Below are 144,179 nucleotides of genomic sequence, written 5' to 3'. Positions count from 1 at the left end.
ATTGGGTTGAGGTCAGGACTCTGACTGCGCCACTCCAGAAGGCATATTTTCTTCTGTTTAAGCCATTCTGTTGTTGATTTACTTCTATGCTTTGGGTCATTCTCCTGTTGCAACACCCATCTTCGGTTGAGCTTCAGCTGGTGGACAGATGGCCTTAAGGTCTCCTGCGAAATGTCTTGATAAACTTGGGAATTCATTTTTCCTTCGATGATAGCAATCTGTCCAGGCCCTGACGCAGCAAAGCAGCCCCAAACCATGATGCCCCCACCATCATGCTTCATAGTTGGGATGAGGTTTTGATGTTGGTGTGCTGTGCCTCTTTTTCTCCACACATAGTATTGTGTGTTTCTTCCAAACAGCTCAACTTTGGTTTCATCTGTCCACAGAATATTTTGCCAGTACTGCTGTGGAACATCTAGGTGCTCTTGTGCAAACCGTAAACGTGTAGCAATATTTTTTTTGGACAACAGTGGCTTCCTCTGTGGTATCCTCCCATGAAATCCATTCTTTTTTAGTGTTTTACGTATTGTAGATTCGCTAACAGGGATGTTAGCATATGCCAGAGACTTTTGTAAGTCTTTAGCCAACACTCTAGGATTCTTCTTTACCTCATTGAGCAGTCTGGGCTGTGCTCTTGCAGTCATCTTTACAGGACAGCCACTCCTAGGGAGAGTATCAGCAGTGCTGAACTTTCTCCATTTATAGACAATTTATCTTACCGTGGACTGATGAACAGCAAGGCTTTAGGAGATACTTTTAAAACCCTTTCCAGCTTTATGCCAGTCAACAATTCTTTATCGTTGGTCTTCTGAGAGCTCTTTTGTCGAGGCATCATTCACATCAGGCAATGCTTCTTGTGAAAAGCAAACCCAGAACTGGTGTGTGTTTTTTTATAGGGCAGAGCAGCTGTAACTAACACCTCCAATCTCATCTCATTGATTGGACTCCAGTTAGGTGACACCTTACTCCAATTAGCTCTTGGAGATGTCATTAGTCTAGGGGTTCACATACTTTTTCCACCTGCACTGTGAATATTTACATGATGTGTTCAATAAAAACATGGTAACATTTAATTATTTGTGTGTTATTAGTTTAAGCAGACTGCGATTGTCTATTGTTGTGACTTAGATGAAGATCAGATCACATTTTATGACCAATTTGTGCAGATATTCATATAATTCCAAAGGGTTCACATATTTTTTCTTGCAACTGTATGTTGCATGTGAAGACACTCTGAGGTGGCCCTACAGTGGAAACCCCAAAAAATTCACCCAATTCTGGAAACTACACCCCTCAAGGAATATTTCAAGGTGTGTAGGGAGCACTTTGACCCATCGGGCGTTTCACAGAATTAGGAAACGCTTGGCTGTGAAAATGAAAAAAAAAATTTTTTCCAGAAAAAGTTGCTTTACACCCACATTTTTCACTTTCACAAGGGGTAACAGGACAAAATGCACCCCACATTTTGTTCCCCATTTCCCCCTGATTATGCCAACACCCAATATGTGCTCATAAAATGATGTATGGGTGCATGGCAGGGTCCAAAAGGGAAGTAGCGCCATAGGGCTTTTGGAGGACAGATTAAGGCTACTTTCACACTTGCGTTCGGAGCGGATCCGTCTGATGTTTCATCAGACGGATCCGCTCCGATAATGCAGACGTTCGCATCCGTTCAGAACGGATGCGTCTGCATTAAAACTTAGAAAATTTTCTAAGTGTGAAAGTTGTCTGAGCGGATCCGTTCAGACTTTACATTGAAAGTCAATGGGGAACGGATCCGCTTGAAGATTGAGCCATATAGTGTCATCTTCAAGCGGATCCGTCCCCATTGACTTACATTGTAAGTGTGGACGGATCCGCTCGCCTCCGCACGGCCAGGCGGACACCCGAACGCTGCAAGCAGCGTTCAGGTGTCCGCTCACTGAGCGGAGCGGAGGCTGAACGCTGGCAGGCGGATGCATTCTCAGTGGATCCGCCTCCACTGAGAATGCATTGGGGCCAGACGGATGCGTTCGGGGCCGCTCGTGAGCCCCTTCAAACGGTGCGCACGAGCGGACACCCGAACGCTAGTGTGAAAGTAGCCTTAGCATGATTGAATTTTGGGAGCTACAGTCAGGTCCATAAATATTGGGACATCGACACAATTCTAATATTTTTGGCTCTATACACCACCACAATGGATTTTAAATGAAACAAATAAGATGTGCTTTAATTGCAGACTGTCAGCTTTAATTTGAGGGTACATCCAAATCACGTGAACGGTGTAGGAATTACAACAGTTTGCATATGTGCCTCCCACTTGCTAAGGAACCAGAAGTAATGGGACAATTGGCTTCTCAGCTGTTCCATGGCTAGGTGTTTGTTATTCCCTCATTATCCCAATTACAATGAGCAGATAAAAGGTCCGGAGTTTATTTCAAGTCTGCTATTTGCATTTGGAATCTGTTGCTGTCAACTCTCAAGAGGAGATCCAAAGAGCTGTCACTAGCAGTGAAGCAAGCCTTCATTAGGCTGAAAAAACAAAAGAACCCCATCAGAGAGATAGCAAAAACATTAGGCGTGGCCAAAACAACTGTTTGGAACATTCTTAAAAAGAACGAACGCATCGGTGAGCTCAGCAACACCAAAAGAGCCGGAAGTCCACGGAAAACAACTGTGGTGGATGACCGAAGAATTCTTTCCCTGGTGAAGAAAACACCCTTCACAACAGTTAGCCAGATCAAGAACACTCTCCAGGAGGTAGGTGTATGTGTGTCAAAGTCAACAATCAAGAGAAGACTTCACCAGAGTGAATACAGAGGGTTCACCACAAGATGTAAACCATTGGTGAGCCTCAAAAACAGCAAGGCCAGATGAGAGTTTGCCAAACGACATCTAAAAAAGCCTCCACAGTTCTGGAACAACATCCTATGGACAGATGAGACCAAGATCAACTTGTACCAGAGTGATGGGAAGAGAAGAGTATGGAGAAGGAAAGGAACTGCTCATGATCCTAAGCATACCACCTCATCAGTGAAGCATGGTGGTGGTAGTGTCATGGCGTGGGCATGTAAGGCTGCCAATGGAACTGGTTCTCTTGTATTTATTGATGATGTGACTGCTGACAAAAGCAGCAGGATGAATTCTGAAGTGTTTCGGACAATATTATCTGCTCATATTTAGCCAAATTCTTCAGAACTCATTGGACGGCGCTTCACAGTGCAGATGGACAATGACCCAAAGCATACTGCAAAAGCAAACAAAGAGTTTTTTAAGGGAAAGAAGTGGAATGATATGCAATGGCCAAGTCAATCACCTGACCTGAGTCCGATTGAGCATGCATTTCACTTGCTGAAGACAAAACTGAAGGGAAAATGCCCCAAGAACAAACAGGAACTGAAGACAGTTGCAGTAGAGGCCTGGCAGAGCATCACCAGGGATGAAACCCAGCGTCTGGTGATGTCTATGCGTTCTAGACTTCAAGCTGTAATTGGCTACAAAGGATTTGCAACCAAGTATTAAAAAGTGAAAGTTTGATTTATGATTATTATTCTGTCCCATTACTTTTGGTTCCTTAACAAGTAGGAGGCACATATGCAAACTGTTGTAATTCCTACACCGTTCACCTGATTTGGATGTATATACCCTCAAATTAAAGCTGACAGTCTGCAGTTAAGGCACATCTTGTTTGTTTCATTTCAAATCCATTGTGGTGGTGTATAGAGCCAAAAATGTTAGAATTGTGTCGATGTCCCAATATTTATGGACCTGACTGTATGTCGCATATAAAGACACCCTAGGGTACCCCTAGAGTGGAAATCCTCAAAAAGTTACCCCATTCTGGAAACTACACCCTTCAAGGAATATTTCAAGATGTGTAGTGAGAACTTTGTCCTCAAAGGAAAAACATCGAATTGGCTGTGAAAATTAAAAATTTCAATTTTTTTTCAAGAGAAATGGACTTTAGGCTCATATTTTTCCCTTTCAAAAGGGGGAATTGGAGTAAATGTACCCCCTAATTTATTGCCCATTTTTTCCTGATTACAGCAATACCCCATATGTGCTTGTACCGGAACAATTCACAGGCGCCATCTTGCAATTGAACACACCCTGAGGTAACCCTAGAGTGGAAACCCCCAAAAAGTGACCCCATTCTGGAAACTACACCCCTCAAGGAATATTTCAAGGTGTGTAGTGAGCACTTAGACCCATCGAGCGTTTCACAGAATTAGGAAATGCTTGGCTGTGAAAATAAAAAAATTTTTTTAGAAAAAGTTGCTTTACACCCACATTTTTCACTTTCACAAGGGGTAACAGGACAAAATGCAACCCACATTTTGTTCCCCATTTCCCCCCAAATACGTCAACAACCAATATGTGCTCATAAAATGATGTATGGGGGCATGGCAGGGCTCTACATACAAAAAGCTAAATATGGATTTTGCTGATCTGAATTGGCAGACATGGATTTTAGCTGCCATGTCACATTTTAAATATTTCCTGAGGTCCCCAAAAAATAAAAAATCCCAAGTAGTGACCACATTTTGGAAAGAGCACCCCCGTACGAACATTTTAAGTGGTGGAAGGGGTACTTTTTACCAAACAGGTGTCTCACAGAAGGCAGAAATACTAGAGAGAGGATTTCAAAGCACACATTTGTAAAAATGAAAAATTACTAGCAGACCCCAATGTTTCACTTTCACAAGGGGTTAAAGGAGAAAATGCACCCCAGTATATGTTCCCAATTTTCTCCCTATTTTGCGAACACCCCATATGTGCTTGTAGCCTGCTGTATTGGCGCACAGCAGGCCTCTACAGACAAAGTGCAAAATATGTTTTTTGCAGGCCTGAATTGGCAGACATGGATTTTAGCTGCCATGTCGCATTTAAAACATTTCCAGAGGTCCCCAGAAATAAAAAACCCCAAGAAGTGACCCCATTTCGGAAAGAGCACCCCCGTACGAACATTTTAAGTGGTGGAAAGGGTACTTTTTTACCAAACAGGTGTCTCTCAGAAAAGCCTATGTAGTGGTTGTTGGAAAGTGGGTATGCAAGTGAGGTGGACTAAATCAGAGATATGGAAATATTACAGGGCTCTATTGAGTCTATTTCGATACCATAAAGTATTGCGATACGCAATACCATGTAAAAAAAAAAAAAATACCAAAAAAGCCGCGTGCATTCCACATTTTATGGAACGTCTGGACCATAATAGAACATTGTCGGGACAAGGTGACAAAAAAATGGCAAATTGCACGTTTATTATTTTTTTTTTCTGTTACGTCGTTCACCGCATAGGAGATATTTTTTAATAGTTCTCACTTTTTCGGGCGTGGCGATATGTAATTTTTTTTATTGTTTATATATTTTATATGTAAAATTGGGCAAGGGGGTGACTTAAACTTAATATTTTGGTGTTTGTTTGTTTTTTTAACTTTTTATTTAATACCTATTTACCCCCTTAGGGGCTAGAACCTGGGATCTTTCATCCCTTGTTCTATTCACCCTGATAGATCTCTATCAGGGTGAATAGGACTTCACACTCTCTCTGCTGCTCTATGCACACAGCAGCAGGGAGCTGACTATGGCAGCCAGGACTTCAGTAGCGTCCTGGCTGCCATGGTAACCGATCTGAGCCCCAGGCTTACACTGCTGGGGCTCCGATCGGAACTGCCACTGCACCATCAATGATAATATTTGGGGAAATGGGGGGTTGGGGGCGCACTGCACCACCAATGATTATAATACTTTGGGGGGGGGGGAGGTTGGGGGTGCCACCAATGATTCTGATTTATAATACTGGGGTTGGGGGGGTTCTGTGCACTGCACCACCAATGAATATTGTTTGTGCTTAATACAAACACAGGCTGCGGGTGCCGGACATATCCCGTACCCGGCACCCAGCCTCTATGACTGTGCGCTGCCATCCGCCGCTATTAACCCCTCAGGTGCCGACCATTTTGGTCGCCATCTGGAGCCCTGTGCTGTCTGCTAGATTTGATTGAACTGGGGAATGGCTTAGACCCCCTGCAGGGAGGTTTTCCTGCAGGATCCATGCTGTCTGAATGGGGTGTGAAATTGTAAAAAAAAGGTGGCCTGCAAGAAGTTCCCTGCCATATGGCTGGGGCTTTGAAGCAGGACCCCCCTGTGGAGTTCACTACCTTTGCTATCTTTCAGCAAATGGTGGGTGTGGGGACATACCTGACAGTAAATATTCCATATTCCTCACACCTACCCCTTTTAGAGGGTGCTAGGGAAAGCACACTCCTGTGGTTCCCCGTGTGCCCATCCGCACCCTCTATGGTGGCAAATGTCAAAGTGGTACGGCTGGAGTGCCAGGCTCCCGCATACCCACCTCCCATTCGTTCCTGACTAATGGAGTCACCTGGACTGAGCCCGACACTGAGGCCACAATTACTGGCATCAGTCGGTACTATAAATGGCCGCGTGAAGTCGGCTGCCTGTAGTACCGGGAAGCTGGAAGCGGCGTCCTTCAGCGCCTTGAAGGCCGTCTCGCAGTCGTTTGTCCAATTGACTGCGGAGGTCAGCTTCTCCCTGGTGCGGTCCGTCAGGCTACCATAGTGGGGCGCCAAACCCTCTATAGTACCTGGCGGTGCCCAAGAAGTACGTCACCTGGTGCTTGTCCCGGGGGGTGAGCCAGGATGCGCTGGCATCTACTCTCTCGGGCTCCGGTTCTAATGCTTCCCCGCCTGCCTGGGGCCCCTCGCTCATGCCCAGCTGGCACTTTCCTGGCGTAAGGGTCAAGCCTGCCTGGCAGATCTGCCCGAGCATCTGCGCCAGATGCTCTCGGGGATCCTCCATTGTAGGACCGAAGACGGTAATGACCTCCAGGTACGCGGCCGCGTACCCTTTAAAGGGCTTCTGTCACCCCACTAAACAGTTTGTTTGTTTTTTGGTTACTTATAATCCCTATACTGCGATTTATGAATACATACTGTAATTCATCATTTTGGTTCAGCAGATTCTGTTAAAAACGTAAAATATGCTAATTACCTTGCTACCAGCAAGTAGGGCGGCTACTTGCTGATAGCAGCCGCATCCTCCTATCCTAAAGACGCCCCCTCCGCATGTTGATTGACAGGGCCAGCGGACGGGATCGTCCTCTGGCTGGTCCTGTCTGCTATCAAGATCTCGCGCCTGCGCCGTAACAGTATTCAGTCGGCGCAGGCGCACTGAGAGGCGGACGCTCGCTCGGCCGCTCCATCCTCAATGCGCCTGCGCCGATGACGTCACATCTACACCCGGCGCAGGCGCATTGAGGAAGGAGCGGCCGAGCAAGCGTCCTCCTCTCAGTGCGCCTGCGCCGACTGAAGACAGGTACGGCGCAGGCGCCAGATTTTGAATGCAAACAGGGCCAGCAGAGAGAGATCCCGTTCGCTGGCCCTGTCAATCACCATGCGGAGGGGGCGTCTTTAGGATAGGAGGATGCGGCTGCTACCAGCAAGTAGCCGCCCTACTTGCTGGTAGCAAGGTAATTTGCATATTTTAAAAGTACGTTTTTAACATAATCTGCTGAGCCAAAATGATTAATTACAGTATGTATGCATAAATCGCAGTATAGGGATTATAAGTAACCAAAAAAAAAAAAAAGTTTAGTGGGGTGACAGAAGCCCTTTAAGTCCCTTAAGCAGCTTGACCATCTGCTTAGAAGTGGCGGGGGCATACTCCATGCCCAACGGCATCGCGGTGGACGCCGTCCTTCCGGGCGTTTTGGTGAACAGTTCCCGGAAGGGGCAGCATTCTGGGAGGGCACCTGCCTCCCTCTCATATTGCGCCTGCATTAGTTTTACGGGGAAGGCCTTCTGCCTTCCCCGGGTGTGGTCCAGGATGACCAGGTACATCCTGGCATTGAGCCGCTGGTGCGTGAGGTACGGGCCCTCCCAGGCCGCCAGAAGCTTGTCCTGAGGTACGGGAACCAGCATCCACGCTTGCTGACCCACCTGGTGGGTCCACTTACAAGCCATCTGGTCGTACCCCCGCTTCTGGGCGACCTGGGCCTGCCCCATACTGTTGTGCACCAACCGCGTCAAGGCCTGCGCCTTTTCCTGGAAGCGCACAACACACTTGATGACCGATACCCCAGCTTTGGCTACGTCTCCCGTCCATGCCTCTGACTTAGCGGCCCCCGAGTATCTGGCCATCGGAATATCGTGCGCAATCCACAAAAACTCCGCCCTGAACGGATAAGGTACCACGAATTGTCGGTCCCTAGGCCACGGCTCCGGTGAGCCCTGCTGGACCGTTTCCCGGCACAACCGTCCTTGGTCCCAGACCGCGCTCTGGAGGTCTGAGTCCAAGGGAGGCCATGCCACCTGCCCAGTGAGAGTTTTCAAGCTGGCGCTAGCCCCTAACACCACCTGAAACCCCTGGTGGGACGTGGTCAGAATAGATGAGACTGCCACGTCCCCTGTCAGTTCTACTAACTGCCGGTCCATAGGCCACTCCTCCGGTGAGCCCTGCTGGAACGTGACCCGGCACAGCCGTCCTTGGTCCCAGACCACCCGCTCGAGGTCTGAGTCCGAGGGGGGCGGTGCCGCTTGCTCCTTGAGAGCGTTCAGGCTGGCATCAACCACTAATGTCACCTGAAACCCCTGACCGGACGTGGCCAGAGTAGACAAGACTGCCATGTCCCCTGTCAGGTCCCCGGGACATGTCTCCTGGCCTCTATCTGACTCTGCAGCCACTTGGTCGGAAGAGGGAAAGCCATCAGACCTCTAAGGGGGCCCTAGGGCCCCAGCACTCCCACTGCACGTGACAGCAGCTATGGCCGCTGCCACTGCTGGTAGTGCCTGCTTCCCCTCGGCTTCCAAACAAGTCGCCAGTCCAGACGGACTAACCTGGCCCTCGGACATCCCGATTGTGGAGGAATCCTGCACTGAGGCTTTACCTGGTAGCCCTAGTTCTTCTGGGACAGCGCTGACCTCATTTGCATCCTCCTCCCCCGCAGCTGTCTGCCCCCTGCTTGTCCCCTCAGTAGCCACACCTGAGGACAACAGGTCCCAGCATGCTTGCTGGCCACACCCTGGGGCCTCAGCACAGCTGGCGTGAATGACCCCCTCCCTCTTGATGGTAGAGGCACACATTACATCCCCCACCCCCAAATCCCCATCAACAGGCATGTTATGAACAATAACAGTATCAACAGGGGTGGACATGACATCACATTCTGGGGGATCGGACCTCGGGGCTTCAGCGGCCACATACTTAGACAGAGGTCGCCCCAGGTCCGTCCCAAGCAAAACACTGGCAGGGATATTTGAGGATACCCCCAACTCCCTTACTCCTCGACCGGCCCCCAAGTCCAAATAGACCTTGGTGACGGGCAGCGTCGGTTCCACTCCTCCAATCCCGGACACAGTAAGGAATCTCCCGGGCTATAAATCATGGGGTGCCTCCAGTTCAGGCCGCACCAGAGTCATCTCAGCGCCGGTGTCTCTAAGTCCCATGGCCTCGGTCTGGCCCACGGTGACCAATTGAAAATTGTTAAGGGACTACCCCCACTTACACAAAACACAGTGGATGGTTTCCGTGTGGATGACTGGGACGGATCCCTCGGGCGCTGGGGACACATGGCTTTGAAGTGTCCTGGCTGCTTACATAGGTGGCAAAGTCGGGGTTCCTCCACTTACGTGGTAAGCGTAGCAGGGGCCGGTGCCCACTTGGGCTTAGGGGTAGGGGTAGCAGGAGCAGCGTGCATTTTACCCCTCTTCAGCAGACAGGTTCCAGGCCTCTGAAGTCCTGTTGTTGGTGTATTCATCGGCCAGGGCTGCTGTTGCGGAGGCCCCCTTTGGCTTCCGGTCGCAGAGTTACTGCTGTAGATTCTCCGTGCAATTCCACGAGAACTGCTCTGTGGCGATGAGCTCCTTCAGCTGCTGGACAGTGGTGAGCTCCAATCCTGTGGTCCATTGGTCGACCGCTCTAAGCAAAGCCCGCATGTGATTGGCCCATGCGTAGATCTGGGTAGAACCCCGCTGCAAACTCCTGAGCTTTTTCCAATATGTCTCAGGGGTCAAGTTGTACTGCCGGACCAGAGCCTGTTTGATGTCCTCATAGCTCAGGATGGTCTTGCTGGGCAGGTACCCAAAGATTTCAAGGGCTTTTCCCCTGAGACATGGTGTGAGGAATCTGACCCACTGGTCCTCTGGCAGCTGGTACCAATGGCAGGCAGTCTCAAACGCCAAGAAAGTGTCCAAGTCCCCATCTTTGTCCAGCAGGGGAAGTCCTCCGCCCGCAGTTTGGGAATCCGGATCTCTGGAGACATTGGGCTAGAGAGGGCTGCTGGAGTTGAAACTGGAGCACTTGTAGCTGGTACTCACGCTCGGCCTGTGCTTGCTTGCGATGTTCTGCAGCTGCTGCTTGCTCGCGTCATTCTGCAGCTTGCTCACGACGTTCTGCAGCCTCTGCTTGCTCGCGACGCTCTGCAGCCGCCATGAGGAGCTCAGAGGCTGCCTGGTCTCTGGCCTGGAGATGATCCAGGGCAGCTTGTAGGAGAGCAGCCGAGCCTGCCAGGCTGGGGGAATGGGCATGTGTAGTGAGGCCCACCGCGGACCTCACCTCCGGCAACTGGCTCCTTGGGGAGCTTTGGCTGTGCTCCCCCTCGCCTTGAATAAAGTTGCCTTCCACCTCCTCCCTGCCCCCTATCTGGACTGCATCCTCCCCGCCACCATTCGTAGCATCAGCCATCTCCTTAGCTTTGCTCCTTGTGATACTGGCAGTCATTGTAACTGATGATCACTGACACAGACTGCAACCTGATGCACACACACACACACCTTATTGCATTTGCACTCAGACTGTCTAGTGTTGAGCTGATCTTAAGACTCCAGCGGCAAAAGCTACTGCTGGTAGTCTTTAATGTCTGGGAGTATGGGTCTCGCACTCACTCACACTAGTATATTGATCCCACTTTGCTGCCACCAATATTTGAGGGATACCACCCCCCCCCCCCCCCCCAATGCCGGCTTGACGTCAACTACGTCGAGCTCACGAGACGTAATATGGTCCCTGGTTACCAAGACGCGACGTTACGCCCTCCCAGAGGAGCATGTAAGGTCAGCTTGGTACAGTTTACACAGACACCTCCTGTCCACGTGGGCACAGAGAGGCAACAAGCTGAGAGAGCCTTTTCACTGCCACAGTGAAACAGCGCTTTCTCAGCCCAGGTAATCTGCCACCAGCTTCTCGTTTGATATAAGCCCGGTCCGCTAACAGGATTATATAAGGTGAGAAACTAACCCGCGGTAGCTTATAACTAGGCCAAAACACGGACGTGGGGATTCGTGGTTGAGATACAAGAGTTTAATAAATACTTTATTTTCTTTTAATACGTTCCTCAGGCAGTGATCTTCATATATTTAGTGGACGTACTAATTACTATCTTGTTTGTGTGAGTTACTTGAGATACAAGACAGCACAAGATTAAATTATATATTTAATAGCCTTAAGGGCACACTAGATATAACTCTATACACAGATTATTTACAGTGGTCTAAGGTTACGAATACAGGTAGTATGGTACAAACAGGATTACACAGAGTACAAGTCAGTTACCGGGTAGATGAATGTTCCTTTGGGTTATGATGGTGTAATAGTCCTTGGCTGCGGTCACGTGGGGGCAGTGATGTCAGCAGTTTCCAGGTTTCTCCAAACACATGGCACGATGTGACTCCCTTTCAGAAAAAAAACCTGCCCGCTTGCTAGGGTTCATAGCTTCAGACCAGAACGTCACAGGCGGATGGTTCTGGGACCAACAGATCCGCCTGGGTTCCAGCTACAAGTAGAGTCTAAACGTGTGGAGATATGTATATTTCCCTTCCTTGGCATCCCACCACCAAACTAAGACCATGGGCGCGTTCATCGTGGCCACCGGGACAAAAATATGTATCCGATTTGCGCCTGTGATGGCCGGGCGATTCATAATTCCTTATAAATCGCCATTCCCATGCTGTCTGCTAGATTTGATTGAACTGGGGAATGGCTTAGACCCCCTGCAGGGAGGTTTTCCTGCAGGATCCATGCTGTCTGAATGGGGTGTGAAATTGTAAACAAAGGCTGGGGCTTTGAAGCAGGGCCTTCCTGTGGAGTTCACTACCTCTGCTATCTTTCAGCAAATGGTGGGTGTGGGGACATGGCTTACACTAAATATTAATCCATATTCCTCACAAGTGCTAATCCCTCTAAACGCACATTAGCAACGAGGTTACCCTTTACCATGTTAGATCTGCTTGTGACGTGACCAGACGTCCTCAGAGGCAGTCCATATGAGCTAGAGTAAGGTGCTAACTATCTGGCTAACAAGATTAAGTAAATAGCAGCAATACATAAAGGTACTATGACAGTATTAGTTCACCCTGGTCATTCAAAGCCGCATTGTCACATCTACATAGGTTATGCTGTGCCAGTAATAATTGTTATACACATATCACTAAAATCTTTAAAAGTGCACCTATGTACCCATCTAGCTACAAAAAATATTGCACAAGTCCCATAAGTAGCCATACCAGTAGCTACTGTAACCTTGTAGAGAGAAATCCCAACAGGAATTAACCTGATAAGTTGGAATACTATCCCGCATACCCTGGTAAGGACAAAACCATCATCAATTGAGAAATAAGTGCAAAAAGTAGCATAAGAGAGCAATACAGACCAGAGGCCAGGAGTGAACAAACCAACCCCGAAGCGCGTTTTGCCTTGCTTCCTCTAGGGGGTGTATCATACCCTCCAACCCACTCATCATTTATACCCTATCTAATTGGTTTACTCCTCCTATCCATGATTACAAAACAAGAATACCTATGCAAAAGAGGGAAGGAGATCACATTTTTAGTAGTTAACCACCTCCCGTCTGCCCATTGACTATAAACGTCCAGGAGGTGGGTCTCTATTTCTGATAGCATGTTTTAAAACGTCCTGCAGCTTTCCCTCCTGTGCTCTGCCCCTGTACATAGAAACTCCATGACTAAGCTCCCTCCTGACAGCCAAGAACATGGAGCTTTACCCTGAGACCTTTTTTGCTGGTCTCCAGGCTTTTGATCGCTCTGACAAGCAGTCAGAGCGATCACAAATGCATCTACCATCTCCCTCTCATTGCTGCCAGTCAGAGAGGGAGATCGGTATTTAAAGTAGGCATCGCGATCGTAATTCTTAACTGTAAGCCCTGGAGACCGATCAGCATGGTCTCCAGGGCATGTGAGCGCTGTAATTTCCAGTTACAGCGCTCTGAAATGCTTGTACCATCTCCCTCTCTGTAGCGCTGGCAGGAGAGGGAGATCGGTACATTCACACTCCAGCAGCGATCCCCCAGCAGCTGTTTACACTGGAGACAAATCAGCAGCATTGTCTCCAGAGCATGTGTTGTAAGCTCTGTAATCTGCAGTTACAGCGCTCAGAAAGGCTTGTACTGTCTCCCTCTCATTAGTGCTAGCAGGAGAGAGAGATCGGAACATTTACACTCACCCAGCAGCTGTTTTCACTGGAGTCTAATCAGCACGATCTCCAGGACATGTGACTGTCTGAGCCGGGAGAGTGCAGGAGCTGTCAGGTCTTTCAGAGACCTCGATCAGCCCTGCACTGAGGCTGTACAGCTCTGTATTCTGCTGTACAGCCTCTCTGGGGGTGCATTTCTCCTGTAACTGGGGCTACTATGTCAGCCCCAGTTATAGGAGAAATCAACAGTGAAAAGAAAAAAAAAAAAGTGAAGTTAAATGTCCCCCAGAGGTCTTGTATGACCTTATGGGGGACGCAAAGTGTAAAATAAAAAAAAATAAAAAAAAATGTTAAAAAAAATAAAAAAATTTGGTTTTCACATGTAAAAAAATCAGGGGGGTTCAAATGGGACATGGCATCTAAAAGGCATGTGGAGTTCCTTTTCTTCTGCGCCCTGCCATGTGCCCATACAGCAGTTTATGACCACATGTGGGGTGTTTCTGTAAACCGCAGAATCTGGGTAATAAATATTGAGTTTTGTTTGGCTGTTAACCATCGATGTGTTAAAGAAGAAATTGGATTAAAATGGAAAATCTTCCAAAAAAGTGAAATTTAAAAATCTGATCTCCATTTTCCTTTAATTCTTGTGGAACGCCTAAAGGGTTAACAAAGTTTGTAAAATCGGTTTTAAGTAACTTGAGGGGTGTAGTTTCTACAATGGGGTCATTTATGGGGGTATCCACTATGTAGGCCCCACAAAGTGACTTCAGACCTGAACTGGTCCTTAAAAAGTGGGTTTTGGCAATTTTCTTAAAAATGTGAAGAATTGCTTCTAAACTTCTAAGCCTTCTAATGTCCTAAAAAAATAAAATGACATTTCCAAAATGATGCCAACATAAAGTAGACATATGGGGAATGTTAAGTAATAAATATTTTATGAGGTATCACTTTCTGTTTAAAAAGCAGAGGAATTGAAATTTAGAAAATTGCTAATTTTTCAAAATTTTTGGTAAATTTGGGATTTTTTCATAAATAAAGGTGAAATATATTGACTCAAATTTATGACTATCATGAAGTACAATGTGTCATGAGAAAACAATCTCTGAATGACTTGGATAAGTAAAGGCGTTCCAAAGTTATTACCACATAAAGTGAGATAGGTCAGTTTTGCAAAATTAGGCCTGGTCAGGAAGGGGGCAAATGGCCCAGATGGCAAGTGGTTAATGCAGAGTTCCTTCCCCAAAATGGGCACCTAAATCCTCCCCCAAAATGATCCAAACATGAAGTAGACATATGGGGAATGTAAAGTAATAACAATTTTTGTAGGTATTACTATTACTATGTATTATAGAAGAAGAGAAATTGAAACTTGTAAATTTGCAAATTTTTTTAAAATTTTGGTACATTTTTGTTTTTTATTAAAAAAAATGATTTTTTTTTACTCCATTTTACCAGTGTCATGAAGTACAATATGTGACGAGAAAACCAATCTCAGAATGGACTGGATAAGTCAAAGCGTTTTAAAGTTATCACATAAAGTGACACTGGTCAGATTTGCAAAAAATGGCCTGGTCCTTAAGGTGAAAATGAGCCCGGTCCTTAAGGAGTTAAGATACATGCACATTGGTGTTCTTTATTTCCATTGTTCTACTCTGTTATAGGAGGACAATGACAATAACGGTCACGCTAAATCAATCACAGGATGAGCACATACAGTACTCGGTGAACTCTATTGACTATAATGGAGTTTCTGTAATGTGGCACTCGATTAAAGTAGCACAGCACTATTTGGCCCATATTTTTAGTACAATTTGCAACAGAGGTCTCCAATGCAGTCTCTGATGCAGATGTGAACAAGGCCTAAGATAAATGTAACATTTTGTTAAATTTTTAATCTAGACATATCTTTGGGGGTCTGTTAAAGGGCTTCTGTCACCCCACTAAACATTTTTTTTTTTTTGTTACTTTTAATCCCTATACTGCGATTTATGCATACATACTGTAATTAATCATTTTGGTTCAGCAGATTATGTTAAAGACGTACTTTTAAAATATGCAAATTACCTTGCTACCAGCAAGTAGGGCGGCTACTTGCTGGTAGCAGCCGCATCCTCCTATCCTAAAGACGCCCCCTCCGCATGTTGATTGACAGGGCCAGCGGACGGGATCTCTCTCTGCTGGCCCTGTTTGCATTCTAAATCTGGCGCCTGCGCCGTACCTGTCTTCAGTCGGTGAGGGCACTGAGAGGCGGACGCTCGCTTGGCCGCTCCATCCTCAATGCGCCTGCGTCGATGACGTCACATCTACACCCGGCACAGTAAGTAATTTAATTTAAAAAGTCAAACATATATTATATAGAGTGATCTATGTCAAGCATTTATTTCTTTTAATTTTATTAATGACTATGGCTTATAGCTAATAAAAACCCAAAAGTAAGTATCTTAGAAAATTAGAATACTATATTGTGAAAGGTATAACTATTGTAGACTTAGGGTAAATGCACACGTTCGGGATTTATGTGCGGACAATCTGCACTGAAATCCGCAGGTGTTCACAGGGAAATCTGTGCGATCAATCCGCATCAATTGATGTGGATACACATGCAGATTTTCCACATGCGGATTTTACTCTACCTATTATGTGAATGGCGAAAATCCGGTCAGGAAAAATAAAATAAATTGACGTGCTGTGGATTTTAAAATCCGCACCGTAGGTCAAAATCTGCACAGAAAGAAAAATCAGCTGTCACGGCGGATGTGCACAGTATAACAGATAACACACCAACCAGGCTCTGGACGAGAGACAGGGGAAGGGTCGCCTCCTAGTTTATCCCTGACCTCTTTCCCTGCACTGCTCAGCCCACAGACAGACCTTGAAGGTAGGTTTGCTGTGTCCTCCAGCCTGTACTGACAGAACCCTGAACTCCCTGAGATGGTGAAGTGGGGAGAAAGGAGCAGCCTGCTCGCACAGAACCTGGATGGGATAGATGACATAAACAACCAAACAAGAAATGACACTTATCTTCTGAGAGCAGGAACTGACAGCCAACCTTCCCTCCAAACTTCCCAGACCAAAATGAACAGTATAATCCGCTCAGAGCACTTAGCTGGAGACCATTTAAACTAATGACTCCACCCAGTGCACCTGATGCGAGGCCTATCCAGCACGGCATCAAAACAAAAACTAAACTCGTGCTGCAATCCTGGCTGACCTCCGCACATCGTCAGAGTGGGGCATGACATCAGCATTGTGTGCATGAGAATTTTAAATTCTCATAGAATACAATATACATGACCTACAGTGCGGATTTTTCACATGCAAATCCACATGGAAATTGTGCATGCAATCCTGATCATGTGTATTTAGCCTTATGGTGTCACAGTCTAATAAGCTAACCAAGACAAAATACCTGCAAATGTTTCCTAAGCCTTTAAATGGTCCCTCAGTCTGGTTCAGTAGGCTACACAATCATTGGGAAGACTGCTGACTTCACAGTTGTCCAGAAGACAGTCATTGACACCCTCCACAAGGAGTGCAAGTCACAAAAGGTTATTGCTAAAGAAGCTGGCTGTTCAGAGTGCTGTATCCAAGCATATTAATGGCAATTTGAGTGGAAGGCAAAGTGTGGTAGAAAAAGGTGCACAAGCAACAGGGATAATTGCAGCCTTGAAAGGACTGTCAAGAAAAGACCATTCAAGAATTTGGGGGAGATTCACAAGGAGTAGACTGCAGCTGGAGTCAGTGCTTCAAGAGCCACCACACACAGACATACCCAGGACATGGGCTACAACTGTCGCATTCCTTGTGTCAGGCCACTCATGATCCAGAGACAATGTCAAAAGCATCTTACCTGGGCTAAGAAGAAACTGGACTGTTGCTCAGTGGTCCAAAGTCCTGTTTTCAGATGACAGTAAATTGTGCATTTCATTTTGAATTAAAGGTCCCAGAGTCTGGAGGAAGAGTGGAGAGGCACACAATCCAAGTTGCTTGAGGTCCAGTGTGACGTTTCCACAGTGATGGTCTACCAGGAAATTTGTGAGCACTTTATGCTTCCCTCTGCTCACAAGCTGGAGATTCTGATTTCATTTTCCAGCAAGACTTGCATATGCCCACACTGCCAAAAGTACCAATACCTGGTTTAATACCCATGGTATCACTGTGCTTGATTGGCCAGCAAACTCGACTGACCTAAATTCCATAGAGAATCTGTGGAGGATTGTCAAGAGGAAGATTAGAGACACCAGACCCAACAATGCAGACGAGCTGAAGGCCGCTATCAAAGTAACCTGGGCTTCCATAACACCTTAGCAGTGCCACCGGTTGATTGCCTCCATGCCACGCAGCACTAATGCAGTAATTCATGCTAAGTATTGAGTACATATATTGTACATACTTTTCAGTAGCCAATATTTCTGGATTAAAAAGGTTTTTAATTGGTCTTATATAATATAATTTTCTGAGATGCAGACTTTTGGGTTTTCATTAGCTCTAATTATCAATATTAAAAATAAACACTTGAAATAGATCACTCTGTATGTAACGAATCTATATAATATAGGAGTTTCACTTTTTATATTGAATTACTGAAATAAAATAACTTTTTGATGATATTCTAATTTATTAAGATGCACCTGTACGGCTTTCATTCTTCTGATCTACTCCTAGTTTTGGATTAGAAATACTGATGCAAAATACAACACTGCTGGCTGATAAGTTTAGAGAGTTATGTCTCTTTACTGTACTTCTCTCTAGAATAACACAGAGTTAAACGCTCCAGGCTTCTATATTCTGGGCGCCTCTTTTCTGAGTTTCAGAATTCCTGGAAAGCTGTAAGAACATCTGAAAACAAATCAGAGACCATATATACACAAAACCAGCAGCAGCTGTAAGCTGTATACAAAGCCTACTTGAGTTCACACAAGTCTAGACTGAAGTTCAGAAGCAAACAGACAAGTTAAAATGAATGGTAACGTTACTCCAGCTCTAGCTGTTTTTAGGAACAATATGTAAATTAGAGGATTGCTTTCTCAAACTATTACTGCATGTTCTTCATAATGAATACAGGGAACTAAGTATTTGTAACACACTTTTGGACTGGTGAAAATAGAAACAGATGTGTTGGTTATTTTTACCATTCTTCTATGTGACCTTAAAACTGGGCAGCTAAGGGTTAATGTAGCTGGAATGTCATTAAAGAAGGAAAAAACATCAGATTTTATAATGCAAGAAATGGTATATAAAATGTAAGACATCATAAGAAAGGGCCTTAATATTATTCTATTATTCTTATAATGGAATCTGCTTAGGCTAGCTTTAATAGGAATCCTTATTTATATAGCATCCACATATTACGCAGCACTTTACAAATCAGGGGGTGTATTTACAGAAAAAAAACGGACTCTTCAGAGTAACAAACTAATCAACGATTCAAACAGTAAGACTGAGGATACTTCTCGCAATATGGAAATGGCCAGCTATATTCTATGAAACAGGGTACGCAACATGAAGCTGTCACCAGCTAGTATCTGTGTATGTACAGCTATGAAGTGCATGGAGTGTGAAGGAGGAGACCTTTGGATGAAAGGCTCAGGTTCTGAATAATAATGTAGAAGGGGGAGAACAGAGAAAAGTTACTTTAGGGAATGTGATAGTAGTTACAACGAGCAGGCTTTTCCTGCTGCATCATCTTCTGTTTATTAGGCTGGGTTCACATCACGTTTTTGCCATCTATTTAAGGTATACAAGAAACTTATACGTTAACAGATACTTCAGAGAGATGCCATACAAGTGGCATCCGTCACCATAGAGTTCCAATGTAAAAAAAAAAAGACATACGTTAATGTATATGTTTTTTAATGGACTCTGCAAGAGGGAAGAGTGTGGTGTGCTACGCTTTTGTATCTCTTTTTTCACAACGTATATGTTAGGCTCAGTTTCCATCACATTTCGTTTTCAGTTCTTCTGATCTGTCAGAAGAACAGAAAAATAAACAAAACACTATATTTTAAGTATCTTTTATGCTCGGTTATGCACATTTTCCATTCGTTTTAGCCATTTCCATGAGAGATCCGTTATATTAGACAGAAAAAATGTCCTACACAAAGTATTTTTTTACCATAAAAAATAATGTATCTCAGACGGAAATGGCTAAAATGGATGCAACATATGCCTATCTGAGCATAATGGATGTCTAAAATTATAGGATACATTTTTGTTTTTTCCCTCTGTTCTTCTGACGGATCAACGGTGATGTGAACCTCGCCTAAAATGGATGGCAAATAGGAGAATGAATCAGAAGAACAGATTGAAAATTAGATTGTAAAATTACAAGTTTTACAGAATCTTCTTCCATAAAACTATATATCAACCTGCTCAGCTCATCCTCCTCTATAACATGTTGCCTGTAGTTTCCATTGCATTTCCATGGTGACAGTTTCCATTTAATGCATAATCACATACATGTACGTGATTGGCATTACGGGGATGTAAGGAGCAAGCTAACAGGCTGAGCTTGCACTATACATGGCGAGTGTTGGCTATATAATACAATAGACAGTCACTGGCAGGCATTTAAATCCTCAGATGCTGCTATCAATAGCAAACGCCACCCTGTGTGGGTTTAGAAAGAGGAAGGGGACTCCTTCTGTCCTCAGATAGGAGCCCCAGCAGCAAAATTTCGGGACTCCAATTGCCCATGAAAGACTGGGACCTTGAGAAGGTTCCCAGACTTGTCTTAGCTAGCTGCCAAAAAAACAGTGCACAAGGCACAGCCTGACGACAGGCAGCCTTTAAAAATCCCATAGACTGCAATAGTATTCTATTGCAGTCTAAAGGAACTAAAAATGACAGGACAGGGAGTAGCTGGTGTTTGTAGTAGTACAGGAGAGAGGAAAATGTAAAAAAAAGTTTTCAAAAATAAAAATAAAACAAAATATAAAAAATTCTAAATCACCCCCCTTCCCAAATTTCACATATAAATAAACAACTAAAAAATAAACATAATGGGCATGCCACATCCGAAAATGTCCAAACTATTAAAATATAAAAATTTCCTGCGTGGTGAACGCCAAATCGGAAAAAATAAAAGTGCACAATTTCCCATTTTTTGGTCACCTTGTCCCCCAAAACAATTGAATAGAAAGTGATTACAAATTTCAATGTACCCCAAAATGGTACTGTGACGGACCGCTTGGCACCCCAATTGGGTGTCTCCTCCATTTGAAGCTTCCTAGTGCTCACCAAGTACTTCCAAGCACTCCACCAGACACCCTCAACACTGTAGTCCCCACTTCCAGCATTAGAGTTTGGCTGGGGTCTCGCTGTCCACCCACCCTGGGCCCAAGACCAGGATCCAGCTTCCAGTGGGTAGAACCGTGTTGTAATCCCAGGGGAGTATAATACAGATAGCAATCCCCAGAGTAAATATAGCTGTTCCCCCCACACATGAGATGAGACTCTATGTTGAGGGTGAAACAAATCAAGAACTCTCTTTATTGAAGACCAACTCAGTATATATACAGTTCAAGAACTCTAACAACATAACTCAAACATGAACAGCATGCAAACAGACATCCCCTCCCCAGTGTCTTAATGAAAGAATAGGGAGAGAGGAGACATATGTGATGGGATTATCTCCTGAGTGTATCTACTCCTCTACACTGGAGTCGGCTACTCCTAGAGTCCGCTATCTTAATCCCATCACTAACACAATAGAACAAAGGGACAAATAAACTAACACATTCATTGGGAGTCTCAATGCAGAGTTAACCCTTTTTGTGTTGCGGGATTCACACCCTGCACTTTTAATGGGCAATAGGAAAGATGTGGCCTAAAACTCCACACATAAATCAGGGTTAATAGTTCCTTGTAAACCCAAGAGGTCTGAGGGGTCTTCATAGTTCTGGGTCCATAGTCCGTAGGAAGGAGGCTAGCCCTCAGGCTTCTCCAGCAGCCCCAGTGACGGTTCAGTCCGTCACAGGTACCAATAAAAGCAAAAAAGTTCATAAGTGTTCATAAAGCTCGGTAGATAAAAATATATTCTGAGTGTCAGAAAATGGCGATATGAAGAAAATTTTTTCAAAGGTTTTTATTTTTTTAAATGAAGTAAAACTAAATAAAAACTATACAAATTTGTTTTGGTATCTCCATAATCGTACTGACCCACAGAATAAGGACGTAATGTCATTTTTACCGCATAGTGAACTCCGTAATATCAAAACCCAAAAAAACATAGCGTAATTGTCGGGTTTTTATCAATTTCACCCCACAAAAATGTTATTTTTTTCCCTGTTTTCCAATACAAGACATGGTAAATTAAATGGTTCCATTAAAAAATATAACTTGTCCTGCAAAAGAAATAAGCTCTCATATGGCTATCTGAATCAAGAATTTAAAAAGTTGTGGCTTTTGGAAGGTAGAAAGGAAAAAATGAAAAAGCAAAAACTAAAATTTTCCTGGTCCTTAAGGGGTTAAAGCAGCTGTGCAGTCATATAGAACTATAAAGACCTAATTATATTCTCATAAAAACAATTCACTTACTAATAATAGTATTTGCGGTTTGGGCTCCACCTTTCTGACTCCTAGTCACAGGTGTACACTGATGAAGCATGGTGTTCTATCTGCTGATCAAAGGACTATCTCCGCTTGTAGCCACCTTTAGATAGAGAGTGCTCATCCTTTGAAGCTTCTGCTAGTTTAAATGAAGACACAGTGCAGCTGTGACAGATAAAGGGGAACATTTTTTAAGACCAGTAGATCCGCCGGAGTTATGAAGAGAAGCGGCCTCGTCGTAACTTTGGCGTATCCACTGCTGCTTCTAAATGTAAGACAGCTTCCGAGCTGTCTTACATTTAGACCATTTTCTACGCCTAAAACAGGTGTAGGAAATGGTAAATGAGACTGGCTTGCCAGCCCATCCCCTTTTCCCTACTCACGCCAGGTCTAAAAAAAATGGGCATGGTGTGGGAGGGGAAAGTCACAGAGTGCGGCGCAAAGGACCTTTGCGCCACAATCTGTGCCACAAATACTCCTAATTTAGGCATATTTCTGTTTAATAAATGACCCCCAAAGTTTTTTGGCACATCATAGAAGCCCAGTCTCTTTAGAAGGATCATGTCAGGGTTTGGAGGAAGCATCTAGTAGTTTCAGCAGTGTAGTCACACAGGGTACACTGAGCAGTGCAAGGGCGCTACAAACTAGGGGTTGTTTGTAGTTTACTACCATTGAGACACATAGGCCAGTATAGAGGCAATATACTCCAAATGGTGGAAAATCTTTAATAAGAAATATTTGAAAAGTTGTTAAAATTTTCAGTTTGGGTACATTGGAACAAAAAAAAATTTAATGCAAAGGTGGACTTTTACTTTAACCCCTTAGGGACGCATGACGTACCGGTACGTCATGGGTTTAAACCGCCATTGCGGCGAGGCGGGGGTTAATCGGGAGAGGATGCCCGCTGAAATCATTCAGCGGGCATCCTGTCACAACGCCGGGGGGGTCATGTGACCCCCCCGTATTGGCGATCGCTGCAAACCGCAGGTCAATTCAGACCTGCGGTTTGCGGCTTTACCTGCGGTTGCGGCGGCGATCGGGCGGTGCGATCGGGTCCCCATGCGGCTGTAGGGGGGACCCGATGGCATGAAAGGCAGCGCGATGTCTAAGGAAGGCATCGCGCTGCCTTCCGATGACGAGCCTGTGAGATCCAGCCCCCTGGATCTCACAGGCAGGAAGCTGTATGAGTAATACACACTGTATTACTTATACAGCCAATGCATTCCAATACAGAAGCATTGGAATGCATTGTAAAGGAATATACCCCCCAAAGTTCAAGTCCCAAAGTGGGACAAGAAATAAAGTGAAAAAAAAAGTTGAAAAAATAAAGTGAAAACAAAAGTTGAAAAAATAAAGTGAAAAAAAAAGTTGAAAAAATAAAGTGAAAAAAAAAAGTTGAAAAAATAAAGTGAAAAAAAAAAGTTGAAAAAATAAAGTTTCCCCCCCCCCAAAAAATTAAACAATCAAGTAAAAATAAACAAAAACGTCATTATCCCCAAATAAAGTAAAAAATAAAAACTGTGCTAAATAAACCTATTTTTTTGTCACCTTACATCACAAAACGTACAACAGCAAGCGATCAAAAAGGCGTTTGCCCACCAAAATAGTACCAATCTAACCGTCACCTCATCCTGCAAAAAATGAGACCCTACCTAAGATAATCGCCCAAAAACTGAAAAAACTATGGCTCTCAGAATATGGAGACACTAAAACATGATTTTTTTTGTTTCAAAAATGAAATCATTGTGTAAAACTTACATAAATAAAAAAAAAGTATACATATTAGGTATCGCCGCGTCCAAATCGACCGGCTCTATAAAAATATCACATGAACTAACCCCTCAGATGAACACCGTAAATTTTTTTAAATAAAAACTGTGCTAAATAAACCATTTTTTGTCACCTTACATCACAAAAAGTGTGATAGCAAGCGATCAAAAAGTCACACGCACCCCAAAATAGTGCCAATAAAACCGTCATCTCATCCCGCAAAAATCATACCCTACCCAAGGTAATCACCCAAAAACTGAAAAAATTATGGCTCTCAGACTATGGAAACACTAAAACATGATTTTTTTTTGCTTCAAAAATGAAATCATTGTGTAAAACTTACATAAATAAAAAAAAGTATACATATTAGGTATCGCCGCATCCGTGACAACCTGGTCTATAAAAATATCACATGATCTAACCTGTCAGATGAATGTTGTAAATAACAAAAAATAAAAACGGTGCCAAAACAGCTATTTCTTGTTACCTTGCTTCACAAAAAGTGTAATATAGAGCAACCAAAAATCATATGTACCCTAAACTAGTACCAACAATACTGCCACCTTATCCCATAGTTTCTAAAATGGGGCCACTTTTTTGGAGTTTCTACTCTAGGGGTGCATCAGGGGGGCTTCAAATGGGACATGGTGTCAAAAAAAACTGTCCAGCAAAATCTGCCTTCTAAAAACCGTATGGCATTCCTTTTCTTCTGCGCCATGCCGTGTGCCCGTACAGCTGTTTACGACCACATACGGGGTGTTTCTGTAAACTACATAATCAGGGCCATAAATATTGACTTTTGTTTGGCTGTTAACCTTTGCTTTTTTACTGGGAAAAATGGATTAAAATGGAAAATTTGCCCAAAAATTTTAATTCTGAAATTTCATCTCTATTTGCCAATAACTCTTGTGGAACACCTAAAGGGTTAACGACGTTTGTAAAATCTGTTTTGAATACCTTGAGGGGTGTAGTTTCTTAGATGGGGTCACTTTTATGGAGTTTCTACTCTAGGGTTGCATCAGGGGGGCTTCTGCTGTGTGCCCGTACAGCGGTTTACGACCACATATGGGGTGTTTCTGTAAACTACAGAATCAGGGCCATAAATATTGAGTTTGGTATGGCTGTTAACCCTTGCTTTGTAACCGGAAAAAAATTATTAAAATGGAAAATCTCCCAAAAATTTGAAATTTTTAAATTGTATCTCTATATTCCATTAATTCTTGTGGAACACCTAAAGGGTTAACAAAGTTTGTAAAATCTGTTTTGAATAACTTGAGGGGTGTAGTTTATAGAATGGGGTCATTTTTGGGTGGTTTCTATTATGTAAGCCTCGCAAAGTGACTTCAGACCTAAACTGGTCCCTAAAAATTGTGTTTTTGAAAATTTCTGAAAAATTTCAAGATTTGCTTCTAAACTTCTAAGCCTTGTAACATCCCCAAAAAATAAAATATCATTCCCAAAATGATCCAAACATGAAGTAGACATATGGGGAATATAAAGTAATAACTATTTTTGGAGATATTACTATGTATTATAGAAGTAGAGAAATTGAAACTTGGAAATTTGCAATTTTCTAAAAAAGTTTGGTAAATTTTGTATTTTTTTATAAATAAAAATGATTATTTTTTTACTTAATTTTACCATGGTCATGAAGTACAATATGTGACGAAAAAAACTATCTCAGAATGGCCTGGATAAGTCAAAGCGTTTTAAAGTTATCTGCACTTAAAGTGACACTGGTCAGATTTGCAAAAAATGGCCAAGTCCTTAAGGTGAAATAGGGCTGAGTCCTTAAGGGGTTAAAAGGGGTTTTCTGGGAATATACAGTGGTGATAACCTATCCTCAGGATAGCTTATCATTATCAGATCGATTGGGTCTGATTTATAACATCCCTGCCAATCAGCTGTTTGAAAGAGTTAAAGCATTTTGAGTCTCCTTACAGAATACCAAGCATATTGCTGTACATTTTATAGTGACTGTGCTTAGTGTTGCAGCCCAGGCTCATTCACTCAAATGGGACTAAGCTGCACATAGGTTGTGTGACCAGTGAACTTGAGGTCACTGGCCTAGGAAGAGGCTGCAGCACTCTAAAGAGCCCCATGGCCTCTTCAAACTACTGACCCTCACCAATCAGATATTGATGAACTCCTTTAAAGACACTATCCATTTTCTAACTATCTTTTTATGGTCCAACATTCTGTGCTGATGTATTAATATACCTTTATAGCAGCTGGAGATCATCTTTTAAAGGGAACCTGTCACCGGGATTTTGGGTATAGAGCTGAGGAAATGGGTTGCTAAATGGCCACTAGCACATCCGCAATACCCAGTCCCCATAGCTCTCTGTGCTTTTATTGTGTAAAAAAATGATTTCATACATACAGAGCAGACCAAAAGTTTGGACACACCTTCTCATTCAAAGAGTTTTCTTTATTTTCATGACTATGAAAATTGTAGATTCACACTGAAGGCATCAAAATTATGAATTAACACATGTGGAATTATATTCATAACAAACAAGTGTGAAACAACTGAAAATATGTAATATTCTAGGTTCTTCAAAGTAGCCACCTTTTGCTTTGATTACTGCTTTGCACACTCTTGGCATTCTCTTGATGAGCTTCAAGAGGTAGTCCCCTGAAATGGTTTTCACTTCACAGGTGTGCCCTGTCAGGTTTAATAAGTGGGATTTCTTGCCTTATAAATGGGGTTGGGACCATCAGTTGCGTTGAGGAGAAGTCAGGTGGATACACAGCTGATAGTCCTACTGAATAGACTGTTAGAATTTGTTTTATGGCAAGACAAAAACAGCTAAGTAAAGAAAAACGAGTGGCCATCATTACTTTAAGAAATGAAGGTCAGTCAGTCAGCCGAAAAATTGGGAAAACTTTGAAAGTAAGGGCTATTTGACCATGAAGGAGAGTGATGGGGTGCTGCGCCAGATGACCTGGCCTCCACAGTCACCGGACCTGAACCCAATCGAGATGGTTTGGGGTGAGCTGGACCGCAGAGTGAAGGCAAAAGGGCCAACAAGTGCTAAGCATCTCTGGGAACTCCTTCAAGACAGTTGGAAGACCATTTCAGGGGACTACCTCTTGAAGCTCATCAAGAGAATGCCAAGAGTGTGCAAAGCAGTAATCAAAGCAAAAGGTGGCTACTTTGAAGAACCTAGTATATGACATATTTTCAGTTGTTTCACACTTGTTTGTTATGTATATAATTCCACATGTGTTAATTCATAGTTTTGATGCCTTCATAGTCATGAAAATAAAGAAAACTCTTTGAATGAGAAGGTGTGTCCAAACTTTTGGTCTGTACTGTATGCAAATTAACATAAAAGAGTCATATCTTACTTGTGTGACCAGAGAAGAATCATATTTTCAAGCTCTGACTCATCTCAGGTTAATTTGCATATGTATCAAATCGTTTTTTATACACAATAAAAGCACACAGAGCTATGGGGACTGGGTATTGCGGATGTGCTAGCGGCCATCTAGCATACCCAAAATCCTGGTGACAGGTTCCCTTTAAGGGCTTCAAATGCACATCATAGGCTTAGATGGCTACTTGCAGCCACGACTGGAGGGAGCTTAGAAGCTAATGTCATAAGGTTTCTTAATAATGCATAAACAGTATGCTCCAAGACTCAACCTGGTGGTGACTGAAAAGAGTCAAAGGTTTGTCATTTAACTCTATGGCCATGCAGCTTTGGAGCTCTGTATCATAAAAACATAAGATTGGCCATTTAAAAAGAAATATTAAGAAACAAATCAGTCCAGAATTTTTGTATTTGGTATATTCTAAAAAACTAATGGTGGATAAAGTATAACTGTTGTTTCAGTTTATTTTTAAAATGTTTATTTGTACTAGAAACAGGGTCTAAAGAGTCTTCATAGAAAAGTTCTAAGCGAGCATTGTTAAGGAGAGTCTGTCTTCAGTCTTCAGTTCTACTGAGCGCTGAAGACACCTGTGTGTAATATACAGGTGCTTCCAGATTGCCTCTTGTCACTACTCCTAAATATCACTGACCATCACCCTGCCTATCTGTCTTGTTACACACAGGCTTCTTCGGCGTTCAGTGGATCAATGAAGACTGATGGCAGTCTCATTAGTAATGCTCAGTGAGAGCTGTGGGAAGGAGACTCTCTAGATCCTGTTTTCTAGTACAAAGAGACATCTTTCCCTAACAAAGTACATTACAGAAATGTTTAAAACCCCTGTCACTACACTATATTAAAAATAAACTGAAAAGGCAATTACACTTTAAGGGCATTCACTTTAAAATGTACCGTATGTTTGGAACAATTTGTAGAAAAGTCTCTGTCAAATGTCATTCCCAACTGTTTGTAACGGAATAATTTTATGATAAATTTGCCTAATGTAGAGTTTCTATCTGTGATTCCAGCACTGTAATACTTGAACAATTTAGAACAATTTGAAACTCACAAGGCATAATGCAATTTTAAGCACAATTGTTCATTAAACCTTACATTTAGACGTTTTTAATAAGATCTAATTGTATAAAGCCCCAGGGGCATAAAACTACATAAAGAAGTTTTAGTCAATTATTTGACTTGAAATACTGTGCTATGCCATCAACTCTTTATCATATAAATAGGTTTACCTCTATTGCACTCAAATCATAATTTCTATACATACTCTTTGTATATGCTCTTGTATATGGCAACATACAATGTCAGTAGAAGCAATTGTTCCTGCTTTATTAATGCAGTTATTGTCAAGAGCCTTAGGCTCAAGGACAGTGAGTACATCAAGCTTATGTGACATTACATTAAATATCTAGCATTTACAAGTTTGTAAAAAAGATTAAGAGATAAAAAATAATAAGGGCAGCATTTTATTCTTATAAGATTGGGGCACACTATGGTTGTGTGATAATTTTATGACTTTTTGAGGGTTCTGATCCTTACTCACTTTTTCAAAAAATGAGCAGAGTGGGCAGGATATGGGCAGTGCAGGGTCGGCTATAGCCGGCCCAGCACATATATTATAATCTACGCCATAAAACTGGCATAGATTATAGAGTAAATCTACATCAGCTCCCTTGATGGTGCAGATTTCCATTTTGTCACATGGACCTGCACAGATGCACCACTATTATTAAGAGGTATACAAGAGGTGGGCCCATATGTCACCAGCAGGGCATAAAGATCGACATGTAATATGCCAGTCTTAATGTCTGCCGTATAGGGTCACTGAGCTTTCAATAAATGTTTGATATGTCATGCAGGCACATCAAAAGTTTTGATCGGTGGGGGTCTGAACGCTGACACCTCCACCAATTGCTAGAACGAGGAGAGAGAAGTGCTTGCAAGCTCTATGCTTGCTGCAGGTGACAGAATCGATATGGGCCCAAAGACTTCCATTGAGCTCATCTCCTGCAGCAAGGAAATAGCCAAATATGGTAGCACTTCTGTCACGAGGGTATCAAGAGCCATGTCTGACTCCGTTATACCCGGGGTCAGGAGGTCGCAGCGGGTGGCTGCGCGCTCTATATCTAAAGATCACGTTGTTTCTTAGTGATTGTTTTCTGTGTTTGCCTTGCTATCCTTTTTGTCTCAATCAGGGATCCGTAGCTTCTCCTCCTCAGCTGTTTCTTGTCTGCCACTCCCAACCTCCTTATATTCTCCCCTCACACTTCTCTAGTTGCCAGTTATAGAGCTTCCTGCCTGGACATCTATACTGACCCACTGGAGTTGTGAATCCTGGTTGTCGTTCCAGAGTGCTTCCCTCCGGATCCCTGTTGGGCTTCTTGTTGTCTCCTGTTGTCGCCCACCTGGGATTATATGTTGAGTTTGTATTGTCTGTCCTTTCCTTGGTGTTTTCCTTTAGAGCTAGTGGTGCGGACTAGTGTTCCCACCGCCCTGTTCACTATCTAGGGCTCAGCTTTGGGAAAGCCAGGGCTTTAGGCACGTGATCGGCGTACGGGTGAGGAACCCGTCTAGGGACGTCAGGGCAGCCAGGTGCCAGCCGCTAGGTGCTTCAGGGGTCACCACCTTCCCTCTCACTTGGGCAGGGCCTTCCTTGTTCCCTCCCTCTGTGTCACGTATGTGATAGTCACGCAGACCGTTAAAATTTTAACTGGCCTTTACTTTTTGAGAGAAAAAAATAAAACATTTTTTTCTTTTTGTTGTTTTTTTTTTCTCTACTTAGAATCCAATATGGATCCTATTGCTGCCTTGGCAAAACAGCTTCAAGGCCTGTCTTTGGAGGTGGCAGGATTGAAGGCGTCTGTCCTCCAACAACAGCAGCAAATGCAGCAGACCGCACCCCCAGCGGTTGCTATGGGTAACCAGGTTGTTACAGAACCCAAGGTTGTTCTTCCTGACAGATTTTCTGGGGGAAGGGACAAATTTGCGACGTTCCGTGAGGCCTGCAAATTATACTTTAAGTTGCGCCCTTACTCCTCAGGTAATGAAGAACAGCGGGTTGGGATTGTCATTTCCCTGCTTCAGGGGGACCCACAATCCTGGGCGTTCTTGTTACCCCCTGGTTCCCAGGCTCTCCGGTCAGTGGAGGGATTTTTTGGGGCTTTGGGTCTCATATATGATGACCCTGACCGAGTCGCCCTGGCTGAGTCGAAGTTACGGAGACTCCTACAGGGAGATCGGTCAGCAGAGGAATATTGCTCAGAGTTCCGTAGGTGGGCTACGGATACTCAGTGGAACGACCCGGCTCTCAGGAGTCAGTTCTGCTCTGGGTTATCTGAAAGGGTTAAGGATGCACTGGCGCTGTATGAGACCCCCCTTTCCCTTGATGCTGTTATGTCCCTCTCTATCAGAATAGATAGGCGTCTTAGGGAGAGATCGAAAATTCCTGAGCAATTGGTTACCTCTCCCAAGCAACAATTAGTCTGTACTGACTTAGATGAGCCTATGCAGCTAGGCGGAACTTCTCGTCAGGTCCGTCCTCCTGAGGTTCGCCGTAGGGGGGGGGCTTGTTTTTTCTGTGGGGGGGAAGGGTCATTTCATTAATGTCTGTCCCTCCTTTCTCAAAAACAAAAGACCGTCGGAAAACTACTAACCCCAGGCTGTGCGGAGGATGTCAGCCGGGGGGTATACGTTTCCTCCATACGAACATCTCAATTTGTGTTACCAGCGGTTATTGTTTTTGGTGTTAAGACGGAGTCTATTTCTTTTTTTCTAGACAGTGGAGCAGGGGTAAATTTGATAGCTGCCCATTTTGCCCGCACTATGGGTTTGTCTCTCTGTACGCTGCAGAGACCTATTCCCGTATTCGCTATAGATTCGGCTCCTCTGTCTCAGAGAAACCTCACCCACATTGTTCATAATTTACACCTTCGGGTAGGGGACCACCATAATGAGTGTCTTTCATGTTACGTTCTGGAGGGTCTTCCCTCTCCTGTGGTATTGGGTCTTCCCTGGTTGGTAGCGCACAATCCAGTGGTGGATTGGCAGGCCAGGGAGATATTGGAGTGGAGTGAGCATTGCAGAGAGAATTGCTTAAATAACAATTGCTTAATCGCCTCCATAGCTTCCCTACCTACATTTATTTCGGACTTTGAGGACGTTTTTTCTGAAAAGGGTTGTCAGAAGCTACCACCTCATCGTCCTTATGATTGCCCGGTTAACCTGATTCCCGGTGCAAAATTACCCAAGTCCAGGTTGTATAATCTTTCGGGTCCCGAGAGACAAGCCATGAAAGATTATATCTCCGAGAGTCTGGCTAAGGGACACATCAGACCCTCTTCTTCACCCGTGGCTGCAGGGTTTTTCTTTGTTAAAAAGAAAGATGGGGGCCTGCGTCCTTGCCTAGATTTCCGTGAGCTAAATCAGATAACCATCCGAGACCCATACCCTCTTCCTCTCATTCCTGACCTTTTTAATCAGATTGCGGGTGCTAGGTGGTTCTCCAAACTTGATCTTAGGGGGGCCTACAATCTGATTCGTATCAGGGAAGGGGATGAGTGGAAGACAGCTTTTAACACCCCTGAGGGGCATTATGAAAATCTAGTTATGCCTTTCGGTCTGACCAATGCCCCCGCTGTCTTCCAACATTTCGTTAATGATATTTTTAGTCATCTCATCGGCAGGTTTGTAGTCATATACCTAGATGATATCTTAATTTATTCGGCTGATCTGAAAACACATGAGGTGCATGTCAGGCAAGTACTGCAGGTCCTACGGACGAATAAATTATATGCGAAAATTGAAAAATGTGTCTTCGCCGTTCAGGAAATACAGTTCCTGGGATATCTATTATCTGCTTCAGGTTTCCGTATGGATCCTGGGAAGGTCCAGGCAATTTTAGATTGGGATCTTCCTGAGAACCTTAAAGCCCTACAACGGTTTTTGGGTTTCGCAAATTTCTATAGAAAGTTCATTAAAAATTATTCAGTGATCGTTAAACCCCTTACCGACATGACTAGGAAGGGGACTGATTTTTCTAAATGGTCTGACGCCGCTAAAAATGCATTTTCCTCTCTAAAAGAGAGGTTTACCTCGGCACCTGTTCTAATTCAACCTGATGTCTCCCAGCCTTTTATTGTCGAGGTAGATGCGTCAGAGGTGGGAGTGGGAGCTGTATTGTGTCAGGGTCCGTCTCCTGGCAAATGGCGTCCTTGCGCTTTCTTTTCCAAAAAATTATCTTCTGCGGAGAAGAATTATGATATTGGAAAGGGAACTGTTGGCGATTAAACTGGCGCTTGAAGAGTGGCGTCACTTCTTAGAGGGAGCAATCCACCCCGTCACGGTGATTACGGATCACAAGAACCTTCTGTACCTAGAATCGGCTAAGCGTCTCACCCCTAGACAAGCTAGGTGGTCGCTATTCTTTACCAGATTTAACTTTGTAATCACCTATCGTCCTGGGGCAAAAAATACCAAGGCAGACGCATTATCTCGTAGTTTCCCTGGAGGGGGGAATGTTTGTGATCCGGTACCTATTTTACAAAGAGGAGTGGTTGTCTCTGCTGTACACTCTGTTCTAGAGGGAAAGGTGTTAGAGGCTCAGGGGGACGCCCCGGCCTCTTGCCCCTCAGAGAAATTGTTTGTACCGTTAAACCTGCGTCTTGAATTATTAAAAGAACATCATAATTCGGCACTTGCTGGACACCCGGGTAGTAAAGCAACCTTGGAGCTTTTATCTCGTCGTTTTTGGTGGCCAAGGTTGCGTCAGGATGTAATGGATTTCGTGTCTACTTGCTCTACTTGTGCACGCGCGAAAGTCTCTCATACACGACCAGCAGGGTCTTTATTGCCTCTTTTTATCCCCAATAGGCCATGGACACATCTGTCAATGGATTTCATCACTGACTTACCGTTGTCTGCGGGTAAAACAGTTATTTTGGTAGTAGTAGACAGGTTTAGCAAAATGGTACACTTTATTGCGCTACCCGCACTTCCTAATGCTAAAACTCTTGCTCAGGTGTTTATCAGTGAAATCGTGAAGCTTCACAGGGTCCCTTCCGATGTGGTTTCGGATCGGGGAACCCAGTTTATTTCTAAGTTTTGGAAAGCTTTTTGTTCCCGTTTGGGGGTACACTTGTCCTTTTCCTCAGCTTTCCATCCTCAGTCGAATGGACAGACTGAGCGTACCAACCAAAACCTAGAAACATATTTAAGGTGTTTTGTGTCTGAAAACCAAGAGTTGTGGTCATCATATTTACCGTTAGCTGAGTTTGCCATAAATAATCATTATCAGGAGTCCACTGGCAAGTCACCATTCCTTGGTGCATACGGTTTTCATCCCCAATTTTGTACTTTCAAAGAGGGGGGGTCTTCTGGGGTTCCCGAAGAGGAAAGGTTTTCTTCATCTCTTTCATCGGTATGGCAGAAGGTGCAAGTTAACTTGAAAAAGATGAGTGGTAAATATAAATGCATGGCCGATAAGAAACGGTCGCCAGGTCCGGACCTAGGAGTGAATGACTATGTGTGGTTGTCTACTAGGAATATTAAGTTGAAGGTTCCCTCTTGGAAACTGGGCCCTAGGTTCATTGGTCCTTATAAAATAGTAGCCATTATTAACCCTGTGGCTTTTCGCCTGGAGCTACCTCAGACTTTTAAGATCCATAACGTCTTCCATAAATCGTTACTCAAGAAGTATGTTCCACCTCTAGAACCATCACCACTGCCACCTCCTCCTGTTATTGTGGATGGTAATCTGGAGTTTCAAATAGCCAGAATTGTTGATTCTCGTCGGGTCCGCCGCTCTCTTCAGTATCTGGTGCATTGGAGGGGTTACGGTCCCGAGGAAAGAATGTGGGTTCCAGCGTCAGAGGTAAACGCCAACAGCTTAATTCAGGCTTTCCATACCTCTCATCCGGAGAGACCTGGTCCTGAGTGTCCGGAGGCCCCTCGTGAAAGGGGGGGTACTGTCACGAGGGTATCAAGAGCCACGTCTGACTCCGTTATACCCGGGGTCAGGAGGTCGCAGCGGGTGGCTGCGCGCTCTATATCTAAAGATCACGTTGTTTCTTAGTGATTGTTTTCTGTGTTTGCCTTGCTATCCTTTTTGTCTCAATCAGGGATCCGTAGCTTCTCCTCCTCAGCTGTTTCTTGTCTGCCACTCCCAACCTCCTTATATTCTCCCCTCACACTTCTCTAGTTGCCAGTTATAGAGCTTCCTGCCTGGACATCTATACTGACCCACTGGAGTTGTGAATCCTGGTTGTCGTTCCAGAGTGCTTCCCTCCGGATCCCTGTTGGGCTTCTTGTTGTCTCCTGTTGTCGCCCACCTGGGATTATATGTTGAGTTTGTATTGTCTGTCCTTCCCTTGGTGTTTTTCTTTAGAGCTAGTGGTGCTGACTAGTGTTCCCACCGCCCTGTTCACTATCTAGGGCTCAGCTTAGGGAAAGCCAGGGCTTTAGGCACGTGATCGGCGTACGGGTGAGGAACCCGTCTAGGGACGTCAGGGCAGCCAGGTGCCAGCCGCTAGGTGAGTCAGGGGTCACCACCTTCCCTCTCACTTGGGCAGGGCCTTCCTTGTTCCCTCCCTCTGTGTCACGTATGTGATAGTCACGCCGACCGTGATAACTTCTCTCTCCCCATTTTAGTGATCGTAGGGCTCTCAGCGCTCAGACCCCCACCTTTCAAAACGTTAAATATGTCTCTATGACATATCAAAAGTTTTTTTTTAACTTAGTAACCCCTTATGTCTATATTACTGATAATGGATTGATTGAATGGTGGAGGGTTCGGTAATATATAGAACACATGTAGAAGTTTGTAAGTATGAACAGATTTGTGGAGATTTACTAACCTAAATGTGCCTGAATTCTGGCACACTGTGCAGCAAAAAAAAGGCATATATGCTTTCCACCAGATTTATGGCGTCATTTCTCAAACTGGTGTAAAGTAGAACTGGCTTAGTTGCCCATAGCAACCAAACAGATTCCACCTTTCATTTTTGACAAGTGAAAGGTGGAATCTGATTGGTTGCTATGGGCAACTAAGCTGGTTCTACTTTGCATCAGTTTGATAAATGACCTCGTAGGTATGTACTATTAGAGCAAAATTTGGTCTAAAGATTCTAAACAAAGGACCCCCTTCAGTAACTGCGTCTCATATTACAGAGTAAAGCAAATGATTTTTCTAAACTAGACAACCCCTGTCATTTTGGTGTCCTATGAATAAAGATATGCAATAAAAGTGATCAGCACAGACTTAAAAAACAAAAAAAGATAATGAGCAGAAAGGGACATAATATTCATAGAAAGAGGCCTTCTGCTGTCTATTTCTCCCTGATTATTGTGTAAACCACATTTTCCTTCAATGTGAGTTAAACAGAACAGTAAAGGCAAGAAAATTGTATATTCCCTTTGGTTGATATCAGTAGACTATACAGAATAATAAGAAAAAAATATTTTCCATTACACCTCAGGTCAGACTAGCAATCAGACCCCCAAAGTTAATCAGACCTCAGCTTACAGCCCCAATCAGAACCCCAATGTCAATCAGACCTCAGATCAGACCCCCAATGTCAATCAAACCTTAGATCATACCCCCAATGCCTCAGATCAACCCCCCAACCTTCAGCCATCAGGCTCCCATATGTCAGCCATCAGCCCCCATATGTCAGCCATCAGCCCCCATATGTCAGCCATCAGCCCCCATATGTCAGCCATCAGCCCCACATATCAGCCCCCATATGTCAGCCATCAGCCCCATATATCAAACCCTATGTCAGCCATCAGCCCCCAGTGAAAATAAAATAAAAAATCTCACTTACCTCTCCTGCTCCTCAACGCCACCACTCCTCACCATCGCGATCCTCTTCATCCAGCTGTCAGCTGTGTATTGCGGTGCACAGTGTGAGGTCACAGAGCACCCTCACGCTATGCATAGCCCTGCACAGCCAATAGCAGAGCCGAGGACCAGGAAGCAGTGAGTACAGAGCCTTCACCGCTTCCTGGTCCTCCAGTACTAATGAAGCGATTCCATAATGGAAGCGCTTTATTAGTATTTGCCCCATAAGACGCAGGGGCATTTTTCCCCCACTTTGGTTGATATCAGTAGACTATACACCACCCATATATAATATACTGTATTTTTCGCCCTATAAGATGCACAGGCCCATAAGACGCACCTAGGTTTTAGAGGAGAACAATAAGAATTAAATATTTTCCATTACACCTCAGGTCAGACCAGCAACAGAACCCCAAAGTTATTCAGACCTCAGCTTACAGCCCCAATCAGACCCCCAATGTCAATCAGACCTCAGATCAGCCCCCCAATGCCTCAGATCAACCCCCCCAACCTTCAGCCATCTATCAGCCCCCATATGTCAGCCAGCAGCCCCCATATGTCAGCCAGCAGCTCCATATAGTCAGAAATCAGCCCATATATCAGCCCCCATATGTCAGCCAGCAGCCCCTATATGTCAGCCAGCAGCCCCTATATGTCAGCCAGCAGCCCCCAGTGCAAATAAAATGAAAAAAACTTACTTCCCTCTCCTGCTCCTGGACACCACCGCTTTTCGCCATCTCGATCCTCTTCATCCTGCTGTCGGCTGTGTATCGCGGTGCACAGTGAGAGGTCACAGAGCGCCCTCACGCTGTGCGCAGCCCTGCACAGCCAATAGCCGAGCCAAAGACCAGGAAGCGGTGACTACAGAGCCTTCACCGCTTCCCGGTCCTCATGAAGCCCTTCCATAATGGAAGCGCTTTATTAGTATTCGCCCCATAAGATGCAGGGGCATTTTTTCCCCCCACTTTGGGAAATTGTGTGGGGGGGGGGGGAAATTGTGTCTTATGGGGTGAAAAATATGGTAGATTCAAAGAAATGTAGAAGTTATATGAGGTCAACAAGTAGCATAGATATTGTTCATTCAATGTCAATACCACCCCCTATGATAAAGTCTTCCCACCTAACCCACCAGAACACTGTATTGATGAGGGGCAAGAACCCAAAACAGCTGTCTGTAGCTGGGTGTCTCCTCCGTACCCATGTTTCAAAGCAAGTTAACGGGTCAGGCATTGACTTATAGGGTAGCTACCTACAGGTGGCTTGAGAGACTTTTCATTCCTTCTGGAGGAGAGCTAACTTGCATTTGCTGTCAATAAAGTATTCATTTACATTGATCTCAACATATTGGAATGCTATACATGAGGTCCTTTTTTGTCAGGACTCTGCACTAATTTATATAAATAATTAGGATAATTGATCTTAAAGGGGGTTGTCCATGTTATATAAAAACTCCAGCAAATCCTGTAAATGGTGTCACGAACCAGCGGGTGTGAACCCACTGTGCCACGTGTCCTACCTCCTCTAAGGGTGTTGTCTAAGTGAACCCCTCCATCTTCACAGTACCCCTGATGGTTACCAGGAGTCGTTACCAGAAGCAACAGTGCAGGACCGATGGATGAGGCAGGGGCGAAGTCAGACAGGCAAAAGGTTAGGGCGGGCAATCCAGATCTGCAACAGGAGAGTCAAGGCAAGCAGGCAGGTATCAAACGGGTAGCAGAATCAAGGAACACAAGTACGAGTCAGGAAGACAGGAACACAAGCGGATCTCAGGAACCTTAGCAGGACACAAAGACCTTGACACTGAGGCATCTGGTAAGGTGGCTGGGCCACTTATATATGTGCAGGAGGGCTAGGATTGGTTGGCAAGGTCACATGATCCAACCCATAAAACACAGGAAGTGACGCACGCTGGCTTTTAAGGTAATCCTGCAGGAAACAAGCAGCAAGCATGCTGTGGCCAGGGCTGAAAGGAAACACTGACAACAGATCATCGCTGAACACGGCGCCCAGGACCACGGTGGTAAGAAGGGGAACAACGGCGCAGAGCAGCCGCTGTTACAAATGGCCTAAAATAACAAATGATTGTATAGTCACCTGTTTTCTCATTCTTCCTGCACTGCACTCTGTAGCTGTAGCGGTTTTTGTTTTTCTGGCTGAGCTAAAGAGATGGTGTATGACATAATGATCTCTCTTTGGAGTTTATTTTTTTTCAGTCATTGTGTCATACATTGCCCCCTCAGGCCCTGCACTTGGTATTATGAAGTGGAGCAGATTATGTAACCTATTTATTGTAGTTTTCTGAAACAAATTGAAAAATATTATATTTTAACTAGGTATAAGAGAACCCTAATTGCAAACTGCACTGAACCCCGGTTCGAGTTGAGTGTTTGGGTGACTTTATTTTTTTTTTTTATAACATGGTTATATCGGAAAATAATAGCATTCTTAAGACACAATGCAAAAGAATATGGCCATTTAGGGGACAAAAAAACCCACACCTCATCCACTTGATTGTTCTGCAGTAGTCTCTTCTATCTTAATTCAGCAGGACCTGCCAAGGACCTGAGATGAGCGCAATGACATCACCGCGCTCACAACCTGAGAGAGCGCAATGACTGCATCACGCACATTGCAGGTTCTTTGGCCGGTCCTGCTGAATTAAGATAGAAGAGACTGCTGCAGCACGATCAAGAGGTTGAGGTCAGTAGTTTTTTTAACCCCTAAATGGCCATATTCTTTTGCATTCTGTCTTAAGAATGCGATTATTTTCCAATATAACCATGTTATAATGGAAAATAATAAAGTGAAGTTCAGGTCCCCATTGACTTCAATGGGGTTCGGGGTCAAGTTTAGGTCCCGAACCTGAACTTTGACCTGAAGTTCGGCCGAACAGGGCGAACTCTAACTTCCATGGGTTCGCTCATCCCTAGCTTTAACCTCTTAAGGAAAAATCACATATATGTACATGATTGGCATTATGGGGATTGTGAATGATATATACATCCTTTTACCTCTTTGTTTCCAACTTACCTGCTCTCTGCAACCTCCTATTCCTCAGTAAGACTCTTTCTCCTGGAACTAGAACAGTGGCCATTTGGCACCAGGAGAGGTGTGGAGTGTGCTCGACATGCATGTTGGTACCTGCATTCCCTGGATTTAATTCACCAAAAATGAAGGTGGACCCAGCATGCATGTGGAACCTACACTCTCTGAATTGTATGGTAGCGGTCATGGCACATAGCAGGTAGAATTTAGTGTTAGGTACCCGTCTTAAAGAGATCGCCATGACGTGTGGCAGACGAGCCCAAATAATTTTGTACAAAATGTATTTGCCAAGCATCTCTAATTTACATAATAAGCATAGCATTAGCATTAGAATACTTTTTTGTACTTTATTTGGTTTGCAGAGTGCTGTTGCATTGTAATTTTTACCTAGAACAGTATCCCGTAATCTCTGGCCTGATTTTGTACACTGGCAAGTCTGAATTGTTTGAGGATGATTATATCGATTCTTTAGACAGGCCACCTGCCCTGATAGTCTTCACACAATGTTCCTATAAGGTTTAATAAGGTCTCGTTAAATCTTTTGCAAACTCAGTTCCCTTGTGGATGACAAGGAGAGATTTGAGTTTTTCAGATTTATTTGGTTGCATATACCTCTTTATCCAATAACACAATTGTCTAAGATAAGAGTCTTCTTGTTGTTTATAGACCCATTCAGAACGAGTATACATTTCTTATAGAGAAGAGTGAACATTTTGAGCTTGTCCTAGGTCTGCCACATTTTCCGCTTGCACCCACAGTATCACCAGTTCCCAAGCTGACCACAATAGAAGCATATCTGGTCCTGCCAGTTCTTTTAGAGGTTTTAGCCATATATTACTCCACTCTTTATTGCCACCGCAGCCACCTCCCTTCACCTCTAATGTCTCCTCTTCAGCACCCCTATCCAACTGCCAGATCCTGTCCAACACATATTCATCATCATAGTCCTCACCTTCCACACCACTTTTATCAGACTGTCATATCTCACAGGGGGCTCCTTGGCACCCCTCCAGATTCCCTGCTGTGTATTTGCCCAGAGTGCCACGGTCACTACCACTGTAGCAACAAGTGTATCAGCACTAATACCAACACAGCTGTGCATGGAGTCCCCCGCCTTCCACAGAACCTTCTCCTTATGGCAGCCCAAACGCAGACTACTCTCACACAACTCATCAACAGGGAGACTCTTTTGACTATCTTCTGTAGTGCGTAAAGGCACCCCACTAGGAGGGGACAGTGAAGACAGAGAGTACACCACTGAAAGGCTTCTCTGGGGCTTCAAGGATGAGGAGCAGGAGGGATACTGTGACCCCTGGTTCCAAGGCATGGTGGCAGACTCAGAAATAACCTCCATGTCATCCTACTGTGACTGAGAGGAGGAGTTATCCATCCAATCCACAATCTCATCTTCTTTCACCTCAATGATAATGTTGAGCCTTTGCAAAACCAGGGAGAACTGTTGCCTTCTACTACTACTTCTAGCTGGACAGCTGGTGCTGCTACTACCAACATTCTGGCTCTGGGAGTAAAAAAACCTTCTTGTTTTGTGCAAGGATAACACAAGTCCTTTTAAACTGGCATCTGTGGATAAATGAAACGGAAGTGTATAATTTGCTAATGCCAGAATAAGGGGAGTGGTAAGTTTACTTTTTAATTCATTGAAGGCCTGTTGTTGAGGATCATTCCATTGGGTATTAATGTGTACTGAACTGGATCTCTTAGATAGGGCAGGATGTCTACATAACAGTTGATTCAGCTATGATGCCATTTTTGCATCACAAATATATGTCCGATAAAATGTGATAAGTTCCATAAAAGCTTTCATTTCTATAACTGTTTTGGATTCAGGCCATTTTATTACTTCTTCCGTTTTTTCTGAATCAGGCGATAGTCCTTTGGCACTAACCACATGCCCAAAGTAACAGATCTCAATTCACGTAATGTGACATTTAGCTGTTTTTAGTTTCAAAGCAACTTAATATAGTATCTAGATGTTCAAGATGTTCCTCGAAAGTATTTGAAAATACTATTATGTCATCCAAGTAAATCATAGTCATTTCTACATTTTTCATCTAGGCAGTGCTCCATTAATCTCTGAACTGTGCTTTAGGCCACATGCCATGCAATTAAATTCAAATAATCCCATCGGTCTAATGAAGGATGTTTTTTTTTTTTTTGTCCTCAGGTCTAATGGGCACTTGGCAATAACCATATGCTAGATCTAAGGTGGTATAGAACTTAGCTTCCTGCATCACAATGAGTGATTCCTCCACTCTGGATAGAGGGTAGGCATTGCAATGAGTTTAAGCATTAAGTCGCCTGTATTTGACACAAAATCTAAGAGTTCTGTCCTTTTTTCACACTAATACAATTGGAGCTGAGACTACTAGTCTCTTTTATAATCTTTCCATCTAACATTTTATTTATCAGTTCATTAATTTCTTGATATAAAGCAGGTGGGATATGGTGATATCTCTTTTTCGGGGGCTGCATTCCCAGTGTGAATTTGATGTTCTATTGCAGTAGCATGTCTATAGTCATCTTCATGACCGACAAACGTTTTTGAAGTAATTTTCTCAAAGCTTGTTCCAGCAGTGGTGTAGGAGTAACTCCATCTAGTTTTAACGATTCCCATAACCAGGATATATCCTCAGAGTCCAGTTCAACATTATTGGTCACTTCTTGAGTAATAGGCAGATCTTCTACTTCATGAGCCTGAACAATGTAAACTTCCACCAAAACTTTTCTTGATGGAACAGTTATCATCACCATACATAATTGATTAATCGTACCGTCACCCTTCGACTATTTACACGGCATAAAGTTCTTCCTGCAGTCCAGGTAACAGCATCAATTTTTAATGGAACTAGTTTAACCATAACCACACTATTCTTTAGCCTATAATACATGCCCACTATAGGCTAATCATTTTCTGTCTGGGTGGTATTTGTAACATTCTGTCATGGTCTTACCTTCTTGCTGTTCTCCTTCGTTTGACATGTGCTGGCGGCCATCTTGGTTTCTGGGTTTCTTGTAGCCTCCCACCCTGCGGCTCCTCCTTCCCACTGGGAGGAGCTGGATGCCTAGCTCATATATATAGGAGGTCTGTGGCTTCAGTTCCTTGCTTGGTCCTCCTGTGTTCACATGCTTCTAGACTGCTGCTGCTTCTGGTTCCTGATCCTGGTTTCGTCCGACTACCCTGCTGGTTCCTGATCCTGGTTTCGTCCGACTACCCTGCTGGTTCCTGATCCTGGCTTCGCCTGACTACCCTGCTGGTTCCTGATCCTGGCTTCGTCTGACTACCCTTCTGGTTCCTGACCTCTGGCTTCGCAAAGACTCTGCTTCGGTTTCGCCATCCGTTTGGACTTTTGCTTTACAGCTTTATTTTCAATAAAGCCTTCTTATTTTCACTTATCCCTTGTTGTACGTCTGGTTCATGGTTCCGTGACATTAGGACCAAGCCATGAATTCTGACGGTACAGGGCCATCCTCGCTACCCACGCTGGTTGCCAGACTTGATCAGCAGGATCACCTGTTGGGTCGGTTCGCTGTGGCGTTGCAAACCCTGCTTGAACGCACGGCTCATTTCGCTCCCGTTGCCGATGGGTCGGTTGTCGCTCCTGGGCCCGCTCCTACTGCCGCTCCGGTTGTTGCGCCAGAGTCTACCCCGACACCTGTTGTTGCACCTGCGGTGTTTCGGGGTATGACCGGTTCTGCCCCTCTTCCACAGCGCTTTGGGGGAGAGCCAACTCAGTGCCGAGGTTTCCTTAACCAGGTGGGCATTTATTTCGAGTTGCTGCCACATGCCTTTCCCACTGAGAGATCAAAGGTGGGCTTCTTGATCTCGCTGCTCTCGGACAAGGCCTTGGCCTGGGCCAGCCCTTTATGGGAGAACAACAATCCGGTGGTTGCCGAGTTTTCTGGTTTTGTTGCTTCTCTTCGGAAGGTATTCGATGTGCCGGCTCGTGCTGCCTCTGCTGCGAAGCTCCTTATGTCCATCAGACAGGGTTCACGATCCGTAGCTGAATACGCCATTGAGTTTCGTACCCTGGCAGCAGAGGTGGGCTGGAATAATGAGGCTCTGGTCGCTGCTTTCTCTCATGGTCTCTCGGATGCCTTGAAGGATGAGGTTGCAGCTAAGGACCTACCAGTGGAGCTCGAGTCTCTTATTTCTTTCCTGATTTTGATTGACACCAGACTCAGGGAGAGACCTTCCTTTAAGGAGAGCCTGCGGAGGTTTTCTAACAGATTGGCGCCTACGTTTGTTGTCCCACCCGTGCCTCCCTCTCCTCCCACGCCTCCTGGGGATGACTTGTCTGGGGGTGAACCCATGCAGCTGGGGTTTGCTCGCCTGTCCGAGGGGGAGAGGGTACTCCGGAGACGCGAGGGCCGATGCATGTACTGTGGTCTCGGTGGGCATTTTCGGTTGGCATGTCCGAACCGTCCGGGAAACGCTCGCACATGAGATCCTGTCGGGGGCAGATCTTGGGTGGAGTCTCCTCGTCCCCGGTTTCCCGTGTTGACAAACCACTGATCACTGTTGTCCTCTCCTGGGTCGGGGGCTCGGTGACGACCCAGGCGTTGGTGGACTCTGGTGCCGGTGGTTTGTTCATTGATAATGTGTTCGCTGCCACCAATTCCATTCCTCTGCAGGCTCGAGGTTCCCCACTGGCTCTTGAGGCGATAGACGGCAGACCCTTTCTGCCGCCACACGTGACTCATGAGACCCTTCCAGTGGGGATAGCCATTGGTGCCGTTCACAGAGAGTCGGTCTGCCTCCAGGTTATTTCGTCTCCACACTACTCGGTGGTCTTGGGGTACCCCTGGCTCCGGAAGCATAATCCGACTTTCGATTGGAGATCGGCCGAGATCCTCTCGTGGTCACCGCAGTGTGGGGCTAGTTGCATCCATGGGTCTGTCAAGTTGCTGTGTACTTCCTCGGACTCTCTGTTGCCTCCTGAATACGAGGAGTACCGGGATGTATTCGATAAGGTGCACGCGGTTGCCCTACCTCCGCACCGCCCATACGATTGTGCCATAGAGTTACAATCTGGTGCCGTTCCTCCTCGTGGCAAAGTCTATCCACTGTCGGTAGCGGAGAATGAGGCCATGGAGGAGTACGTGAGGGAGGCGCTTTCACGCGGACACATTCGCAAATCCTCGTCCCCGGCAGGGGCTGGATTTTTCTTTGTGAAAAAGAAGGGCGGTGAGTTGAGGCCTTGCATCGATTACAGGGGTCTCAATCGCATCACGATCAAGAACGCTTACCCGATACCCTTGATTTCCGAGCTGTTCGATCGCCTTAAAGGGGCCACGGTCTTTACCAAACTCGACCTGAGGGCGGCATATAACCTGGTAAGGATCAAGGCGGGCGATGAGTGGAAGACCGCGTTTAACACCAGGACCGGTCATTATGAATCCTTGGTTATGCCCTTTGGGTTGTGCAATGCGCCCGCAGTCTTTCAGGAATTCATCAACGATGTTTTCCGTCACCTGTTGCAGCAGTGTGTGGTGGTCTATTTGGATGACATCTTGGTATATTCTGAATCCATGGAGGCCCACATTCTGGATGTCAGACGAGTGTTGCAACGGTTACGAGAGAACAAGCTGTTCGGTAAGCTTGAGAAATGCGAATTTCACCGATCCCAGGTAACCTTCTTAGGTTACATCATTTCCGCTGAGGGGTTCTCCATGGATCCTGAGAAGGTTTCGGCTGTTTTACAGTGGCCCCAGCCCAGTGGTCTTTGTTCCCTGCAGCGCTTTTTGGGCTTCGCCAATTATTATCGGAAGTTCATCAGGGACTTTTCCATGCTAGCCAAGCCTCTCACGGATCTGACCAGGAAGGGCAGTAATTCCCAGGTCTGGCCGCTCGAGGCCATCCGAGCTTTTGAGGCTCTAAAGTCCGCCTTTGTGTCGGCTCCGATTCTGTCGCATCCCAACCCTGGGTTGCCCTTTGTCCTCGAGGTGGACGCGTCTGAGACGGGAGTAGGCGCCCTTCTGTCTCAGCGTAGAACACCAGAGGGTCCTCTGCTTCCTTGTGGGTTTTACTCCCGGAAACTGTCTTCCGCGGAGTGCAACTATCAGATTGGTGACAGGGAGTTATTGGCCATCGTGCAGGCCCTTAAAGAATGGAGGCACTTGCTCGAGGGTTCGGTGGTTCCGGTCCTCATCCTGACGGACCACAAGAATCTGACCTACCTTTCTGAGGCCAAGAGATTGACACCACGTCAGGCCAGATGGGCTCTGTTCTTGTCACGTTTTAATTACGTGGTCTCCTACCTACCCGGTTCCAAGAACATCAGGGCGGATGCCTTATCACGGCAGTACTCCGAGCTGTCCAGGGAGGAGTCGATTCCGACTTCGGTCATACCTCCGAATCAGATCTTGGCCGCCATTCGCACCAGCCTGACCTCTCCCCTGGGTGAGCAGATTTTGGCGGCTCAATCTGGTGCTCCCTCTGGGAGACCCAACGGCAGATGTTTTGTGCCTGAGGAGTTGCGCACTCGGTTGTTGCGAACCTACCATAACTCCAAGACCGCGGGGCATCCTGGAAAGAATCAGCTGTCCTGGGCTGTTTCACGTCTGTTCTGGTGGCCTTCCCTACGTTCCGACATCGCCGCATATGTAGCGGCATGCTCCGTTTGTGCCCAGAGTAAGTCCCCTCGGCACCTTCCGTTGGGCCTTCTGCAACCCATAGCCACCGGGGAGCGCCCATGGTCACACCTGGGGATGGATTTCATTGTGGACCTCCCTGCATCCCGAGGCCATACGGTCATTCTCATGATTGTGGATCGGTTTTCCAAAATGTGCCACTGTGTTCCTCTCAAGAAGTTACCCTCTGCACAAGAGTTGGCCACGATTTTTGCCAGGGAGGTCTTCCGGTTGCACGGTTTGCCCAAGGAGATTGTGTCGGATCGGGGGAGTCAGTTTGTGTCCAGGTTCTGGCGCGCCTTTTGCTCCCAGTTGGGGATTCATCTCTCCTTCTCCTCGGCCTACCACCCTCAGTCCAATGGGGCCGCAGAACGATCCAATCAGGCCTTGGAGCAATTCCTTCGTTGCTATGTCTCCGATCACCAAGACAATTGGGTTGACCTCCTGCCTTGGGCTGAGTTTGCCAGGAACACGGCGGTGAACTCTTCCTCTGGGACGTCTCCCTTCATGGCCAATTATGGGTTCCAACCTGCCGTGTTACCGGAGGTATTCTCTCCCCAGGATATTCCGGCTGTGGAGGATCACCTTTCCGTCCTACGTGCTTCTTGGGTACTGATCCAGAAGTCCCTTGAGGTCTCTGCGCAGCGCCAGAGACTCCAGGCTGATCGCAGACGAGCGCCTGCTCCTTCCTACCAGGTCGGAGACCGTGTATGGTTGTCCACCCGCAACCTCAACCTTCGAGTGCCCACTCCCAAGCTGGCGCCTCGCTTTGTTGGTCCCTTCCGAGTGCTTCGCAGGGTAAACCCGGTAGCCTATGCCCTTGCGCTTCCTCCTGGCATGCGGATCTCCAACGTGTTTCATGTCTCCCTGTTGAAGCCACTGGTGTGTAATCGTTTCACTTCCTCGGTTCCTCGGCCTCGTCCGGTCCAAGTGGGTAATCGTGAGGAGTATGAGGTGAGCAATATCCTGGACTCACGCCTGGTCCGCGGTCGGGTGCAGTTTTTGGTCCATTGGCGTGGTTATGGTCCAGAGGAGCGTTCCTGGGTTCCCTCCGCAGATGTCCATGCTCCTGCCTTGCTCCGAGCCTTCCACGCACGCTTCCCTCAGAAACCGTTCTTTACTCTGCGGAGGAGGGGCCCTTGAGGGGGAGGTACTGTCATGGTCTTACCTTCTTGCTGTTCTCCTTCGTTTGACATGTGCTGGCGGCCATCTTGGTTTCTGGGCTTCTTGTAGCCTCCCACCCTGCGGCTCCTCCTTCCCACTGGGAGGAGCTGGATGCCTAGCTCATATATATAGGAGGTCTGTGGCTTCAGTTCCTTGCTTGGTCCTCCTGTGTTCACATGCTTCTAGACTGCTGCTGCTTCTGGTTCCTGATCCTGGTTTCGTCCGACTACCCTGCTGGTTCCTGATCCTGGTTTCGTCCGACTACCCTGCTGGTTCCTGATCCTGGCTTCGTCTGACTACCCTGCTGGTTCCTGATCCTGGCTTCGTCTGACTACCCTTCTGGTTCCTGACCTCTGGCTTCGCAAAGACTCTGCTTCGGTTTCGCCATCCGTTTGGACTTTTGCTTTACAGCTTTATTTTCAATAAAGCCTTCTTATTTTCACTTATCCCTTGTTGTACGTCTGGTTCATGGTTCCGTGACACATTCCTCTAGGCAAAGAAAGTATTATGCCTGCTCCTCTATTTACTTGTGCAGGAGGTTTATTCCCAATAACATGTGAATTCCTGGTCTAGCCATGTCCTTTACCACCATTAAAACCTGTAAAATTTCAAAGTTGCAAAATTGAAAATTTATCCAAATAATAATTTCAAAGTTGTCCAAATAATTCCAACTACATTCATTGGTAAATTATTAGCAGCTGTCAGGATAACCCAAGAAGGCTGAATGGTAGACATAGCTGTAAAATACTTTCAATAAATCTCTTGTATAATAGTGGTAACCTCTAATCCAGTATCTACTAGACAAGTTATAATACAGGGAGTGCAGAATTATTAGGCAAATGAGTATTTTGACCACATCATCCTCTTTATGCATGTTGTCTTACTCCAAGCTGTATAGGCTCGAAAGCCTACTACCAATTAAGCATATTAGGTGATGTGCATCTCTGTAATGAGAAGGGGTGTGGTCTAATGACATCAACACCCTATATTAGGTGTGCATAATTATTAGGCAACTTCCTTTCTTTTGGCAAAATGGGTCAAAAGAAGGACTTGACAGGCTCAGAAAAGTCAAAAATAATGAGATATCTTGCAGAGGGATGCAGCACTCTTAAAATTGCAAAGCTTCTGAAGCGTGATCATCGAACAATCAAGCGTTTCATTCAAAATAGTCAACAGGGTCGCAAGAAGCGTGTGAAAAAACCAAGGCGCAAAATAACTGCCCATGAACTGAGAAAAGTCAAGCGTGCAGCTGCCAAGATGCCACTTGCCACCAGTTTGGCCATATTTCAGAGCTGCAACATCACTGGAGTGCCCAAAAGCACAAGGTGTGCAATACTCACAGACATGGCCAAGGTAAGAAAGGCTGAAAGACGACCACCACTGAACAAGACACACAAGCTGAAACGTCAAGACTGGGCCAAGAAATATCTCAAGACTGATTTTTCTAAGGTTTTATGGACTGATGAAATGAGAGTGAGTCTTGATGGGCCAGATGGATGGGCCCGTGGCTGGATTGGTAAAGGGCAGAGAGCTCCAGTCCGACTCAGACGCCAGCAAGGTAGAGGTGGAGTACTGGTTTGGGCTGGTATCATCAAAGATGAGCTTGTGGGGCCTTTTCGGGTTGAGGATGGAGTCAAGCTCAACTCCCAGTCCTACTGCCAGTTTCTGGAAGACACCTTCTTCAAGCAGTGGTACAGGAAGAAGTCTGCATCCTTCAAGAAAAACATGATTTTCATGCAGGACAATGCTCCATCACACGCGTCCAAGTACTCCACAGCGTGGCTGGCAAGAAAGGGTATAAAAGAAGAAAATCTAATGACATGGCCTCCTTGTTCACCTGATCTGAACCCCATTGAGAACCTGTGGTCCATCATCAAATGTGAGATTTACAAGGAGGGAAAACAGTACACCTCTCTGAACAGTGTCTGGGAGGCTGTGGTTGCTGCTGCACGCAATGTTGATGGTGAACAGATCAAAACACTGACAGAATCCATGGATGGCAGGCTTTTGAGTGTCCTTGCAAAGAAAGGTGGCTATATTGGTCACTGATTTGTTTTTGTTTTGTTTTTGAATGTCAGAAATGTATATTTGTGAATGTTGAGATGTTATATTGGTTTCACTGGTAAAAATAAATAATTGAAATGGGTATATATTTGTTTTCTGTTAAGTTGCCTAATAATTATGCACAGTAATAGTCACCTGCACACACAGATATCCCCCTAAAATAGCTAAAACTAAAAACAAACTAAAAACTACTTCAAAAAATATTCAGCTTTGATATTAATGAGTTTTTTGGGTTCATTGAGAACATGGTTGTTGTTCAATAATAAAATTAATCCTCAAAAATACAACTTGCCTAATAATTCTGCATTCCCTGTACAGTTCTGATCAAAAGTTTAAGACCACTTGAAAAATGGCAAAAAAACATATTTAGCATGGCTGGATCTTAACAAGGTTCCAAGTAGAGCTTCAACATGCAACAAGAAGAAATGGGAGTGAGACAAAACATTTTTTGAGCATTCAATTTAATGAAAAAAATAAATAAACTAAAACCCCCCCAAAACAGAAATCCAACATCCAGACATGAACTCAGTAATGAGTAGCTCCGCCGTTATTGTTTATCACTTCAAAAATTTGTTTCGGCATGCTTGATGCAAGCGTTTCCATGAGGTGAGTGGGAACATTTCTCCAAGTAGTGAAGACAGCCGCACGAAGGCCATCTACTGTCTGGAACTGTTGTCCATTTTTGTAAACTTCCCTTGCCATCCATCCCCAAAGGTTCTCAATTGGATTTAGATCAGGGGAACACGCAGGATGGGCCAAAAGAGTGATGTTATTCTCCTGGAAGAAGTCCCTTGTCCTGCGGGCATTGTGTACTGTAGCGTTGTCCTGTTGAAAAACCCAGTCGTTACCACACAGACGAGGGCCCTCAGTCATGAGGAATGCTCTCTGCAACATCTGGACATAGCCAGCGGCCGTTTGATGTTCCTGCACTTCCTGAAGCTCCATTGTTTCACTGAAGGAAAAAGCACCCCAGACCATTATGGCGCCCCCTCCACTGTGGCACATAGAAAACATCTCAGGTGGGATCTGCTTGTCATGCCAGTATTGTTGGAAACCATCAGGACCATCAAGGTAAAAAAAATTCTCATCAGAGAATAAAACTTTCCTCCATCTTTGAATGTCCCATGTTTGGTGCTCTCTTGCAAAGTCCAAACGAGCAGTTCTGTGGCATTCAAGGAGACGAGGTCTTTGAAGACGTTTTTTGTTTTTGAAGCCCTTCAGTCTCAGATGCTGTCTGATGGTTATGGGACTGCAGTCAGAACCAGTAAGGGCCTTAATTTGGGTCGAGGATTGTCCAGTGTCTTGACGGACAGCTAATTGGATCCTCCGGCTCAGTGCTGATGAATTTTTTTTGGGTCTTCCACTTGACTTTTTTGTTCCATAACCCTCAGGATCATTTAAGAGATTCCAAAAGACTGTCTTACTGCGTCCCACCTAAGCAGCGATGGCGCGCTGTGAGAGACCCTGTTTATGCAGTTCAACAACCCGACCACGTTCAAAAAGGGAGAGTTTTTTTTCCTTTGCCATCACAACGTGTGACTGCCTGACAGAAAATGACAATGAATCCACATCTTTGCACAGATTTGGCCTTTTAAAGGCATGTGGTACTAAAATTTGGATCAGCTGAAAAACAGCCTGTTTCAGTTTAATCGTTATTTTCAATTAGGTGAATGCTCAAAAAATGTTTTGTCTCACTCTCATTTCTTCTTGTTGCATGTTGAAGCTCTACTTGGAACCTTGTTAAGATCCAACAATGTAAAATATGATTTTTTTGCCATTTTTCAAGTGGTCTTAAACTTTTGATCAGGACTGTATGTCCATTTACATGGGCAGTTACCATTGGGCATTGTCCAGCAATCCTGGTGGCATCATTTTCAGAGCCTTCGTTATAGGTTCCCATGACTTGGCAGATACTTCTAGTTTAGCAGAGCTGGACCATCCATGTCTGGCCTTTCTGATCTACACTCCCTGGCAAAATGTCCAGGTTGATCACATCTCCAGCATCTACGTTCATTAAACTCACTGGTGGACATTTATCAATAACGGCATAATTTGCACCAAAAAAAATACTAACACTACAAATCAAAAGCGGTGACTTGTTGCACCTCATATTTCAAAAGGCGTGCGCCACTTTTAAAATTTGACTTTTTTAAATATAAACTTGATTATCTGCCTATTTTTCTCAATTTGCAACACTTTAACACCAATAGCACTAAAATGCGACTTTTTTCAACTGAAATGTGTCATTTCAGCCACCCTGCCAGACCGCACTTGCGACTTTTGAAACCTATTTGCGACATTTTGCAACATTTTTAGTGGTAAATTGCGATTTTTGTCATTATTTTGTTTTTGTTGAATGTCAATTTACTGAAAAACCCTGCTGTTTAGCTTATTTATATTAGATAAAAATAAATGCGTCCTGTTTTATCACTTGTTCCCACAAAGAGTTGTTTTTTCTTTTCATAGATGTGACTTTTTGACAAAACGTCGAATCATTATCCCATAAATGTGACTTATTACACAAACATCACCACATAATCTGGCTTAATTGTCCACAACAATTGGAGCAATTTCTGCTGATAAGAGAATGATAAATGAGGCATAATATGCACCAATTTGACAGCCCTGCCCATTTTGACATTTATAACTCATTTCTGGCGTGATGCATTCTTTATGGTGAAGATTCTGGAAAAAAAACTGTTGATATATTTGGCGCAAATCAAAACACCATTCTTTTTGGCACATTTTACGCTATAATTGTGGCACAACATGCTTAGTAAATGCCCCCCAGTGAGTCAATTAACCCATCCTTTAGTATCTCTAAATGGTCTTTCAGATCTACTGTGCCCCATTTTATTTCTCTAAAGGATTCTCTAAGAGACTCCCGGATAGTCTCTTTGAGGTCTTTTCAGAATTCATCAAACTTGCTGTCAAGATTCTCAGTATTAGGTTTGGTATTATCTTTATCCACAACTTGCAAAGATATCTTGGTAATCTCATTGTCATAGCTTTGCAGTTTATTCTTGAGCGCTCTCTTTACGATCTGACTACCGGGATTGTTAAACATCCTTCTTTTTCTTTCTTAAAGGGGTTGTCCGGCCTTTTAATATTGTTGACCTATCTTCCTGTTCGCTGCTGCTTTGCCATAGATGGAAGCAATGTACAAGAAGAGAGACGTCTCCTCATACAGCCGTCTTTTCATACAACTGATCGGCGGGGTTGCGGGTGTCGTTTTCCCACCGATCTGATATTTATGACCTATCCTGAGGAGCCTGAACAACCCATTTACTCCATAAATATTGTAATTCAATAGCAAATAGTTGTACATTTTCTCCCTCTCTTTTGGCATCGATTTATAAAATTATTTTCTTAATTCAGTAGCAGGTGTAGTATTTCCAAAAAAGGTTTCTAACCTGGAAATAATGTCATGTAGACTTTTCCTTTTTACATTTGGGAGAACAAGTACAGCTTTTCTCACTTCAGTTTCAAATAAGTCTATAGCTAACTCTGCTTGGACTGGAATTTGATATTGCCTAGCAGCTATATCGTTCAATCCAATCTCTTATGGACATGTTCTTTCCATCAAATTTTGGCACGCATAAGTGCTGTCCCCATAGGAATCAATAGTAGTAATTGAGGATTGGTGCTAGTTGTCATTTCTGGGAGTTTGAGCCTCATCCTGTTTGTGACGCCAAATGTTACAGGAAATGAGCAACATTGTTGATTCAATAGTCTTTAATAAATTCCAGGTAAATACTATAGATGTAGAGCTTGAAATATTCTTTATTTATGCTGAATATAGTTAATTTTTCCTATCTTCTTCTACTGTATAAGGCTACTTTCACACTAGCGTTTTGTGCGGATCAGTCATGGACGGATCCGTTCAGATAATGCAACCATCTACATCCGTACTGAACAGATCCGTTTTTTATTATCTTTAACATAGCCAAGACGGATCCGTCTTGAACACCATTGAAAATCAATGGAGGACGGATCCGTTTTCTATTGTGCCAGATTGTGTCAGTGAAAACGGATCCGTCCCCATTGACTTACATTGTGTGCGAGGACAGATCTGTTTGGCTCAGTTTCATAGCAAGCAGAGTGTTGGTGTCCGTCTCCAAAGCGGAATGGAGACTGACATGATGCAAACTGATGCATTCTGAGCGGATCCTTTAACATTCAGAATGCATTAGAATGCAAACTGATCCGTTTTGGAACGCTTGTGAGAGCCCTGAACGGATTTCACAAACAAAAAGCCAAAACGCTTGTAATAATCTGTGCTAATTCTCCTCTCTGGAGTATATCAGCAGTGTATCCAATCTCCTCCTAATTTCAATTTGCATCACAAGCAATGCTCCCTGTTCAGTTATAGCCCTGTCCACCGGCCAACTATAACATTTCTATTCCCACCCACATGATGACTTAAATGGGTTATGCCATTATTGATGTAAAAAATGAAAATCAGACAACATACTTGTATAGTACATGGCATTACCTTTCTTACAAAGCTAGAATCAGCCCTGTACCTCACGTGAATCCAGAGTTCTTTACATTCAGTACTAATTGCTCTGCTAGATTATCTTCAGCCTGGCAGCTCAGAGGGCGTGTCCTTTCTGCTGCAGCGCTCTCACTGTAACTTCCACAGCTTCTAACAGAACATATGGCTGGTGGCAGTTGAAGGTTTAAACTGAGCACGTTTGACCAGCCCAGTGAGACAGACAAAATTCACTGGCTACACAAATTTTTAATTACATGCAATTACAAAAGTATTCAGATGCAGATGCTGGTTTGAAAAATGTAGAATGTTTCATGACACAAGCTCTTTAACTCTACCCACTACAATTGAGCTGGCAATCTGCTAAATATGGCTCTATATAGCATATATTTGCCAGTGGCCATGCATCAATTGCTGTTTTCCCAAAGTAAATATGAACCGCAGGAACAAGCCCCTCTAACTGGTATTTCATAACTATTTCCTACCTGTTTAGCCATATTACTGTATGTATTATATAGGTAACAGATAGAACTAAATGTATTACTTACAGGCAGTCACTAAAAATCCCATAGACTGCAATAGTGTTCTATTAGTCTACATCAGGGTTCAGCAACCTCCAGCACTCTGGCTGTTCTGAAACTACAACTCCCACAATCCTCCTTTCACTTCTCTGGGAGTAACAACAGCCAAGAAAGTGTGCTGGAGTGCCAAAGGTTGCTGATTCCTGGTCTATAGTATAATTAACCAGAGGATCACATCTTCAGATACTCTAAGGCAGTGGTTCTTAACCTGGGTTCGATCGAACCCCAGGGGTTTGGTGAGTCAGTCTCGCGGGGCCGCTTTGATAGGTGGCTGCCACAAGACAGGAAAATATTTATTTCCTGTTACTCAGACTCCTTTTGCGCCCGCTGCGGCTCATGATCAGAAGAGCCGAGCGAGCGCAATGATTTTGCTTCCGCCAGCCGCCGGATGTGAGTGGCATATGACGACATGACGTCATATCCGGCGGCTGCGCGGCGGCGGATCTAGTGACTGCACAGCATGGTGGCGGCGGCGGCATCCTGTCCCTCCTGCACACAGACACCGGCATCACTGAGCTAAGCTGACCTGTTGTACTACAGGTAAGAGTAAAGGGGCTTGGAGGACCTATTGTGTATTGTATTTAAGGGGTCAGCATTGTATTGGAGGGGCCAGCAGTGTATTGGGGGGCTGGGAGGGTGGGGGTCAGCAGTGTATTGGGGTGGCAAGGATGGGGGTCAGCAGTGTATTGGGGTGGCTAGGAGGGGGGGTCAGCAGTGAATTAGGGGGGCTGGGAAGGGGGTCATCATTGTATTAGGGGGGCTGGGATTGTTTTGGGAGGGGGTCAGCAGTATATTGAGGGACTGGGGGGTCAGCAGTGTATTGGGGTGGCTGGGAGGCTGGGGGTCAGTAGTGTATTAGGAGGTTGGGAGGGGGGTCAGCAGTTTATTAGGGGGTGGGAGGGGATAAGCAGTGTATTAGGGGGGTGGGAGGGTGTTCAGCAGTGTATTGGGGGTGGTGGGGAGGGGGCAGCAGTGTATTAGATAGTGGAGAGGGGGGGGGGCAGTAGTATATTAGGCGCAGTGACTTATGGGGCTGACATAGATTTTTATTCCAGGGCTGTTTTTATTTTTGTGTGAAAATCATGTTTTAATGGTTTTGTTCTTTGTTCTTAATGGTTTTGTTCTTTAATGGTTTTATTCACTTTGTGCACCTATGTATAAATATATACCTATATTTTGAATTTGAAAAAATCATATTTAATTTTTCCAATTAAGAAGGGTTCGGTAAATGCGCATATGAAACTGGTGGGGTTCAGTACCTCCAACAAGGTTAAGAACCACTGTTTTAAGGAGACTAAAAATGAAAGCAAAAAATTTTTTTTTTTTTATTTTAAATAATAAAAAAAAAATATTAAACAATCAAATGACCCCCCCCCCCCCCACAAAAAAAAAACCTGACGGAATTGTGGGAGGTTGTTTTTTTATTTTTTTAGTTTCCCCCAACAAACAATTTTATTCCCATTTTCAAAAAAAAGATATGGTAAATTACCTGGTGACATTAAAAAATATAACTTGTCCTGCAAAAATTAAACAGAAAATTTAGAAAGTTACAGCTCTTTGAAAATACGGAACAAAAAATAAAAATCAGCTTGCTGGGTCTTTTAAGGGGTTAATGTGCTACCCGTTGCCTCATATACATGATCCTGGGGTCAATCATTGATTTGGGGGGGGTGAGGAGGATGAGGATGGCTCCTGAATACAGTGTATTTATAACTGTAACTTGAAGAGTGTCAGAACAATCCATTTCCAACTGAAAATAGAGACAAGGAAGAAAGAAGAGGTGGAACTAATTTTTTTTTAAAAAATCAGCTTGCTGGGTCTTTTAAGGGGTTAATGTGCTACCCGTTGCCTCATATACATGATCCTGGGGTCAATCATTGATTTGGGGGGGGTGAGGAGGATGAGGATGGCTCCTGAATACAGTGTATTTATAACTGTAACTTGAAGAGTGTCAGAACAATCCATTTCCAACTGAAAATAGAGACAAGGAAGAAAGAAGAGGTGGAACTAATTTTTTTTTAAACATTTTTTAATAATTTTATTAAGAAATTTATTCAAATGTTATGTGTCTGAGGATTCTTATTTGATACCACACTGTATCACTCATTTTAGATGGGTTAAGCTCCAGGCAAACCATTTAGAGGACAGTGTGTCTGCATTAAATGTAAGACTGCAGCCCTGCACAGTGTTACCACTGTCATCTGTTAAAGAATACAGGGCTGACTCATCAGCTGTTACTGGGAATTCCGCTGCTGCAGTTCAATGTTGCCCTAGCAGCACTTGCCATTTCCTAGAGAATGGATTCCTAGAAAAAAAAAAGGCCTAAGTTCCCTAGAAACATTAAACTAACACACTGGGCCTTTAAAGCAGATATTTCACTGGCTTACCCTTTCCCATTTCCTGATTTCCAGGAAAAATGGCATGGTTCATTGAAACTAATTATTTTACATGTCGGATAAACCGTGGAAATCATGTTATATTTCAATGTGGTTTTTTCCATCTCTGAGAGAGTGGGATTTAATGGCCGGAGACGGCATCTGCAGCATTCACGCCACCTAATAACAGCAATGCTTTACACTGCGTACCGTTCTATTACGTTTGTTAAATGAAGCCGATTTCAGGAGACTGTATGAATAGGACATGAATATTCCTTTATAGACAAGTAGATCAATAAATTCTAATGTATATAATGAAAAGGAGATAGCTTCATTAATGTGGGCACGACATTAATGTTCTAATCTACATTATCTAAATCTACAGGGGCGGACTGGCAACATAAAGTGGCCCTGGAAAAATGACTAAAAGTGGCCCCATGTTGCAGGCGGGTCCAAATTGACAGAAGGATGGGCAACACAAGTAGGCAGGGACAACCGATGTGAGACTGTGCAGCAGAAAATACTGTCCCGGCAGAACCAAATAGTACAGTGCAGCACCAAATATTTCTACCCTCTCCGCAGGGCTTGGATGGCCCCCTGAGCATCGGCCCTCTGGAAACTTTCCCTGTAAGGTCTATGGTCAGTCCACCCCTGGTTATCTAGAACTGATGCGAGGATGTATGTTAGGCCTGTTTCCCACTGGCGTTACTCGATCCGGCAGGGGAACAGCCTGCCGGATCCGTAACTACTGTGTACAGCCGTTCACTGCCTGAAGTCTGCTTGGCCCCGTTCACTCTAATGGACCCCGGCGGAAATCTGGCCACAGCAAGAACCGCTGCAGGATCTCCGCCGGTCTCAATTATAGTGAATGGGGCCAGGTGGACAGTAACGCCAGTGTGAAACAGGCCTTACTCATTGAGGAGGACTGTTGGAGTTTGAGTTGTAATCATATTTTGAATAATTATAATAATGAATAACTTCAGGGGCATTTGTACTCTTGTCTTAGGCCTTGTTCACACATCCGTTATTTGATCAGTTACTTCCATCAGTTATTGTGCGCCAAAACCAGGTGCAGATCAAAAACACAGAACAGTTGCAGATCTTCTCTTCCGTTTTTTGTTTCCGTTGTGTTTCCGTTTCTGTTCTGTTTTTCCGTATGGCATATACAGTATACAGTAATTACATAGATAAAATTGGTCTGGGCATAACATTTTCAATAGATGGTTCCGCAAAAAACGGAGCGGAAATGGAAGACATACAGATGCATTTCCGTATGTGTTCCGTTTTTTTTGCGGACCCATTGACTTGAATGGAGCCACGGAACGTGATTTGCGGGCAATAGGACATGTTCTATCTTTAAACGGAACGGAAAAACGGAAACGGAATGCATACGGAGTACATTCCATTTTTTTGCGGAACCATTGAAATGAATGGTTCCGTATACGGACCGTATACGGAACGCAAAAAACGGCCAGTAAACGGGGGAAAAAACGGTTGTGTGCAGGAGGCCTAACTGATCAAATAACTGAAGTGTGAACTCAGCCTTAGGCCTCATGCACACGGCCGTGCCGTTTTTTGCAGTCCGCAAACCGCAGATCCGCAAAAAACAGTAGCCGCCCGTGTTTCCTTCCGCAATTTACGGAACGGTCACCGGCAATATAAATGCCTATTCTTGTCCGCAAAGCGCGGACAAGAATATGACATGTTATATTTTTTTAGTGGGGCCGCGGAATGGAGCCACGGATGCGAACAGCACACGGAGTGCTGTCTGAATCTTTTGCGGCCCTATTGAAGCGAATGGGTCCGCATCAGAGCCGCCAAAACGGCGGCTCGGATGCGGACCCTAACAACGGTCGTGTGCATGAGGCCTTACTTATACAAATACACATTATTTTACATTTGTGCCTGTATGTTATGTGAACAGGCTTGACATCCCCTGTCCATGTGGCTAATGGGACATTCAGTATGTACATAATGGAGGGAGGCCGCTACTTTTTATCAGAGCAACTGTGACCCAGCCATATACCTTATACCACATGCTCACCAATTTATGGGAATAGGTGCCTTGTAATACATTTGGCCTACAGCAGCTGTAACAAACCCTGTGTGCACAGGAGAGTTACAGCCTCCGAACGGAAATAATGAATTTCCTCTGACTGAGGAAGTGAAACATAATGTACATCGGAAAGTTATATCACTTCTCTTTAATGTAGTTCATTTCAATGGTTTATTGATTGAAGGGGTTTTCTGAGTGTTTAAAGGGAAGTTTGTTAATGTGATATAAACGGCCACAAGTACCATTTTCATCTCGTTATGGTTCTCCAGAACTAACTTGATCCCTTTGTGTTACTTGTAAATTCACAGAAAATCCACCTATATTCATGTTCCATTTGTGTGCAAATTAGCTTGTTGAAGTCAAGGAGGTTGGTGATGTTCTCTAGGCTAGGCAACTTCATCCACTGTACTCAAGAGATCCTGTGCAGGCTCTCGGATGAGAGGGATAGCGGCCTTGATGAGGTGTTGTGCCACGTGTACTCCCTAAGGGGTCATGAACACAGCCGGGCAAACACTTCAATGGGTCCGCAATCCGGAAGGTCAGTGCGGAACGGAGACGCGGAACCCCACGGAAGCACTACGGAGTGCTTCCGTGGGGTTTCTCTCCGTGCGGACCGTTGGATGCAGATCGCGGACCCCATTCAAGTGAATGGGTCCGCGATTCGCATGCGGTGGCCCTAAGGTCGGTGCCTGTGGATTGCATGAGCCCTTAGGATGTTGCTCCTTGGGGATCGGTGCAGTGGAAATGTAGTTTGAAGACTGAAGCCTTCCGTATTTCAAATTTAATGACTATGTGTCTGAGGATTTTTATTTCATACCACACCATATCACTCTTTTTAAATGTGTTAAGATCCAGGCTTAGGACAGTCTGTCTGCATCTCTCTCAGCTATCAGCTCTTACATGCAGAGGAGACAGGGAGACCAATGTGAAGCTCCATTTCATAGAACTACACTGGAGAGTCAGCACACACAGATAGTACAGACAGGCAGTGTGAGTAAGGAGGTTTATATAACTGCAGCTAATCACTGTGTACACTCACCTACTATATATCTGCACTCCTGGTGCTTTACATAGGGGAGACAATATTGCCCTGATTTATGTTGCAACTTTTTGGATTTTTACACCACTTTACCCACACAATATGGGTGGAGAAGTAGGAGTGGTTAGCTATGTTAATGAGCTTTACTTCAAATTTATTACTGAGACATTTTATTTTTTATAAAGTCACAGTCTCACTCCAGTTGGAGTGTGGAGTAGAAAAACTGGAGTAGCTTTTCTAGACAAAAGTGTTGGGTTTAAAGATGCGACAAATTTATCAAACAACATGAGACATTTGATAAATATGGCATAAAGTATGACAACGCAGACTCAAGCAACACTGACTTCAAATATTAGTTTACAGGAAGTCAGCCACAGGGGAGAGTTCCTGTTTACACATTAGAGCAAGGAGTCAGACTTGAGATCACATGACCAGGTTCCCATAATGAAAAGGTATAAAATGTGGGGATGCAACTTAGAGGGAAACAAATAACACTGCTAGAGTACTGATGGTGAGTTAGTACTATATCTAAAATGAAAAAATAAAAAGTGCTTCCTTATTAGTTTGGGCATTTTGGGATGCAGCCCTATACACGTTTACATTTTTGTTTATTTTCATATATATAAACTTGGGATAGAGGGGTGATTTGGATTTTTCATATTTTTATGTTGTTTTTTTTTAACTTTTAACCCCTTCTAGCAAAAGCCAGTTTGGCCCAAATGCCAAAGCCCCATTTTTCAAGAAAATTTGGAAAAACTTTTAAGGACCAATTGATTTCTAAAGTGACTTTAAGGGACTTACATAATAGAAACCAACCAAAAATGCCCCCATTTTACAAACTTTTTTAACCCTTTAGGTGATCCACAGAAATTAAAGCAAATTGGAGGTGAAATGTAAAAATTAAATTATTTTTTTTTTGCAGATTTTTCATTTTAATCAATTTTTCCTATAACATACCAAGAGTTAAAGAATTAAAATCAAGATACTAATATTTTCAATAGACCCCCAGTCTTACTCAAAATATACTGAAAAAAGTGATCTGTAGTTACCGAATAATAAAACTTTTAATAGTTGCCTTCTAATAAAATAATTGGCCCTAAAATAGTTACTGATAATACATATACTCAAACAAAGTACAATACATGAAGCTACTGTCGAAGTAAGTCCCCACTATATAATCAAATCCGGGAAGACAAAATCACTTCGTGAAGTAGGAATAGAATGGATGGAAAACCATGTGTCCTACCGCTCCGTAGATTGGTTCCTGTATGCAGCAGTTTCTTCTCGGAGGCTTGATGTAAATTATCCTCTGGAAAGTGGAATTGCTGCAAAAGGATAGGGGTGCGGACTAGATCTCCCTAATAATGCCCTACAGGGGGGTGCTATACTGGCCCTCATAACCACGGAGCACCCGCCCTGACAACAGCGACCCCGTACGGAACCTAACCCTAGAATTGATTGACCCTGGTTAGCTCTCTCCTACTGGATCCCTACATGCATGTTTCGCTTTCAGATGAGTACAAAGCTCATCAGGGGAAACATACGGGAGCTAGGCAAATCACCAAAAAGAAAATTGGTTAGCCGAGATGCAAACCATAAGATACTAACTGTGCACCTTGGAAATCAGAATGATGTGCCCAGAGTCCTGATATAGCTTGAGTTGGCAAATCTAAGAGGAGGTGGAGGAGGGGACAATAGATGAATGCCCTCTTCCTCCTAACAGGGAATTGCAGTCATCCGCGGGCTCGATGTAGCTTCATATATTGTACTTTGTTTGAGTATATGTATTATCAGTAACTTTTTATTCAATTCTTTTGGGAGGTGAGGTGACAAAAACAGTAATTCCGTTATTGTTTTATTGTCATTACAGACACCGTGATAACAGTTATGTGTCGTTTATTTTATTTTTAAATGTTCAATTATAAATGAGCGGATACGGGAATAGGCAATTTATTGTTTTTTCATTAAAATTTTTACAATTTTTTTTTGCCAAGTCCCACCTGGTACATCAAGAACCAGTGGGCTGATGGCTGTACTGTGCACAGCAATACTCGCCTATTGCAGTGTACACTACTGTCAGTACTGCAGGGTCTGTAAAGCTTAGGTATGTGGCAAGCCTGGATTCCTTTGTGCCTGGCTGCCATGACAACCATCAAGATGCTGCCATTGCAGAATGGCGGCCGCATGGGAGAGAAAGGGAGCACCCTCACTTTGTTAACCCCTTGTATCAGCAATTGCTACCGACCTCAGCGTGTAAAGGGTTAAATGGTCGGGATCGGTGCCAGCAGACACAGACAACTGACATTCGCTAATGATGACGGTGGCTCTGTTCCTGAGTTGCTACCATCTCATGGCAGTAAGGCTGGCGGGGAAGTGGGACAACATGGCACATGCAGGGGTATCAGGGCACAAAGGGAGCATCATGGGCACAAAGAGAATCATGCCTCAGGTGGAGATCAGAGCCTGAGACCAGTATTTTTACACTATCTACACTCTGATTGGCTAGTCTGCACACACTAACCACTCAGAGCGATCCCTGGCAAGGGACCACTCTGATTGGTCCTTTGCCAGCTTGTGTCTCTGCTGTCCATGAGAACGGAGACTCTGGGGCTGTGACATTTTGTAGTGTTACAGCCCCGGGTGTGACTATATACCCGATTACAGTAAATTACATGCAATCTGGATGAACAGTTATGTCTATATGCGGAAAGGGGTTAATCTTTTTACACTGTAACTTCTAGTCCCAACAGGAGACTTGAATATCGCCATTGCCGATCCCAAACACACAAACTGGGCGCTAGCTATATTCTACAGTCGACACTCGCCATGTGTGAGGTGAGCTCAGCGTATGAGCACGCTCCAAACATCCTCTTAACACTGATCAGATACATGTATACAGGGGAATTCTGGTTAGATTAAGTTATTCCCTATCCTACTGCTGTCACCCCTACCAATAACAAGAACAGAAGCCCCGTAAAATGAAGCCAAGTACAGCATTCAGCTATCTCCAGAACTTCTGTAGAAATAAATGGAGTGGCTGAGCACATGCCCAACCATCTGCTCCATTCATTTCAGGGGGCTCCATGGGGTACAGGGCCAAGTTCTCGTGATCAGTAGGGGTCCCAGAAGCAGGACACCCATCGATCTAGTAGTTATCCCCTATCTGGACTAAGGTGTTAAACACTTTAAATCTAGGTGCATATACAGAATTTATTTTTTATTTACATAATAGGAAATAAAAGAATTTTCAAATATTCATGTATTAAAAATGTTGCTCTCATACCTTTCTTATATCAGGTTGTTGGCCCCTATCTGCACAGTAGAATGGTATAGTTCATGAATCAGTCAGTCCTGTGTAACGCATCCATGGCCTAACTGAAACATGGCAGCAGTCATGTGACATTCTTCACATCATATAACCCCTTCCATTCAGTAAGCAACAGTGTTAGGCTACTTTTACACTAGCGTTTTTTGCGGATCAGTCATTCCGTTACAATAATACAACCACATGCATCCGTCATCCAGTTGTATTATGTCTTCTATAGCCATGACGGATCCGTCCTGAACAACATTGAAAGTCACTGGGGGACGGATCTATTTTCTATTGTGCCAGATTGTGTCAGAGAAAAAAGATCCGTCCCCATTGATTTACATTGTGTGTCAGGACGGATCCGTTTCGCTCCGCTTCGTCAGGCGGATAGCAAAACACTGCAGGCAGCATTATGATGTCCAACTGAGCGGAATGGAGACTGAACGGAGACAAACTGATGCATTCTGAGCGGATCCTTTTCCATTCAGAATGCATTAGAGCAAAACGGATCCGTTTTGGGCCACTTTTGAGAGCCCTGAACGGATCTCAGAAACTGAAAGCCAAAACGCTAGTGTGAAAGTAGACTTACATGACATATGTGCTGGGTCAGCATATGGGAAACTTCCGTGGGATAGCTACACAGGACTAATGGTGGAAACATTTGTGGCTATTACAACAACTACATCACTGAAGGTGTATTTACATAGCTGCCTTTTTAGGCGATTTGTAAAAGGGCTGCCTGTCTCTAGGTGATGTGGTCATGTTGTTAAAGGGGTTGTCCGCTTTTTTATATTGAATACCTACGAAAGAATTCCACACGTTAATGACTGGCTATGTTGGGTGAGCTGGCTTTTTCTACTTTATACTACTTATGAATCAGTTCAGTTACATCTGCTCTGTAACATGCCGCCTTGCTGATAGTACCGCATTTCATGGTTCCCTTTAAGAGTTCTTAACATTTTTTCCACGATGGAAGTTAAGCTTATGAAGGCCTAGTGTCCTATTGAAAATGGGAACCAAATTTTCCTTGTGCCAGTCCCATATTATTTACTGCATAAATATACAGTAACTACCTAATACATAAAAACATCAAACATGCATTCAGTAGGGTTATAGGGTCATATTTAGGTTTACATAGGACTATAAAACTAATATTTGATACTGATGAAAGAGACGCCGAGGGAGCATCGAGCCATCGAGACACGTGCGCACCAACGCTACTCAGGACCAGATCATCGCCCGTACCCACCAAGGTACCGCCAGCACATAACACTTATAGCCGCCACCTGAGACCCACAACTAACAGGGTAAGACTGTTCCACAACTTATACGGCTGCTATTATTGTATTCAGGACTCAAAAGAAGGACATTAATACCCATGTTAAGAACAGTATATTTTACCTACGGTTTTTATTTTTTTATATACTGTGCACATTTATGTATTTTTAGCAAGACCTCTATACAGACTGATCACCTGTATAAGTGGGCAATCTGCACCATATAGTGGTATACATATATAGTCCAATTGACTAACTTGCGGCAACGATATTACCTAGTTGAAAGACCTACTTGTGGTTTTACCTACCACTTAGTGGTGTATATTTTATATTCAATTAATAAATAATCCTTTATATACCAAATCTGCATTGATCCATACTTTTTATCTATATACCCAGCCATTTGAGTGCCCTCCACCCTATTAATATTTGATACTTGTGGGTAACAAAGTTGCAGAATCAGTTCTGCTACCTCCGGGTGTAAAAGTAATAGGGACATGGCTTTTATCAACCATTCCATCTAAATAGCCATTACATAGTTCTATACACATTAGGTTCAACATCTATTTCATATTACGAATATGCACTGCCTGAAATAAGACCTCAATATACAGGGCAGATCAGGAGCTTTCCTGGAATTTCATGTTTTGAGTGTTTATGCCTGAATATTTGAAAGGCACGCCTGTTAAATTAAAACAGTGTTAACACAATCATTTGGCTGAACCCACCTGGTCTGTGACAGCTGCATACACATCGTCCTCCCAAGCTGCACCATTCATTTCACAAGGAGCATTTAAGGTCAGATGACTGAATGGAGTCCCGTGGAGCACTATATGCTCTATACCGGCTATGCATTCACTGCTTGGCTTTGTTGCTATTGCCTGAAGCATTGAATGTGTTGTTTATAAAGATCTAATTACCATTCGACACAAGGCATTTATCAGTTGTCATAACTGTCGTTTATATGTAAAATGATTGTATGCCAGTAATACAAATCTAAACTGTGTATGTCAATTCACCTCTGATAACATAAACCCTTTCACTGCTAGATAGTTTTTTTACTCCTGTGTTCTGTGCTACATTTAGAACCTTTGTGCTTTTCCATGTACTTAACCATATGCAGCATTAGATCTGTTTTATTTTTTATTTTTGGTAGTAGTAGTACTTTAAGTGGGGGTTAAAGGGGTTGTTTCACTTCAGCAAGTGGCATTTATCATGTAGAGAAAGTTAATACAAGGCACTTACTAATGTATTGTGATTATCCATATTTCCACCTTTGTTGGCTAGATTTGTCTTTCTATCACATTTATACACTGCTCGTTAATCATGGTTACGACCACCCTGCAATCCAGCAGCAGTGGTGGCCATGCTTGCACACTGTAGGAAAAAGCACCCTCCTATGTGCGCTCCTGGCTACCAGAGAGGCCGGCGCTTCTTCCTATAGTGTGCAAGCACGGACACCACTGATGGATTGGAGGGTGGTCATAACCCCTGGATATGATCACTCTATGATGTGATGGAAAAATTAATCAGGCCAACAAAGGAGGCAATATGGACAATCACAATACATTATTACGTGGCTTGTGTTAACTTTCTCTACATGATAATTGCTATTTGCTGAAGTGAGACAACCCCTTTAAGTACCAAGGAATTACATTGATATTTACTGTATGTACCTGGGTAAATGTTTTGCATCATCATGGTTTTGGTGCCACCTTTGATGACCTGTGCCCAGTGAAAAAAATAACAGTCTATAAGCACAGAACCAGTGCACTGGCACGTAGAGTTCCTCTGGGTTATGAACCAGTAGGTACTCCATGTTTTATGGTGTTTGTATGGTGTGAAGAAGTATCACCTGTGGTTCTTCAGCTTGTTTACAAAGACTGGATTAAACATTTAACCACGTGCATCTGGCAGAATGGTGGACACACAGAACATGTCATGGAAAGTGCTTCAGGAAACACTGACCTTGCTTACCTCCTAAATAGGTAAAGATGGCTCAAAACTTCCAATGTGTTTCTGAGTACATTCTAGCCAAAACTGATATTAGTTGATATTACAGGACCCTCTTCCCACTCGAAAAACCTGAGTGTAATTCAATATGGCAGATTTCAAAATGGCGGACAAATAATTTCATCCACCAAAAAATGCAGCCTCTATCCAAATTAATATTTTCACACATTGGAAGTCACTTTTCTACAAATTATACCAGTTAAAACGATGTGTCCAGTCTTTTGGCTCACCCTCCATACAGTAAAATTGACAATTTCACCTAGTGTATTGTGGGTGAAATCTTTAGAAACATGTGCAGTAGAAGCTGGTTATACATAAGTTGGTACTACAGTTTTTCACAGTACCACTGAGAAAAACATCTGGTAAATATACCATAAGGCCTGATACACACTACAGAGCCTTGGGCACAGAGCCTGTGCAGTGTAATGCCTTAGACAAATAGAAAGAAAAAAAGGGAGGAGCTTAAACAAATCTTCATGGGATAGGTGAGATCCCTTAAAGAGAGTGTGTAACCTTTAGGCCCCTTTCACACGAGCGAGTATTCCGCGCGGATGCGATGCGGGAGGTGAACGCATTGCACCCGCACTGAATACTGACCCATTCATTTCTATGGGGCTGTGCACACGAGCGGTGATTTTCACGCATCACTTTTGCGTTGCGTGAAAATCGCAGCATGCTCCTCTTTGTGCGTTTTTCACGTAACGCAGGCCCCATAGAAATGAATGGGGTTGCGTGAAAATCGCAAGCATCCGCAAGCAAGTGCGGATGCGGTGCGATTTTCACGCACGGTTGCTAGGAGACGATCGGGATGGAGACCCGAACCTTATTATTTTCCCTTATAACATGGTTATAAGGGAAAATAATAGCATTCTGAATACAGAATGCATAGTAAAACAGGGCTGGAGGGGTTAAAAAAAAATAAAAAGTAATTTAACTCACCTTTATCCACTTGCTCGCGTAGCCAGGATCTCCGTCTGACTCTTTTACTGTCTAGGACCTGTGGAGAGCATTAACTATAGTTTAAGGACCTGGGATGACGTCACTCCGGTCATCACATGGTACGTCACATGATCTTTTACCATGGTGATTCACCATGGTAAAAGATCATGTGACGTACCATGTGATGACCAGAGTGACGTCATCCCAGGTCCTTAAACTATAGTTAATGCTCTCCACAGGTCCTAGACAGTAAAAGAGTCAGACGGAGATGCCCGGCATCGCGAGCAAGTGGATTAAGGTGAGTTAAATGATTTTTTATTTTTTTTAACCCCCTCCAGCCCTGTTTTACTTAGCATTCTGTATTCAGAATGCTATTATTTTCCCTTATAACCATGTTATAAGGGAAAATAATACTATTTACAGAACACCGATCCCAAGCCCGAACTTCTGTGAAGAAGTTCGGGTTTGGGTACCAAACACGCACGATTTTTCTCACGCGAGTGCAAAACGCATTACAATGTATTGCACTCGCGTGGAAAAATCGCGGGTGTTCCCGCAACGCACCCGCGCATTTTTCAGCAACGCCCGTGTGAAAGAGGCCTTAGGCGCCAGCAGTGATGGATGAGAAAAAAAGATAGCATTCAAGAGAGAATGTAAGTGTAAGAATAGAGTGGAGGAAGGACGCTGAGAACAGCGTTAGTGATTACTGAACGCTTAATCGTATTGATAGAGTGAGCACTAAAAAAATGTGGCAGTGGTGGGAGGTAGAATATTCTGCAGATTTTTCACCGCTATTTAATGCCGATTTGTGGGAATCAGCAGGTGCAAAGATATAGCGCCACTCCCCATGTAGCCATTAATGGGACTAAATAACTGGTATAGACACACACACTAAACTGAAAAGTGTCAACCTGAAGAGTGTAAACACATCTACTACGGGATGGTCTACAAAGAGGTAAGTATATGGTCAAATAAAAGATTAAAATAAAGTTTAAAAAAGTAAACAGAAATTCTCATCATTGAATATAATGATGTATAGAACAGCCAATAAATAAATGGTAAGTAGAATAAATGAAAATAATTATATCAACTCACTTTGCTGGGGGTTGTCAGCAGGATAAGCTCAAGACACCTAAACATCTAACCCCCTTGCCAGGATCGCATGTAGAATGTTGGAGACTAAAGGCAGCACAATCCTCAAGTGGCTTCAGGTCAATCTCTTTATAATAATATATGTCTCAACGCGTTTCGGGGCTTATTATAGCAATACCCCTTCCTCAGGAGCAGATCAATGTAAAGAACAATAACATAATAACACCTTACATGCTTATAAATACTTAGTAGGTCTGGTCATGTTTGAAATTTGGCGCCCTGGGATGCGGTAGCAGAAGTGAGGCCACCGGGAGTGTGGTTTCCGGCCGCTGTGAAACGTAACCAGTGATAAACCTCTGTGGGGCTAGAACCATCTACAACAGTAATATAAATACAAACGTAAAAATAGAGCACCGGATTCAGAGAGTAAATTACAATATAAGACCACCACCACCAAGATGGCCAATCATACCCCACCACCCAATGTGGGATCAAATTTATCAGCTATATCCAACCATAAAAATAAGACTGAAAACAGTACGGGGTCACCAATTGCCCCCTTTCATCTCCTTCTGCGTCGACATTTGCCAGAGAACTTCAGAACTGGGACGGTTCTTTGGGGCCTTCCATGGCCATGCCCCCCATTACCACACAACTTTCTGAACCCACTACCAAGGAAAGCTCAGGTTCCAACCACATCCTAACCTGTGCCATACCACTTCACCATTGACACTTCACCATCAAAGACCATCAAAGACCTTCAACATATCCATCCACAGGTGGTTCATAACATTATAATCAACAGTATTAATCCCATACACGCCCCCACAGATCCTACAGTCCCTGGTGTCATGTATTCGGAACCCCATATCACCCCCAATGTGAAAATGAGATCCACCTTTTATCCCCTAGAGATTAAGGGCCCTTACATTAAGAGCTTCTATAACATGGTTATGGCTGTCTTTAGGGAGACTTTCTGTTCAACATCTCAGGGCTCCAGATGGCGACCAAAATGGTCGCCAATGCGACTTAGAACTGCTAAATGGCGACAAGACTTTGTAGTCTTGTCGCCATTTGCGCCTAGACCCTCCGCTCGCTGGTCTGCCTCTTAAAAAAAAAAAAAAAAAGGCTTTCATCCTGCAGACAGAGACACGCTGCAGCCGTCTGCTGGGTGAAGACCCGCCCCTCAGATTACCCGGCATAGAGGGTGGGCGTGGCTTGTGCTCCCGCTTCCAGCAGTCTGGCAAGTTTTGGAGTTGAGTCTGTGCTGTGGCGCTGAGCAGCGATGGGAAGTTCGGCTCTTTTAGGTGAATCGGTTCATTTGGTGAGTCAGACTGCTGAGCTGACTCGCAAGTGCCAGCCCCTCCCCTCCCCGCCCACCAACCAATCACCGACCAGAGCTGAGGGGGCGAGGCCAGCACAGCACACTGCAGCTCTGACTCGAGTCCTCGGAGTAGTGCAGGGTCAGGGAGTCTAAAGGAATCGAATGAGTCACAAGAATCTAAAGATCCGACTCAGTCAGTGACTCATGCGATTCATTGAGTTAGAAGAGCCGTGAGTCAGACTGTAGAACAGGTTACACTGAGGCTGTCAGACTGTAGAGCAGGTTACACTGAGGCTGTGAGTCAGACTGTAGAGCAGGTTACACTGAGTCAGACTGTAGAGCAGGTTACACTGAGTCAGACTGTAGAGCAGGTTACACTGAGGCTGTCAGCTCTTGTTGCAGCAGTGATAAGGAGCAGAGAGATAAGAGAAGGGACAGATGACACAGAGTTTAGATTACAGGATGAATTAAATTAACCCTTTAGAATCAAATTGGCTTCTCAGGAGATATATATGTTAAAGGCATCTCATTCAGTAGCTATATAACTAAGGGTGGGTTCACATGAGATGCCTTTAACATATATATCTCCTGAGAAGCCAGTTTGATTCTAATGTAATTCATCCTATAATGTAAACTCTGTGTCATCTGTCCCTTCTCTTATCTCTCTGCTCCTTATCACTGCTGCAACAAGAGCCGACAGCCTCAGTGTAACCTGCTCTACAGTCTGACAGCCTCAGTGTAACCTGTTCTACAGTCTGACAGCCTCAGTGTAACCTGCTCTACAGTCTGACAGCCTCAGTGTAACCTGCTCTACAGTCTGACAGCCTCAGTGTAACCTGTTCTACAGTCTGACAGCCTCAGTGTAACCTGCTCTACAGTCTGACAGCCTCAGTGTAACCTGCTCTACAGTCTAACTCCCGGCTCTTCTAGCTCAATGAATAGAATGAGTCACTAATGATCCGATCCGTTTGAAACGGCTCATCACAGCACACAGACAATACAGCTCACCACCTCACGCTGGAGCAGGAGCCTGAGGGCGGGACTGGGAGGAGTCAGTAATATGATCTTAGAGTGGAAGCTGCTTCTGCCAGCCCCTCCCCTCCCCGCCCACCAACCAATCACGGACCAGAGCTGAGGGGGCGAGGCCAGCACAGCACACTAGCAGCTCTGACTCGAGTCCTCTGAGTAGTGCAGGGTCAGGGAGTCTAAATGAATCGAATGAGTCACAAGAATCTAAAGATCCGACTCAGTTATGACTCCTCCGGTTCACTGAACTGAATCGATTCAAATGAACGATTCGTTCATGAACCGGGCATCACGCTGCTGGAGACACTTCAACTAGGGCCGCACAGTCCACGGCTGATAACACGAGGCGAGTCACCCGTGTGCAGATTTATTAGTGTGTTTTATAGGACTGGGTCCTTATGGGGTCACAAGGAGAAGGCAGAGATCCGTAAGAACAAGTATAAGCACCGGCTGTGCTGCTTTAACACTCGCTGTCCTGGTCTGCATAGCACTGCCGGGGTCGCATGGCATTTTATTGATTTATGATGCTATGTAACCCTTAGAGGTCTGGAATGTACTGGATAACACTGACCTAATGCGGTCAGTGTTGTCCGATACATTCCAGAACTGTAAGGGTTACATAGCATCATAAATCAATATAATGCTCTGCGACCCCGGCAGTGCAGAGCTCCTGCAGACAGACTCCGGTGTGAAACCAATTGACAAGGAGAGATTGCCGCCTATACTGCGCACGTTCATGTCCGTGCACGGCTCCTTACTGACACGGGGGTGATGGGCAGAGAGCCCTTAACTGCTCCTTTCTGTGCCAAAGACATGTGGTAGAGTTAAAAAGAGGGAAAATGGCACTGAAGCAGCCTATAAGGGGTTAAGCACAGGCTAATTCAGCTGCCAGAGGAGGTCCCCTAGCTTTCCTACATCTCTGCTTGCTGGCAGTGAATGGAAACCTTTAAGGTTGACATTGACAGACTGAATGTCCATGTCCAGCCACAGTGAGCAGCACTAGAATATGGGCGATCTTTCCTCAAGAAACAACAGCAAACAAGAGGTTTTCATTCACTGACAGGCAAGCAGAGGGGTTGAGAATAAAGAGTAAAGCTCGTGTAGTATTATATTTTTAGCTGTTATATTTTTTCTTAATGTAAAAAAATAAAAAAAAGCTGCCCTCCCCCCACCCCCACTGTCATGCTGGTCCCGTCAACACGTGATGCCCGCTGATGTGGTCACTGGTTGCAGTGGCGACTCTCAAGTGATTGGCCTTTTAAGGAGGGCAGTGGGGATAGTTTTTTTGAACCCATTCTGTGTCACATATAGAATAATACTGGTTTGAAACCCCTTAAAGAAAAATATAAAAATTACTCCTTAAAGGGTTTGGATACACTAATTTCTGGACCTCAGACTGGCAGGACCTTTGTTGGTGATCATACTTGCCTGATGCCCAGTGCTGGATCCCGGCTCATTTGCTCCCCAGCCTTTGTTGCTTGTCTTGAGTCCCTTCATGAAAACCTCCTATTTGACGGTGTTACAGCCAATGACTGACCACTGCTTCCCATGCATTATGGTAAATGGTCCTGTGATGCCAGGGGAGCAGATCTCCACCGTGGCCAGAGATTGTCTTGATGCCACTGCAGCCAAACGTTTTCATGGAGAAACCCAAGACAAGCAGCGGAGGCCGGGAAGCGAATGAGCCGGGACCCAGCACCTAGGGATTATCAACGCGAATCTGGCTAGTCCGACAGGTCATGGAAATGAGTGTACAACTCCTTTAACTGCGTGGGCTGCAGCTTAGAAAACCCCATGCTCCTAAGCATCCCAGCTATATTATGTATTTTAAATTTGGCGACTAAAAATTTCATTTGGCTCCTAAATTTTTCAGGTTAGGAGCCAATGGCTCCTTGATATTTTTTTTAGTCTGGAGCCCTGCATCTACCACAGAGGACACAAACAATTTAAACCCTAACCTACTAAAAGCTCCGAACTCTCTGACCAAAAATAGGGACATTGTGATGAAGAGTGCTGACAAAGGTGGTGGGATTGTAATCATGGACTCAACATACTACAAATCCGAATCCCTCCGCATTTTGTCAGATAACGGGTACTATAAACCAATGACATATGACCTTACCAATGAGTACAAAAAGTAATCAGCTGACCTTATAAACAAAGGTTTCAGCACCGGAGTCATTGGTAAGAAAGAAAGAACCTTCTTAAAAACACTCCATCCTTCCATAGCAAGATTTTATTTTCAACCAAAGATCCACAAATCATTAACCAACCCAACCGGGAGACCCATTATATCTGGGGTCGGATCCCTTACTTCTAACCTCTCAGACTATATAGGCAAAGATACGTACTCGAACTGCCCTCCTATCTGAGGGACACCTCTCACCTCATCACCACCCTCGAGACATTTGATTGGAAGGAAGGTTACCGTTGGGTCACCTTGGATGTGTGCTCATTATACAGCAATATCACCCATACCTTAGGTTTAAAATCAATAGAAAAAAACACTACGTTCAGACCCCATGATGCCCCAGATCCAGAGAACCTTCAGTCTCAATTCCATCCAATTCGTCAACCATAATTACTTCATATTTCAGGACACAGTATACCAGCAAAAGAAAAAGACAGCAATGGGGACAAAATTCGCCCCAGCGTATGCCAATCCTTTTATGGGGGCCTTTGAGGGGGAACTAGGTCTTCTAACACACCCTAATATTAGATTCTATAAAAGGTATATCGACAACATTATTTTTATCTGGGATGGAGAAGTTAACGATTTAATAACCTTTGTCAACAGTATTAATAACGACTGGAATCTAGAATTTACGTTAGAACACCACCCTACCGAAGCCATTTTTCTTGATCTACACTTGAGAATAATCAATAATAAAATCACCACCAAAACACATTTTAAAAAGGTGGATACAAACAGTTATCTAGATGTTAAAAGTTGACACCATCACAGATTGAAAAACAATATCCCATATAGTCAAATGAAGAGGATTAGAAGAAATTGCTCGGACGATAAAATCATGAAGGAACAATTAGATATTTTCAAGAAAAGATTTAAGGATAAGGGTTACCCTACGAAACTATACAGGAATCAGAAAAAAGAATTTTGACAGAAACCCAGGGAGATAGCTTGAAAAGCAAAAAGAGACATGAGACAAATCCTAAATATTCAAATATCAGTTTAATCACACATTACAATACATGAAACATATGGAGATAAGAAAGATCCTGAATAAACACTGGAAAGTCCTGTTGAAAGATCCCATTTTGGGGAATATTCCGAAAGTTCCCACCCTAACATTCTTGAAAGCCAGGACATAAAAAAAAAATACTAGCACCCTCTTGTCCGAAATTAACGAAAGATCATCATAGCTGAGGGCCCCCAGAGAGTAAAGGCCTAACCAGACCAGGTTCGTCGAAATGCGGGATAAAGAGATGTAAATGTTGTAATATCATCTACTGTGGGAAAACAGTGGCACTACCATCCCTTTTAAGAACCCATTTCATTATGACACTGTATGAACTGTGACACCTCTGTTATTTACTTAATTCATTGTCCCTGCAATCTACTTTATGTTGGCCGCACAACCCAAACTTTACGAGAACGGATGAATAAACATAGATCTAATATTAAATATCTATATATTATAGTCGGCACCCATAGTGTATCTCGACATTTCGCATTATATCATGATGGGGACCCCATATTGCTTAGAGTAACCCCCCTCAAATGGATCCCCCAATCCTACCAGACTATGTAGGAAAGAAATGTTCTGGATTTACCAGTTGAATGCTCTAGTAGTACTAGTACCATTTGGTCTTAATGAGTCGCTTGAGCATGTAAATTACTAAATAATTGATAAATTACTCATTACCCAGCCGAGTATTCATATATGCACCCCACCTTAGATTTATCTTTTTAATGATTCATCTACGGTATTTATGCATGTATTTACAAACCGGATTCCAAAAAAGTTGGGACACTATACAAATCGTGAATAAAAACTGAATGCAATGATGTGGAGGTGCCAACTTCTAATATTTTATTCAGAATAGAACATAAATCACGGAACAAAAGTTTAAACTGAGAAAATGTACCATTTTAAGGGAAAAATATGTTGAATCCGAATTTCATGGTGTCAACAAATCCCCAAAAAGTTGGGACAAGGCCATTTTCACCACTGTGTGGCATCTCCCCTTCTTCTTACAACACTCAACAGACGTCTGGGGACCGAGGAGACCAGTTTCTCAAGTTTAGAAATAGGAATGCTCTCCCATTCTTGTCTAATACAGGCCTCTAACTGTTCAATCGTCTTGGGCCTTCTTTGTTGCACCTTCCGCTTTATGATGCGCCAAATGTTCTCTATAGGTGAAAGATCTGGACTGCAGACTGGCCATTTCAGTACCCGGATCCTTCTCCTACGCAGCCATGATGTTGTGATTGATGCAGAATGTGGTCTGGCATTATCTTGTTGAAAAATGCAGGGTCTTCCCTGAAAGAGATGACGTCTGGATGGGAGCATATGTTGTTCTAGAACATGAATATATTTTTCTGCATTGATGGTGCCTTTCCAGACATGCAAGCTGCCCATGCCACACACACTCATGCAACCCCATACCATCAGAGATGCAGGCTTCTGAACTGAACGTTGATAACAACTTGGGTTGTCCTTGTCCTCTTTGGTCCGGATGACATGGCGTCCCAGATTTCCAAAAAGAACTTCGAATCGTGACTCGTCTGACCACAGAACAGTCTTCCATTTTGCCACACTCCATTTTAAATGATCCCTGGCCCAGTGAAAACGCCTGAGCCTGTGGATCTTGCTTAGAAATGGCTTCTTCTTTGCACTGTAGAGTTTCAGCTGGCAACGGCGGATGGCACGGTGGATTGTGTTCACTGACAATGGTTTCTGGAAGTATTCCTGATCCCATTCTGTGATTTCCTTTACAGTAGCATTCCTGTTTGTGGTGCAGTGTCGTTTAAGGGCCCGGAGATAGATGCAAAGTCTTTGCAACTTTTCGCTGGGTAACACCTTTCTGATATTGCTCCACTATCTTTCTGCGCAACATTGTGGGAATTGGTGATCCTCTACCCATCTTGGCTTCTGAGAGACACTGCCACTCTGAGAAGCTCTTTTTATACCCAATCATGTTGCCAATTGACCGAATTAGTGTTAATTGGTCTTCCAGCTCTTCGTTATGCTCAAATTTACTTTTTCCAGCCTCTTATTGCTACTTGTCCCAACTTTTTGGGGATTTGTTGACACCGTGAAATTTTGAATCAACGTATTTTTCCTTTAAAATTATACATTTACTCGGATTAAACGTTTGATCTGTCATCTACGTTCTATTACAAATAAAATATTGACATTTGCCATCTCCACATCATTGCATTCAGTTTTTATTCACAATTTGTTTAGTGTCCCAACTTTTTTGAAATCCGGTTTGTATTATTTATTACGCGTGCGGTTGATTTCATAGAGAATTTTATACTAAATTCCTTTATTGATTTATCGATTTATGTATTTATTAATTACTTATTACGTGAGTGGTTAATTTTATACAGAATTCTTTACAGAATTCCTAGAACTATTCCTTCAATAATCTATCCTATTCATGTAATGATTAATCAATTATGGAGTACATATGTGGTTAATTCTACTCAGAATTCTTAGGGAACGAATATAATATAATTGTATGGCTAATATTAGGGAACCATACAACTTTTTTACATGACTATTCTTTTTAAATCATTAGAGGTGAAATCATGTAGGGGATCATTAGAGATTTTAACCACTAATTCCAATAATCATGTATTCAATTTATTCATTTATTTTACTTTATTGTTTGTGTACACAGCCAAACCCAGTTTTTTACTTATATATGTGGAACTTGTTTTTCCCATTAGTCCGATTCGTTTTTAGAGTAATGTTCAAAATCCTATATTAATTACACATAGAATATTTATCTATATTTATTTATCTGAATATGTTCAAAATCCTATATTAAATCACATGTGGAATATTTATTTATATTTATTTATCTGAATTCCTATTTTAATTTTTATATGCATGTTTTCCACCTAGTGCGTATTTTTATGTTATTGTGTGGTTGTACATTTGCATCCATCTATCCTCTGATCAATGTGGACTGTGGACCTGTTGGGACCAGCATGGACTGGATCTGGCAGAGGTGCCCTTCCTCGGTGGAGGTTGGCTATGTGTACACTTCCCTTTTGTCCCATGCGAAGCTCTCCAGGGAGGAGTGCTATTGCTTTCTATACCTACCATCAGTGCGTTCCAGGTTGGAACGCTACTACTCTTCCGTCCTGTGAGTGCGAGATGTCACTTCTGGTGACATTACCAGAAGTCTCGGAATGCACAGCGTTCACAGTGGCCGGAAACCACACCCCCGGCGACCTCACTTCCGGTAAAGCATCTTAGCGCACCAAATTTCAAACATGACCAGACCTACTAAGTGTATATAAGCATGTAAGTTGTTACTATGTTATTGTTGTTTACATTGATCTGCTCCTGAGGAAGGGGATATTGCTATAATAAGCCCCCGAAACGCGTTGAGCCATATATTATTCTAATAAAGAGATTGACCTGAAGCCACTTGAGGATTGTGCTGCCTTCAGTCTCCAACATTCTACATGCGATCCTGGCCAGGGGGGTTAAATGTCTCAGGTGTCTGGAGCTTATCCTGCTGACAACCCCCCAGCGAAGCGAGTTGATATCATTATTTTATTTTATTCTATTTGCCATTTATTTAATTGCTGTTCTATGCATCATTTTATTCAATGATGAATATTTCTCAACTTTTTTTAACTAAATTTTTTAAATCTTTTATTTAACCATATACTTACCTCTTTTTCAGACCATCCCGTAGTAGATGTGTTTACACTATTCACGTTGACACTTTTCAGTTTAGTGTGTGTATCTATACCAAACGGTTATTTAGTCCCATTTATGGCTACATGGGGATTGGCGCTATATCTCTGCACCTGCTTATTCCCACAAATCAGCATTAAATAGTGGTGAAAAATCTGTGGAATATTCCACCTTCCACCACCGCCACATTTTTTTTGTGCTGATTCTATCAATACAGTTTAATGCCTGTCAGTGCCATAGAAGCCCATTGAAAACCTGCCACTGCATTGCAGGGGCACCAATGTCATGACAGTTTAACCACTTAGATGATGCAGTGACTAATGATATGGTATCTAAGGGAATAAACAGCCAGGATTGGAGCTGTTACCTCTGACACCTGCTGCTGCTCTGCTGGGATACATTTCTAAGCTAAGATTTGCAACCAATCACTAAATTAAATCTGAACACAGTGTGCGTAATGTTGATAATTGTTGATCATATCCTATATAATAAAAACGCAGTGCGAGTGCGCTGTGTCTGTGTGTCACCAGTTTTGCACTGGGCATGCACAGCGGGGCAACCAATCAGGACACATCGCTCCACATGCAGCCGCACCGCCCACAGCATCCCGCCGACCTATCAGGACACAGCGCTGACACTCTGCTTCAAATAACTGTTTAACCCCTTCCATGCCGTGGTCCTTAGGTACCGCTGTCTGGAAGGGGCTAACCATCGGCCGCTGCTCTGCCCTGGCAGCAGCCCGATGCTTGAAGGGTTAATGGCCCCCCGCACACAACACCCACGCCCCCCTTTCAAGATGCAGAGCACGCAGCACCCCCCCTCCTTCAGGATGGCAGAGCGGTAAAGTGTTAGCTGTAATGTAAAGCTAACACTCTGCTTGAAATGGCCGACATCAGTGCTGGCACCGATGTCGGCCGCTTAAACCCTTCCATGCCATGGTCCTTAGGGACCGCTGTATGGAGGGGCTAATCATTGGACCGCTGGTCTGCTGTGGCAGCGGCCGATGCTTGAAGGGTAAACTGAGGGAGGGAGCTCCCTCCCCCATCGGGCCGCTGCGCTGTGGTAGCGTCCCGATGGTTACCATGACAACCGGATGCCTTCACAGGCATCCGGCTTGCCGTGGTATACCTAAGCCTGATCAGGCTCCTGCTAAAGGCAGGAGCCTGATCAGGCTTACTGTGAGTTCAATACACTGCAGTACACTATATAGTGTACTGCAGTGTATTGTAAGCCATTAGACTCACTGTATCTTCAAGACCCAAGTGGGTCTGGGTCCAATTTGAAAAAAGTAAAATAAAAAAAAAATAAAAACCTTCCTATATCCACACATAATTGGTTAAAAATGTAAAAAATAAAAGACACTAAACATGTTTGGTATCGCCGCGTCCGTAAGGACCTGATCTATAAAAGGATCATGTTACTTTGATGGAATTACAATTTTGCCCAACCGTACTTCCCAAAAAATGGTATAAAAAGTGATCAAAAAAGTCATATGTATCCAAAATTAGCACCAATCAAACCATGACCTCATCCCACAAAAAAATGAGCCCCTACATAAGCCAATCATCCAGAAAAAAAAAATATGGCGAAAATGGAGACACAAAAACATGATTTTTTTTTTCCAAACATGCTTTTATTGAATAAAATAAAGTTAAAAAAATCCAACCCATCTGGTGAACACCATAAAAAAAAAAAACTTACATCGCAAAAAGTGTAATACCAAGCAATCAAAAAGTCATATGTGCCCCATAATGGTACCGTCATCTCATCCCGTTTTCAAAAATGCTTTTATTGTGTAAAATAAAATAATAAAAAAAGCACAGGCATCGCTGTGTCCGTAACAACCTGCTCTATAAAAATAGTATGTGATGTAACCCGTCTGGTGAACGCCGTAAAGAAATAAAATAAAAAATGTGCCAAAAAAGCCATTTATCACTTACAATCACAAAAAGTGTAATACCAAGAGATTACAAATTCATATGTGCCCCAAAATTGTACCAATCAAACCATCATCTCTTCCAGCAAAAAATTAGAGCCTACCTAAGACAATCGCCCAAAAAATATAATAATAATATGGCTTTCAGAAAATGGAAACACAAAAACATGATTTAAAAAAAATATATGTTATTGCGTAAATCCAAAATAAAATAAAAAAAATAGACTTTTTAGGTATCGCCGCATCGTTACGACATGCTCTATAAAAATATCACATTATCTACTCTGTCAGGTAAACATTGTAAAATAACTAATAAAAACTGCCAGAACAGCCATTTTGTTACCTTGCCTCATAAAAAGAGTAATATATATATATATATATATATATATATATATACACAGATACACACAGTCCTGATCAAAAGTTTAAGACCACTTGAAAAATGGCAAAAATCTTATTTAGCATGGCTGGATCTTATAAAAGGTTCCAAGTAGAGCTTCAACATGCAACAAGAAGAAATGGGAGTAAGACAAAACATTTTTTGAGCATTCAATTTAATGAAAACAACAAATAAACTGAAACAGGCTGTTTTTCAGCTGATCAAAAGTTTAGGACCACACCTCCAAAAAAAAACTAAACCCCCCCAAAACAGAAATCCAACTTCCAAACATGAACTCAGTAATGAGTAGCTCCGCCGTTATTGTTTATCACTTAAAAAATTTGTTTCGGCATGCTTGATGCAAGCGTTTACATGAGGTGAGTGGGAACATTTCTCCAAGTGGTGAAGACAGCCGCACGAAGGCCATCTACTGTCTGGAACTGTTGTCCATTTTTGTAAACTTCCCTTGCCATCCATCCCCAAAGGTTTTCAATTGGATTTAGATCAGGGGAACACGCAGGATGGGCCAAAGTAGGCGTGCGCACGCCTACTTCTCTCTGCCTTCAGACCCCGCTGAAGAAGGTCGTACAGACCGAAACGTTCGGGATTTCTCTATCTGATATGGCATAAAATACTTACTATATGTAAATGAATTTGCACTGGATGTATATTAACAGCATTCTGTTTACTAAGAATTAAATGAAATTATTCTTGCAAAAAACTTTTTGGAGTGCCGTGGATATTTAACCTATAGGATCTTTGTTTGTGACTTCTAGTTTTCTGCAACACCATCCGTGACATTATAAACCGCCAAAACCATCTTAAGCATGGATCCGGTTTCAGCCTTGATTGACCGCGTGCAGGCTCTTTCACTGGAGGTAGCAGATCTCCGTAAAACTGTCTCTCAGTTTCAGGTGACCGGTTCTGCTTGCGTTCATGGAGTTTGTTCTGAGCCTAAGATCTCGCTTCCGGATACGTTCTTTGGGGGTAGTGAGAATTTTGTTCGTTTTAGAGAGGCTTGCAAACTCCATTTTCGCCTACTTCCCCATTCCTCTGGTGATGAGGAGCAGAGGGTGGGGATCATCATCTCGCTGCTCAGGGATAACGCTCAGTCTTGGGCACTTTCGCTGCCGGTGGGGGCACGGCCCCTCCGATCGGTGGATGAATTTTTTGTAGCCCTGGGTCAGATATAGGATGATCCGGATCGTATTGCTCTGGCTGAATCTAAACTGCGTCTTTTATGCCAGGGTAAACAGTCCGCAGAGATATACTGTTCAGAATTTCGGAGATGGGCAGCTGATTCTGGTTGGAATGATGCTGCACTCCGAAGTCAATTTTGCGATGGTCTTTCGGAGGGATTGAAAGACGCATTTGCCTTTCATGAGAGACCTGCCTCCTTGGAGTTTGCCATGTCTCGGGCTGTTCGTATTGACAGGCATCTTAGAGAGAGGAGAGATCACTCCTTCCTGTCATATTCAGTCCAAGGACAGTGGGGCGGTCTCATTCAGTGCGCAGGGGTCTCTCTCAATCCCCTCTGAGCCGGAGCCCATGCAGCTGGGTTTGCTTGCCTCTAATAATAAAGGATTCAGCTCTCAGAGGAGGGTTTGTTTTTGTAGTGGAGGTATAAATCATTTGGCAAATGTTTGCCCCTCTAGGAGATTCAGGGAGTTTTTTGAGGGTAATAAAGAAACAAAAAGAAAAAAGTCCTCTAAAGACGTTCCATCTGTTACTATTGGCAAGGTTGATGCGGAAATTGAAGGTTTTCCGTTTGCTTGTAGTTCCCGTTTTGTCCTACCTGCCAGGGTGGCGCTAGAGAGCAAGAACATTGTTTGTGAGATTTTTGTAGATAGTGGAGCAGCTGTCAATCTCATTGATAATCAATTTGCTATAACACATGGTTTCCAGGTATGCACTTTGGGAAAGGATATACCTGTTTTTGCTATAGATTCCGCTCCACTTTCTCAAAAATCGTTAAAGGGCATAGTTCACAATATCCGTTTGACCGTGGGTGATGCTCATGTTGAGGATGTGTCATGTTTCGTCCTAAGCGGATTACCTACTCCTCTAGTGTTGGGGCTACCCTGGCTCACTAAACATAACCCCACCATTGATTGGCAAGCGAGGCAAATAAATGGTTGGAGTGACTTTTGCAGAGAGAATTGCCTCTCGGCGTCTCTTTCAGAGGTTTCTACTAAGACTGTATGTACCATCTTTTCTCTCTGAATTTTCGGATGTGTTTTCAGAGAGTGGTGTCCAGGAGCTGCCCCCTCACCGGGAGTACGATTGCCCTATTAATCTCATTCCAGGCGCCAAGCTGCCTAAATCTCGTTTATACAATCTCTCCCAACCTGAAAGGGTCGCTATGCGTACTTATATCTCTGAGAGCCTGAGAAAGGGACACATCCGACCCTCGAAGTCACCTGTTGCCGCTGTTTTTTTTTTTTGTTAAGAAAAAAGATGGTTCTTTAAGACCATGTCTGGATTTCAGGGAGCTGAACAGTATCACAATTCGTGACCCTTATCCGCTTCCTCTAATCCCGGACCTGTTTAACCAGATTGTTGGGGTTAAAGCTTTTTCTAAGTTGGATTTAAGAGGGGCATACAACCTGGTCAGGGTCAGGGAAGGGGACGAATGCAAGATGGCCTTCAATACCCCTGAGGGCCATTTCGAGAATTTGGTTATGCCTTTTGGTTTTATGAATGCTCCAGCCGTTTTCCAACATTTTGTGAACAGCATTTTTTATCATTTAAATGGGGAAATTTGTACTAGTGTATCTAGATGACATTTTGATTTTTTCTCCTGATTTCAAAACTCATAGGGACCACCTACGTCAGGTCTTGCTCATTCTGCGGGAGAATAAATTATACGCTAAACTGGAAAAATGTGTGTTTGCGGTTCCAGAAATTCAATTTCTGGGTTTTCTTCTATCCGCTTCTGGTTTTCGCATGGACCCTGAGAAGGTCCGCGCTGTGCTTGATTGGGAGCTTCCTGAAAATCAGAAGGCGCTGATGCGTTTTTTGGGTTTTGCCTATTATTACAGGAAATTCATTTTGAATTATTCTTCTGTTGTTAAGCCACTCACTGATATGACTAAAAAGGGGGTAGATTTTTCCTCCTGGTCGGTAGATGCACGTAAGGCCTTTTCTAGTATCAAAGAGAGTTTTGCTTCCGCTCCCATCTTGGTACAACCTGATGTCTCTCTGCCTTTCATTGTTGAGGTGGACGCTTCTGAGGTGGGTGTGGGTGCGGTCTTGTCTCAGGGTCCCTCTCCTGCCAAATGGCGACCGTGTGCCTTTTTCTCAAAGAAGCTCTCCTCCGCAGAGAGAAATTACAATGTGGGAGATAGGGAATTGTTGGCCATCAAATTAGCTTTTGAGGAATGGCACCATTGGCTAGAGGGAGCCAGACACCCTATTACCGTGTTTACCGACCATAAGAATCTGGCCTACTTGGAGTCAGCCAAGCGTCTGAACCCAAGACAGGCCAGATGGTCTTTATTCTTTTCTAGGTTTAATTTTGTTGTCACGTTCCGCCCTGGGGTTAAAAATGTGAAGGCTGATGCCCTGTCACGTTGTTTTCCGGGAAAGGGGAACTTTGAAGACCCGGGTCCCATTTTGGCTGAAGGGGTGGTCGTCTCTGCTCTTTATCCTGATTTGGAGGCAGAGGTTCAGGCAGCCCAGGCAGAGGCTCCTGATCTTTGTCCTCCTGGGAGGTTGTTTGTGCCTCTCGCTTTACGACACAAGGTTTTTAAGGAGCACCACGATACTGTCCTTGCTGGACACCCAGGGGGTAGAGCCACAGTGGATCTCATTGCTTGGAGATTCTGGTGGCCGGCTCTTCATAAGACGGTTGAGGGTTTTGTGGCAGCCTGCGAGACCTGCGCTCGTGCCAAGGTCCCTCATTCACGGCCATCGGGTCCTCTCCTCCCGTTACCCATTCCTTCCCGTCCTTGGACGCATCTGTCCATGGACTTCATTACGTACCTGCCTCGTTCCTCGGGGAAGACTGTGATTCTGGTGGTGGTGGACCGTTTTAGCAAAATGGCGCATTTTATTGCCTTTCCTGGGTTACCCAATGCTAAAACGCTGGCGCAAGCATTTGTTGATCACATTGTCAAATTGCATGACAATCCTTCAGACATAGTCTTTGATAGTGGCACGCAGTTTGTTTCCAGATTCTGGAAGGCTTTCTGTTCTTGCTTGGGGGTTCACTTGTCGTTCTCTTCTGCTTTTCACCCGCAGTCGAATGGCCAGACAGAGCGCATCAATCAGAATGTGGAGACATATCTGCGCTGTTTTGTGACAGAGAATCAGGAGGATTGGTGTTCTTTTTTGTCCCTTGCTGAGTTTGCTTTAAATAACCGTCGCCAGGAGTCCTCTGATAAGTCATAATTTTTTGGTGCATATGGGTTTCATCCGCAGTTTGGGACATTCTCTGGAGAGGGGTCTTTTGGTTTACCTGATGAGGAGAGATTTTCCTCGTCTTTGTCATCTATTTGGCAAAAGATTCAGCGTAATCTAAAGAGCATGAGTGAGAGATATAAGCGTGTGGCGGATAAGAGACGTGTGCCTGGTCCGGACCTGAATGTGGGTGATCTGGTGTGGTTGTCTACTAAGAATATCAAATTGGCGCATCAGGTGTGGAGGGCTGCAAAGATGCAGCAATACAGTGACTTACCAGATGATATACAACTATGGAACAACCCATTATTTCCACATTTGTTACACTGTGAAGGAGAGAGGATATGGAGAGGGTACGGTGTTTGCTATTTGAAAGATCTTTATGAGAATGGCATTCTGTTCTCTTTTACTCAGTTACAGACCAAAGCGGGTGTCTTAAGGCCACACTTCTTTAGGTATTTGCAGTTGAGACACGCCCTTCAGGCCCAGATTAGAGATCTTAAAAGACAAGTATCTCAATATCCGCTCATTGGGGTCTTCAGAACACAAGGACCGAGGGGACTGATATCCGCCTTATATACACATCTGCTCAACCTTAAAATTTCAGCTTCTCCACTGAGTGCAGAATGTAAATGGAGAGGGAATATACCCACATTGACAGATGGTGAGTGGAGTGAGGCCCTTGAAGCTCCGATAACTGTATCCCCGTCCCTTACTAACAGATTGATTCAGTTATTTATTCTGCATAGGTGTTTCCTCACCCCTACTAGGCTATATAAAATGGGTAGAAGATCACACACCGGATGCCATAGATGTGCTCAGTTGGGCGCGGATTTTTGGCACCTGATGTGGGACTGTAGTTACATTCAATCATTCTGGAGGGGGGTAGTGGAGCTCATTTCTTCCCTGATCCCAGATACTTTGGCGGTTTGCCCGAAGATTTGCGTCTTGGGAATTTTAGACGAGGATTCGAGACCACGCTACACACTCACCTTCATTAGGGAGGTCCTGTTTTTAGCCAGGAAAGCTATTGCTCTTAGGTGGATGGCGGACAGGCCACCCACGATCACTCAATGGAAGACCCTTGTTAATAAAATAATTCCCTTTGAGAAGATTATGTATTCCCGTAGAGGATGCTCACAGAAGCACCAAAAGATATGGGGACCCTGGTGCGACTCTCCTCTGACTGCCACGGCAGATCATCTGCACTCTATAACCTAATTGTCTCATCACGTTCTGTTACCTGCTGCGGCTATCCGGATCAATGTTCACTGTAGAGAATTAACCATGTGTCATCGTTTTTGGTATGGATGCTTACTGCTAAGTGCACTACTGATACGTCTTGACCATCAATGACTTAAATAGGACAACCTTTATTGCTGTATTACACCTAGGCATTGTGATGTGTAATTGATTGTACTTGAATGTGACTGTTTTATTGCATTTCTTGCTTGTTACTTTTCAATAAAGCGAGTTTAAAAAAAAAAAGAATATCAAATTGAAGGTTCCCTCCTGGAAGTTGGGTCCTAAGTTTATTGGGCCTTACAAGATCTTGTCCGTCATCAATCCCGTTGCTTTCCGTCTTTATCTTCCTCAGACTTGGAAGATAATGTTTTTCACAAGTCCCTATTAAAACCTTATGTCCAACCCACTGTACCCTCCTCTTTGCCTCCTCCTCCGATTGTGGTTGATGGTAATCTTGAATTTCAGGTCTCTAGGATTGTGGATTCTCGTATTATCCGCAGTTCTCTCCAGTACCTCGTTCATTAGGAGGGTTATGGTCCTGAGGAGAGGATGTGGGTTCCAGTAGCGGATATCAAGGCCACTCGTCTTATCAGGGCTTTCCATAGGTCCCATCCTGAGAAGATGGGCTCTGAGTGTCCGGAGTCCACTCGTAGAGGGAGGGGTACTGTCACCGCCAGATCTCTGAGGAGTTCTGACAGACGTTCTTCAGTACCTCTTGCATGATGTTCTTTTGTTTTGGCTTCGTTTTGTCATCTCTTCTCCCTCTCCCAGCTGTCATCTATTATCAGTGATTGCCTCCCTTTATATCCCCTCCCATACTGCCTCACTTTGCGGTTTATACTACTTACTGGATTGTGCTCACTGCTAGATGCTGCAACTGCTGGTTCCTCAGATAAGTCTATTCCTTTATTTGTGTTTTCCTGTTGGCTTGATTCTAGGTGACCCTGACTCCCTCCGTATTGAGTGCAGGGAGCCGGTGGTCATGTCCCCTCACTATTATAGGATTTTCAGGTGTCACTCAGTCTAGGTACGAGGGCATGCAATTTTCTATCATAAAGATCTTTGCATGGGCCGAGCAGTCAGGGAGAGCTCTAGGGCTTTTATAGGGTTCATCCATATGTTTCTTAGTTTGGGATCAAGTCAGTCGGATCTTTGTTTGTGACTTCTAGTTTTCTGCAACACCATCCGTGACAGTGTCTTGACGGACAGCCAATTGGATCCTCCGGCTCAGTGCTGATGAATTTCTTTTGGGTCTTCCACTAGACTTTTTTGATCCATAACCCTCAGGATCATTTAAGAAATTCCAAATGACTGTCTTACTGCGTCCCACCTTAGCAGCGATGGCACGCTGTGAGAGACCCTGCTTATGCAGTTCAACAACCCAACCACGTTCAAAAAGGGAGTTTTTTTTGCCTTTGCCATCACAACGTGTGACTACCTGACAGAAAATGACAATGAATCCACATCTCTGCACAGATTTGGCCTTTTAAAGGCATGTGGTCCTAAACTTTTGATCAGCTGAAAAACAGCCTGTTTCAGTTTATTCGTTGTTTTCATTAAATTGAATGCTCAAAAAATGTTTTGTCTCACTCCCATTTCTTCTTGTTGCATGTTGAAGCTCTACTTGGAACCTTGTTAAGATCCAGCCATGCTAAATATGATTTTTTGCCATTTTTCAAGTGGTCTTAAACTTTTGATCAGGACTGTATATATATACACACACACACACACACACACACACAATGCACAACTACCTCTAGCAAAAGATTTCTATACTGCAGGAATAACCTTAATAACATGCCCCCCGCACCGCTCACACTAGCGCACCAACCAATCAAGACACGGTGCTCCACATGCCGCCAGCACCGCCGACACCTGTTTGCCGGCAATCAGGTTGGAGCGCCACCCATTTCTGTTCATCAGTCCCAGCCGACATTTCTGTTTGTCAGTTACAGCACTATCAGCCATATAGAGAGGAGCCCCTCCCTGTCAGCAGTCTGACCTACCAGTCGCTACCAGCAGTCTCAGCACTAACAGTCTGTGCCAGTCGTACAGCCACAGTCACAGTGCCAGCAATGTCAGCCACCAGTCAGTGCCAGCCATCTCAACCATGTTAGTGCCACCAGTCTAAGCCACCAGTAAGTGCCAGCAGTCTCAGCTACAGCCAGCACTCAGTGCCAGCAGTCTTAGCCACAGCCAGCACTCAGTGCCAGCAGTCTCAGCCACAGCCACCAGTCTCAGCCACAGCCCGCACTCAGTGCCAGCAATCTTAGCTGCAACCACCAGTCTAGGCCACCAGTCTCAGCCACCAGTCAGTGCCAGCAGTCTCAGCCACAGCCACCAGTCAGTGCCAGCAGTCTCAGCCACCAGCCACAGCCACCGGTCAGTGTGGTCAAGTTCCCTTGCCATTTAATATAGACTGTTCCTACTAATGTTTATGCACTACTGTTCTAGCGCCCGTTATTGTAACAGGCTTAATGTCTAGTTAAGCTATATTTTGCTATTGCAATCTGATTACATTTTCTTTGAAAGGTGTTGGAATTTTTCCTTTTCAAGCCGTGCCCAGCAAGTTGAAATAATAAAGAAAATACAGTGATTAAAAATAAATAAAGGTTTCCTTCTGATAATCCCAATTCACAGAATTCATTTTTTCCCAATGATTACCCCAATTTCTTGGAATTTTTGTGTTTGGCAAAAAGTTAAACATGTTCTTGGAATTTCCACTAACACTCCCATTTTCTTGGAAACAACCTATTGGTGTAACTGTAAGACTGTGATCATACAGTGTGTGTCAGTATTTAGAAATGTTCTCTCTCATCACTGCAAGCTCTTGGTCATTTTATTAACATGCAGTGAGAAAAGTAATGGCTCCCATACACTTTCCATATGTACTATTTCTTAGCTTATCATTTACATTTCATGTTCTGAATTGGTTTTAGACTATACAATTTCAGATTACTTTGCTTATTTGTTATTATTATTTATTGAGATTTATGCTTACATAGTAAAACGCACAGTACAATCAAATAGACCTACACCCTTTCATCCACAGATAAGTGGAAAAAAAGCAGGAAACAAAGGGAAAACAGAACCTTCTCCTTCTTCTCTGTTTATATATTTTATTATTTCAGCATGCTCATTTGGTGTTCATTTGGTTGTTGCGGAGGATCTAGGGTTACTAAACATCTAAGCATCATACAAATAGAAATTATTTACCATTTATATAACTTTAATAAACTTGAGCACATTATAACGGGCACTCTTGGGGGAGCATTATTACTATTGGGGTCACTGTAGGGGGCACTATTACTAGTAAGGGCATTCTAGAGAAATATTACTATTGGTGGGACTTTTGGGAACACTATTACTGTGGGTGGCACCTTGGCACAATCATTTTCGGGGGACACTATGTGGAAATATTACTGTCAGGGGCACTATTTTCTGGGCACATTATTTTTTGAGGGCTCTGTGTGGGCAATAATTATTGAAGAATGTACTATTTGTGTTGTACTAGTATTTTCAGGGGGACTATCTTTCTGCTAGTAGTACTAGAAAGCACAGCGGGCACAGTATTGAGGAGGCAGCAGGATGACACTGTGGGGGCACCTAGATGGGGAGCAGGTGGAGAGGATGGTGGACATGTGACCTAAGATGTCTGTGTGGCAAACTTTGCAGAGATAAGACCTGGCTAGAAGAAGTCATTATGGTGGTCTGGACCAAGTGGAAAAGAGGAAAAAGAATGTCTACATCAGATGAGACTTCTCTGGATATAATATTTTTATTTTATGTATTTTCAAATATGTTTTCTAGTGCAGAATGTAATAATAAAAAAAAATAATAACCATCCATCACAGGCAGGACCGGTGCAAGGATTTTTGCCGCCCTAGGCAAGATAAAAATTGCCGCCCCCCCCCCCAACCTTATCAGATTATCTGCCCATATCATGTTCCACCCTATCTCAGCATTAAATTAAAAGAAACTGCTATGTTTTCCCTTAGGGTTAATCAAGCTTCTGTAGGCTGTCTCCCTGACCGCCGCTAGAGGTGCTTCCACGATTCTCACTGTGAAAATTACAGTGGGAAGACGCGGAACATAGTCTTGAATGCGTGCGCATGCGCATTCGCAGCTGAGAGGAGGATCGGGAGAAAAGTTCCCAGTGTCGGTGCTGGAGAAAGGTAAGTGGCTTGAAGGGGCTTTAACCCCTTCAGCCCAGTGGGAGGGGGACACGAGGGTGCCCCACTCCTAACAACTGTATAGTGCCAGGAAAAATGAGTTTGTTTTTCTGGCACTATAGTCTCCTTTAACACTACATGGAGTGCAGTATTATGAAGGCAAGTTGTATTTTTGCGGATTAATTTTATATTGAACAACAACCATGTTCTCAATGAACCCAAAAAAAACTCATTAATTATCAAAGCTGAATATTTTTGGAAGTAGTTTTTTAGTTTGTTTTTAGTTTTAGCTATTTTAGGGGATATCTGTGTGTGCAGGTGACTATTACGTGCATAATTATTAGGCAACTTAACAAAAAACAAATATATACCCATTTCAATTATTTATTTTACCAGTGAAACCAATATAACATCTCAACATTCACAAATATACATTTCTGACATTCAAAAACAAAACAAAAACAAATCAGTGACCAATATAGCCACCTTTCTTTGCAAGGACACTCAAAAGCCTGCCATCCATGGATTCTGTCAGTGTTTTGATCTGTTCACCATCAACATTGCGTGCATACAGCAACCACAGCCTCCAAGACACTGTTCAGAGAGGGTGTACTGGATTTCCCTCCTTGTAAATCTCACATTTGATGATGGACACAGGTTCTCAATGGGGTTCAGATCAGGTGAAACATGGAGGCCATGTCATTAGATTTTCTTCTTTTATACCCTGTCTTGCCAGCCACGCTGTGGAGTACTTAGACCGCGTGTTGATGGAGCATTGTCCTGCATGAAAATCATGTTTTTCTTGAAGGATGCAGACTTCTTCCTGTACCACTGCTTGAAGAAGGTGTCTTCCAGAAACTGGCAGTAGGACTGGGAGTTGAGCTTGACTCCATTCTCAACCCGAAAAGGCCCCACAAGCTCATCTTTGATGATACCAGCCCAAACCAGTACTCACCACCTCCACCTTGCTGGCGTCTGAGTCGGACTGGAGCTCTCTGCCCTTTACCAATCCAGCCACGGGCCCATCCATCTGGCCATACAAGACTCACTCTCATTTCATCAGTCCATAAAAAACCTTAGAAAAATCAGTCTTGAGATATTTCATTGGCCCAGTCTTGACGTTTCAGCTTGTGTGTCTTGTTCAGTGGTGGTCGTCTTTCAGCCTTTCTTACCTTGGCCATGTCTCTGAGTATTGCACCACCTTGTGCTTGTGGGCACTCCAGTGATGTTGCAGCTCTGAAATATGGCCAAACTGGTGGGAAAGTGGCATCTTGCGCAGCTGCACGCTTGACTTCTTCTCAGTTCATGGGCAGTTATTTTGCGCCTTGGTTTTCTCCACACGCTTCTTGCGACCCTGTTGACTATTTTGAATGAAACGCTTGATTGTTCGATGATCACGCTTCAGAAGCTTTGCAATTTTAAGAGTGCTGCATCCTCTGCAAGATATCTCACTATTTTTGACTTTTTCTGAGCCTGTCAAGTCCTTCTTTTGACCATTTTGCCAAAGGAAAGGAAGTTGCCTAATAATTATGCACACCTATATAGGGTGTGATGTCATTAGACCACACCCCTTCTCATTACAGAGATGCACATCACCTAATATGCTTAATTGGTAGTAGGCTATTCGAGCCTATACAGCTTGGAGTAAGACAACATGCATAAAGAGGATGATGTGGTCAAAATACTCATTTGCCTAATAATTCTGCACGCAGTGTAGTACTGCACAGTGTCTTTTTTCTGCAGGAACAGGCTATAGACACCAGTACCTCTACATTAAACTGTAGTGGTTCTGGGACTATTTCACACTCCATTCACACTTCTGCAATTTCGTTCTGCATTTTGCGGAACGGAATTGCGGACCCATCATTTCTAATGGGGCAGCATGATGTGCTGCCCGGACACGGAATTGCGGATCCGCACTTCCTGGTCCACAAAAAATAGAACATGTCCTATTCTTGTCCGCAATAGCGAACAAGAACAGGCATATCCTATTAGTGCCGGCAATGTGCGGTCCGCAAAATGCGGACGTTGCGGACGTGTGAATGGAGCCTAAATGTGAGGTAAATTAGTTTCCAATGTAGTATAATTACTAAACAATTACATAATAAACATATTTGCATGGTCTACTTACCACCAGGACAATAAGATGATCTGGTCTCTGGCTGCAGTCTGGCTCTGGGGACTCCCTTGTCACTCTCTTCTCCCTCCCTGTCCCTTGTCACTCCCCCCCTCCCTTGTCACTCTCATTCCCCCCCTCCCTTGTCACTCTCATTCCCCCCTCCCTTGTCACTCTCATTCACCCCTCCCTTGTCACTCTCATTCCCCCCTCCCTCGTCACTCTCATTCTTCCCCCCCCTCCCTTGCCACTCTCATAATTTCCTCCCCCCTCCCTTGTCACTCATCATTTCCTCCCCCCCTCCCTTGTCACTCTCATCATTTCCTCCCCCCCTCCCTTGTCACTCTCATCATTTCCTCCCCCCCTCCCTTGTCACTCTCATCATTTCCTCCCCCCCTCCCTTGTCACTTTCATCATTTCCTCCCCCCCCTCCCTTGTCGCTCTCATCATTTCCTCCCCCCCTCCCTTGTCACTCTCATCATTTCCTCCCCCCCCTCCCTTGTCACTCTCATTCCCCCCCCCCACTCCCTTGTCACTCTCATCATTTCCTTCCCCCCCCACTCTCTTGTCACTCTCATTCCATTTCCTCCCCCCCCCCCACCTCTAATGTAGCGTGGCCGAGCTCTGTTCAGTCCGCGGTACAGGAGCATTTGTTTCCTGTACCCGGCCGGACTGAAAGGAAGTGCACACTAAGTGAGCACTTCCTGTCAGTCCGGCCGGGTACAGAAAACAAATGCTCCTGTACCGCGGACCGAACAGAGCTCGGCCACGCTACATTAGAGGCACTTCCCTCCTGTCAGTCCCTCTCTCTGGGCAGTGCGGCAGCCACCCGGTCCCTAGGCTGCCTAGGTCGCCTTACAGGTGGCGCCGGCCCTGATCACATGTCCAAATGTGGCATCTGTCATTTTGACAGGAAGATGTGTGCTGCATGCTGTGCTACTCTTTCAATCAGATCTTGAAAGAACTGTTGACAGAGGCTGGGAACAGTGTCTAAGACAGCAGCACGAGAATAGCCTTATTTAACATTTATCACTAATCACTTTCTTGTCGGTACTTATTTGGATTGGGGATACGTGACATGAAAATGTAAAGAAACACTGTTCTAGAGGATTAAGTGCCTTTTACGCTTGACCCCCAGAGTTGGTCTTCAAAATCAGGCTTGAGAAGAGTCTCCTCTGCATTACTTGAGGGAACATTTAGAGGTATTAGAGGGACAGAATTTTTTTTTTGTAATAATTATATATATATAATTGAAACTTTTGTCCAACAGGGCAAGCTCTGGTTTTAGCTATATGTCTTTTGAAGATAACTTCGAGATTGATTCCAATCTTCTCACATGTGTAATAATGTTTCTTCCCGTATGCAGCCCCTTAATCTACAGATATTAAAGTTGCAATGAAAAAACAATCTTATAACGCATCATAAAAATACAAGTAAATAACATTAACCCCTTCAGGCCCCTGCAATTTTTCACCGTAAGGACCAGGCCATTGTTTGCAAATCTGACATGTGTCACTTTATGTGGTGATAACTTTAAAACGCTTTTACTTATCCAAGCCATTCTGAGATTGTTTTCTCATTACATATTGTAATTCATGTGTAATGAAGTCAGGCGGCACAGCGTACTGGTCGAGGGGTGCTCAGTTTGTGTGGACGTAATCCCAAAATCAGAAGAATGAAAGAAAACCGGCACTCCCAAAAATCTTTGCTGGTGATAGATTTATTGGTCACTCATATGACGCGCGGCGTTTCGGCACTCACAGGTGCCTTTTTCAAACAAGAAGTGAGCAGCAGTATACAGCAGCACTCATACTGATGCTCACTTCTTGTTTGAAAAAGGCACCTGTGAGTGCCGAAACACTGCGCGTCATATGAGTGACCAATAAATCTATCACCAGCAAAGATTTTTGGGAGTGCCGGTTTTCTTTCATTCTTCTGATATTGTAATTCATGTCTGTGGTAAATTTTAGTCAAAATATTTCATTTTTATTTACCAAAAATTTGGAAAAATTTTCTAAATTTTAATTTCTCTGCTTTTAAAACAGATATTGATACCTCCTAAAATAGTTATTACTTTACATTTCCCATATGTCTACTTCATGTTTGGATCATTTTGTAAATGACATTTTCTTTTTATGGGACGTTAAAATGTTTAGAAGTTTAGAAGCAAATCTTGAAAATTTTTCAGAAAATTTCCAAAACCCACTTTTTAAGGACCAGTTCAGGTCTGAAGTCACTTTGTGAGACTTACATAATAGAAACCACCCATAAATGGCCCCATTTTAGAAACTACACCCCTTAAAGTATTCAAAACTGATTTTACAAACTTTAACCCTTTAGGTTTTCTACAATAATTAAAGGAAAATGTAGATGAAATTTCCGAATTTTACTTTTTTGGCAGATTTTCCATTTTAATCCATTTTTTCCAGTAACAAAGCAAGGGTTAACAGCCAAACAAAACTCAATATTTATTGCCCTGATTCTGTAGTTTAAAGAAACACCCCATATGTGGTCGTAAACTGCTGTACGGGCACATGGCAGGGTGCAGAAGGAAAGGAACGCCATATAGTTTTTGGAGGGCAGATTTTACTGGGATAATTTTAAGTTGTCATGTCACATTTGAAGAAAAACTACGGGATTAGATGACAGTTTTGTTGGTACTATTTTAGGGTACATATGATTTTTTATTGCTCTATATTACACTTTTTGTGAGGCAAGGTAACAAAACATAGTTGTTTTGGCACTGTTTTTATTTTTTATTTACAATGTTCATCTAACAGGTTAGATCATATGGTATTTTTATAGAGTAGGTTGTTATGGACGCGACAATACCAAATATGAACATTTGGTTGTTTGTTTCAGTTTTACATAAAAGAGCATTTTTTAAAAATGATTTTTTAGTGTCTCTATATTCTGAAAGCCAGTTTTATTTTTATTTTTTGGGCGACTGTCTTATGTAGGGGGTCATTTTTTTCGGTATGAGATGACGGTTTGGTACTATTTTAGGGTGCATATGACTTTTTTTTTACGGTGTTCACCTGAGGGGTTAGTTCATGTGATATTTTTATACAGCAGCTTCTTATGGATGCGGCAATACCTAATATGTATACTTTTTTTTATTTAAGTTTTACACAATAACAGCATTTTTGAAACAAAAAAAATCATGTTTTAGTGTCTCCATATTCTGAGAGCAATAGTTTTTTTATTTTTTGGGAGATTGTCTAAGGTATGGTCTAATTTTTTGCAGGATGAGTTGACGGTTTAATTGGCACTATTTTGGGGTGCATATGACTTTTTGATCGCTTGCTATTAGACTTTTTGTGATGTAAGGTGACAAAAATTGCTTTTTTGACACAGTTTTTTACTTTATTTTGGGGAAAGGACTTTTTTTACTTGAAACTTAAATTTTTTTTGTAAAACATTTTTTTTTAACTTCTTTTTTCACTTTATTTTTTGTCCCACTCTGGGACTTGAACTTTTGGGGGTCTGATCCCCTTTACAATGCATCACAATACTTCTGTATTGTAATGCATTGGCTGTAAGTGTATTATACACTTACAGCTTTCTGCCTGTAAGATCCAGGGGGCTGGATCTCACAGACTGTCACGGAAGGCAGCCACAATGACTAAAAAGAAGGCATCGGGCTGCTTTCCCTGTCATCGGGTCCCCGTCACAGCAGAGTGGATGACCACCCCGCACCCGGCACTATCCCGCACGTGCCACGGTCAGCGCTAACTGCAGCAGTGCAAGGGTTAATGCGCTGGCATCTGTGTTTTCACCGATGCTGGCGCATACAGCTGGAGTCCAGCTATCAGTGACTGCCGGACCCCTGTCGCTGATCGGGCAGGCGCAGCTCCTGCACCCACCCGATCAGCCCGCCGTACATGTACGGCGCTCTTCCTTAAGTCACGGCCACCAGCGCCGTACATGTACAGCGTGGGTCCTTAAGGTGTTAAAGAGGACCTGTTGCCACTCCTGATATGTCTGTTTTAATAGCTTCATGCATTCCCCATGTAATAACAATTCTGAAGCATCTCTTCTTATGAATCTATGTTGTGCCATTTCTTTATCATGTCAACTAGAAGTTATGAACGAATTGCTAGCAGTCTGCAGTAAGGGTACAGAGGGGAGGTAACCAGTTGGGGGGAGGTGTACCTGCACAGTCTGACAATGGCAGCACTGATTGGATAGAGTGAGTCTGTGCAGATACACACCCCCAACTGGTTAACACCCCTCTGTACCCTTACTAAAGGCTAATAGCAATTCATTCATTTTTCATATTATATCATATCAATATTTCAGTATTCTCAATGTCTTTATCATTCCCTCCCTGTCACAACTTAGCAGACATAACCTGGACCTTAGCAACTAAGTCAATCCTCCCAGTAAAACTCCCAGCAAACAAGCAGGGTGGATAAAAATCAATGATTTTTTATTTTTTTTATCGAAAAAAAAAGGATTTTTTTTTATTTAAATCGGATTTTTTTTATATAAAATGCTTTTTGAGGAAAATATATTACCATCCAAAGGTTATTCCATCATGAAATAAAGATTTGATTTTGGGGGGCGGAGCTTGCCGATGGCGGAGTAAGCAGCACACTGCCTGAGCTCCCGTGCACCGCCGGCATTTACAGCCCCATATAGCATCCAGAAGCCCGCAATTTTTTCATGGGTCGCAAGAGGGGCACAGCTGGCACCCCTGCACCCGCATCGCGAGAATCGGGGGACATCACAAAGTTCCTGTGCCCGACCAGCCAGCCTGAAAGCCTGAGCTCCGGCGCCACAACCTCCAAGATGGCGGAGCAGGCGCGGGAAACGAGCGCCTCTACTCCTCTGACTAGAGGGAAAACTGCGGCCCTCATCTCCAGGAACCAGGGGGAACACATCACCGGAGGACCTCTGGTTTCATATGCAGCAGTGGCAGCAGCGGTGAGTCCTACCTTGGGGTCCGTCCCTTCATCGCCAGCCTCCAGGGGTTCAGAGGCCTATTCAGGCCCACCGCTCTCCCACCACAGCTCCCCTGCCTTGTCGGCTGCCTCCAGTAGATCGCCCACTGCCCTCCCCCATGAGGATGACTGGGACTGGAAGCTCCACTTAAAATCCCTTCCCACTACCGCTGAGGTAGATGCTTTGCTCAGCAGGATGGAAGCTTCCCACAAACAAGATATTGCGGCCTTGCATCAGGATATCAGGCATGTGGGGCAGAGGGTAGAGGAGGTGGAGAACAAACAGGAGCAGATCTTTAATACTCTGGATTGTCACCGTGCAGTCATTAATGAGCACGCTGCTCAAATGCAGGACATTCTAACCCACATGGACGATATTGAAAACCGCAATAGGAGAAACAACCTCAGAATAAGGGGGGTCCCTGAATCTGTAGAGGATCTGCCTACCTGGGCGCAACGCCATTTTGCTTCACTTTTGAAAATTAATCCGGACACGATCATTGAGATAGATCGGATCCATCGGGCGCTGGGCCCAAAATCAACGGACTTGAAACGTCCCAGGGACATTATTTGCCGTATTCACTTTTACAAGGAGAAGGAGTCCATCCTCAAAGCTGCCCGGGCTGCGGCTGGCCCTGAATCGGGCCCAAATACCATCCAGATCCTCCCGGACCTAGCACGCCGCACCTTACAACTTAGGAAGGCCCTGAAACCACTTTTATCCACACTCAGGGACAATGAGATTCTGTATAGATGGGGGTATCCCTTCCAGCTCTCGGCTAAGAGGAACGGGAAATCTGCTACGTTCAAATCTCTTGAAGACCTCCCCAGATTTCTGGCTACACTTGATCTCCCCGCGGTGGAGCTGCCTGACTGGCCCAGACCCCTCATGGTACCGCCCGTCAGTGATCGTGAAGAATGGCAAGAGGCGATCCCGAAACCGCAGAGGCATCCCAGACGCCATTCCAGACCACCTGTTTGAGCCTAATTGGCTTTCGTGGGACTTCACATATTATCCCAATACGCTGGTTCAGTGTATAGTATTCATATTCTAATGTTTTATGCTATATTTTATATATCTTTGATATTCCTTTTTATATGCCGGGGGTCAGTGGGGCTGCTGCCTTGCCCTTGACCTCTCCTCCCCTCGTTAGGGGTATCGACACCTTTTGTCGAACGTGACTATAGTCACTTACTAGTCTACCTCGGAGCCATAGTTTTTGGCTCTCTCTTATAGGAGGTTTTTTTTTTTCTTTTCTTTTTCTTTGTTGTTTTAACTGCGTGTTGCTTGTTAGTCCTTGTCTCCTTCCTTTTGTTTGGATCCACGTGTTCCCTCCCCCACTTAATCCTATCCAGTTTCCTCTTAGAGGTTGGTAAGATGTCCCCTCTCTCTTTTTGTACGTATAATGCCAGGGGCCTAAATAAGCCAGAAAAACGTAGCCAGATTCTATATCGCTTTCACCGGAAGCAGGTCATGCTTATTATGTTCCAGGAGACCCACTTTAAGCTTGCCTCGGTTCCCAGGTGTGACCGTGGGTATTACACGACTTGGTTTCATAGTCCCAACCCCGTCAAAAAAGCAGGAGGTGTATCTATTGCATTCCACAAATCTTTTCGGCCTACGATTTTGGCTACAGACATTGATAGTAGGGGACGCTATGTATTCCTCAAGCTGTCTGATGGTCCACGTGTATACACGGTTGCTAATGTCTATTTTCCCAACCAGGGGCAGATTCCATATGGCTCCAAGATTCTCAGGAAACTGGCTCGCTTTGCAGATGGATCCTCTATCATCCTGGGCGGTGATCTGAATATGGTGATGGACCCGGATCTGGATTCTTCGTCTGGTAGGTCAGCTATCTCTCCGGCATCCCAGCGTTACTTTAGGGAAATCCTGTCCTCTCTCCGCCTTGTAGATCTCTGGAGGGTGTTGCATCCGGGAGTCAGAGATTTCAGTTTTCATTCTTTGGCCCATAATAGCTATGCCAGACTAGACCATTTATTTATTTCACAATCTTTGCTTGAGGAGGATCCACTTAGCTCAATGGATGGCTTCCTTTGGTCTGACCACGCTCCAGTGTATGGCCTGCTGAGATTTCAACAGACGCCTTCCCGTCCCTTCACGTGGAGATTGAATGATAATCTTCTTAATGACTTGGTGTGCATGTCAGACATTCGGAAGACCATCTCTGAGTTTACAGTTAACCACCAAACAGACCCCTCCCCCCCGCCGATTAAATGGGAAGCTCTTAAGTGTGTGCTCAGGGGGATTTTCATATCCCATGGCGCTAGACTCAAAAAAGAAAAGTCCGCTAAACTATCCTCACTACTTTCACAACTCGACGGGAAAGAGACCTCAAATAAATTGACCCCCTCTGATCAGTTGAAAGCTGATATCTCACTGCTCCGCCAACAAGTAATTCAAATTCTAGACCAAAGTTCACTATGTTTGCGTGATAAGGTCAAATTTGGATTTTTTGAATATGGCGATAAAAGTGGGAAGTGGCTTGCCAGAGCTCTACATCCTAGGTTACCCCAGACCCAGATCTCCTCACTTAACACATCCGACAAGGGAATTGTTTATGCTCCGTCCGAAATCTCATCAGAATTCCGCACCTATTATAGCTCTCTTTATGACTTGAACACAGGGAGGGACTCAGCAACGGCGTCCTTTACACAGGATACTAAAGATTATCTAGACCAATTCGGCCCTGAAAAGATCCCTAACGTAGACTCTCTGGCGCTGGAAGATGACTTTTCATCCCCAGAAATTGCGGGAGTTATAAGAGAACTCAAAAATGGGAAAAGCCCAGGCCCAGATGTCCTTACCCCACGCTTTTATAAGCTTCTCATGGAGGAACTATCTCCCTTATTACTCGAATCTTTTAATTCCATAGCAGTGGGAACCCCCTTCCCTCCCCAAACTTTACAGGCCCATATAACGGTTATACCTAAACCTGATAAAGATCCCTCTTATTGCTCCAATTATAGGCCTATTTCTCTTTTAAACGTGGACCTAAAAGTGTACGCTAAATTACTAGCCTTACGATTACACCCCCTCATCCCGAAGTATATCCATCAGGAACAGGTGGGCTTTGTCCCGGGCAGGGAAGCTCGTGATAGTACCTTGAAGACCTTGGGCATCATAGCTAGAGCTAGGAATACTAGGTCTCCTCTGTGTTTACTTTCAGTGGATGCAGAGAAGGCCTTTGACAGGGTCAATTGGGGCTTCTTAACCTTAACCCTGGAACGTATAGGACTCGGTTCTAAAATGATTAAACGTATTATGGCTCTCTACTCTTCTCCCTCAGCTCAGGTAAGGGCCAATGGCCTTTTATCCACACCTTTTGCTATCAAGAATGGTACACGCCAGGGTTGCCCCTTATCCCCCTTCCTATATATTCTGACCATGGAATCCTTAGCTAATGCGCTGCGCAATAATCAAGATATAAAGGGGGTGAGAGTTGGAACTAAGGAGCATAAACTTTCCCTTTTTGCCGATGATTTGCTTCTCTATCTGTCGGACCCCAGAATAGGCCTTCCTTCGGTCCTGCGGGAATTTGAGAGATTTGGGAGGCTTAGTAACTTCAAAGTTAATATCCAGAAATCCGAAATCTTGAATATTTCGTTACCACGCAGGGAAATTTCCCATGTTAAAGAAAGCTTCTCGTTTAAAGTAGCCTCGGACTCGATTCGCCACTTAGGCATTAACCTCCCAGCAAACCCCAATCTCCTCTTTCAACTGAACTACAAACCTTTATTTAGGAAGGTAGAGGCTTCTCTCCAGAAGTGGTCCCCCCTGCAGATTTCTTGGTTTGGTAGAATCAATGCCCTAAAGATGGATATCTTACCCAAATTCCTCTACTTGTTCCAGACTGCCCCGTGTATTATACCAAATAGTTTTTTTGCCCAATTGCGGTCATTAGCTTCTAGGTTTATCTGGAATGGCACTAAGGCCAGGGTGAGTTACAGAGTTTTATCCAGAGCGAAGAGTGTGGGGGGAGCTGGCCTACCAGACTTCCAGGCATATTTTAGAGCTTCCATCTCTAATTGTGTTCTAGACCTTGTACATAAACGATCTCTGAAACTTTGGGTAGACATAGAACACACCCTCGAGCCCCATATGGTACCTGGGATATTTTGGCTCCCTTTAGCAACACTAAATAGCCTTCTACATACTCTTTGTTCTCCCCTACTTCAGATCCTGATTAAACTATGGAGTAGATTTGCCTCCAAAATCAAGTTAATCTCCGCACCGGGTCCTTTGACACATATTGTGGCTCATCCTGGCCTCCCCTCACAGATCAAGAATCTCTCCTTCTTCCGCACAGTTCCCCCGCCCCGGATCCTAATTAGGGACATCTTTAACAGCTCGGGGCTCCTACCTCTCGTGGATCTATCACACATATTCCAAAATTCCCCGGGCCGCTGGTTCCACTACTTTCAACTTCGTAGCTTCTTGGGCTCGCTGGCTCCCGGATCGCAGTTGTCTGCCCCTCTGACAAATTTTGAAAAGCTCTGTGTTGCCAACACAGGCCCAGATCATGGTATTTCTTTGATATATGGCCTGCTGGGTGCCGGTGGGGATGGGGACCTATCACTCGTTGAACAGATGAGAAGTGTTGGGTTTGCCTCTGGTTGGGAGAGTGAATTGACGTTCTCCCTGTCCTCTGAGCAATGGAATCGTTCCCTCTTATTTACGCATAAATCATCCTTGTCTTGTCGTTTACAGGAGTTGAATTACAAGATCCTTACTCGTTGGTATAGGACGCCGGTTAAGTTGCATCATTTTTATCCATCGGTCCCCAACACCTCTTGGCGTTGCCATTCAGAGGTTGGTTCCATCTACACATCTGGTGGGACTGCCCTGGGGTCGCCCCCTTGTGGCAAGATGTTTTTGCCCTATATAATGCACTTTACCGGTCTACTATATCTCCTTCCCCTTTGATTGCCTTGCTCTCTATATTCCCGGGTAGGATCAAACATGTCAAAAAGGGAGTACTTAAAACATTTGTCCTTTCTATGAGACAGATCATACCACGTCAGTGGAGATCTTCAGACAGTTTGCAGAGAATTACGTGGATACGTGCCCTGGATGCCTTATTCAGGATGGAAGAAATGGAAGCTGAGGCCTTGAATTAAGTCCAAACATTTGCACTAACCTGGGAACCCTGGAATCAATTTAGGAGCTCTTCTCGTTTTCAAACCTGGTTGGTCTCAGGTGACTGTACCTGGGATTCGTGATATGATGTCTTGTCCTTTCCCCTTCCCCCCCCCCCCCCCACTCTCCACCCCCCATCCCTCCCCTGTCTTTTGTTTCGTCGTGTTTTTTTTTCTTGTCTGTCCCCCTGTCTCTTCTAGGTTAACGATTTAATCTGTTTCACTTAAGAGTTACATATTAGTAGCCCTTTGTTCAAACCGCCATCACTGAGTATCTCAGGAATGTGTCCTAAGTTCCTTTTGCCTTCCTTTTTAGCAGTCAAGGTTCTTTATATCGCACTGTATGTACCTAATATTGCTGAATCTCTCCTTTAGCATTTATCTGATGGCATTTGTCTTCTCTGGTCCTCATGGTTGCGTCCCAGAGAAATATGGTGGTCTCTGAATCCATTTGTGCACTTTATTTTATGTTTCGCATGGTCTTGGAAATGGAATTGGAGATATATTTTTCATACAATGTCTTGGTTGCTATGTATGATTGTTGTGTTCTTTTTCTATTCAATAAAAATAGATTCAACACTAAAGATTTGATTTTTAATTATGTAGAATAAGGCTGTATATGTTAAATTTTTTTGGTAAATAAATTCCATTAATCCATTCACAATGTCATGCTCTTCCAGAGGTTTTTGTAAGATTATTGGGCAGTTTCTCTGCCTAGAAGATATTATCACAGATGCTTGGTTTACTTTTGCAGTTCTCAAAACTGAATTCGACTCAGCAGAGGTCACATGCCTCTTCTTCACAGCAAAAATGTTATAACATGAACAGAGTTGAGAAAAAGACCTTAATCCTAACTTCTACAAACCTATGAATACAGAATCGACCTAATCAAACTAATATGAAAAGTTGTTATTCTAAAAATCGTCATTTACTTGCATATTATACAAACCGGATTCCAAAAAAGTTGGGACACTATACAAATCGTGAATAAAAACTGAATGCAATGATGTGGAGGTGCCAACTTCTAATATTTTATTCAGAATAGAACATAAATCACGGAACAAAAGTTTAAACTGAGAAAATGTACCATTTTAAGGGAAAAATATGTTGAATCAGAATCTCATGGTGTCAACAAATCCCCAAAAAGTTGGGACAAGGCCATTTTCACCACTGTGTGGCATCTCCCCTTCTTCTTACAACACTCAACAGACGTCTGGGGACCGAGGAGACCAGTTTCTCAAGTTTAGAAATAGGAATGCTCTCCCATTCTTGTCTGATACAGGCCTCTAACTGTTCAATCGTCTTGGGCCTTCTTTGTTGCACCTTCCTCTTTATGATGCGCCAAATGTTCTCTATAGGTGAAAGATCTGGACTGCAGACTGGCCATTTCAGTACCCGTATCCTTCTCCTACGCAGCCATGATGTTGTGATTGATGCAAAATGTGGTCTGGCATTATCTTGTTGAAAAATGCAGGGTCTTCCCTGAAAGAGAGGACGTCTGGATGGGAGCATATGTTGTTCTAGAACCTGAATACATTTTTCTGCATTGATGGTGCCTTTCCAGACATGCAAGCTGCCCATGCCACACGCACTCATGCAACCCCATACCATCAGAGATGCAGGCTTCTGAACTGAGCGTTGATAACAACTTGGGTTGTCCTTGTCCTCTTTGGTCCGGATGACATGGCGTCCCAGATTTCCAAAAAGAACTTCGAATCATGACTCGTCTGACCACAGAACAGTCTTCCATTTTGCCACACTCCATTTTAAATGATCCCTGGCCCAGTGAAAACGCTGGAGCTTGTGGATCTTGCTTAAAAATGGCTTCTTCTTTGCACTGTAGAGTTTCAGCTGGCAACAGCGGATGGCACGGTGGATTGTGTTCACTGACAATGGTTTCTGGAAGTATTCCTGAGCCCATTCTGTGATTTCCTTTACAGTAGCATTCCTGTTTGTGGTGCAGTGTCGTTTAAGGGCCCGGAGATCACGGGCATCCAGTATGGTTTTACGGCCTTGACCCTTACGCACAGAGATTGTTCCAGATTCTCTGAATCTTCGGATGATGTTATGCACAGTTGATGATGATAGATGCAAAGTCTTTGCAATTTTTCGCTGGGTAACACCTTTCTGATATTGCTCCACTATCTTTCTGCGCAACATTGTGGGAATTAGTGATCCTCTACCCATCTTGGCTTCTGAGAGACACTGCCACTCTGAGAAGCTCTTTTTATACCCAAGCATGTTGCCAATTGACCTAATTAGTGTTAATTGGTCTTCCAGCTCTTCGTTATGCTCAAATTTACTTTTTCCAGCCTCTTATTGCTACTTGTCCCAACTTTTTGGGGATTTGTTGACACCGTGAAAATTTATACTTTTATACAGTATGCACGGATCTGTTTTTATCTATGTGAGTATAATAAAAAATATTTGACTATTGAAGAGTTGCGGTACCTCACTATGTTCAGTTCTCTTATATAGCACTCAGGAGATGAAAAATCTGATTGTGAAGGGAACCTAAAACTTGAAATCAAGTGATCGATTCTACCTTAAAGACACTATCAACGTACCCTAATTACCAACATCCCTATGGAGGAATTTTGAGCTGCGCTGTCTTTTTATGAATTGGTAGAATTAAAGGTGTTGTCTTCTCACAGACACGTCAGTTTTGACTCTAAAGACCACCAGCAAACTGCTGCAGAAGTAATGGTGGTTCAGATGGCAGTTTTAGGGTACGACCACAAAAATGTGCAACTTTTGCATGCCAGAAAACTGGTGTACATGTTTGTCCCATATTGTCTTTTCATAACCAGAAATGACATGCAATCTAAAAACTTTTGTGTCTCTGAAGATGGTTTGGATCTTTTTAATGTTTGTAGTCTCCCTTTTATACAAACAACTTAAAGGGCTTTTCCATGAGTTCAATATTGATGGCCTATCCTCAATATCTGATCCGTGAGGTTCGACTCCCAGTACCCCCATCAATCAGATGTTTGAAGAGGCTGTGGTACTCCAGTGATCGTTGTGAACTCCTCCTAGTTCAGGTACATCATATTCATTGGTCACACGGCCTATTTACAGCTTAGTCTCATTCAAGTGAATAGCTGAAATAGCAGAGCCTCTATACAATGTACGGCAGCTGTGAGGAGGCTGCAGCGCTCATCGGAGTGCCATGGCCTCCTTAAACTGCAGACTGGCAGGCTGCCAGGAGTCGTACCCACAAATCAGATATTGATTACCTATCCTCAGCATAGGCCATCAATATAGAACTCCCAGAAAACCCCTTAAAATAAGTTGTATTTATATCATGGGAATCCAGCTGAATGAAAATATTACATCAGATATTAGGTTGCATTTTTAATCTTGGCATGTATGTGAAATTACAACTAGAAGGTCACTGCAATGTTATTTCCCTCTGGTTGACATTTTTGTGATGTCCTCCAGTTTCTTGGGCAGAAGCCAAATATTGCAGGTCACAGTAGAGAAAGTCCTGTGTGCCATGTAGCTATTTGGATACAGAGTTCTAGAAGGAAAACATGAAGAAGAGGAGATACACAATGGCCAGAGATGAAAAGCCAAAGCAGATTTATGCCTTTCCTCTGTGCACTTTTAAAAATTGTGAAATCTATTCTTGAATGTCCTCTAGGTTTTACCTAAGGCTTCAACTTTGATCTATTAATGGAAGATCTAAGCATATTTTATACCCAATTCTATCAAACATTTGGAAGCATATTATTTACAGTCTTTATTTGTTTTCTATAATATAGTAAGATTAATTAAACATAATAAAATTTTGGTTAGGCTACTTTCACACTAGCGTTAATATTTTCCGGTTTAGAGATCCATCATAGGGTCTCAATGTCAGAAAAAAACGCTTCCGTTTTGTCGACATTCATTGTCAATGGGGACAAAACGTAACTTAACAGAACGGAGTGCGCCAGGATGCATTCCGTTCCAGTCTAATACCGGAGAGCAAACCGCAGCATACTGTGGTTTGCTTGCCTTCCGTCCTAGGATGCGGAGCAAAACGGATCCGTCATGACCCACAATGCAAGTCAATGGGGACGTTTTAGAAAACGGATCCGTCCTCCATTGACTTTCAATGGAGTTCATAATGGATCCGTCTTGGCTATGTTAAAGATAATAGGACTGGATCGATTCATAATGGATGCAGATGGATGTATTATCAGTAACGGAAGCGTTTTTTGCTGAACCCTGCCGGATCCAGTAAAAATGCTAGTGTGAAAGTAGCCTTATCTATTTTCTTTAGACACTGAATCATATATTTTACAGGATACACAAGGATATACCTAGGCTGCAATATTTGATATATATGCTAGATGGCTAAAGAGGGGATGTCATGTATCTATACAAAGAAATTCATTTGCGTTGGTTTTTCCCGTGCTAGAGTATCCTTAATTAAGCCTGGATGCATACTATGACAATATATATATCACTCTTTGTTAAAATACATGTCACAATCCTATTGGCTCATTTGAATTTAGGTTGGAAGAGAACACCCAGGTAAGTACTGCCCTCACTGTAATGCCGTAGCCATGTTGGTCACTGGCATTACAGTGATTGGCTGGCCGGAACGCATCATCAGGTGCTATATAGCACCCGGTCACGAGTGTTTGGCTCAGTCTCAGGAAGAGCTGTGCTGAGGCAGGGACAGACAGTGTAGGGAGTGATATAGGAATAATTTTATTAGAAAAACTTTTCAGTGACCCAAAAGTCCTTTTAAGGACTATTGTTGTGTGTGGCAGCAGCAATATCTATTTTTAGCACAAACTGCGCTAAATAGCTAAAACTTTACACCCATTTTAGACCCAAAAGTCCTTTTAATGGGAGCCTGTCATCAACTTAATGCTGCCCATACTAAAGGCAGCATAAAGTAGAGACAAATGAATTGATTTCAGCGGTTGGTCATTTCTAAGTTAAAAGTGGTTGCCAAGAACCAACATCACAACCATTGCAGACTGGGCCTGGAAAAGAGTCACGGCCACCTGAGAAGAGTCATGGGTATTCATGAATTCCTGCTCTCCCTGCTCACCTGCTGATGACTGTAAAGCAAAATTAACAGCTCACGATACTTCACGCTGCACAGGAAGGGGCAATCCCCAGATCAAATCCAGCAAAAAAAGGTCCCAGCAGCCCTGAACGGATCTCACAAGTGGACCCAGAAACGCCAGTGTGAAAGTAGCCTTAAAGGTGCTGGCCTGCCCTGCCGCCAGCGAGCATTTTGTCTGAGCGGGTATTTAATGCTGCTGGTGGCATTATAACAGATAAGCGTATCCGCCTGTCAACTGAAAATGCTGACAGGTTGACTCTTATAAAAATGAACAAGGCCTGGATTGACCATGACTTCTCGACTCCACCAGAGGAAAGCTGATGAACATAAAGACACTTTAAATGTGGTGTTTATAATGTACTGAATACACTGTATTCCCATGCACCCCTTCCACCACAAACAAGGGTATATGGTTAAATCTTCCTTTTCTCATCCTTTTCCTCCTCTTCCATCATATCAACATGCTTATTCGTCGCATATAATGTTTTACAGGGTCAGCTCACCTACAGGCACTCGCATACAATTTTTTAGAGGGTCAGCTCACCAGCAGGCCCTCACCTACAATCTTTTATAGGGTCAGCTCACCTGCAGGCCCTCGCATATAATTTTTTAGAGGTTCAGCTCACCAGCAGGCCCTCACCTGCAATCTTTTATAGGGTCAGCTTACCTGCAGGCCCTCGAATATAATGTTTTACAGAGTCAGCTCACCAGCGGGCCCACACCTACAATCTTTTACAGGGTCAGCTCACCTGCAGGCCTTCGCATATAATGTTTTACAGGGTCAGCTCACCAGCAGGCCCTCACCTACAATATTTTACAGGGTCAGCTCACCTGCAGGACCTCGCATATAATTTTTTAGAGGGTCAGCTCACCAGCAGGCCACCAATCATAATTTTTCAAGGGTGTATGATGCCCTTCTTTATGTGTAATAAAGGGTGTATTGAAGGGCCGGTTCCTTGTAATTTTTGGCAGCCCTTTCACTTAGTGCATAGGCTTTATGAGTGTAGGAGTCCCACTACCTGAACAATTGTACCACAATGTGAATGAGGCCCTCCTTTATGTGATATCCAGGTTGTATCGTAGTGCCTCTTCCTTGTAATTTTTGGCAGCACCTGCACTTTATATACAAGTAAATATACAGAAAAGAATGTTATCTAACAATTTTTCCTCTGAAATCAATTTTATCTTTGGTTTTGTGCGTATTATTGTCAGTCTGTAAAAGTGGAGTACTACTCGGACAACATCGTTCCCAGCAGCGACCTGGGAGTCCAAGATGCATCCAGACATCCTCCCCATGCTGTTCACGAACCATTTCAGTGGTGTTTCCATCAATTTCTGACCTTTTCATGTGAACCCGACACCCTCTCCTCTTCAGAGCAGGGGGTGCCTGGTTTAATGTTCGGGTTCTCCCATTGACTTATTTTGAGCTCGGTAGAGCACCCGAGCATCCCGAGGTGTTCAGCCCGAGCACTTTGGCGCTCGATCAACACTAGTTATATCCCCTGATACCATGCCAGCTAAAACATAGCATCTATTGAGACGTATTTATCAGTAAAATTGTGACAGCTTTTTGATGGAATGCCATATTTATCAAAGTGTGCTGTACATTATCGCAGGAAATCTCCTGACATATATATATATATATATATATACATATATATATATATATGCGCTGAATGTGCTCACAGAGTATAATGATCCCATCATATCCCCCCAAAAAAGTGTTTTTGGCATATGTCTGGGCAGTATGGATCAACATACCCTTTTAACTATATATGGCTATATGGCTAATGTATAGGTTGGGAAAGGACAGACAAAGTGATTGCAGCTGCCTCTTTTCCTCTTGCATGCATTGCATTGATACATAATTAGCATGCTGCTTAGAAAATAAATACTGATGCATCTCTTGGCGGTGCTCCAGTATTAGCAAGTCTGCCTCATTGTGTTCAATGAGTCCATAATCTATATAGTATAACACATACTGTATATCCATAGGATAGAATCTTTGATTATGTATCTTTAGTATGTAAGCTTTATGTAACAACCCTGTTGCACATGGTATGGTCCATGTTCTGATGGGATTAGACAGCTCATGTGAAAACAGTTACATTGATGCATGCTGTCACCCATTGGCAGGGAGCTTTGTATCAATGATACGACATCAGTACAAGAGTCTTGCATAATAATTAAGATCTATTCTGTAGCTTAGATAACAGACATTCGAATGCAGGGCAAGTTGATACTGAATTCCCATCTAACAGACAGAAGTAATTATCAACTTCAAAGCATCAGAAGGTTTAAAGATCCTTTTTCTTTTCATCAGTGATAATTACAAAAGAACAGAGGCAAAATCAATACTCCTGCAAAATTCCAGGTATTAGGATGCAGTACAAAGGGCCCAATTTATGTTTTCCTTTAAAGATTTACACAGTATTGATTTTGCTAATTCTGTTTCACATTTTAATGAGTATAGTGCCAAACACCTGACTGTTGACTGCTTACAAGATAACATCTGATGATGCAAGTGAAAGAAGGACACTGGATAAATATGTGAACACATTGAACTAGTTAATTTCCAGAACCAATGATAGATTTAGAGGTGATGTACTGTAGTTATTTATATACTTATCGACTACTAAGGAAGAGCAATCAACTGCACTGTGTGCATCTTGCCTCCTTAGGGTACTTTCACACTAGCGGCAGGACGGATCTGACAGGCTGTTCACCCTGTCGGATCCATCCTGCCGCTAGTGTGAAAGTACCCTCAGGCTTTCCATGCAATCATTCAGTTCTTTCTTTTCTTTGACTCATTTTGTTTTTTTAAGGAGGCTTGTCTGCCAAATTAATGGCATATCATTAACATGGCTAGAGACAGTAGATTGTGTATATATATTATGTACAGTACTGTGCAAACATTTTTCGTCAGGTGTGGGAAAAACAGTGCAAAGTAAGAATACTTTCAGAAATAGACGTGTCACTAGTTTATCAATTAACTACATACACAGTGAATAAACAAAAGACAAATCTAAATCAATATTAAATGTGACCATCCTTTACCTTCCAACCAGCATCAATTCTCGTAAGTACACTTGCACACAGTTTTTGAAGGAACTCAGAAGGGAGGTTGCTCCAAACATCTTGGAGAACTAAGCATGGATATTCTGTGGATGTAGGCTTGCTTAAATCCTTCTATCTCTGCATGCAATCACAGACAGACTCAATGATGTTGAGATCAGGGCTCTGTGGGAGCCATGTCTTCACCTTCAGGACTCTTTGCTCTTCATTACACTGAAGATAGTTCCTATTGACATTGGCTGTATGTTTGGGATCGTTGTCCTGCTGTAGGATTTACAAAAGTATGTGGACTCAACCATCACACTTTCATGAGCTCGTTGGACATCCAATTCCAAAACCAAGCTAATATAGAGCTCAGCACGCCCATTTGCAGCTATAATAGCTTCCACTGGGAAGGCTTTTCACAAGATTTTATACCGTGCCTGTGGGAGTTTGTGCTCATCCACATAAAACATTTGTGAGGGCATAAATGTTGGACAAGAAGGTCTAGTTCACTGCTCAAGATTGTCCACATCAATCTCACCAAGTCATGCCTTTATGGACCCCCATTCCCCTTGAGGCACAGTCAAGCTCCAACAGGAAAGGGCCTTTCCCAAACTGTTTCTTCAAATGTCTAAGCATACAATTATCTAAAATATCTTTGTACTGCATGTTCTAGCATTAACAATACCTTTCACTAGATATAAGGGACATAATCCAAATCTGTGGTGGGTAGTGCAACAGAGGTTAGGTGGATTTGTGGTGAGTAGTGTAGCACTCAGTGGCCTTACTTGGTGAGCTGTTACTCATAGATGCTTCCATTTCACAGTAATAACATAGTGCAGATCTAGACCTGAAAATTCAGAAATTCGCTTGCGGCAAACAAGAATTCTATACATTTACACAATCATTCATTGCATATTATTCTAAGAAATAAGCTACGGTAGGTATTTTTTAAAAGGTATGCCATGTCACAGATTCACATCTCATATGTTGCCTCTTAAGATTGAATCTTTTCTCCAGATGGAGGAAGTGTCCCCTTGTCTTTTGAATTTGGATTGAAAAAACTTTTTACTAATTTTGTGTACAAATTCATTATATCTGTCCTCATGAATTTCTTCTCACGACTAAATAAATGTAATTATTATTCAATCTTTTCTCATAACTGAGATTTTCCATGACTCAGTTTAGTTGCTCCTCTCTGTACCATTTCCAATCCCAAGGCATCCTTTCTATGAATTGGCTCCCAGAACTGAACTGCATATTCCAAATAAGGCAGTACTAATGACTCAGTTATACTCGGGAGCTGGTACCGAGTCATTTGTATAGGTGGCCCATGGTTTTGTTGGGTGGACATTTGTTTCCACTCCTACCATTAGGCCATTTTTGGTCTCTTTTTTTCTAATCAGTACTAATGACTAGTAAAGTCCTTTGAGTCCATGCCATTGTGATACACAACTGTATTCTGCTGTCCTTTGAAGCAGCTGATTGACATCGCATACTGTTATTTAGTTTATGATCAACAAGTACATCCAGATCCTTTTGTACAAGTGACTCCCCCGATTTTACTCCTCATATGGCACATGTTGAATGCAGATTACTACTCAGATGCATTACTTTAAATTTATCAACATTAAATCTCATTTGTGACGTGAATGCTCAAACACTAAGTATCCAAGTACAGTCGTGATCAAAAGTTTTGAGAATGACACAAATATTCGTTTTTACAAAGTTTGCTGCTAAACTGCTTTTAGATCTTTGTTTCAGTTGTTTCTGTGATGTAGTGAAATATAATTACATGCACTTCATACGTTTCAAAGGCTTATATCGACAGTTACATGACATTTATGCAAAGAGTCAGTATTTGCAGTGTTGGCCCTTCTTTTTCAGGACCTCTGCAATTCGACTGGGCATGCTCTCAATCAACTTATGGGCCAATTCCTGACTGATAGCAACCCATTCTTTCATAATCATTTCTTGGAGTTTGTCAGAATTAGTGGGTTTTTGTTTGTCCACCCGCCTCTTGAGGATTGACCACAAGTTCTCAATGGGATTAAGATCTGGGGAGTTTCCAGGCCATGGACCCAAAATGGCAACGTTTTGGTCCCCGAGCCACTTAGTTATCACTTTTGCCTTATGGCACGGTGCTCCATCGTGCTGGAAAATGCATTGTTCTTCACCAAACTGTTGTTGGATTGTTGGAAGAAGTTGCTGTTGGAGGGTGTTTTGGTACCATTCTTTATTCATGGCTGTGTTTTTGGGCAAAATTGTGAGTGAGCCCACTCCCTTGGATGAGAAGCAACCCCACACATGAATGGTCTCAGGATGCTTTACTGTTGGCATGACACAGGACTGATGGTAGCGCTCACCTTTTCTTCTCCGGACAAGTGTTTTTCCAGATGCCCCAAACAATCGGAAAGAGGCTTCATCGGAGAATATGACTTTGCCCCAGTCCTCAGCAGTCCATTCACCATACTTTCTGAAGAAGATCAATCTGTCCCTGATGGTTTTTTTTGGAGAGAAGTGGTTTCTTTGCTGCCCTTCTTGACACCAGGCCATCTTCCAAAAGTCTTCGCCTCACTGTGCGTGCAGATGCGCTCACACCTGCCTGCTGCCATTCCTGAGCAAGCTCTGCACTAGTGGCACTCCGATCCCGCATCTGAATCCTGTTTAGGAGACGATCCTGGCGCTTGCTGGACTTTCTTGGACGCCCTGAAGCTTTCTTAACAAGAATTGAACCTCTTTCCTTGAAGTTCTTGATCCTATAAATTGTTGATTGAGGTGCAATCTTAGTAGCCACAATATCCTTGCCTGTGAAGCCATTTTTATGCAACGCAATGATGGCTGCATGCGTTTCTTTGCAGGTCACCATGGTTAACAATGGAAGAACAATAATTTCAAGCATCACCCTCCTTTTAACATGTCAAGTCTGCCATTTTAACCCAATCAGCCTGACATAATGATCTCCAGCCTTGTGCTCGTCAACATTCTCACCTGAGTTAACAAGACGATTACTGAAATGATCTCAGCAGGTCCTTTAATGACAGCAAGGAAATGCAGTGGAAAGTTTTTTTTGGGATTAAGTTAATTTTCATGGCAAAGAAGGACTATGCAATTCATCTGATCACTCTTCATAACATTCTGGAGTATATGCAAATTGCTATTATAAAATCTTAAGCAGCAACTTATCCAATTTCCAATATTGATGTAATTCTCAAAACGACTGTAGAATTGTAATTTATGAACATCCTCCTAGACAGCACTATACTACATAGGAACATGAAAAAAAAGACATATGTCCATCCAGTTCAGCTTTTAACCCCTTCCTGACATCCACTGTACATGTACGCTGTTCGGTTGTTATGTCATCCTTGGACCTTCAGAGAAATAATTTCTTACTGATAGGGCAAAAAAATTACTTGTCCTGGCTGCTCATCCCTTTTACCAAAATCTACTTTCTTGTCCAAACAGTTGTTACAACGATGATTTTTATGAACAGTGACATTCCAGTGACATTTCCAACAACTCTGCATTGATAGAAAGATCAGATTTAGCAATGCATCATTTCTAGTTGATTCAACTACAAGCTGTCCCACAAACTGATCCTGCAAGGAGTTGAAGAATTTCCTCCTTTTTTTCAGCTCAAGCAGAACTATGATGCCAATCAATATCTGGGTAGTTAAATCTATCATTATCATCACTATACTTGCCTGTGCAGCCAGCTCCATTTGGTTACAGAGCAGACCTTCTTTTTCCTTAGTGATGTTGGAAGGTCTATTGATTATACCAAAATCATTTTTTTTTTATTGCTTTTACTAATTTGCCCCTTTTTACAGATAATGTAGTAGATATAACTTGCAGTCATACGTAACACCACAGATAACACAGTGATAACTCTCTGAGTACAGATAATGTAGTAGATGGGTGTGAGCCCCCAGAATTCAGAACACGCACAGTGTGACCTGAAGTTTGGGGCCAGGATGCGGCAGGGTGGGCCATATTCTATATCCACCCTCCTATCACTACAGAACATACAGGGTAATACAGCGCCTCATACCTCTTACATCCAGCGATGTCTCCTTTGATGTAGATGTTCTCTTTCCTCATCTTCTCCTTTCAGACCTTCAGACCAGACCACCAGTTTTCAGCCATTACTCGTCTCTGCAGTTTGACAAACAAAATCTTAGTTTACTACTTTTCCATCATCCTCCCATTTTCTGGACAAATCATCCTACCACCCCAAATACTGTGCCGCTGTGATCCCTAATACTATACAGCAGAAACAGATAAACCCCCTGATAATACTAGTGCCACACAGATAATACCCCCTTCAATAATTGGCACACACTGCCCTAAAATAACTGTGCCTAGCAAATAATGTCCCTTACACTAATAGTCTAAACATAACATCCCCCAAAAATAATTGTGATAAAGCTGATACTGTGCCAAGGTGCCCCCACAGTAATAGTGCTCCCAAAAGTCCCACCAATAGTAATAATTCTCTGCTAGAGCACACATGGTAGTAATAGTGCTCCTACAGTGCCCCCAACATGTCCCCACTGTGCCCCGGAAGTGATAATGCTCCCATAGTGCCCATACTAGTAATCATGTTTCCCATAGACCCCCAGTAGTAATAAAGCCCATCATAATGCCCCCTAGTAGTAATAATTCTCCTTATAATGTATGCCAGTGCAAAAAATACCCCCTTTTAATGCCCCCAGTTGTGAGCTAATGTCCCCATAGTGCACCCATAATTTGCCAATATAAAATATCCCTATATAGTGCCCCAAGTAAATTCCCCCATAGTGCTCCTCTCCCACCTTCCTCCTAGTGCCCCCCATAATGTACCAGTATAAAATGCCCCGTATATAGTGCCCCAGTAGATGCCCTCAGTGCTCCCCATAATTTGCAAGTATAAAATACCCCTTCTTAGTGCCCCCCATAGATGAACCCATAGTACCCCTCTCCCCTTTCCCATAGTACCCACCATAATGTGCCCCAGTATAAAATGCCCCTATACAGAGTCACCCATATAAAATACCCCCTCAGTAGAAGCCCCCATAGTGTTCCTCTCCCCCCTTTCCCCATATAAAATACCCCTTCTTTGTGGCCTCAGTAGATGCCCCCATAGTGCCCCCAATAATGTGCCAGTAAGTGCCCCCATAGATGCCCCCCAATCATGTGCCAGTAACAAGTGCCCCCATAGATACCCCCCAATCATGTGCCAGTAAGTAGTACCATATAAAAAAAATAAACACTTATACTTACGTCCATCAGGCTGGCAGCGATGTGATGCAGGCCTCTTCCAGCTTGTGTCCCGCGCTGTACGGCTCAGGCGGTGCAATGACTCATGCCTGCACCAGCCTCTGATAGGCTGCAGGAATGGGGAAGGGAGACTCCCCTGCCCTGCCACAGCACATCTATCTGTATCGCTGTCCTGAGGACGGCGATACAGATGACTATGGAGATGAGCACTTCTCCATGTGCCCTGACGCCGCCGCCCCCCACTTGTCACCAGGGCCACGCCGCCTGGGGCGATCGCCTCACTTTGCCTAATTGGCGGAGCGGCCCTGCTAGCGCCCCCTGGAATTTTGCGCCCGAGGCAACGCCCCCCCCCACACACACACTACGCCACTGCTTTCAAAGGGAAATCTTCAGATTATGTCCCATGAGTAGTCTCCAACTGCAACAGCCAACTGCAAGAAAACTAATATTTCCAAGATGTGATTCTAGAAACAATAGTGCAAAGGTAGTTGTACAAGTCAAAGGTCAGGGTTGGTGGAGTGCATGCAAAAAAAAAGAATTTTTTATTATGTATAGGAAGGCGCAAGGGTCCGTCATTGATGGAAGGTATGTGTCACCAAGGTTCCTGGCCTCAGTGACGTAAGAGCCGGTATTTTCAGGTGTCAGCGGCAGCTAATGCTGATTGACACTTTACTATTTTAGTATGGCTGTATAGCTGATCCGGGGCAGCTCTTGGGTGGGTGTGGCTTCCCTTGCGATGGGAGAGATTTTAGGTTTAAATACCCTGAGTTTGGGCGGCCGCTTCACGGCTGCACTAGTGCCGAAGCGCTACCTCCATGATGCTGCCCTGATATATGTAGAACAGCTTACACTATGCTTCTGCGGTAGGGTTCCTGATAATTTACTATAAGAAACGCGTTGAGCCACAGCATAGGGAGCAATAGCATGGGTAGTAACCACTTGAAACGAGCATCTAGCGACAGAGATTGTTAGTTTAACCCTTGACTGACTAAGAAGTGTGATTCAGCCGAACTCCAGCTGCACCAATATGCAGCAATAGTGGAGGGTCTGCGGTCTTTGTGCCACACTGCTACGTGATTTGATTGTGCAGTCAGTCGGGTTATGTCAAGATAGGCTACTGAAGCACAGATCCCTTGTAATAAATGCCTATCCTTGTCCGCAAATGTGAAAAAAGTAGGACATGCACTATTTTTTTTTGCTGAAGGGAAACATGGACAACGGACGCGGAACACAAACTGATGAACTCTCAGCATTTTTTTGCTGACCCATTGAAATGTATAGGTCCCCATCCTATCCGCAAAAAAAAACGGAACGGAGGCCGAGAAAAATAATAGTCGTGTGCATGAGAACCTACTTTGGCTAAGCAAGCCTTCTGTGAGCTTTTGAAAACCAAGAGCTAAAAGAATGTCTTCATAAAACACACAGAATTTAAAGAACTTTGCAGATCAGGGTAGGATCCAGTGTCAGAGACTCTAAAATACCAGAAGATGTTCAGCAGAAATTATTTTGAAAGTGCCAGCCCGTTAAAAAAAAAAAAAAGGGCATAACTCGCTCACAGAACAAAGCAGTGGCAACAGGGAGAAAGGACTCGAGCTGAGGTAAATGGCCAGTGTCCCATAATACATAAAAATATACAAAGGCTTGTCAAATAATTGGCCTTTCCTACTGATATCAAGCTACATTTTCAAATGGTTATCTGATAAAGACAGCCCCTTAAATCCAAACAATCAGAAAATCAAAGGCTGGAAGTTCTGGCTGCTGAAACCTGCAGCAATAACACTTTTAAATTTGGAGAAAGCTACAGAAAGCAGCGAATGGGGTCCTCACTCTATGGCCTCATGCACACGACCGTTGTTTGCTTCCGCGTCCGTTCTGCCGATTTTAGCGTTTCAGGTGCGGACCCATTCATTTCTCTGGAGCCGTTGAAAATGCGGATAGTGCACCGTTTGCCATCCGCGTCCGTGATCCGTGGTTCCAGTCCGTCCAAAAAATATAACCTGTCCTATTATTTCCACGGAAAACGGTTCGCGGACCCATTCAAGTCAATGGGACCGCTAAAAAAACGCGGAGGCACACAAGATTGTCATCCGCGTCCGTTTCATTTGCATGGCAAACCTGTCTTAGACTTTTTTTTACATTCCTTTATGTCTGGTGGTCCTCCAAAAATAAAGGAAGGCACACGGAAACAAAAACGGAAACGGATCACGGAACAACGGAACCCCATTTTGCGGAACGGAGCACAACAACGGTCGTGTGCATGAGGCCTATGTCATCTATATGTTTTTATAGGACATGACTTGTCCTGGTTGGTCATCCCTTTTACCAGAATGTGCTTTCTTGTCCAAACAGTTGTTACGAAGATACTTTTTAGGTTTCCCAGGTCAAATTAGTGCACACAGCTAGAAAAGTAATCATTTCAAAGTTCATTCTTCTACCACATGAATTCCTTCTTCATTACTTCACCCCTTATGTTTTATTCAAAAAAATTTGCTCAAGGGAACCTTACTTATATATTACAGTAATGTTTTATATATTATAGTAATGCTTACATTGCAGCTAATAAAGCACTTTATTAAATGAAGCTCACCCTGGAGGAGCTAAGATGTCTCATTGATGTCACAGTCTTATGTACAGTATAGGAAGTCAAATATGTTTTTAGAAAAATGCGTTACACTGGGAAACCCATCACACCTCTTTAAATGCACCCCTTTATCCTAGAAGCTCTCCAGGGTTTAGAGTACAATGAAGACATTGAATCAAAACACCAAAGACAGAGGTCTAGTGATCATGCACTGCTCCTTCAAATTCTACATTAGGTTTAACACAGCACATTAGTTTTTCTTGGAGTGTTCCTTTAAAGGAGTTCTCCTGGGACAACAATTTATCCCCTATTTCGTGGTTAATCTGAAGGATCAGATTACATACTAGCTATAGAAGTCTATGGAGAGCAGAGGGGTGAGGAGGAGGGAGGACGTGCAAAGAGACACACAGACACGCTTCCATCTTTATCTACTAAAATACATTATCAACTTTCTTATATTCACTTGTATTGATTTATGCAAAGCTTGTTTAAAGTACAGTGGCCATAAATGTTTTCTCGTTAGGAGTTGGAGTTGTCTGTTCTTATTAAATAAACAATTTCTGGAGGAAAATTATATTTAGCTTAGACATTTTACATGTCTTTCTGGTATTTGAAAAACAAAAATTCATTCAGCATGGACCATGCTTCCTTGTAGTGATTCTACTACTTTGGTTTCTTGATAACAGACGCCTGGCTCTACTTGGTGCCTCCAGCTCCCAGAACTGATTAATGCAGCATGGATTTCACATAGTCTACTGTTCTGAGGTTGCTAATGATAGCAGCTTAATGAGACCAAATCCTTCATTGAAAGAATAAGTCTGTGACAATCTTTTCCTAGAAATATAAATGATGTAAGAATCCATGGGAAATAATGGAATGTTTAGGTACTTTATAAGGAGTTAACAATAAAGCAGTACAAATTATATCTGATGTATGTTGACATATACCGAACTAGATGCAAGAAAGTGTCATGGTGGCACTATACAGGGTGGGCATTTGACTTTCATCACTCACCTAGCTTCTGCCCGGCTGCTAGACTCCTGTATCCTACACTGAAGGCCGTATTATAGAGACTTTTCCTTGTAGCTCTGCAGGGGTTAAATCCCTTTTCTGATCCTATGCTTAGCTGCGTGACTAATGAACTAATCAACTCTTCTATATAGCGGTGCTCACTTCTTAGCCTGAGCAATTGGTCTCTGTAAATCCTGATAGGTCTCTCTAGCTTTGTAGGGTCTATTATGAACTATAATCAATTTGTCTGCCTATGTACCGACAACTGTCTGTTTCCTGATCCTCTGTCTGCCACCTGATCTGACCTTTACATGCTCAGCATATTGATTCTGTGCCACCTGTTTCCTGACTACATATTGCCTGTTCACTTTGTGCCACACAAAGGTGTCTCTGACCTCTTGGTCGGGACAACTATATTGGGACTATTCTAAGAGGTAACAGCCTGGTGGCTCCCCTGCAGCAAAGACCAGATCCCTGTACAGGGGTTAAAAGGTGAAAACCAGGGAACTGCCAGGATAATGCCTCAGAAACAGCCCAAAGTCAAACTGGTTAGTTGGTAAAGTTGTTCCACAACCATTGTCTGTAACAGAAAGAAAGATTGAAAGAGAAAGAAAGGGAAGGAAGGACTGAAATAAAAATATTTATAGCCAGTTGTTGACTTGTACTTTATAGCAGGGGTCCCCAACCTATGGCTCATGAGTATATTTTCAGTGGGCCTAGCACAGAGCCCATACATTTTTTTGAAGTGCATGGGGAAGGCTGCTTATGTCAGAGGTGGAGGAGGACCAATGAAAGGCTGTAATGCTGCGGTTATCTCCTGCTTCTTGAACGTCATTTACATTGTAGCCCATGCTAATCATTAGGCTTTTCTGGTTCATTTAACATGATCCCTGCTGCCCAGTGTGTGCATAGTGACTCTTAGATAAGGCAGACATTGTTCCTCATTTCTCCCCCAAACCTGCCGTATTACAAGATCTTCTCTAGGAGGGTGTGTAGTTGCAAGATTCCAGCTCACAAACACATGAAGGAGGAGATGTTGGAGGAGGAGGTGAGGAGCAATGCTTTTGTTTAAAAGGCATGGTCACTTTACATAACCATGCAAATATGTTACAAACATGAATATACCTTTATTACAAGTTCTGTGGCCTCTGGAAAATTCCTGAAATCATGTCCCTTTGTTAGCCAAACCTTCTGTCCTGACTGGACGCTGACTCCATCCTGAAAATAGCTGCCAATGGAGGGGTGAATTATATGATTTATCCATCACCACCTTCCTATGCAACGTACTATGTCTGTGCTAGTTTCCTGCAACATGCGGTTCAGAGAGAAGACTTGGGTAAGCGGAATGGCTTCTGGATCCAGAACTTATATTAAAGAGCTATTACAAAGTTGCCCATATTCCTGTTTGTAAAATATTTGCCATAATTATATGTAGAAGAATGGTTCTTCACCTCACAGTGATAAAAATGCCCCTTTAAAAGAGCTTGAACCTCTCCATTCTGCCCAATCTGACATTGGTGTGGAAAGACTGTCGCATGAACCGTGGGACAGTTTCTGAGGTAACCATCTAATACCCAGAAAGCATCATGCATCCTATTAATTAGAATAGGACATGTGCTTGATGGTCACATTGAATGTGCCTCAAAACCATCTCTCCCTGCCAAATGTGGCTGTCGGGGTATAAAGGGTTGGAAAACACTGCTCTGTAAGATAGGTATAAGCATGGCTCACATTGTGACAGAATTTGCAACATTTCTGGAGCAATTTGGCACATCTAGTTTTGAAAAATCTACTTGCCTAGCTTGAATATAGGTGTTGCTTAGTGAGAAATGGGGATGGCTAAATATGAGACTTTTTGCACAGAAATTGCATCACAACTCCAGCATAAAATGCTATCACAAAGTAAGCTAACCAGTAGGTGGTACAGAGTTAGACAAAAGTGTCTAGCCATGTACCAAATGTATCATCCAGCCTGAGTCACGGAGATATGTCTAAATCGCCATCTACAGAATTTGTAAATTTGGATTAATTTGAATTTACACAGATGAAGTACTTCTAAATCGGGTTAAAGAAAACAGATTGATTATACAGTTACTTGCTGACAGAATGTGCTCAATACCAACTCAGCTAAAATACACTGCCAAAATGATGCACTACAATGTCGATATAAAATAGCAGATGCTGACTTGTTGTCATGGGTAATGGGGAAAGGGAAAACACCGGATACACACAAAAGAAATAGACAACAGTCTAGGCCTCAAAAGCTAAGGAAGAGGGATAATGACCTCCTAGTAATCCCTAGGCCTTTCCCTAACTCCTGCCAGTATGAGCAGATCCTGCAAAAGGAAATATCAACCGCATGGTCAGCAGTGTGAGGTGAACCTAAATAGAGCCTCATCACTGATAACGAGCGGCACCTGAGGAGAGGCGAGATACTGCCAAACAACAACATACAAAGAGGAAAACAGAGAGACCTGTCAGATAGCCTCACATGCGGCAAGTCTATCCGATCTTATCACCTCTGTCATGGGAGGGACCGTGACAGTACCCCCCCCCCCCACTTTCTACGGGTGACCTCCGGACACCTAGTACCGACCTTATCAGGATGCGCCCTGTGAAAGGCCTTCACAAGGTGACTGGCATTCACGTCGGGCGCCGGAAGCCACCTTCTTTCCTCTGGACCGTGACCTGTCCAGTGTACGAGATATTGAAGAGATCCACGAGTTCACTATTCTGGCAATCTGAAACTCAAGATTACCATCCACCATGATGAGAGGGGGTGGCAGGGAGGACGGCTCCGCAGGTTCGACATATCTTTTAAGCAATGACTGTGAAACACATTATGAATTTTCAAAGCCAGCCAACTTAATGTTTTTTGTGGACAGCCACACAGAATCACCCACTCTCAGGTCCGGACCACTCATACGTCTCCTGTCAGCCATACGTTTATACTTTTTGCCCATTTTATATAGATTGATTTTAATCTCCTGAAAGGAAGAAGGCTTCTAGATATTCAAATATTAGTTCACCCAATTTTTTTTAATCAAAAATAGCTGAAGATTGAAGTGGTGATCATATTAAAACATAACTTTTGATTGATATTAGGATAGAAAAAAAGTCCCTAAATATAAACAAAATAACAAATAAGTGCAAAAATTACACATGAAAAAATTGGTACGCGGCGGCACCTGAGAGTATAACCGGTTGTCCTAACGTAACCCAGGTATCATCCGGTCATTGTGAATGTTCAGAAGATGTTCGTCGTACTGAAAATAAATTCTTAGTGGTTGGTACCGGACATGGATGACAGAAGGATCTAAGTCTCTAATTCACCCTATGATAGGGATACTGATTTGTCCCTGGTCTCCTAACCACAGAGCACTCGTCCTAAGAAGAACGACCCCGTCCGGAACCTTACCCTTACACTACTTGGCCCTGTTGTGCCCTAGTGCAGCTAATCCCTACATGCATGTTTAATGTACAAATCATCAGGGGAACTGTTGTGCAGTTGAGCAGGGCATGAATCACCTGGAATGTTACTCCAGGTTGATTCTAACATTCACACTGGAGATATTCAAGTATTACAGAGTGAGTGGAGGACACTTACAAATAATGAGCCCCTGGTGTGGGATCCATTGTATATCAGGGCTGAAAATAGGCCTAAAACGATGGGGCCATATATCAAGGCAGGGAGGTCTGCTGATGTGCAGTTCCCTGTAGCACAGCGCCGCGGTATGTCCTGAGGTTATGATGCCTGAAGGCCGAGTAGGAGTCACCTTGGCACACGCACAAGTCTCACAAGCTGCCACATAGCCCTCAACACATTTACGTAACCCTGGCCACTAGAATCTCTGGGAAATGAGATCCACAGTGGATCTGCTCCCAGGGTGTCCCGTAAGAACAGTATTGTGATGTTCCTAAAACACCTTGTGTCGTAGTTCCGAAGGGACAAACAACTTCCCTGGAGGACAGGAATCAGGTGCCTCTCCTGGGGCCTCAAGTTCAGGAAAAAGGGCGGATACAACCACCCCATCAGCCAATATCGGAGCAAGATACTTCGAATGACCACACCCCCTCGGGAAAGCTACGCGACATGGCATCAGCTTTGACGTTTTTAATCTCAGGGCGATAAGTGACAATGAATCTAAAATCTAGTAAAAAAACAACGACCATCTGGCCTTCCTTTGGTTCAGACATTTAGTCGACTCAAGGTAAGCCAGATTTTTGTGATCAGTAATTACCATAATAGGATGAATCGCTCCTTCCAACCAATGACGCCATTCCTCAAAAGCCAATTTAATGGCCAGCAACTCTCTATTACCTACATCATAATTTCTTTCGGCAGAAGAGAATTATTAGAAAAAAAAGCACAAGGGCACCACTTGCTAGGAGAAGGACCCTGCGACAAGACTGCTCCAACCCCTACCTCTGACACATCAGGCTGCACCAGAATAGGAGCAGAAGCAAAACATTCCTTTATCGCCGAAAAAGCATGTAATGCTTCTTCAGACCAGACTGAGAAATCCGAGAGGTGAGATCCTGCCAAACAACAACATACAAAGAGGAAAACAGAGAGACCTGTCAGATAGCCTCACGTGCAGCAAGTATATCCGATCTTCTCACCTCTGTCATGGGAGGGACCGTGACACTTGTATTTTTTGCCTCATTATCAAATATAGAAAATATATATAAATGCCATAAGAAGACATAATATATAAGCTTCCTAAGTCTGCCAAACATATGGGTCTTTCATGATTATATGAAGCTGGCAATTATCCAGCCTCAACAGATGAGTAAAAGTGTTTCCAGGAAATTAACGCCTTCGTATTTCTATATAAATCCTACAAGGCATATGCTGTGGTGCATTTTATGTAAGCAAAGAAAGCTTTGCTCACTGTTATGTCTTAACAATAAGTAAAGACATATTCCGCACCACACTCTAATCCCGGAAAACGCTGCATAGGTTATTTATAGAAATTTTGAAAGCTTTCTGTGAATTCAGTCCAGTTGTCCTGATAAACTCAAGGCAGTTTAAATGGATATTTCAGTTGTCCTCCTCTGCATTGTCCCTCAAATTCAAAGCATATTCCTATGACAGTAATCATATTTTATAAAAATTCTTTGGGCACACAAACTTGTTTTTTTCAGTTATGTTTAAAGCGTCACTATTCTAACAAAAGTTTTGATCAGATACACCCCAACCATCGATCTCTAGAACAAAGGGAGAGAAGATTGTGAATATGGCGCTCTCTCTCCTCACTGCACATGACAGTCTCTATGGTATGTATATATATTTGTGTATACGTGCATATCTGTGTGTACTGTATGTGTGTGCGTATATGCTTTTATATTCTGTTTATGTAAATGAATATCTGTGTGTATGTGTGCATACTGTACATGCATATCTGTCTGTGTATAGATTTGGGGGTACTATCTCTCCTTGGGGAGAGAGCGCCTTAATCAGTGTGAGGAGCCTTATAGGCCATAGGATAGCTTCCTTACATATGGTAGAATTAGAGGCAGAGCTTGTTAAGAGCTCATTTGCATACCATCTTCCCAGAATTCCAAAGGAGCATGTATGGCCTATAAGTGTCCTCATGTCGATTAACCCCTCAGGGACCGGGGTCATTTTCACCTTAAGGACCAGGCCATTTTTTGCAAATCTGATCAGTGTCACTTTATGTGGTGATAACTTTAAAACGCTTTGACTTAGGGCTCTTTCACACTTGCGTTGTCCGGATCCGGCGTGTACTCCACTTGCCGGAATTACACTCCGGATCCGGAAAAACGCAAGTGAACAAAGCATTTGAAGATGGAACCGTCTTGAAAATGCTTTCAGTGTTACTATGGCAGCCAGGACGCTATTAAAGTCCTGGTTGCCATAGTAGGAGCGGGGAGCGGGGGAGCAGTATACTTACAGTCCGTGCGGCTCCCGGGGCGCTCCAGAATGACGTCAGAGCGCCCCATGCGCATGGATGACGTGTCCAATGCGATCACGTGATCCATGCGCTTGGGGCGCCCTGACGTCACTCTGGAGCGCCCCGGGAGCCGCACGGACGGTAAGTATGCTGCTCCCCCGCTCCCCGCTACACTTTACCATGGCTGCCAGGACTTTAGCGTCCCGGCAGCCATGGTAACCATTCAGAAAAAGCTAAATGTCGGCTCCGGCAATGCGCCGAAACGACGTTTAGCTTAAGGCCGGATCCGGATCAATGCCTTTCAATGGGCATTAATTCCGGATCCGGCCTTGCAGCAAGTGTTCCGGATTTTTGGCCGGAGCAAAAAGCGCAGCATGCTGCGGTATTTTCTCCGGCCAAAAAACGTTCCGTTCCGGAACTGAAGACATCCTGATGCATCCTGAACGGATTTCACTCAATTTAGAATGCATGGGGATAATCCTGATCAGGATTCTTCCGGCATAGAGCCCCGACGACGAAACTCTATGCCGGAAGAAAAGAACGCAGGTGTGAAAGAGCCCTTATCCAGGCCATTCTGAGATAGTTTTTTCGTCACATATTGTACTTCATGACACTGGTAAAATGGAGTCAAAAAATGCATTTTTATTTATAAAAAAATACCAAAATTGGGAAAAATTTGCTAATTTTTAAGTTTCAATTTCTCTACTTCTATAATACATAATAATACCTCCAAAAATAGTTATTAATTTACATTCCCCATATGTCTACTTTATGTTTGGATCATTTTGGGAATGATATTTTATTTTTTTGGGGATGTTACAAGGCCTAGAAGTTTAGAAGCAAATCTTGAAATTTTTCAGAAAGTTTCAAAAACCCACTTTTTAAGGACCAGTTCAGGTCTGAAGTCACTTTGTGAGGCTTACATAATAGAAACCACCCAAAAATGACCCCATTCTAGAAACTACACCTCTCAAGGTATTCAAAACTGATTTTACAAACGTTGTTAACCCTTTAGGTGCTCCACAAGAATTAATGGAAAATAGAGATGCAATTTCAAAATTTCACTTTTTTGGCAGATTTTCCATTTTAATAATTTTTTGCCCGTTACAAAGCAAGGGTTAACTTAACAGCCAAACAAAACTCAATATTTATGGCCCTGATTCTGTCGTTTACAGAAACACCCCATATGTGGTCGTAAACTGCTGTACGGGCACACGGCAGGGCACAGAAGGAAAGGAATGCCATACGGTTTTTGGAAGGCAGATTTTGCTGGACTGGTTTTTTGACACCATGTCCCATTTGAAGCCCCCCTGATGCACCCCTAGAGTAGAAACTCCAAAAAAGTTACCCCATTTTAGAAACTACGGGATAGTGTGGCAGTTTTGTTGGTACTAGTTTAGGGTACATATGATTTTTGGTTGCTCTACATTACACTTTTTGTGAGGCAAGGTAACAAGAAATAACTGTTTTGGCACAGTTTTTTTTTTTGTTATTTACAACATTCATCTGACAGGTTAGATCATGTGGTATTTTTATAGAGCATGTTATTATGGAAGCGGCGATACCTAATATGTATACTTTATTTATGTAAGTTTTACACAATGATTTCATTTTTTAAACAAAAAAAATCGTGTTTTAGTGTTTCCATAGTCATAGAGCCATAGTTTTTTCAGTTTTTGGGCGATTATCTTGGGTAGGGTATGATTTTTGCGGGATGAGATGACAGTTTTATTGGCACTATTTTGGGGTGCGTATGACTTTTTGATTGCTTGCTATTACACTTTTTGTGATGTAAGGTGACAAAAAAAATTGCTTTTTTTTACACCGTTTTTATTTTTTACAGTGTTCACCTGAGGGGTTAGGTCATGCGATATTTTTGTAGAGCAAGTTATTACGGATGCGGAGATACCTAATATGTATACTTTTTATTTATGTAAGTTTTGCACAATAATATCATTTTTGAAACAAACAAAAAAATTATGATTTAGTGTCTCCATAATCTGAGAGTGTAGTGTCATCTACAAGAATAGACAAGGTGCTATTAATTCTATCCTCGATATCATTAATAAATAAATTAAATAATAGAGAACCCAGCACTGAACCTTGGGGTAAACCACTTTTAACCCGGGACCATTCTTAATAGGAATAATTGACCACAACTCTCTGGACACGGTCCTTCAGCCAGTTTTCAATCCAATTACAAACTATACTTTCCAAGCCTATAGACCTTACTTTACCTATTAAACGTCTATGAGGGACAGTATCAAAAGCCTTTGCAAAATCCAGAAACACTACATCCACAGCCGCCCCTCTGTCCAAGCTACTGCTCCCCTCCTCATAAAAACAAATCAGGTTAGTCTGACAACTTCAGTCCTTGGTAAACCCATGTTGATTATCACTTATAATATTATTTACAGTCACATACTCCAGTGTATAGTCCCTTAAGAGTCCTTCAAACATTTCCCCCACAACAGAAGTTAAACTAACTGGTCTATAATTACTTGTAGAGGACCTAGACCCCTTTTTGAATAAGGGCACCACATTTGCCTTGAGCCAGTCACTTGACACTGTACCAATCCCTAGAGAATCTCTAAAAACTATGAACAGGGGCACAGCAATGACTAAACTGAGCTCTTTAAGAACTCTTGGGGGTAATCCATCTGGACCCGGAGTCTTGTTCGCATTTACCTTATTTAACCTATCTTGGACCATATCTACAGTTAGCCAGTTGAGTATTTTACTGGATGTACTAACAGCCCCAGCACCACAGATATCAGTTCCTTGCTCTTCTTTTGTATATACAGAGCTAAAAAAAAAACATTTAGTAGCTCTGCCTTTTGCTGATCCTCAGTGATCATCCCCTATTACCATTATTTAGGAGGCCTACCTGCTCTGACCTTAGTTTTTATATATTTAAAGAATTTTGGAGGATTTATTTTGCTCTCTTTGGCCACCTGCCTTTCATTTTGTATTTTTGCAGATGTTATCTCTTTTTACAGATTTTATTAAGCCTTTTGTAAATTTTGTAGTATAATTACCTAATGTAGATTTGAAGCTCACCCATTTATCCTTTGTTTTATTATGTTACAATAACTGTTCCCAGTCTACATGCTGTAGTGCTGCCCTCTACCCAGGGAAATTGGCCTTTTTCAAAATTAAGGGGGACATTCATTATGTGATTTAAGCTACTGGCGTAACAAAAGACTGCGATTTTGCTGCACGTCATATTTGAGTCAAACTCTGTGACTTTTCCCTCTTCGCGTCACCTTTCAGTGGTAGAGAGAAAAGGGGGTGTTAGTGAGGGCGGGGGCTGCACAGAAGGTGCTCCCAATTTTTCTATGTACAGAAATCTACAGCAGCTAGGAGGCTGTTGTAGATTTTAGACTGTCGCACGGCCAGCAGGAGGATGAGCCAAATCTATGAGAGGCATGAGCCTCTGCATAAGTTTGGCACATCCTCTGGCGGCACAGGAGGAATCAAAACTGGCAATGAAAATGCCAGCCTTGATAAAGTGCTTTTGCCCTCCCAGCCAGAGTCTGCTTTTCATAGTTTAATACACTGCGTGCAGAATTATTAGGCAAATGAGTATTTTGACCACATCATCCTCTTTATGCATGTTGTCTTACTCCAAGCTGTATAGGCTCGAAAGCCTACTACCAATTAAGCATATTAGGTGATGTACATCTCTGTAATGAGAAGGGGTGTGGTCTAATGACATCAACACCCTATATTAGGTGTGCATAATTATTAGGCAACCTCCTTTCCTTTGGCAAAATGGGTCAAAAGAAGGACTTGACAGGCTCAGAAAAGTCAAAAATAGTGAGATATCTTGCAGAGGGATGCAGCACTCTTAAAATTGCAAAGCTTCTGAAGCGTGATCATCGAACAATCAAGCGTTTCATTCAAAATAGTCAACAGGGTCGCAAGAAGCGTGTGGAAAAACCAAGGCGCAAAATAACTGCCCATGAACTGAGAAAAGTCAAGCGTGCAGCTGCCAAGATGCCACTTGCCACCAGTTTGGCCATATTTCAGAGCTGCAACATCACTGGAGTGCCTAAAAGCACAAGGTGTGCAATACTCAGAGACATGGCCAAGGTAAGAAAGGCTGAAAGACGACCACCACTGAACAAGACACACAAGCTGAAACGTCAAGACTGGGCCAAGAAATATCTCAAGACTTTTATGGACTGATGAAATGAGAGTGAGTCTTGATGGGCCAGATGGATGGGCCCGTGGCTGGATTGGTAAAGGGCAGAGAGCTCCAGTCCGACTCAGACGCCAGCAAGGTGGAGGTGGAGTACTGGTTTGGGCTGGTATCATCAAAGATGAGCTTGTGGGGCCTTTTCAAGTTGAGGATGGAGTCAAGCTCAACTCCCAGTCCTACTGCCAGTTTCTGGAAGACACCTTCTTCAAGCAGTGGTACAGGAAGACGTCTGCATCCTTCAAGAAAAACATGATTTTCATGCAGGACAATGCTCCATCACACGCGTCCAAATACTCCACAGCGTGGCTGGCAAGAAAGGGTATAAAGAAGAAAATCTAATGACATGGCCTCCTTGTTCACCTGATCTGAACCCCATTGAGAACCTGTGGTCCATCATAAAATGTGAGATTTACAAGGAGGGAAAACAGTACACCTCTCTGAACAGTGTCTGGGAGGCTGTGGTTGCTGCTGCACGCAATGTTGATGGTGAACAGATCAAAACACTGACAGAATCCATGGATGGCAGGCTTTTGAGTGTCCTTGTAAAGAAAGGTGGCTATATTGGTCACTGATTTGTTTTTGTTTTGTTTTTGAATGTCAGAAATGTATATTTGTGAATGTTGAGATGTTATATTGGTTTCACTGGTAAAAATAAATAATTTAAATGGGTATATATTTGTTTTTTGTTAAGTTGCCTAATAATTATGCACAGTAATAGTCACCTGCACACACAGATATCCCCCTAAAATAGCTAAAACTAAAAACAAACTAAAAACTACTTCCAAAAATATTCAGCTTTGATATTAATGAGTTTTTTGGGTTCATTGAGAACATGGTTGTTGTTCAATAATAAAATTAATCCTCAAAAATACAACTTGCCTAATAATTCTGCACTCCCTGTATAATATAATTATATTGTGGTCTCTATTAACAAGTGTTTCACTAACAGTGACATTTCCAACAAGCTCTTCATTGTTAGAAATTACCGGATATAGCAGAGGATCCTTCCTTGTGGGGTCTTCTACAAACTGGCCCTGCAGCAAGTTGAGGATTCTTCTCCCCTTTGCAGCTGAGGCAGAACCATGAACCCAGTCAATGTCTGTGAAGTTAAAATCTCCCATTATGACCACTGCAGCTCACTCTGAACTTCTAACATCCTATCTGTTTGGGGGTCTATAGATTACACCAAGTATAATTTTTTCCAGAGTTTATTTCCCTATATATTTCCACCCATAAGGTTTTAACATCCTCACCAACAATTGCCTCCTTCACACTCGCCTTGATACCACGCCTCACATACAGGCACATGCTACTGCCTTTTCTATCGGCCCTTTCTTTCCTAAAGAGTGTAAAACCCCCTCTTCAGAAGCTCCTGTGTCTCAGCATCGCCACGCATCACCTACCCAATGGGCATTGATGTTCTGACTACAGCAATGATGTGCCTGTATACTGCCCATGACTGCTGCAGCAAATTACTAGCCTCAATGATCTTGTGCCATATACTGCTAGGCCAGCAGTCATGTGTTGTATACAGCACAACATAGCTGCAGCCAAAATATTACACCATGGCTGAAATGGCAGCATTGAAACAGAGGGGGTTCAGGACGGAAAGTATATTTTTATTATTATTATTATTATTATTATTATTATAATAATAATAAACACTGTCCCTGATGATTAAAAAGCAAAAGAGATATCTCAGACAATTCTTTGAATGGGTATGGACTGGGTCTGAAGAGTGATACAAAATGTTAAAGGGAATGTGCCATCACAAATGACCTATGGTTTAAATTAAGTTGTTTTTATGTTAAACATACAGTATAAATTTTTTTTTTTTTAATACCTAGAAATACATGGAAAATTAACACAAACATCTCCAAAAATGTTAAAAAATATATGTTGATTTAAACGATAGGTCATTTTCTGATGACACATTTCCTTTACGATTAGTATTTCTTTAAGTTGATAGGCGAGAAAGTTAACATGGACAATTTCACATGGAATTGGTTAATGTCCAGGTTAAGTGGTGATAACGCTTTGACCTATCCAGGCCATTCTGAGATAGTTTTTTTCGTCACATATTGTACTTCATGACACTGGTAAAATGAAGTCAAAAAAATACATTTTTATTTATAAAAAAATACCAAAAAGTTGTAAAAAATTGCAAATTTCCAAGTTTCAATTTCTCTACTTCTATAATACATAGAAATACCTCCAAAAATAGTTATTACTTTACATTCCCCATATGTCTACTTCATGTTTGGATCATTTTGGGAATGATATTTTATTTTTGGGGGGCTTAGAAGTTTTCAAAGCAAATCTTGAAATTTTTCTGAAATTTTCAAAAACCCACTTTTCAAGGACCAGTTCAGGTCTGAAGTCACTTTGTGAGGCTTACATAATAGAAACCACCCAAAAATGACCCCATTCTAGAAACTACACCCCTCAAGGTATTCATAACTGATTTTACAAACGTTGTTAACCCTTTAGTTTTGTTCCACAAGAATTAATGGAAAATAGAGATACAATTTCAAAATTTCACTTTTTTGGCAGATTTTCCATTTTAATAATTTTTTTCCCGTTACAAAGCAAGGGTTAACAGCCAAACCAAACTCAATATTTATGGCCCTGATTCTGTAGTTTACAGAAACACCTCATATGTGGTCGTAAACCGCTGTACGGGCACACGGCAGGGCGCAGAAGGAAAGGAATGCCATACGGTTTTTGGAAGGCAGATTTTGCTGGACTGGTTTTTTGACACCATGCCACATTTGAAGCCCCCCTGATACCCCCTAGAGTAGAAACGCCAAAAAAGTGACCCCAGTTTAGAAACTACGGGATAGGGTGGCAGTTTTGTTGGTACTAGTTTAGGGTACATATGATTTTTGGTTGCTCTATATTACACTTTTTGTGAGGCAAGGTTACAAGAAATAGCTGTTTTGGCACCGTTTTTTTTTTTTTAAATTTATTTACAACATTCATCTGACAGGTTAGATCATGTGGTATTTTTATAGACCAGGTTGTCACGGACGCAGCGATACCTAATATGTATACTTTTTATTTATTTATGTAAGTTTTACACAATGATTTCATTTTTGAAACAAAAAAAATCATGTTTTAGTTTTTCCATAGTCTGAGAGCCATATTTTTTTCAGTTTTTGGGCGATTATCTTGGGTAGGGTATGATTTTTGCGGAATGAGATGACGGTTTGATTGGCACTATTTTGGGGTGCATATGACTTTTTGATCGCTTGCCATTACACTTTTTGTGGTGTAAGGTGACAAAAAATGGTTTATTTAACACAATTTTTATTTTTTACGGTGTTCATCTGAGGGGTTAGGTCAGGTGATATTTTTTATAGAGCCGGTCGATACGGACGCGGCGATACCTAATATGTATACTTTCTTTTTTATTTATGTAAGTTTTACACAATAACAGCTTTTTTAAAACAAAAAAAAATGTTTTAGTGTCTCCATATTCTGAGCCATAGTATTTTTATTTTTTGGGCGATTGTCTCAGGTAGGGGCTCAATTTTTGCGGGATGAGGTGACGGTTAGATTGGTACTATTTTGGTGGCATACGCCTTTTTGATCGCTTGCTGTTTTACTTTTTGTGATGTAAGGTGACAAAAAAATTGTTTATTTAGCACAGTTTTTTTTATTTTTTATGGTTTTCATCTGAGTGGTTAGGTCATGTGATATGTTTATAGAGCCGGTCGATATGGACGTGGCGATACCTAATATGTCTACTTTTTTTCCCCCCTATTCTTTACCAATTTTTTTTAACTTTATTTGGGGAAAATTACATTTTTGTTTATTTTTACTTGAAACGTAATTTTTTTGGGGGGGAAACTTAATTTTTTGAACTTTTTTTTTCACTTTATTTTTTGTCCCACTTTGGCTGTATGAGTAATACTGTGTGTATTACTCATACAGCTTCCGGCCTGTGATATCCAGGGGGCTGGATCTCACAGGCTCGTCACCGGAAGACAGCGCGATGCCTTCCATGCCATCGGGTCCCCCCTACAGCCCCACGGGGATCCGATTGCACCTGCGCCCGCCGCCGCCACACCATTGAAAAGCCGCAAACCGCAGGTCTGAATTGACCTGCGGTTTGCAGCGATCGCCGACACGGGGGGTCACAGGACCCACCCGCGCATTTAGCCCGCAGGTGATCGGAAATACACATGACGTACCGGTACGTCATGTGTCCTTAAGTCCTAAAGAGGTTAAAAGTTTCAAATTCAAAAATTTTGCCTAATCAGAATATGTGTTTGTTGAACCCTTCATATGGTTGTTGCATTACTTTACTAAATAGCGAAGAAATATCCAGCTCAGTTCAGGTGAAGTATTATTAACTTTTATTCCAGCGTCTAAAATCCATATAACAAGTGTAAATCTACGCGTTTCAGACCTCTTAGATATGTGGGTCCTTCCTCATGACAAACATACACATGAAATGGGAGCACCTCCAGATATATCCTAAACTAACCCCAGGTTAATGTATATCACCTGGGAGGAGGAGACATCAGGAGGCGGTCCCTTACAAATTAAGTGGGTTAAAAAAAACTACAAGCCAGAACTGAAAAAAACAAAAGAAAGAGGCTGAGGTATAAATCCTAACACTAAAACAATAGTGGTAAATGGAATTCAGTGTTCAAAAATAATCAACAGGGAGATACATATAAATAAGAAAAAGCATGTATAGCATTTAATCAGTACTGTAGGATGAGATCATGGCGTTTGTTGAGTCCCTGGGTCTGACGGGATCCCAGCTGGAAGATCCAGAAGGCCTCCCTGTTCAGGAGTTTCCTTCTGTGATCCCCCCCCCCCACCCCCCTTGGTGGCAAGTGGACCCTTTCTATGCCTTTAACCTTTAAACAGGACACATCTCCCGCATGTGCAATTGCAAAATGTAGGCTGGCTGCAGAGACATTGCGGTCTCTATAGTGTGGCACGTCGGATATGTGTTTGCGTATCCGATTTTTTAATGGGTTAACAGTGCAGCCTACATATTGTAAAGAGCACATTGTACATGTGATAAGATAGACCACATGTCTGGTATTACAATTGATGTAAGACTGTGTTTTATATTCTTTACCACTTACGGTGGAGCGAAAAGTTCTCTCAATGGTAATATGTTGGCAACAAATAAATTTTTTATGTCCACATTTGAAACTGCCTTTATAATAAAGCCATGTGGCTTGTGGTCTCTTCCCATCTAAGAAAAAGCTTGGGCTGATAATATTGCCCAAAGTGGGCACTCTCTTAACCACACATTTTATTCCATTAGACACAATTTCTGACCAATCGCCATCGAAATTAAGGACATGGAAATATTTTTTCATAATTCTACATATGGCAGGGAATTCTTGGCTGAATTGTGTAACGAAATAGGTGGCCTGTTTGTTACTGTCAATACCTCCCGATTGTCTGGGTGTTGCAGAGGAATTGGCAAAGACTAGGGACTGTCTGTTCATGTTAGAAACCATTTTAGTGGCCCGCTCTATATTAGTGCGTAAATAATACCTACGCAGGAGTCTGTCAGTTATATTAGAGGCTTCTCTCTCAAAAGCCTCCTGATCAGAACAATTCCGGCGGGCACGGATCAATTCGCCTTTGGGGATATTGCGGATGGTATGGGAGGGGTGACATGACTGAGCTAATAGTGTAGTGTTTCCAGCGAGCTGTTTCCGATAAGTAAACGTGCTGACTCTGTTGGTGGAAACATTCCCCCTCAGGCACAAATCCAAGAACTGAATCTCTGTTTCATGAGTTTGAAAGACAAATTGTATACAGTCAACCCTAGAATTAAAATGTCCAATGAGCTCTGGTATGGACGCCACATCACCAGACCATACCATCAGCAGGTCTACTTTACTAAACAATGGATATGTAACATAATAGAATATATGCAGCCGACAGACATACATTAATACTAAAACCCTGACAGTTACTGAAATGTAGAATATGTGATTAAAATAACTAAATTACATTTTACAAATGCTTTGACACAAACCATTCATTCTTATTTATTACTTAAAGGGACACTGACAGGTTAGAGCATATAAAGTGACATATATTCTTCTATTGGTCTTAATATGCTTAATTAAACTATACCATTATCACCCGTCGCTGCCTTTCCTTTACTTATAAAAAGTGTTTTTATCAATATGCAAATTACCTTACTTTGTGCCCAAGGGGCTGTCCCTCATTCAGTTGTGTGCCCAGCCGTGCCCCAACTGCCATCTCCTAGTGCCGCCCAGCTCATTAGTATTCACTGCACTGGGCGGCTTTTTTTTCTCCCGACGCGGTGAGATCCCGCGCATGCCCAGTACTATCTTCCTGGCATCAGCCTCATCTTGTCGCTCCGTGCCTGCGCAGAATAATGTCCCCGGCACCCTCTAGCTCCAGTAGAAGATAGTACTGGGCATGCATGGGATTTCACTGCGTTGGGAGAAAAAAAAGCCGCCCAGTGAATACTAATCAGCTGGGCGGCACTAGGAGACGGCAGTTGGGGCGCGGCTGGGCACACAACTGAATGAAGGACAGCCCCTTGGGCACAAAGTAAGGTAATTTGCATATTTATAAAAACACTTTTTTATAAGTAAAGGAAAGGTAGAGGGGTGATAATGGTATAGTTGAATTAAGCATATTAAGACCAATAGAAGAATATATGTCACTTTATATGCTCTAACGGCCTGTCAGTGTCCCTTTAAGCTTTGATCTCATCAGTTCCAAGGGCAGGTCATATCTACATGGGATCTTTTCTTTCTTTTGTTTTCATGAAAGTCTGCTCTTCCATTAGAATTGCTCAATTGACTTCTTATCATGGTCTAACTACCCTGGAAGCAGGCATAGCATCATTTATGGGGACGAGATAAAAACATCCTGCATGATATGATAAATAAATGCGCGGATGTACATGGCTACATTTACAGAGAAATCACTGAAAATAATTGCACTCACATAATAGATACAAAAATTATATACAGACTAAAATCGTATTCTGATATGATAAAAATATGAGTTCTTAGGCCAATATAGTTTGATAAAAAATAAATAAAAAAAAACATCTCCTCTCCCACCTACCATGGCACAGTTATTCGGTTAAGCAGGAACCTACTGTCACTATGCCATTGGGCATCTACAATCAGGGGAGCAGACCCTGCACATATAGTATTGCTGCTCCTTAGTTACCTCTGTGGTACCACCTAATTAAGGTTGCCTGTGGTATAGGTGGGTAATAGAGGTGCACTGGAGACAACCACTCCAAAGGGTGGGAAATAATAGGAATGCAGTCAGACTTGAAGGTAGCAGCATCCTCAGTACAGTGCCTTGCAATAGCATTCACCCCCTTGACTTTTTTCATATTTTGGTGCCTCACAATCTGGAATTAACATGGATTGTTTGAGGATTTGCATCATTTAATTTACAGAACTTGTAACTTTGAAGTTTTTTTTTATTTTTATTGTGAAGCATACAACAAATATGACAAAATAGAAAAAGTCAATGTGCATAACTATTCACCCCCCTAAAGCCACCTTTTGCGGCAATCACAGCTCCAAGTCGTTTTGGATAAGTCTTTAGAAGCTTGCCACATCCTACCACTGGGATTTTTGCCCATTCCTCCTTGCAGAACTGCTCCAGCTCCTTCAAGTTGGATGGTTTGCACTTGTGAACAGCAATCTTTAAGTCTGACCACAGATTTTCTATTGGATTGAGATCTGGGCTTTGACTAGGCCATTCCAACACATTTACATGTTTCCCCTTAAACCACTCAAGTGTTGCTTTAGCAGTGTCTTTGAGGTCATTGTCCGGCTGGAAGGTGAACCTCCGTCCTAGCCTTAAATCACACACAGAGTGGTACAGGTTTTGCTCAAGAATATCCCTGTATTTAGCACCATCCATCTGTCCCTCAACTCTTACCAGTTTCCCAGCCCCGGCTGCTAAAAAACATTCCCACAGCATGATCCTGCCACCACCATGTTTCACTGTGGGGATGGTGTTCTTTGGGTGATGTGACGTGTTGGGTTTGCTCCAGACATAGCGTTTTCTTTGATGGCCGAAAAGTTCAATTTTAGTCTCATCAAACCAGAGCACCTTCCTCCATACATTTTGGTTGTCTCCTACATGTCTTTTCGCAAACTCACAACGTGCCTTTTTGTTTTTAGCTGAAAGTAATGGCTTTCTTCTGGCCACTCTGCCATAAAGCCCAACTCTATGGAGCATACAGCTTATTGTCGTCCTATGTACAGATAATCCAGTCTCTGCTTTTACTTCTTTACAACATTGTCCCTTACTTGTTTGGAGAGTTCCTTGGTCTTCATGGCAGTGTTTGGTTAGTGATGCCTCTTGCTTAGGTGTTGCAGCCTCTGGGGCCTTTCAAAAAAGGTGTGCATATGTAATGACAGATCATATCATGTGACACTTAGATTGCACACAGGTGGACATCATTTTACTAATTATGTGACTTCTGAAGGTAATTGGTTGCACCAGAGCTTTTTATGGGCTTCCTAACAAAGGGGGTGAATAAGTACGCACATGCCAATTTTCTCTGGTCCATCACATAAAATTCTGATTAATAAAACATTGAACTTAAGTCTGTAATGTAACAAAATACAAAAAAGTCAAGGGGGGTGAATACTTTTGAAAGACACTGTATATACTACAGACAAAATAATCACTGCCTGAGAGCAATTTGCCATGGTAGGTGAGCAGAGATTTATTTATTTTATATATTATTTTTTTTATTTGGTTTTACCATTTAACACAGTAAACAGTAGTAACATGAATTGTATCGCATCTGCTGAATAACAAGCAAGCATCGTATTAAACATGCAGTTGTACAGTAGCTTAAAATCTTTTGAAAGCTCATATTTCCGTTTTGAGTTTGTTACTATAAAATACATCGAACAAAATGTGACCGAACATTCCCTTTGCTGATAATCTAATGGTGATTTATACCAAACCTCAAAAGTTTCCCTTTTTTAATTTCCCTAAAGTGCCTTTGAGCTCTTCTAACAACTGCCACTCCGTAAGTCTAAAGAGATCTACCAGCTATTCCCTCTCCCTTAGCTCACAATAATATATAATAAAAAATTTCCATTTTTTTAAAAAACGTTTTGTCTGATTTTCTTTATCTTTGGTTGCAAGCAGTTGTTCCATCCACAATATTGTTTTTGTGGTTAGCATTACCTATTTAGCATTCGGAAGTTGTGGAAGTATCCAATTACTCAGTATGCATTTCTTTGCCGCCATGAGAATATGTGCTATGGTGGGTAGATGTGAGCCATTGCCTGTTGTAGCATTTGTACTATCCCCGCAAGAGTGAAACACCATTTTACAATTAATGGGACCCTTATAATTGCTTGACCTTTTAATTATGGTGTAAGTATCGTCCAAGAAGGTTTTTAGCCATTTGTAACTCCATAGCCCATGGTACAAATCAGATTTCGGTTCGCAACATTTTGGACATTGCGTTTGTCTGTTTGGCATCAAGACTGATGGCGGCAAATCAAATGCATATACAGTTGCAAGAAAAAGTATGTGAACACTTTGGAATTATATGGATTTCTGCACAAATTGGTCATAAAATGTGATCTGATCTATATCTAAGTCACAATAGACAATCACAGTCTGCTTAAACTAATAACACACAAAGAATTAAATGTTACCATGTTTTTATTGAACACACCATGTAAACATTCACAGTGCAGGTGGAAAAAGTATATGAACCCCTAGACTAATGACATCTCCAAGAGCTAATTGGAGTGATATGTCAGCCAACTGGAGTCCAATCAATGAGATGAGATTGGAGGTGTTGGTTACAGCTGCCCTGCCCTATAAAAAACACACACTGGTTCTGGGTTTGCTTTTCACAAGAAGCATTGCCTGATGTGAATGATGTCTTGCACAAAAGAGCTCTCAGAAGACCTACGATTAGGAATTGTTGATTTGCATAAAGCTGGAAAGGGTTATAAAAGTATCTCCAAAAGCCTAGCTGTTCATCAGTCCACGGTAAGACAAATTGTCTATAAATGGAGAAAGTTCAGCACTGCTGCTACTCTCCCTAGGAGTGGCCGTCCTGTAAAGATGACTGCAAGAGCACAGCGCAGACTGCTCAATGAGGTGAGGAAGAATCCTAGAGTGTCAGCTAAAGACTTACAAAAGTCTCTGGCATATACTAACATCCCTGTTAGCGAATCTACCATACGTAAAACACTAAACAAGAATGGATTTCATGGGAGGATACCACAGGGGAAGCCACTGCTGTCCAAAAAAACCCCCATTGCTGCACGTTTACAGTTTGCACAAGAGCACCTGGATGTTCCACAGCAGTACTGGCAAAATATTCTGTGGACAGATGAAACCAAAGTTGAGTTGTTTGGAAGAAACACACAACACTATGTGTGGAGAAAAAGAGACACAGCACACAAACATCAAAACCTCATCCCAACTGTGAAGTATGGTGGTGGGGGCATCATGGTTTGGGGCTGCTTTGCTGCATCAGGGCCTGAACGGATTGCTATCATCGAAGGAAAAATGAATTCCCAAGACATTTTGCAGGAGAACTTAAGGCCATCTGTCCACCAGCTGAAGCTCAACAGAAGATGGGTGTTGCAACAGGAGAATGACCCAAAGCATAGAAATAAATCAACAACAGAATGGCTTAAACAGAAGAAAATACGCCTTCTGGATTGGTCCAGTCAGAGTCCTGACCTCAACCCGATTGAGATGCTGTGGCATGACCTCAAGAAAGCGATTCACACCAGACATCCCAAGAATATTGGTGAACTGAAACAGTTCTGTAAAGAGGAATGGTCAAGAATTACTCCTGACTGTTGTGCACGTCTGATCTGCAACTACAGGAAATGTTTGGTTGAAGTTATTGCTGCCAAAGGAGGTTCAACCAGTTATTAAATCCAAGGGTTCACATACTTTTTCCACCTGCGCTGTGAATGTTTACATGGTGTGTTCAATAAAAACATGGTAACATTTAATTCTTTGTGTGTTATTAGTTTAAGCAGACTGTAATTGTCTATTGTTGTGATATAGATGAAGATCAGATCACATTTTATGACCAATTTGTGCAGAAATCCATATCATTCCAAAGGGCTTTTTCTTGCAACTGTATTGCCCTATACATGATTTTCAATTGAGTTTCCCTCCAATTTTTAGACAGAGTGTTTTCTGAAATCCATCCATCCACTAACTATCTCTCCTCCCACCTCCTCTTCACCCAATTGCTTTGCCCTTGTATATGGAGTGGATGTTCCCTGAGAGTATCTTGGATCTTAGCGAAGCATATAAATCTGATATAGAGTGTCTGGAATTTGAGTTAAGGAGAGTATCGAAAGCGTTCGAGGGGGTCTCTCTGGCAATATCAGACATCTTTGTCTTACAATAATGCATTATTTGCTGGTAGGGGAAATGTTGGGAGCCCTGGAGGTTATGCTTTTCACACAATTCTTCAAGTGTTTGCCATCTATGTTCCTTGTCATGAATCAAGTTCTCTACTCTATTTATGCCCTTTTCTTTCCATCTTTTAAATAAGCAACTCAGTTTTCCCTCCTGGAACTCCGGCAAGCCCCACAAGGGAAGATGTTTAGAACATTGATAAGAAAGGTCATATAGTTTACGCGTTATTTTCCATGTAATAAGTGTATCTCTGAGAAGGATAGAGCGTTTCATCTCTGGCGGAATCTTAGAAAATGGAGAATGTGCTAGAGCCATCAAGTCCCATGTATTCCCCATGTCCCTTTCTAGTGGAAGATTGGAATAATGGCTAGTGTGCCTCTTCCAATCCAGAATGTGACGCAGTAAACAGGCTAGATTATATCCTCTCACATTAGGGAAATTGACTCCACCCTCCGCTTTAGTTCTCATAAGTTTGTCCAGAGCTATTCTAGGCCTCCGTCCCGCCCAAATGAAAAATTTGTGAGTTTAATGCATTAACATCTTTGTGTTGTAGCAAGACTGGGATCGTTTGTAGGGGATAGAGAAGTCTGGCAAAGCATGACATTTGTGGGGGGTTCAGTCAGCACAACCCTGTATGCAGGTGCACATTGCTATGGTGAAATACATATACAAACCGGATTCCAAAAAAGTTGGGACACTATACAAATCGTGAATAAAAACTGAATGTAATGATGTGGAGGTGCCAACTTCTAATATTTTATTCAGAATAGAACATAAATCACGGAACAAAAGTTTAAACTGAGAAAATGTACCATTTTAAGGGAAAAATATGTTGAATCAGAATATTATGGTGTCAACAAATCCCCAAAAAGTTGGGACAAGGCCATTTTCGCCACTGTGTGGCATCTCCCCTTCCTCTTACAACACTCAACAGACGTCTGGGGACCGAGGAGACCAGTTTCTCAAGTTTAGAAATAGGAATGCTCTCCCATTCTTGTCTAATACAGGCCTCTAACTGTTCAATCGTCTTGGGCCTTCTTTGTTGCACCTTCCTCTTTGTGATGCGCCAAATGTTCTCTATAGGTGAAAGATCTGGACTGCAGACTGGCCATTTCAGTACCCGGATCCTTCTCCTACGCAGCCATGATGTTGTGATTGATGCAGAATGTGGTCTGGCATTATCTTGTTGAAAAATGCAGGGTCTTCCCTGAAAGAGATGACGTCTGGATGGGAGCATATGTTGTTCTAGAACCTGAATATATTTTTCTGCATTGATGGTGCCTTTCCAGACATACAAGCTGCCCATGCCACACGCACTCATGCAACCCCATACCATCAGAGATGCAGGCTTCTGAACTGAGCGTTGATAACAACTTGGGTTGTCCTTGTCCTCTTTGGTCCGGATGATATGGCGTCCCCGATTTCCAAAAAGAACTTCGAATCGGGACTTGTCTGACCACAGAACAGTCTTCCATTTTGCCACACTCCATTTTAAATGATCCCTGGCCCAGTGAAAACGCCTGAGCTTGTGGATCTTGCTTAGAAATGGCTTCTTCTTTGCACTGTAGAGCTTCAGCTGGCAACGGCGGATGGCACGGTGGATTGTGTTCACTGACAATGGTTTCTGGAAGTATTCCTGAGCACATTCTGTGATTTCCTTTACAGTAGCATTCCTGTTTGTGGTGCAGTGTCGTTTAAGGTCCAGGAGATCACGGGCATCCAGTATGGTTTTACGGCCTTGACCCTTACGCACAGAGATTGTTCCAGATTCTCTGAATCTTCGGATGATGTTATGCACAGTTGATGATGATGCAAAGTCTTTGCAATTTTTCGCTGGGTAACACCTTTCTGATATTGCTCTACTATCTTTCTGCGCAACATTGTGGGAATTGGTGATCCTCTACCCATCTTGGCTTCTGAGAGACACTGCCACTCTGAGAAGCTCTTTTTATACCCAATCATGTTGCCAATTGACCTAATTAGTGTTAATTGGTCTTCCAGCTCTTCGTTATGCTCAAATTTACTTTTTCCAGCCTCTTATTGCTACTTGTCCCAAATTTTTGGGGATTTGTTGACACCGTGAAATTTTGAATCAACGTATTTTTCCTTTAAAATGATACATTTACTCGGATTAAACGTTTGATCTGTCATCTACGTTCTATTACAAATAAAATATTGACATTTGCCATCTCCACATCATTGTATACAGTTTTTATTCACAATTTGTTTAGTGTCCCAACTTTTTTGTAATCCGGTTTGTACAAACGCAAAAACACAAATGCAATAGCACTCTGCAACCAGCCCTGCCTCTATGCTGGATGTTGAATAAGGCATTGGTGTACATTTTGGTCAAAGCGTAATAAGCCACTCACCACGTCAAGGTCGCCTCTATGAGTGGTCCCTAACACTAGTACCTACCTGTTATGGGCCATGCTAGCCACACAAAGTCCAGGGAGCGCAGGTACAGCATGCACGCCAGGCACACTCTGCTTTTAACCCCGTCCGGTGCCGTGACAGCTTTCATCGGATCCAGGGATGCAAGTACCAACATGCATGCTGAGCCCACTATATACTTCTCCTGGAGCCAAATGACTGCTGGTAGGCACTGTAAAAGCAGACTCAGTTTTATACTGACTTTAAAACCAGCCTCCAGGGCAGACTAACTGGTCAGGTGTGCATGACTGCATGGAGATCGCCACACCTCCGATATATACTACAAAGAAAAAATGTGGGGGGTTCAGTCAGCATAACCCTGTATGCAGGTGCACATCGCTTGGGGGAAATACATATACAAATGCAAAAACACAAATGCAATAGCACTCTGCAACCAGCACTCTGCCCTGCCTCTATGCTGGATGTTGAATGAGGCATTGGTGTACATTTTGGCCAAAGCGTAATAAGCCACTCACCACGTCAAGGTCGCCTCTGAGTGGTCCCTAAAACTAGTACCTACCTGTATTTGATTAAGTGACACCTCCCCACCAAGTTAAGTGGGAGGTTGGCCCACTTTTCAAGTCAGAGAATATCTTTTCTAGTAGGGGTTTAAAGTTCATGTTATACAAAGAGGAAGAAAATCAACCTATCTTTATCCCTAGGTATTTAATATGGTCACTTGGGGGTGCTATACCATAAAATGTGTGCAGCAAATTGCTTCTGTCTAAGCTGCCCCGTAAATCCAACAGTTCACATTTGGATAGGTTTACTTTATACCCAGAGTATGTACCAAATTCTTTTAGAGAATATTTTAGGAATATGTGTGGTTGGGTCATCCAGAAATAAAATGACGCCATCCGCAAACATTGCCAATCTGACTTCCTTATCTCTCACCTTAATGCCTCTGTAGAGGTCTGAGGTCTGAAGATATCTGGATAAAGGTTCTATGGCTAAGTTGAATAGCAAGGATGATGATAGAGGACACCCCTGTCTGGTACCCTTTTGTAGGTCGAATGGCCGAGACAAATATCCTCCTGAATGGATCCTTGCTTGGGGGCGTCTGTAAATATGGCTAAGCAGCTGTCGGGTAGGACCCTCAAAACCCATTCTCTCCAGCACTGCCCACAGCCAGTTCTATCTGACATTCTCAAAGGCTCTTTCCACATCCAATGTCATCAAAGCTGGTGTCTCCACCTGGCGGGGCCAGTGCTGGACCCTATCCAAAACTGTCAGAACCGTTCGGTTATTCGTTACGGCTGCCCTTTCCTGCATAAATCCTACTTGCCACGGGCTTAACAGTGTAGGCATAAAGGTTTCCAGTCTGTTTGCCATAATCTTGGACAAAATCTTTGCATCTACATTTATTAATGAGATAGGTCGATAGGACCCTGGATGTAACTAATTTTTGCCCGGTTTGATCAGGAGTTTTATGTACGCCAATGAGGATGATTGCGGGAGACCTCCCTCTCCCAAGGCAGAATTAAATATCGTAGTTAAGGTATTCCCTATTTGCTCTTTTAAGATTTTATAAAACTCCCC

The sequence above is a fragment of the Bufo bufo genome, chromosome 1 (assembly GCF_905171765.1).
Source record: "Bufo bufo chromosome 1, aBufBuf1.1, whole genome shotgun sequence".
Lineage (NCBI taxonomy): Eukaryota > Metazoa > Chordata > Amphibia > Anura > Bufonidae > Bufo > Bufo bufo.
This window is presented reverse-complemented; position numbering follows the sequence as displayed.